The sequence below is a fragment of the Malaclemys terrapin genome (genome assembly GCF_027887155.1).
Source record: "Malaclemys terrapin pileata isolate rMalTer1 chromosome 20 unlocalized genomic scaffold, rMalTer1.hap1 SUPER_20_unloc_1, whole genome shotgun sequence".
NCBI lineage: Eukaryota > Metazoa > Chordata > Testudines > Emydidae > Malaclemys > Malaclemys terrapin.
This window is the reverse complement of record NW_026530188.1, coordinates 1,429,978-1,567,974: the sequence shown is the minus strand read 5'-3', so window position 1 is coordinate 1,567,974 and position 137,997 is coordinate 1,429,978. Positions and strand designations below refer to the sequence as shown.

General features: G+C 55.2%; 8 protein-coding genes across 13 annotated transcripts; 4 read left to right on the top strand and 4 right to left on the bottom strand.

Moving 5' to 3' along the window:
• Positions 1–15,348: 15,348 nt before the first annotated feature.
• On the bottom strand, positions 15,349–16,281 carry LOC128829383 (olfactory receptor 5C1-like). The gene has a single exon (XM_054014758.1). The coding sequence runs from the start codon at positions 16,279–16,281 to the stop codon at positions 15,349–15,351; it is 933 nt and encodes a 310-aa protein (XP_053870733.1).
• Positions 16,282–25,914: 9,633 nt separating this feature from the next.
• Positions 25,915–26,853, bottom strand: LOC128829406 (olfactory receptor 1361-like). Its single transcript, XM_054014810.1, has one exon. The coding sequence runs from the start codon at positions 26,851–26,853 to the stop codon at positions 25,915–25,917; it is 939 nt and encodes a 312-aa protein (XP_053870785.1).
• A 20,075-nt stretch (positions 26,854–46,928) lies between these two features.
• On the top strand, positions 46,929–48,926 carry LOC128829419 (lysozyme C-like). Its single transcript, XM_054014825.1, has 4 exons — positions 46,929–47,124; positions 47,628–47,789; positions 48,100–48,178; positions 48,735–48,926. Exons 1-4 carry the CDS (start codon positions 46,968–46,970, stop codon positions 48,793–48,795), a joined length of 459 nt encoding a protein of 152 aa, XP_053870800.1. The 5' UTR covers positions 46,929–46,967; the 3' UTR covers positions 48,796–48,926.
• Positions 48,927–69,575: 20,649 nt separating this feature from the next.
• On the top strand, positions 69,576–77,076 carry LOC128829415 (uncharacterized). Of its 2 annotated transcripts, none has more exons than XM_054014820.1 (6): positions 69,576–69,622; positions 70,204–70,488; positions 70,985–71,078; positions 73,366–73,682; positions 74,849–74,914; positions 76,863–77,076. In XM_054014820.1, exons 2-6 carry the CDS (start codon positions 70,224–70,226, stop codon positions 76,889–76,891), a joined length of 771 nt encoding a protein of 256 aa, XP_053870795.1. In that variant the 5' UTR covers positions 69,576–69,622; positions 70,204–70,223; the 3' UTR covers positions 76,892–77,076. The 2 variants fall into 2 exon arrangements, with proteins under 2 accessions (XP_053870795.1, XP_053870794.1); XM_054014819.1 differs by having other exon boundaries at positions 70,982–71,078.
• Positions 77,077–83,410: 6,334 nt separating this feature from the next.
• On the top strand, positions 83,411–98,663 carry LOC128829413 (uncharacterized). Of its 3 annotated transcripts, none has more exons than XR_008443336.1 (6): positions 83,411–83,859; positions 86,625–86,890; positions 87,393–87,543; positions 91,304–91,620; positions 94,177–94,409; positions 97,734–98,663. XR_008443336.1 is itself a non-coding variant. In XM_054014818.1 (6 exons), the coding sequence occupies exons 2-6, from the start codon at positions 86,626–86,628 to the stop codon at positions 97,754–97,756; spliced, it is 798 nt and encodes a 265-aa protein (XP_053870793.1). In that variant the 5' UTR covers positions 83,411–83,859; position 86,625; the 3' UTR covers positions 97,757–98,663. The 3 variants fall into 3 exon arrangements, 1 of the variants encoding a protein (XP_053870793.1); XR_008443335.1 differs by having other exon boundaries at positions 87,390–87,543; XM_054014818.1 differs by having other exon boundaries at positions 87,390–87,543; positions 94,177–94,215.
• A 2,073-nt stretch (positions 98,664–100,736) lies between these two features.
• Positions 100,737–105,300, bottom strand: LOC128829420 (lysozyme C-like). Its single transcript, XM_054014826.1, has 4 exons — positions 105,130–105,300; positions 102,950–103,111; positions 102,485–102,563; positions 100,737–101,371 (listed from the first exon to the last, which is right to left on the bottom strand). Exons 1-4 carry the CDS (start codon positions 105,266–105,268, stop codon positions 101,305–101,307), a joined length of 447 nt encoding a protein of 148 aa, XP_053870801.1. The 5' UTR covers positions 105,269–105,300; the 3' UTR covers positions 100,737–101,304.
• Positions 105,301–109,993: 4,693 nt separating this feature from the next.
• On the bottom strand, positions 109,994–113,563 carry ABT1 (activator of basal transcription 1). Its single transcript, XM_054014816.1, has 4 exons — positions 113,454–113,563; positions 112,451–112,775; positions 111,619–111,794; positions 109,994–111,403 (listed from the first exon to the last, which is right to left on the bottom strand). Exons 2-4 carry the CDS (start codon positions 112,758–112,760, stop codon positions 111,014–111,016), a joined length of 876 nt encoding a protein of 291 aa, XP_053870791.1. The 5' UTR covers positions 112,761–112,775; positions 113,454–113,563; the 3' UTR covers positions 109,994–111,013.
• Positions 113,564–122,817: 9,254 nt separating this feature from the next.
• Positions 122,818–133,706, top strand: LOC128829394 (metabotropic glutamate receptor 6-like). Of its 3 annotated transcripts, XM_054014774.1 has the most exons (11): positions 122,818–122,977; positions 124,729–125,231; positions 125,786–126,002; positions 126,374–126,509; positions 126,585–126,739; positions 129,470–129,610; positions 130,118–130,318; positions 130,558–130,697; positions 131,405–132,340; positions 132,600–132,836; positions 133,634–133,706. In XM_054014774.1, exons 2-10 carry the CDS (start codon positions 124,758–124,760, stop codon positions 132,831–132,833), a joined length of 2,634 nt encoding a protein of 877 aa, XP_053870749.1. In that variant the 5' UTR covers positions 122,818–122,977; positions 124,729–124,757; the 3' UTR covers positions 132,834–132,836; positions 133,634–133,706. The 3 variants fall into 3 exon arrangements, with proteins under 3 accessions (XP_053870749.1, XP_053870750.1, XP_053870751.1); XM_054014775.1 differs by lacking the exons at positions 122,818–122,977; positions 130,118–130,318 and having other exon boundaries at positions 124,626–125,231; XM_054014776.1 differs by lacking the exons at positions 122,818–122,977; positions 132,600–132,836; positions 133,634–133,706 and having other exon boundaries at positions 124,626–125,231; positions 131,373–131,561.
• The last annotated feature ends 4,291 nt before the right edge of the window (positions 133,707–137,997 follow it).

The window sequence follows — 137,997 nt, the reverse complement described above, 5'->3', positions numbered from 1 at the left end:
GGATTGTTGGGGTCTCTCTTCATGGAGGATAGGTCCATCATTGACTATTAGCCAAGATAGTTAGGGATGCAAGGCCATGCTCCAGGTGTCCCTAAACCTCTGACGGCCAGAAACTGGGACTGGATGACAAGGAATGGATCACTTGATAATTTCCCTTTTCTGTTCATTCCCTCTGAAGCATCTGGCACTGGCCATTGTTGGAAGACAGGAAACTGGGCTAGATGGACCATTGGTCTGACCAGGTGCAGTGGAAATTCCCTAAAAGTGTGAGGGCCACTGGTGACTGACCCATCACTCTGCCCCTGCACCGCCCCTTCTCCCTGAGGCCCCGCCCCTTCTTCCCAAGGCCCCGCCCTGTTGCCACCCATTGCCCCCGAGGACCCGCCCTCACACCTTCCTTTTCCCCAAGACCCCACCCTCACATCACTCCTTCCCCTGAGAACCCACTCCCATGCCACCTCTTCTCCCCAAAACCCCACCTCCTGCTCACTCTTCTTTGCCCCCTCTTCCCCCGTTGCTCGCCCTTACTTCGGGTAAAAAGTGACGGGGCCATGGCTCCCAGGTGTCTCCTGTTCCAGTGCCCCAGGGTCTGAACCAGTGTGGTTTTCCTTAAGTTCTTATGTTCCTCTGTGGACTCTCTGATGGGTGATGAAGTCTGACCTCTCCCAGGATCCTCTACCACACTCATCACACTGATAGGGTCTCCTGTGTGGATTCTCAGGTGCTTAGTGGGCGTTGAATTCCCACCAGATCTTTTCCCACATTCACGACGCTCCGGGACGCACCCCTGAGTTGATTCTCTGATGGACACAAGCTTTGAGCTCCCATTGAATCCTTTCCCACATTCAGGACATCTATAGGGTTTCTCTCCTGGTGAATCCTTTGGTATGTAATCAAGTCTGAGCTCCAGTCAAACCTTTCCCCACATTTAGGACACTGACAGGGTCTTTCTCCTTCTCCTGCCTGATCCCTCTGCTGTTTCTGGGCTCTGGTTTAAGCTTTTCTGACCCTCCGTGCTGGGGCCAGGTTTAAGTCACAAGAGGATTTTGAGGATTTCTCACTCTCCTGTTTTGGGGAGTAGATTTACTTCCGCTCCTTTTTTGGGGGACCACTCTGCTGCCTTTCTGAGCTGGGCTGTCTCTTGCTGTCTCTCCTGCCATCTGAGCTATGGGAAACCAGAGTAGGTCTTGGCAGTATGGTAACACACCAGGTATTGGCTTGGCTAACCAAGTAAGCCTGTTCCTGACCGGAGAGGATGGTTCAAAACCACCCAGAGTTCTCAAGTAAATATGTATACAAATTCCCAAGAGATTGTACAGGAATACACCGAGCCCTCGTAAGATAAGGATGGGATGGCAGGATAATGGATGAGCATGGTTTATTTTGAACTAGTAGGTACAAGGTATAAGGGTGGTAACGAATAACACCTGGAGTGTAATACATAACTCGTTTGTATTGATGTATAAAAGGAGAAGACATAGGAGCGGCATCTTTGTAGCAGCCAAGGGGACAACATCTTGTTATGTTGACCAAGCCTTTACTTTGTTGTGGACATACATATGTTAGTGTCCCTGTGCCAGGGCATTGGACAGGCTCGGACTGTGCTTTGCTGACAATAAACCTGGCCGAGCGACTTTGCCACCAACCCGAGCCTGTGGTTTCTTTAGGAATAACATTGAGGTCTGCAGAACCGTCACACGGCACTCTCTGCTAATCCAGGTAACACCGGAGCTCCGAGAATAGCAGCACTGGCAGCCTTACCAACTCTGCAGCGCCACCAACGCTCCGTAGCATGAACCACACTTGTCTTTATGGAATGTTGTCTTGTTGATTTCAGACCAGTTCTCCAATTTGGCGAGGTCGTTTTGAATCCTAATCCTGTCCTTGAAAGTGCTTGCAACCCCTCCCAACTTTGGGTCTGTGACGTTATTGACATAAACTGGGACCATATAGATCATTGTTGCAACCAAGGTCCTGTAGTGGCACCCAAATCTTGTATAAAGGGGGTCAAATGGGGTGTCTAGGACAAGGTTATGGTTTACTGGTTATGATTATGCTGTCTATATGTATGTATCAGTTTTGTAGTCGAAGTTATGAATATTGGCTCTATACTGTCTGTATGGCAAACTTATGCTATGCTTCTGGGGGACATCCCAGACAAGCTGAGATTAGCTCTGCCTAGCCTGCTTGATGGACCATTAAGGACCATCAGCTATACAATGGACCCATTGAGAGAAGGCAGATACGCCTTGTACCTCAGCAAAGTATGCAGGGACTGGCCCATGTGACTCCAGACTCCATTTTGCTGTAACTTTCCACAGTAAGAACAAAGAGGTGACCTTACACCTGGAAGAGACTATATAAGGCTGATGCCTGATCTCCATCTTGTCTTCAATCCTGCTTCTTACCTCTGGAGGGACTTTGCTACAAACTGAAGCTCTGAACAAAGGACTGAATGACCCATCCCAGCTGGGGATGTATTCCAGAGACTTGATTTGAACCTGCAGTTTATTCCATCGCTGCTGCAAGCCTGAACCAAGAACTGTGCCATTACTGTATGTAATTGATTCCATTTAACCAATTCTAACTCTCATCTCTATCTTTTTCCTTTTATGAATAAACCTTTAGATTTTAGATTCTAAAGGATTGGCAGTAGCGTGATTTGTGGGTAAGGTCTAACTTATATATTGACCTGGGTCTGGGGCTTGGTCCTTTGGGATCAGGAGAACCTTTTTCTTTTACTGGGGTATTGGTTTTATAACCATTTGTCCCCATAACGTGTGGCACTGGTGGTAATACTGGGAAACTGGAGTGTCTTAGGAGATTGCTTGTGAGACTTGCGGTTAGCCAGTGGGGTGAGACCGAAGTCTTAGTCTGGCTGGTTTGGTTTGCCTTAGAGGTGGAAAAACCCCGGCCTTGGGGCTGTAGCTGCCCTATTTGAGCAATTTGTCCTGAGTTGGCACTCTCAGTTGGGTTCCGCCAGAACCGCATTGTCACAGTGGCGTAGTCGTGCTTGGATCCACAGAACCAGGTCAATTAAGCTTTGGGTCAGAACCCCACGCTGTCCAAATTTGAGTTTTGGGATTGAGAGTTTTGTTGGTTAAAGAACTGCTGCAATGGCTGAGCAAAGAGCATATGAGGGACTTGGCAAAAAAGCCCTGGAAAATTTGTGTTCAGAAAAGAGGATATGCTTTAGAAAGAAAGCTACAAAGGAAGAACTGAGAAATCTGTTAATAGCCAGTGATCAGGGGGCAAGAGCACAGCCCTTACCTGAGGCTGCAGAAGATGCAGAAAAAATTAGGATGCAAAGGGTGACAAGTAAACTGCAATTTGAGCATGAACAGAAGCTAGCAGATCTTCGATTGCTGGAGAAGCAAAAAATAGCAGAATTAGAAAGAGAGAGAGAGAAGGAGGCTGATGAGAGAGAAGAGAGAGCTTGTAAGGGACGTCTAGAGCTGCTCGCTGCTGAGCAGGAGACTCACAGGATGGAACAGGAGACGGCCAGACTTCAGCTCCAAGTAATGGAAGAGCGGAGAAAGTCATCCCCACCTGGTACTCCAATTCCCCCCCACCATGAGAAAAACTGGGAAAGGATGTGTCCCATTTACAATGATACTGAGGATATAGAGGAGTTTTTGTCTACCTTTGAACGCCTCTGCAATCTGTACCAGATCCCTGAGGGTCAGCGAATGCCTGTCCTGCTGACCAGACTGACTGGAAAAGCCAGGGAGGTGTTTAATGACTTGGGGGAACAAGAAGCCTTAGATTATGAGCGGTTTAAGGATTCTGTGTTAAGGCGGTTCAAGGTTACTCCTGAATCTTACAGAGTTAAGTTTAGAGAGTTTAAAATGTCTAAGGATTGTACTTTTGTAGAATGTGCTCATAAGCTGATGGGTTTTGTTAAAAAGTGGGTTATGGGAGCCAAGGTTCATGGGAGTTTTGAAAAACTGCTGGATTTAATAACTTTGGAACAGTTCTTAGACATTGTGCCGGACAATGTGAGAGCAGCTGTGTGTGACAGGGACCCTGAGTCAGTCCTACGGGCAGCAGAGATTGCGGATGCCCATACCCAAAACAGGGCTCGAGAAGGGTGTAAAACCCCGGGGAAAACTGATCACTATTCTCCCCAGTTCAAGAGGAGGGAAGGATTTAAAAATAAACCTGACTCTTCTAAAGGAGTTCAAGGGGGTCAGGGGGGTAGGAACTCACATCCCAGGACGGAACAGGTTACATGCTATCACTGTGATATGCTGGGCCACATGAGACCAGACTGCCCGACACTGAAGGGCAGCCCAAAACCAGCAACCCCAAATGCCACGGCCAATGCTAACCCTGTTGTTGTAAACTCACAGGCAAGCCACACAGAGCCCAGCATTGGTGCCCTGTGTGCAAATGCTGTTTCTGTGGTCTCGGAAGAATCTGACCTTAAAACTCACATTAGAGCTAAATATGGGGGAAATAATGCAGAGTTTATTAGCAGTGCAGAAGTAAATGGAGTGAGGTGTATGGCATGGAGGGACACCGCAGCAGATATTACTCTGGTTAAAGCAAGTCTGGTCAGGAAGGAAGATTATTTGCCTGGTGAAGATGTAACTGTTGTAGCCTTATCTAAGTATTTTGTCAGGGTGCCTTTGGCTAAAATCCACCTGAAATGGAAGGGATTGGAGGGCACCATGGTTGTGGGAGTAAAAGACATAATCCCTAAGGATATTATGATTGGAAATGATATTAAAGCTATGGTCAGTCAAGTTAATACAAACCAGGCACAAGAGAGGATTGATCCTAAGGTTGTGCCTATGGAGGGTTTCTCCAAAAGTTTGTCTTTGGAAAGTAGCTGTTTGGCTGTGAATGGAGTTTCTGAATATCTATCTAATGTCTCAGAAGTAAATCTGGAATTAGATCAAGCGAAGGGAGAGGAGAACAAGGAGATTTTGGATGAGCCTAGGCAGTCTTGTGAGCTGATGGCTTTATCTAGTCAGCAGTTTGGGAAGGCAAGGAGAGTGGAAGATGAGTGTCCCTATACCTTGTCTGTTTCCTGTGCGAAGAATAGTGACAGTGAAGGAAATGTGCCTGTGTCTGTCAGGGGTATTGACTTGCCTATGGAGGAAGCTACCCCAGTCTCCAAGCAGTTGTCTGTGAACAGCCCGGTGTGCTGGGACAAGGGAAATGAAATCCCAAACTATATGTCCAGTAAAGAAAAATGCGTCTCCAGCTCTTTTTTGTCTGTGGAGCAGACAGAAGGTGCCTTTCGGCCTATGATGGTTGAGAGTAATTTAGTTGTCTCAGAGTTGGTTCTGGATTCAACTAAAGCCCAGGAAGGGAATGGTCCTAAGTTTGCATCTGCTGGGGAGAATGGCACCGTAGCTAGGTTGCATCCAGTTAGTGTCTTAGCAAAATCCCAGAGACCAGACAATTCTGATGCTTGTATTGGGCCTGTTGCTCATGTGTGGTTGGAGAAGGGTGTAACAACTCTGTCTGATCCGGGTGATACCCTAGCCAGGGCACAAGGAGAGCAGAAAGGTAATTTGGTTGTGTTACCTACGGACAGTTTAACAACTTGTAGCAAAAAGGAAAAAATTCCTAAGCTGGTGTGTGGCAAAGAGAAGGGAAGTATTTCTAACCTTTTAACTAGGAAGCCTATGGGTTCACCTGAAAGGGGATTGTGTAGAGATCTGCCTGATGGGCCAGAGGTGATCCTGAATGTAAGTAAGACCCAGACAGAGTCTGTTGTTGCTCAGGAAAGTGTGCCTTTAGAGCAAGCCCTAGGTGAAGAGGGTAAGGGCAGAATTTCTGTGAGGGGTGAATTGCTGCTTAGAAAAGCTCCTGGAGAAAGGAATCCTCATGGTACTCGGTGCAAGCAGTTCCCTGCAACTGAAGGGTGTGAGAGTGATTTAATCAAGGAAGTTTCAGTTCCTAGCAGCCAAAAATTGTCTGTTGTGAATGGATCCTCTGACTTTCCTTTTAAAAGATCCAGTGTGGGTAGCTTTGAGAAGGTCTCAGAGGAAGTAAAAGTTGTTAAGGAATTGAGGCATCCCTATAACCGAGTGGCTGTGTGGGGCCAACTTGTTGGGGAGACAATGGTGTTGGAACAGGAATGTCTCCTTTCTGATTCTTTAAATGAGCAGTTTGTGCTTCAGGGTTTGAGGACAGATTTGGTTACTGATGTGTCAGAGCAGAGCAGTTTTATGGCTAAATGCTTGAGGATGCGGGGGAGAGCAAGCAAACTCTCACCCGCAGACTCTTTGGATTTGTGTGGTATCTCTTTAAGACAGAGTCCAGCCTTGGAGATGATAGCAGTTACGAATATGAAAACTGGTGGACTGGCTCTGGTCTGGGGTAGTGCAAATTACTTGCCTGGCTGGGAAAGGAAGGACTTGCTAATAGCTGTTAGCACAGAGGGCCCACCCCATCAGCCAGTGAATTCTGTTAAGCAAGAGAAATCGGGGTTTGATCCTGCAGGACAAGGAGGAAAGAGAACGCTGAATTTTGCAAAGGGAAGCCACAGGTTAACCCTAAAATGCCCCAACTCCAATGGTATTGAGCCAAAGGTGTGGCATGACAAACATGACTGTAGATGGACACTTGCAATGAACTTGTTGTTATTGCTAAATTTTGTAATTAACAATGTGCCTAATCTTTTGGAGAATCCCGTGAACATGTTAAAAGGAATACATGAAAACACACGTTATGTTAAAAGGCCTTGTTACACTGGGGTTTCTCAGGTAATGCCTATAAACAATATGGGAACTTTTCACAGGGGAAAAGACATTCCAGACCTAATGTGCTGTATGAAAAGGAAGACTGAGGCACACTACCATATTGCTTTCATGGCTAAATGCCAAGATTCCTGGACTATGAAGAACATTAATATCTGCATTTATTCGATGTTAATTGGGTTCCAAACATTTGCCCGAGCTTGTATGGATAAAGTAGCAGTCTTCTTTAGCTCTTGGCAAGATCACATGGCACATACAGGAACCATGCTGCCAGAGCAGATCCAATCCACTATTGTTCTAACTAAGTGTTACCTTGAGTTTGTAAAGAGGTTCAATCATGTGGTTGAACATGATTTTGATAAACCATTTCTGTTATACACTGGTACGGCTTCTAACCCAATACTAGCTGTAGTGAGACAGAACCCAGGATGGGGAGCTCTTGGGATGCAGTCAGTGATGTTTGTGTCATCCCTTCCTGCATCAATTTTGCGTTGGGGGTGTGACGTTATTGACATAAACTGGGACCATATAGATCATTGTTGCAACCAAGGTCCTGTAGTGGCACCCAAATCTTGTATAAAGGGGGTCAAATGGGGTGTCTAGGACAAGGTTATGGTTTACTGGTTATGATTATGCTGTCTATATGTATGTATCAGTTTTGTAGTCGAAGTTATGAATATTGGCTCTATACTGTCTGTATGGCAAACTTATGCTATGCTTCTGGGGGACATCCCAGACAAGCTGAGATTAGCTCTGCCTAGCCTGCTTGATGGACCATTAAGGACCATCAGCTATACAATGGACCCATTGAGAGAAGGCAGATACGCCTTGTACCTCAGCAAAGTATGCAGGGACTGGCCCATGTGACTCCAGACTCCATTTTGCTGTAACTTTCCACAGTAAGAACAAAGAGGTGACCTTACACCTGGAAGAGACTATATAAGGCTGATGCCTGATCTCCATCTTGTCTTCAATCCTGCTTCTTACCTCTGGAGGGACTTTGCTACAAACTGAAGCTCTGAACAAAGGACTGAATGACCCATCCCAGCTGGGGATGTATTCCAGAGACTTGATTTGAACCTGCAGTTTATTCCATCGCTGCTGCAAGCCTGAACCAAGAACTGTGCCATTACTGTATGTAATTGATTCCATTTAACCAATTCTAACTCTCATCTCTATCTTTTTCCTTTTATGAATAAACCTTTAGATTTTAGATTCTAAAGGATTGGCAGTAGCGTGATTTGTGGGTAAGGTCTAACTTATATATTGACCTGGGTCTGGGGCTTGGTCCTTTGGGATCAGGAGAACCTTTTTCTTTTACTGGGGTATTGGTTTTATAACCATTTGTCCCCATAACGTGTGGCACTGGTGGTAATACTGGGAAACTGGAGTGTCTTAGGAGATTGCTTGTGAGACTTGCGGTTAGCCAGTGGGGTGAGACCGAAGTCTTAGTCTGGCTGGTTTGGTTTGCCTTAGAGGTGGAAAAACCCCGGCCTTGGGGCTGTAGCTGCCCTATTTGAGCAATTTGTCCTGAGTTGGCACTCTCAGTTGGGTTCCGCCAGAACCGCATTGTCACAGGGTCACCTGCACATTTTATAAGTATCCGCTCCAGTCCGTTATCCAAGTCATTAATGAACATATTGGATAGGTCTGAACCCAGGACTGACCCCACTAGAGACTATGAGCCGCCAATGTGATGCGGCCATGAAAAAGGCTAATGCAGTCCTAATGTGTCAGGCAAGATATTTCTACTAGAGACAAGGGAGTGTTAGTACCGTTATACAAGGCACTGTATATACTGGAATACTGTGTGCAGTGCTGGGCTCCCATGTTCATGAAAGACTAACTCAAAGTGGAACAGGTGCAGAGAAGGGCTACTAGGATGCTCCGAGGAATGGAAAACCTATCCTATGAGAGGAGACTCAAAGAGCTTGGCTTGTTTAGCTTAACCAAACGAAGGCTGGGGGGAGATGTGATTGCTCTCTATAAATACATCAGAGGGATAAATACCAGGGAGGAAAAGTTGCTATTTCAGTTAAGCACCAATGTGGGCACAAGAACAAATGGATATAAATTGGCCATCAACAAGTTTAGGCTTGAAATTAGATGAAGGTTTCTAACCATTAGAGGAGTGACGTTCTGGAACAGTGGGGGCAAAAAAGTGAACTGGCTTCAAGACTGAGCTTGATACGTTAAATGGATAAGATGGTACAATGAGACAGTCTATGATGGCATGTAGCCCATCTGCATCTGCTTGCAGAAAATTTGTCCAATGGCTGGTGATGGGACACTAGATGGTGAGGGCTCTGAGTTACCACAGCAAATTCTTTCCCAGGTGTCTGGCTTGTGGATCTTTCCCACATGCTCAGGGTCTAACTGCTCACTGTATTTGGGGTTAGGAAGGAATATTCCCCTGGGCCAGATTGGCAGAAACCCGGAGGGTTTTCGACTTCCTCTGCAGTGTGGGTCATGGGTCACTTGCAGGTTTAAACTATTGTAAATGGTGGATTCTCTGTAACTTGAAGTCTTTAAATCATGATTTGAGGACGTCAGTGACTCAGCCAGAGGTTGGGGTCTATTACAGGAGTGGGTGTGTCATGGAGTGTGTGGGAGTCAGGGCCCTGCACCCCCACTTCCTGCAATTCACTGTGACTCTCAGCCAGCTAGTAAAATGGAAGGTTTATTGGACGACAGAAACACAGTCCCAAACAGAGCTTGTAGGTACAACCAGGACCCCTCAGTCAAGTCCTTCTGGGGGGCAGGGAGCTTAGACCCCAGTCCTGGGGTTCCCTCCGTTTCCCCAGCCAGCTCCAAACTGAAACCCCCTCCAGCTGTCCCTCCCAGCCTGCCCCCGGCTCCTCCTCCAGCCTTTGTCCAGTATCCTGGGCAAAAGGTGTCACCTGGCCCCAACCCCCCTCCTGGGTTCAGGTTACATGCTCAGGTATCATCCCTCAAGTGAAGTCACACTCTGGTAGCCCATCACCAATGCAGACTGTCCCAGCAAAACTCCCCGGTCAATCCGCCCCACTCCCTGCGCCGTCACAGGGTGAGGTTCTGTGGTCCGCGAAGTGCAGGAGGTCAGACTAGATGGTCATGATGGTCCCTTCTGACCTTAAAGTCTATGAGTCTTGATACGCCCTCCCAGTTTGACAGCGAACCATTGATGACTATGCTTTGAATACGGTTTTTCAACCAGTTGTGCGCCAGCCTTATAATTTTGTCTGGCCCGCATGTCCTGGGGGACTGTGTCAAAAGCCTTACTAAGGCTTATATGTCCCAGGCGGTTTGGTTTCTCGGTGCAGCGATGGGAACGGTGCCATGAGAAAGGAGCCATCTTGCACAACTGAATCGGTGAATGAATGAGCCTTTAAATGGCTGCTTCTGGGGGTGCAGTCGTGCCCCATTGCCCTGTTGAAAGGGACTTCCGGTGATTGTGTCTGAATCCTCTCTCCAGTGATTATGGACCTTCCAAAGTGGCAATTATGGCAGTTGGCCAGACCCCTCCCCCCAGGCAGAATGGGACCTTCCAAAGTGGCAGTTATGGCAGTTGGCCAGACCCCTCCCCGCAGGCAGAATGGGATCTTCCAAAGTGGCAGTTAGGGCAGTTGGCCAGACCTCTCTCCACAGGCAGAATGGGACCTTCCAAAGTGGCAATTATGGCAGTTGGCCAGACCCCTCCCCCCAGGCAGAATGGGACCTTCCAAAGTGGCAGTTATGGCAGTTGGCCAGACCCCTCCCCACCAAAGACAATGGGACCTTCCAAAGTGGCAGTTATGACTCTTTGCCATTTCATCTCCCTTCTCCTGTCCCCACTCAGTGAAATGGTTCGTTCCATCAGTTGGGCACTTTGGGGCTTCTCTCTCCCTTGGAAGAGACCATTTCACAGGCAGGAGGGTGCAGGGGTTAAGTTATCTGGGCAAGTGCATTGGATGTATTTTTCCCTGTCAGGAAATGTATAATAATACTGCCCCCCCCATCTGTCATGTGAATGGCTCCTTTTCAGTCTGAGGGGTTAAAAAGCCTGAGTCCGGGATAATTCTCCATCTCCCCCCCCAGGGGAAAAATGGTCTTTCCCAAGCCCAAAGTGGCAGTTACTTGTCCCCCCCCCATAGGGAGGGAGGGGGGAAGGAAACGCAGCCCAAATGGTGGAGGAGGGGGAAGGAAACGCAGCCCAAATGGTGGGGGAGGGGGAGTAAACGCAGCCCAAATGGTGGGGGAGGGGAAGTAAACACAGCCCTATATGGCGGGGGAGGGGCGCACTCTCAGCCCTAGAGGACGGGAGAACAAAGGGGAAATGGCTCCCAAAGATGAGCCTACACGTGGCCGTGAAGAGAGATAGCTTGTAGGAAAGGTGCCCCCTACTGTTAAGATAAATGCCAAGGCCAGAAAGGCCGGTTGGGCTCATCCCGACATCTCCCCGGCCCTGCCCCCGTATGGCCCAGGCCCTAGGACGGCCCTGGGTTCATTCCTGTTTGAACCACAGCCGATGTTTTAGACAAACGCCCTTGGTCCATAGGGTTGAGAGATCCGAGCCGTCGGCCGGCAGCACGTCTTGCCCTTCCCTTTCTGTCGCACTCGGAGTTGAGCGAGTGGGAAGTTATTGACATGAACTGTGACCGTATAGATCATTGTTACAACCAAGGTCCTGTAGTGGCACCAAATCTTGTACAAAGGAGGTCAAGTAAGGTGTCTATGAAAAGGTTTCAAGTATCGGGGGTAGCCGTGTTAGTCTGTATCTACAAAAACATCAAGGAGTCTGGTGGCACCTTAAAGACTAACAGATTTATTTAGGCATAAGCTTTCGTGAAAGCTTATGCCCAAATAAATCTGTTAGTCTTTAAGGTGCCACCAGACTCCTTGCTGTTTATGAAAAGATTATGATTTGCTGGTTATGATTATGCTGTCTGTATGCATGTATCATTTTTGTATTTAAAGTTATAAGTATTGGCTCTAGACTGTCTGTATTTCAAACTTGTGCTATGCTTCTGGGTGACACCCCAGACAGTTTGACATCAGCACTGCCTAGCCTGTTTGGTGGCCCATTAAGGACCATCAGCTATACAACTGACCCATTGAGAGAAGGCAGATACACCTTGTGACTCAGCAAGGCATATAGGGACATGCATATGGAGAGAACTCTAAGGCTTCCAAGCCATGTGTGACGGTGTCCCCCATAAGTCTTCATGGGAATATGCTTATGAATATATATGTGACATAACTGGAATATGTTTTAGGCTACATATGTCATGTAACATATCTATGTAAAAGTTATGATCTATTGAATCTATTCATCCTATTTTTATGCATGTATTGTTTTTGTATTTGAAGTTATGAATATTGGCTGTGTAAAATCAATATAGGCTTGATTTTAACTAGCCTAGTAGAGCATTTGGTCAGCTTCTTGAGAAAAGTCCAAATTAAATGCCCAATCAAAAACCACTTAAGCCAACAATGAACTTGAAGATGCCAATCCACATCTGAGCCTTCCCAGGAATGTGGCTTGGCTGGTAAGAAACTGAGTCATCCTGGACATGTGGCTGGCCCATGTGACTCCAAAACTCCATCTTGGAGCTGGACTTTGCATAGGAGTGAGGAGGGGGGTCTCCACCCACAAGAGAATGTCTATTTAAACCCCTGGGAGACCCCTCCATTTTGTCTTCAGCTGGCTAAAGAGAGAGAGCCTCTCCACCCCCAAGGATACCTGAAAGAAACTGGAACAAAGGACAGAAACTACAGGGTGTGTGAGTGATTGCTGGACCCAGACTAGAAGGAGACTAGTCTGTAAAAGGAAGTTTACTGGGTGAGGTTTTTATCTGTATTCAGTTTCTTAGACATAGACTTGCGTGTTCTATTTTATTTTGCTTGGTAATTCACTTTGTTCTGTCTGTTACTACTTGGAACAACTTTCTGTATTTAATAAAATCATTTTTACTTACTAATTAACCCAGAGTATGTATTAATACCTGGGGGGGAGGGCAAACAGCTGTGCATATCTCTCTATCAATGTTATAGAGGGCGAACAATTTCTGAGTTTACCTTGTATAAGCTTTATACCGGGTAAAACGGATTTATTTGGGGCTTGGACCCCATTGGGAGTTGGACACCTGGGTATTAAAGACAGGAACACTTCTGTACGTTGCTTTCAGTTAAGCCTACTGCTGTTAGGGGACGTGGGTCAGACCCTGGCTCTGGGTTTGCAGCAGGCCAGCGGGTCTGGCTCAAACCAGGCAGGGCACCAAAGTCCTAAGCTGCCAGGGCAGGAAAGCAGGGGCAGATGTAGTCTTGGAACATCAGTTGGCAGCCCCAAGGGGGTTTCTGTGATCCAGCCCGTCACACCACGTGCTGGGCAGCTGGTGTTTGAAACAAAGGAAGCAGAGGCCACGTGGCAAGAGTCTATAAAAGGCAGCTGCATCTTCTCTATTTTGTCCTCAATCCTGCTCCTGACCTCTGGAGGGACTTTGCTACTAACTGAAGCTCTGAACAAAGGACTGAATGTCCCATCTCAGCTGGGGATGTACTCCAGAGACTTGATTCGAGCCTGCAGTTTATTCCACCTCTGCTATAAGCCTGAACCAAGAACTTTGCAACTGTTGTATGTCTTTGATTCCATTTATCCAATTTTAACTCCCATCTATCTTTCTTTCTTTTATGAATAAACCTTTAGATTTTAGATTCTAAAGGATTGGCAACTGCATGATTTGTGGGTAAGTTCTGACTTGTCTATTGATCTGCGTCTGGGGCTTGGTCCTTTGGGATCGGGAGAACCTTATTTCATTTACTAGGGTATTGGTTTTCATAATCATTCATCCCCATAAGGAGCGGTGCTGGTGGTGATACAGGGGGACTGGAGCGTCTGAGGGAATTGCTTATATGACTTCTGGTTGTCCAGTGGGGTAAAACCGAAGTCCTCTCTGATTGGCTGGTTTGCTTTGCTTTAATAATAAAGGAACCCCAGCCTTGGGCTGTGACTGCCCTGTTCTAAGCAATTTGTCCTGAATTGATACTCTCAGTTGTGTCCCGCCAGACGCCGCTTTGTTACAGAGTTTTGATTGACTCCAAACGGGGATTGTCTAGTGGGACCCCCCGTCAAACAGGCCGGAGAACGACCCCGAGACAATTCCTAGAGCAGATCTCCTAGAGAAACACCCCAGCTTGATTGAAAAATTGTCAGGGATGGAAAAATCCACCATGACCTTTGGTCAATTGTCCCGATGGTTAATTCCCTTCATCGTTAGAAATGTACCTGTTATTTCCTGTCTGAACGTGTCTAGCTTCACCGTCCAGCCATTGGATCAGGTTAGACCTTCCTCTGCTAGAGTGAAGAGCCTGTTAGTAAATATTTATCCCCCATGTTGGGCTCGAGTCACCCCTTCACCTTCTTGTTGTTCGGCTAAACAGATTGAGCTCCTGGTGTCTCTCACTGCCCGGCAGGGTTTCTAAATCAGGAGACTTGTTTTTTCGGGGAGTATAGTTGCAGATATAAGACAAAGCCCCTGATATCGGGACAATCCTGGTGTTATCGGGACGTCAGCTCACCCTAACCAGGACTACGGTCGCCCCAGGGCCAAATACAGAGGCACTAGAACCAATCTCCAATCTATTCAAGAGTCCCCTGTTTATCCATCTAACACAGGAATACACGGCATGGGAACACCCATCCCCACCCGCTGTGCTCCCATGTCCAACTCATCCCCGGTGTGTTCATTACTGATAATGAATCCACACCGCTCTGGGCATCGTTAGGTGCTGGTGCCCTCAGGGACGGGAGCTGCGGGTGGAGGCGGAGCGGCTGATGAGTTGCGGTGGAGTTTGTGGTAATTAACAGGATGTTTGTCTCCAAACTGGCATTGTCCAGGTGATGGAGTTCCGAGATTCATCCCCTGGTGCGAGCGCAGAGCTCAGTGAGATGCTTGGAGTCATTAAGACCCCCCGACTATGATGTACAGAGGTTGGGCTGCACCCCCAGATTGCTGTGTCCGATTCTAGAGGGATTCCCTCCCCCCCAGCAATGGCTGCAGGAGACTATCCGATTCCAAAGGGTGAGGAGAAGGTGTGGACGGGCTCTGTCCCGTCCAAAGCCTGCTCCTGGGGGCCGAGTGTGTAAGGGGCCGTGAAATGCAGAGACAGGACAGGGCCATTGGCCATTAGGGTTTCACGTTGTCACCCTGGTGTCACACGGGGACTGGGGATGGTGTTTGGATTCAGGCAAATGCCCCTGTTAGTTTCCAGAGGGCGTTTGTCCGAATGAAGACAGGATACGGTCTACAGAAAAAGTACTCACAGCTAGAGTAGGGAGCCAGAAGGGCTGTGGGCTAGATTTTGACCGTTTTACTCAGACCGGGGACTATACTAAGAAGTTGGTTGACCCAACGACGTCAGTCCAGGGTGTGAAAAATCCGCATCCCGGAGAGATGTAGCTAAACCCAGCGTACAGTGTACACGGTACAGAGTCGATGGAAGAATTACTCCATAAAACCTAGCTACCGCCTCCTTGGGAGGTGCATTACCTTCGCCCACCCATCGGAGTAGGTTGCATCTACACTGAAGCACTGCACCAATGCCGGTGCAGATACTAAGCAGCCATCTTGCCCCAGCGCCCTTTCCCTTTGCCACCCTGCCTCCAGCCCCTTCCTCAGTCCCCCCAGATGCGGCGCCCACCCAGGAGCCGCTTGGCCAGGGCCCCCTTGACATCAGCATTGCGCAGGCTGTAGATGGCAGGGTTGAGGGTGGGGATGACCACGGTATAGAAGGCAGCGGCCATCTTGTCGGCCTGGGGAGCGTAGCTGCCTTCGGGCCGCAGGTACATGAAGATGAGGGTCCCGTAGAGCACGGCCACAGCTGCCAGGTGGGAGCCGCAGGTGGAGGCAGCCCGGCGCAAGCCCGCCCGCCCCACGGCCCCGAGGATGAGCCCGTAGGAGGCCAGGATGGTCAGCAGGGTGACGCTCTGGATGGCTCCGCAGATGGCCAGCAGCAGGGCCTGGTTGAGGCTGGTGTCGGCGCAGGCCAGCTCCAGCACGGACGGGATGATGCAGAAGAAGTGGTCGAGAGTGCGGCCGCGGCAGAAGGGAAGGCGGAAGGCCAGGCCGGAGTGCACGGCCGCACTGGCCGCCCCGGCCGCGTAGGAGCCCAGCACCAGCCCGCGGCAGAGGCGGGGCGGCACGGCGGCCTGGTAGTGGAGCGGGCGGCAGACGGCGGCGTAGCGGTCGTAGGCCATGACGGCCAGCAGGCAACACTCGGCGTCCCCCGCGGTGGCGAAGAGGAACATCTGAAGGGCGCAGGCTGGGCCGGGGAGGGTGGCCTGGCCGGCCAGCAGACCCCACAGCATGACGGGGCCCACGGCACAGCAGGAGCAGAGGTCCAGCAGCGCCAAGTGGCTGAGGAAGTAGTACATGGGGGTGTGGAGGGAGCGCTCGACCCAGATCAGAACCGCCAGGCCCAGGTTCCCCACCAGGCCCAGCAGAAAGACGGGCAGCGCGAGCGAGAAGAGGAGCAGACTTAGGTCTTGGCGGGAGGGGAAGCCCACAAGGAGGAAGTCGGTCACCCCTGTCCGGTTTGGCCCGGCCATGGGTGGGCACGGATCTGTGGGGAGAGAGCGTGGGTGAGAGTCTGCCCCTCTGCCAGTGCCCTCAGCCCAGGCTGGGGCTGGCACTGCCCTCTCCTAGTGTCAAGGATTTGGTGTTCGGGGAGGGCTGGTCTGGCGCAGAGATGCAGCCACCTCTGGGGCACGGCAGCTGGGGAACAACTGCACATAACGCCACACAACAGTTTAGGCTACGAAGCAAAGAATAAGCCAATATCCACACACATCTTTAGGGACGTTAGCAGGCAAAAGGCGTTGGTGAGGAAAGCGGGGTTCACGGGGTTCCTTTTGGAAAGAGGGGTCGGTGATTTAAATCTGCAGGCGCTACTGAGCCGGGGGGAGCGATGCCTGGGGCAGGGGGATGACAGAGGGACCTGGAGGCAGCGTGGCAATGTGATGTGGGCAGACAGCAGGACGGGCACTCGGGACTCCTGGGTTCTATTCGCAGCTCCACTACTGACCAGCTGGGTTACGCTGGGCAAGTTACTGCCCAGCTCTAGGGCTCTGCTTCCCCCAGTGCATTCAGATTGGGAGCTCTCGAGGGCAGAGCCAGTCTCTCCCTGTGTGTCTGGGCAGCACCTGGCACGACAGGGGGCCTGATCTCAGTTGGGGTCTGAGCAGTGCCCGGCACAATGGGGCCCTGATCTCAGTCGGGGTCTGGGCAGCGCCCGGCACAACGGGGCCCTGATCTGTGCAGTGCTTAGTGCAACGTGCCCGTCCCCCTACCCCCCCAAGTCATCTGCAGCCTCCTAGTGGTACCATAATACATATCCCCCTAAAGTGTGGCGGGACATAGTCCCCAGCCTGGCTCTTGGACGGGACAGGGACACCTGCTCGGGGTTGGTGGCTGAGAGCTCCAAGGCCCGGGTGTGATCGGGGACGCACAGTCGGAGCAGAGGAGAGAGGGGGATGGTCCAGACAGCTTTTGGGAGCCCCCCCCGCCCTGAACACTGATCCCTCCCAGACTGAACTGAACACACAAGGGCGCGGCGGGGGGAGGGGGTCAGAGAGGAGCAGGCCCGACAGAGGAGAAGGACTAACACAGGGGGGCTCAGGCTTAGAGGTACCTTGGGAGGTGGAGTAATCGCTGAGGGCATCCCCCGAGAAGGGCGGGTTTTAGACAGGGGGACAGCTAAAGAGAACGAAGGAAAATTGCCTCCTGCTGAGAGATAGAGGGACTGGGAGCCCTGTATGGGCAAAGCGTGGAGGGAGTCACCACTGAGAACCCAGGAGTCCTGGCTCCCAGCCCCCTCTTCTCTCACCCACCAGACCCCACTCACCTCCCGGAGCCAGGGAGAGAACCCAGGAGTCCTGGCTCCCAGCTCCCTCTTCTCTCACCCACCAGACCCCACTCACCTCCCGGAGCCAGGGAGAGAACCCAGGAGTCCTTGCTCCCAGCCCTCCCTGCTCTAACGACAGGACCCCACTCCCCTCCCAGTGCTGGGGAGAGAACACAGGGGTCCTGGCTCCCAGCTCCCCGCTGCTCTAACCACTAGCCCCCACTTCCCTCCCAGAGCCTGGGACAGAACCCAGGCATCCTGGCTCCCACTGACTGTGGCTCGACAGCCACCTGACCAGAGATGGTGTCAGCCAGGGAGGAGGTGATGGGGGTCAGTGCGGAGGGGGTGTCCCTACCCGGGAAAGGCCCCGTGTCCCATCCCTGCCCCACGGCACCCGCCCTACCTGGGCAGCGGCAGGGTCTGCGTCTCTCTCAGTGTTGGTGCCCGCTGCTTTCCACCCGGGTGGCGCCGGGGCTTTTATGGCCCCTTTCCCCGGCATCCACGAGTCCTCCCCTGGCACCGACTCCCAGGGCTCCTGCCTTAGCCAATCTCCACCGTGCCAGCCGGGCCCCGCAGACGGAGGGGCTGGGCGCTCATCACCCCCCGGCTCCTGCCCGCAGGGAGTCAGACGCAGGCGGCTAATCACACGGGAAATTGGCGCCCGTGGCGGGGGGGCTGCTGGGCCACAGCTCCACACACACACACACACACACACACCCCATGGCGTGCTCCCAGTATCCCGCATTAGAGCAGGGCCAGCCTCGGATCTTCTGCTCTGCTGCCAAGAGAGGTCGGCCCCCGGGTGGCGCTGAGGGCTGGGCCCTTTGCACCCAGCGCGGTGTGAGGGAGATGCCATCCCATGTGCTTCCGAGGCTGGGCACCTGGGCTTTTTGAGACCCCACTCCGCTCCCAGAACCCGGGAAAGAACCCAGGAGTCCTTGCTCCCAGCCCCCCCTGCTCTAACCATTAAACCCCACTCCCCTCCCAGAGCCAGGGAGAGAACCGAGGAGTCCTGGCTCCCAGCCCCCCTGCTCTAACCACTAGACCCCACTCCCCTCCCAGAGCTGAGAGAACCCAGGAGTCCTGGCTCCCAGCCTCCCTGCTCTAACCACTAGACCCCACTCCTCTCCTGGAGCTGGGCTTTCACCTTAGGGTGTGAATTCTGTAGTCTCGGAAGGGGCCCCATTGCCTTCTTCACGTGTGTGGGGGTAGTACCTAGTGGTTAGACCAGGAGGGGATGGGGGAATGAGGATTCCTGGGTTCTATCCCCAGCTCTTGGGGCTAGTGGGCTAGAGCAGGGAGGTGGGGGGTGGGAGCCAGGACTCCTGAGTTCTCTCCACACCTCTTGGCCGGGAGCGGGGTCGGGGGGGGGGAGGATGGACTGATTTCCAGCCACGGTTGCTCCTGCGGAGGCAGAGGGACGACGCGGCGGCTTACATCCCTGGGCGCCCTGAAGGGAACGTCCTGGTGCTGAAAGCGGTAGGAACAGAAGTGGGGGGCTCCCGTCGCCCCCACAGCAGCCCGTCCTCCTGCCCAGCAATTTGCTCTGCTAATCAGCCCCAAAATCAAACCTGCCCCCCACAATTCTGCCCCCTCCAGCATCCCATCAATTGTGCCCCCCAACAATTCTGCTGTTCCAAGCCCCCACCACAATCCAGGCCCCTCCAGCCCCCCATGAATGTTGCCCCCTGCAGCCCCCACCAGCTGGGGGTGGAGGCGGAGCGGCTGATGGGCTGCGGTGGGAGTTTGTGGTAATTAACAGGACATTTGTCCCACAATCTCTCCAAGCCGGGCATTGTCCAGGGGACAGAGGTCAGAGATTCTCCCCTGCGTGTGAGCCCAGAGCTCTGCGAGATGCTTGGAGTCATTAAGCGCCTCCCAATTATGGCGCACAGAGGTTGGGGTGACATGCCACCCCACATCCCTGTGTCCAAAAGAGATGTGGAGGAGACCAGCTGATTTCAGAGGGTTAGCTGGGCTGAGTCCCATCCAGAGCCCCTCTACTACGGGCTGAGCATTTAAGGGGCCATGAAGTGCAGAGACAGGACGGGGCCACTGGCCGTTAGGGTCTCAGATTGTCGGTGATGGACTGAGCACAACGCTCCTGTCACACGAGGTCCGGGAGCGGCTGTTGGATTTTGGACTGGCTGGGAGCTGGTGCCCCCTGGACAGGGAAGGCCCATGCCTCATTCCCTGCCCACTGGAGCTGGCCAAATTAGAGCCAGTGCCCCCTAGAGGGAAAAGGCCCACTTATCCCATTCGCTGTCCCCCAGAACTAGCCACTCCCTCCAGTCATATTGCTGCTTATACAAAAACATCGGCGTTTAGTTAAAAAGCTTCTAACCCCGCTTACGTTTTCACACCGGTGCAAGAGGATGTGGTTGAAGCCTTTTAAATTTTGTAATCAATTTATTTAAGTTGCAGGAAATTACGGGAGAGGTCGGCGAATCATTGCTTCGTGACCGTCGACGTTGCGGTTCAAAAAGATAACGCTTGCTATCCGTGACGACCCAAATTGTCAGCGTCACAAGGTCCAGCAAAATAGACACCGTAAATATCTTTGTATCAGAGGGGTAGCCGTGTTAGTCTGAATCTGTAAAAAGCAACAGAGGGTCCTGTGGCACCTTTAAGACTAACAGAAGTATTGGGAGCATAAGCTTTCGTGGGTAAGAACCTCACTTCTTCTTTCATCTGAAGAAGTGAGGTTCTTACCCACGAAAGCTTATGCTCCCAATACTTCTGTTAGTCTCAAAGGTGCCACAGGACCCTCTGTTGCTTTTCGTAAATATCTTTGGCTGTCATGCTAAGATGTTCTCGAGCAGCAGATTTCCCAGTTCGCCTCGCTGCCGGTTTCGATGATTGTCAACGGAAATATTTTGTGGCCGGGTTGCGGGCATTGGGGGAAATCGATGTTTACCGATAAAAAAATGACAAAGCAGGATGTGCATGTATGCCTGAAGCGAGTTAGTTAATATAAAAAGTACCATATATATATTTAGGGTGGTCAAGCGATTAAAAAAATTAATCGCGCGATTAATCGCACTGTTAAACAATAATAGAATACCATTTCTGTTACAAATTTCTCCATTTTCAAATATGTTGATTTCAATGACAACACAGAGTACAAAAAGTGTACTGTGCTCACTTTATTTTTTATTACAAATATTTGCACTGTAAAAAAGAAACAAAAGAAGTAGTATTTTTCAATTCACCTCCTACAAATGCTGAAGTGCAATATCTTATGAACATAAAAGTTGAACTTACAAAACAGAACTGCATTCAAAATAAAACCATGTAAAACTTTAGAGCCTTCAAGTCCTACTTCTTGTTCAGCCAATCGCTCAGACAAACAAGTTTGGTTACATTTGCAGGAGATAATGCTGCCCGCTTCACTTGATGATAGCCTGTCTGTTCATTCCCTTTGGGGCACCTGCCATTGGCCACTGTCAGAGGACAGGATACCTTTGGTCTGACCCAGTATGGACGTTCTTATGTTCTTGTTTACAAAGTCACCTGAAGGTGAGAACAGGCGTTCTCATGACACTGTTGTAGCTGGCATTGCAAGATATTTACATGCCAGATGCATTAAAGATTCATATGTCCCTTCATTCTTCAACCACCTTTCCAGAGGACATGCGTCCATGCTGATGACGGGTTCTGCTTGATAACGATCCAAAGCAGTGCGGACTGATGCATGTTCATTTTCATCATCTGAGTCAGATGCCACCAGCAGAAGGTTGATTTTCTTTGCTGGTGGTTCAGGTTATGTAGTTTCCACATTGGAGTGTTACTGTTTTAAGACTTCTGAAAGCATGCTCCACACCTCGTCCCTCTCAGGTTTTGGAAAGCACTTCTGATTCTTAAACCTTGGGTCGAGTGCTGTAGCTACCTTTAGAAATCTCACATTGGTACCTTCTTTGCGTTTTGTCAACTCTGCAGTGAACGTGTTCTTAAAACGAACATGTGCTGGGTCATCATCCGAGACTGCTATCACATGAAATATATGGCAGAATGCAGGTAAAACAGAGCAGGAGACATACAATTCTCCTCCAAGGAGTTCAGTCACAAATTTAATTAATGCATCATTTTTTAAACAAGTGTCATCAGCATGGACGCATGTCCTCTGGCGTGGTGGCCAAAGCATGAAGGGGCATACAAATGTTTAGCACATCTGGCACGTAAATACCTTGCAATGCCAGCTACAAAAGTGTCATATGAATGCCTGTTCTCACCTTCAGGTGACATTGTAAATGAGAAGCAGACAGCAATATCTCCCAAAAACATAACCAAACTGGTTTGTCTGAGCGATTGGCTGAATAAGAAGTAGGACTGAGTGGCCTTGTAGGCTCTAAAGTTTTACATTGTTTTGTTTTTGAATGTAGTTATGTAACAAAAAAAAATCTACATTTATAAGTTACACATTCATGATAAAGAGATTGCTCTGCAGTACTTGTATAAGATGAATTGGAAAATACTATTTCTGTTGTCATTTTTACAGTGCAAATATTTGTAATAAAATAATATAAAGGGAGCACTGTACACTTTGTATTCCGTGTTGTAATTGTCATCAATATATTTGAAAATGTAGAAAAACATCCAAAAATATTTAATACATTTCAATTGGTACTCTGTTGTTTAACAGTGGCAAATAAAACTGTGATTATTCACGATTCTTTTTTTTAATCGCGATTACTTTTTTTTTGGTTAATCGCGTGAGTTAACTGCGATTAATCGACAGCCCTAATATATATGCACAGCCTTGTCCATAAGTTAGTAAGCTCAACAAAGATGCTGTTACACACTGCAAATCACTTCTGAGTGTGGTGGCAGCAGTGGGATCCCTCTACGAGTGCTTCACAGCAGACCTTGCCTTGGCTCATGAATCCTTCACCCTAGATGTTCACGTCTGGCCCAGATACATGGGCCTTGGGTCAGACCCACCAGGGGCTGGCACAGCCTGAACTGTTGCACTTAGCATCTGTGATGTACCTTGGAGAACCCCCCTAGCTACCCCTCCATGCTTCCACCTGGAGAACATCTTGCTTGTACTTAGCAGGTTGGTTCCTCCTCACCCCGCAAAAAAATTCAGTCTGTTGCAGGACGGGCTGGCTTTACAAAGAACCAGGCTCCAAACCTTCACAAAAACTCCTACTTCTGCTAGGGGCTGTGCTCAGTGAATGCCTTTCCCCACACGGGTCATCCCGAAAACAGTCTTGTCTTGATCTATACCAGGGCGAGTGCCCACCCGCTGTGCTGGTACTTTTGATGGTTTAAATTGTTTGCAGCGGTCTCCGATGGTCAGAGCCGTCCGTCCATAGGGCGGTTCAGGGCGGTTGCTTTGGGGGGCCCCGGGCTTCAGGGGGATGTGGGACCAGGGGGCACGGGGCCCTGCACCGGAGCAACCACCTTGCTCCACTCCCAGCATCTCTCGGGAAAGGGGCTGAAGGGGTGGAATGGCGGCAGGGTGTGGTAGGGGCGAGAAGAGGTGAGACGGAGGCTTGTGGGAAGGGGTGGAGTAGGGGCAGGGCCTGGGGTGGGGGGGTTGTCCTGGGCCCCGCACCCCACTAGGGATGGCCCTGCCAATGGTTTCCGCTTGTTAGGGTAGTGATGGAGCAAGGCTAGACAAAGCCTTGCATTATGCCCCCCCGGCCATCCAGGAAAAGCACAACAACTCTCTCCTGCTTGAAGGGGCTGTCACCCGGATGCATGAACCCCAGGACTCATTTTCACGCCAAGTCCGTAAAGTGGGGGTGACACCCTGACACCCCAATATTCACCCTGTGGTGTCATTAGGAGATGTTTTGTACACGATAGGTCTTGTGAGGTGTCATTCTAAAAGTCGGGCTCTGCGAGACATCCGTGTCTCATTGGATTGGACGTGTTATCGCTGTATGGGAAGTTATGGAGGTTGGCTACGGAAGCAGCTTTTTAGGCACGACAGTAGAAAAAAAAGCCAAACAATGGCTTATTGAGGAAATGCACACGAGCACTCGGATTACCCCAAGCCCTGTGTTCAGTAGAAACCTTTCAGAGATAACACTACACAGTGGGAACTGTTTGACCCAGGCCACAGCAAAATAGGGCTGCCAGACAGCAAGTGTGAAAAATTGGGACAAGGGGTGGGGGGTAATAGGAGTCTATATGAGAAAAAGACCCAAAAGTCGGGACTGTCCCTATAAAATCGGGACATCTGGTCACCCTACAGCAAAAGAGCTTTCCAGCAAGGGGAAAGAGGAGATAAAAGGGGGACAATGACATTGCGGGGGCAGGGAGAAAACCTCATTCTCCCTGCAGCAACATACCTGGAAACACCTAAGGGACAAAGACTGAACTATGAGAAGTGATGGTTCCAAGCAAGAGAGATTCCTAGCCTGTGTATGAAAACCTGGGAAATGCGAGCTGCAAAGCCAAGCGAGCTTGTGCCTTAAGAATCTGCCTGCCTGTTTATCACTTAGGGTGAGAATTTGCTAATGTATCCTCATAATCTCTTTAGTGTGGTAAGTTTAGTCTGCGTGTTTTGTTTATTTACTAAAGGAATCTGCTTTGTTCTGTTCGCTATCTCTGATAACCACTGAAAAGCTACCTTTTGTAGTTCATACACTTCTTTCTTGTTTATACCATAACCCAGTTTGTGCAATTAGGAACTGGGAGGGGCAAAGAGCTGCGTCTCCCCAGAGCTGATCTGAGAGTCTGTATCTTTCTGCAGCTGGGCGTGGCCCTGTCTGTGTGCATGGCTGGAAGAGGCTTGGGAGCCTAGCCCAGCAAGAAAAGGTAAACGGGGCCCAGGCTGGCAGAACAGGCGGACTCAGAGGTATCCCAGTACAACAGGTGGCACGCCGAAGAGGGACAAGTGGACTTGCAATAGAGTTACTTTATTCCTTAAATACTACCCGGACACACATCTCGCAGTCGTGATAAATCACGAGCTTTCTGTAGATACCTCACAGGCTCCTCTTTATGGCTAAAGATCCCGTAAAATGGGTGTTTGGTGGAGTGAGTTTGTCTGGACTGAGTTGCAAAGACCTGGGGACCCTTCCCCAAGGCGCCTCTGTCACGGCTTCTTGCCCAGTGGCTAAGCCACCAACGGGGCTTTATGAGATTGTACCAGATCCTGCAGTTCTAGCCAAAGGTCCTAGGTATGATTTCCTCTCAGGGACTGTGGCTTTTTCGTGGATTCTCAGGCCACTGTCATCATCTACTCTGACCTCCTGTATCACCCAGGCCAGAGAATGTCCCCCAGATAATTCGTAGCGCAGATCTGTTGGAAAACCATCCCATCTCTACTTGATGTGCCGCAGCAGTCCAAAAAGCAGTCTTGGGAGTCATTAGGAAAGGGACAGATAATAAGACAGAAAATATCCTAGTGCCTCTATATAAATCCACGGTCTGCCCGCATCTTGAATACTGTGTGCAGGTCTGGTCGCCCCATCTCAGAAAAGATAGATTGCCCTGGAAAAGGTTCAGAAAAGGGCAACAACAATGGTTAGGGGTATGGAACAGCTTCCGCATGAGGATAGATGAAGAAGACTGGGACTTTTCAGCTTGGAAAAGAGTCCACTAAGGGGGGATATGAGAGAGGTCTATAAAATCATGACTGGTGTGGAGAAAGTAAATCAGGAAGTGTTATTTACTCCTCATAACACAAGAACTAAGAGTCACCCGATGAAATGAATAGGCAGAAGATTTAAAACAAACAAAAGGAAGTATTTTTTTCACACAACACACAGTCAGCCTGTGGATCTCCTTGCCACAGGATGTTGTGAAGGCCAAGACTATAACAGGGTTAAAAGAAGAACTAGATAAGTTCATGAAAGATAGGTCCATCAATGGCTATTAGCCAGGATGGGCAGGGATGGTGTCCCTAGCCTCTGTTTGTCAGAAGTTGGGAACGGGCAACAGGAGATGGACACTTGATGATTCCTGCTCTGTTCATTCCCTCTGGGGCACCTGGCACTGGCCACTGTTAGCAGACAGGACACTGAGATAGATGGACCTTTGGTCTGACCCAATATGGCCACACTTATGTTCAGAACTTTGACTCGTTGGGCCCATTTATACTATCTAAATTAATACAACAGGCCTTGTGGCTGATCCAGTCTGGCCATACCCTTGAGAACATCCCTTAATTTACTCCCTTTTCTATGGAAAGTCTTGGGTTGTGTATTTGTGTGTGTGTATGTAGGTGGGTGTGACCCTGCATATGTGTTAGTTCCACCAGCCTCATGTCTGAGGAGAAAAGAACCCAGGTATCCTGGTGGACCTAAGGGGGGAAGGTTCCCTGGACACATCTTGGGTGAAAAGTCCATACCCAGCGCACTGATGGAGCTGCAGGCTGGTCTCACGCACTCCGAGCCAGGACCTTCCTCCTTGCCCTCCTCAGGGCCACGGCCACGTCCTTGTTCCTCAGACTGTAGATGAGGGGGTTCAGGGCGGGCGCCACCGCTGTGTAGAAGATGGCCACCTGCCGGTCACGCTCCTGGGAATAGCTGGAGGCCGGGCGGAAATAGAGCCAGGCCACGGTGCCATAAAAGAGCATCACCACTGCCAGGTGGGAGCCGCAGGTGGAGAGGGCCTTGCGCAGGCCGTGGGCAGAGCGCAGGCGGCCCACAGTGACCCCGATGCAGGCGTAGGAGGCCAGGATGAAGACGAAAGGGGCCAGCACCACCAGGACACCTTCGGTGAAGGCAGCCAACTCGTTGGAGAAGGGCCGGGTGCAGGAAAGGTGCAGCAGGGGCGGCAGGTCGCAGAAGAAATGCTGCAGGCGGCGGCTGCAGTAGCGCAGCCGGGCGGCCATGACTGTGTGCAGCAGGGAGTGGGGGATCACCACGGCCCAGGAGACGGCGGCCATCTTGAGGCAAAGGGGCCGCGTCACCACGGTGGCATAGCGCAGCGGGTTGCAGATGGCCACGTAGCGGTCATAGGCCATGGCAGCCAGCAGGTAGCCCTCCATGTTGCCCACAGCCATGAAGATGAAGAGCTGGGCCATGCAGCTGGAGAAGGGGACGGCCCGGCGCTGGGTCAGGGCGTGCACCAGGGCCTGGGGCAAGGTGATGGAGGCGAAGCTCACATCCACCACGGCCAGCTGGCTGAGGAGGAAGTACATGGGGCTGCGGAGCTGGGGGTCAGCCCACACCGCCCCAAGCAGCAGAGAGTTGCCAGCTAGGTTCACCAGATATGTGGTCAGGAGCCCTGCGAAGATCAGCGGCTGCAGGTCCTGACGTTCAGACAGACCCAGGAGCACAAACTCGGAGACGGACGTCCAGTTGGCATCGTCCATGGTGAGGGACCACAGTGGCACCTGAGCAGGGAGGAGAAGGGAGTTGCCAGTGATGTAACGCGCTGACGAATTATGCCAGCCCTCTTTGGATAATGGTTTAACAGCTCGATCTTGTTTTAAAGTTGTTCCACGTTGGAGACTCCAACCCTCACTAAGTTCTGCTCATGGTTACTGACCCTCGCTGTTAAAAATTTACACCTTACGTCTTGTCTGAATTTGTCTAGCTTCGACTTCCAGACACTGGCACTCAGTATTCCTTTGTCTACCACACTGATGCTCTATGACACTAGCAAACCAAGCGCTTGCTCTTGCCAAGACAGCAGGCAAAAGCTAAGGACTAACAAACTCATAGCTGGAGGCCAAAGCAGTTCACCTGTATGGTAGTTTTGCTCAAAACAGGGATTAGTCTCATAAGAATGTATTTGGCGTTTCGACTCTATGTAACGCTTGTAAATTGCTGCTGGCATTAATCTCACTTACAATGTTGGTATTCCGAGCTATAAAAAAATATGTATGTTTTGCTTTATAGAAAATGTTTGCTCTGAACTTGGGAACCCTCCCCGCCACCCATCCAGAAGGACTATCCAGATCAGATGGGCCACCAAGGACCATTGCAATGCAATGGATTGGTTAATGGCCCTGTCACACCTTCGAAATGCTACGTGCAAGAAGGTTTGTCCTGGGGTCTCAGAAGCTGAATGAAGGAAATAAAACAAAGTAATGGGAAAATCATCCATCTCTTTGCCGTTTGAACTCCGACAGGGCCAGAGACACCAAACTGAAGTCAGAGATCCCCAGGGGTTACCTCTTGGGTCTGCCCTGAAAGACACTTTGAAGGGACAGATCTCTACAAGTTGGTCACTCACAGGATTTCAATGACAATTCATTGATGTGTATGTATTTGCTCACTTTAACCTGTGAACAACTCTCTTCTTTCTTTTTCCTAGTTAATAAACCTTTATTCCGGGGTGGTTACAGGTGTTGTCTTTGGGGACTGGAAGCAACCTGAATGTGGCAGGATTTTTGGTGGAAGTGGCCATTGATCACTATAGACATAGGCACCTACTCTGTGGGTGCTCTGGGGCTGGAGCACCCACAGGGAAAAATTGGTGGGTGCTTTGCACCCCACCGGCAGCTCCCCACCTCCAGCTCACCTCTGCCTCCTCCCCTGAGTGCGCCATCCCCACTTCTCCTCCCAGCGCTTGCCTCCATGAAACAGCTGTTTTGCAGCATCACAAGCTGTGGGAGGGAGGGGAGAGGAGCAGGAACGCGGTGCACTTAGGGGAGAAGGCGGGGAAGAGGCAGGGCCAGGGTGGGGATTTGGGGAAGGAGTCCAATAGGGGCAGGGAGGAGTTGGGGGGGGACTTTGGGGAAGGGGTTGGGATGGGGGCAGGGCAGAGGTGGGAGGGGGCAGGGAAGGGGTGGAGGCAGGGTGGGGCCGGGGGGATGGGGCCGCCAGGAGAAGTTGGTGCCTATGACTACAGACCTCAAGATGTTATCAAGTCCAGCCCCTGGTGCTGTGGCAGGGCCTAGTAAACCTAGACCATCCCTGACAGGTGTTTGTCTGGCCTCTTCTTAGAAACCTACAATGACTAGAGATCCCACTATTGGAAGCCGGCTCCGGAGTTTAACTATCTTCAGAGTTAGAAAGTTTTTCCTAACCTCTAACCTAAACCTCCCTTGTTGCGGATTATGTGGACATGGAGAAAAATGGAGTCCCGTCCTCATTATAACAGCCCATAACAAATGTAAAGACTGTTCTTCTTTTCTCAGGACTAAACATGCCCTGTTTTTTTAACCCTCTCTCCTAGGTCAGTTTTCTAAACCTTTCCTCATTCCTGTTGCTCTCCTCTGGACTCTCTCCAGTTTGACCACATCTTTCTTGAAGTGTAGTACCCAGAACCGGACACAATACTCCATCTGAGACCTCACCAGTGCTAAGTAGGGTGGGACAGTTACATCCTGTGTCTGATATACAACACTCCTATTAACACGCCCCAGAATATTAGCCTTTTTTCACAGCTGTTTCACTTTGTTGACTCACCAAAGTGAGTCAACATTTTCCCCATTTTCTAGCTGCGCTTTTGACTTTCCCTGCCCTAAGTGAAGTACTTTGCACTTGTCATATTTTCAGTGCCACCTTGTTGAATTCAGACTGATTCTCTGATTTGTTGAGGTGGCTTCGAATTTGCATCCTGGCCTACAAAGTGCTTGCAACCCCTCCCAGCTTGGGGTCAGCTGTACATTTCATAAGTGCACCCTCCACTCCATTATCCAAGTCATTAATGAAAATATTGGCTAGTCCTGGACCCTGCAGGACCCCACTAGATACGCCTTCCCAGTTTGACTGAGAACCATGAAAACTACTCTTTTAAGAATGTCTTTTGGCCAGTTGTACACCCACCTTATAGTAATTTCATCTAGACTACACTGGGGGGGGGGGGAATAACTTCCTGACCACTTCAGATGACCGACTGAAGCCCTGAAGCATGAGATTGCATTCTAGTCATTGTTATAATACAGAGCTCCAAGTGTTACAGGCATGCCAAGGGAAATGCAGGTAATTCTGTTCTCTGCAAGGCCCATGAAGGGGTGAAAAGGGGATTCATAGAGTCCAAGGCGAGACAGGAGGGAGGTTCTGAAATAATCTTCCACTTGGAAAACAGCCTAACTGGTGTTAATGGGGCCCGCAATTCAAGAAGGAGGTTGGCCAGTTGGAAAGGGTTCAGAGAAGAGCCCTGGAAATGATTGAAGGATTGGAAAACCTGCCTGACAGTGAGAGATGTAAGGAGCTTGAGCTCTTTAGCTGAACAAAGAGAAGGTTAAAGGGTGACTCGATCCCAGTCTAGAAGTACTGACATGGGGAACAATCATTTGAATAATGGGCTCTTTGATCTAGCAGAGAACGGTCCAACCCAATCCAGGGGCTGGGAGTTGAAGCTAGACACGGCGGCTGTGATAGCCTGGACTTGAGTCCACGAGTCAGGAGGGGACCTGTAGGAAAACCCTAGATACCACAGGATTCGGGGTAAAGTTCATGAGAGTCACACCATGGCGAGCACATTGCTGCATATTTCCAAGCATGCTCAGCTGCTCCACAGGATGTCCGGAAAACCTACCCAACAGGGGCTCAGTCTGCTTAGTTCATCGAAGAGCCGGCGAAGACGGGACTTGGTACCAGTTTGGAAACATGCTCGCAGCCCTTCGCCCGCATCTGGATCTTGCCTGCAGCCCTGGGCCCTCTCAGCACCACACGGGAAATGCAGAATGACCAGGGGCTTGGGGACAGGTCAGGCTCTGGGAAAACTCTCCTGTGAAGAGAGACAAGAAAGATCAGGGTTGCGTAAAGCATAAGAGGGAGAAGGACACAACGAAAATGGGACCGAGAATAGAGCTTGGGGGATTCTGTCATCCCTGTCGCATGGCACAGGAACAAGGAGACAGCCCATGAACTTACAGTGAGAAATTCAAAAGACACTCTCGCACTCAGGGACTGTGGAACTCACTGCCACAGGATGGTGTTGAGGCTAAAACCTAGCAAGATTCAAAGAGGAAGTGGACATTTCCAAAGGGAAGAGGAACATGCAAAGTTAGATTCTCTCAAACTAACTAAAAAGCAACAGAGGGTCCTGTGGCACCTTTAAGACTAACAGAAGTATTGGGAGCATAAGCTTTCGTGGGTAAGAACCTCACTTCTTCAGATGGCATCTGAAGAAGTGAGGTTCTTACCCACGAAAGCTTATGCTCCCAATACTTCTGTTAGTCTTAAAGGTGCCACAGGACCCTCTGTTCCTTTTAACGGATTCAGACTAACACGGCTACCCCTCTGATATTCAAACTAACTAAACGTTGTGGAAGGGATATTAAACCTCATGCTTCAGGGAGGAGAGAAACCTCTAGCTACAAGTGGTCAGGAGGGAATTTCACATGGGCTGTGTGTGCAGATCCCCACCTTCTTCTTCAGGTTCTTATTATACCTGCTGACACAGCTTGTGAGACTGGCCCGAGCCGGGGATGGATTCTGTATGAGAGGGGGATTATTCTGACCCAGTCTGGGCATTTCTACACCAGATCCCCCACTTTCAACTCACACACAAGCACCATCATTCCTGATCAATCTTTGATGGCCAGCAAAGGGCTCTGATTTTGTCTCCTCCAACCCAACCTTTCCCTCAAAAAATTTCCACCCTCACAAGTCAGAAATTTCCCATCAGATGGATTTCCCCTTCCCCTCCGTAGGTGGAAAACTATTTATTTTTTTCAACAAAATGGGAAATGTCCCACCTTTACGGAAAATCCCCAGATTGCCCTCGAAAAAGCCCAACGCTGTTCTCAGTTTGGGGCCGGCAAAACCCTAAAATTTTAGGCTAAAATCATGAAAAAAATATCTTTGGATTTTCAGGAATTTGTCTTTCTTTCCAGGGGCTATTAAGGGCAGAGTTGCCCACATGTATGAATGAGCATGCAGCTCTAATGAAGCAAGCCCCTTTATTAAATTGCAGCAAGGGAGGTTTAGGTTAGACAGACACTTTCTAACAGGCTAGCGAAGCCCTGGGGAAAATGACCCAGGGCAGTTGGTGGAATCTCTGTCTTGGGATGTTTTGAAGAACAGGTTAGTCAAACCCCTGTCAGGGCCGGTCTAGATAATATTTAGCCCTGCCTCAAGAGAGTGGATAGATCGAGGGCCCTTCCAGTCCTACATTTCTGTGATTCTTGTTGTAAGGTGAAAACAGGACATAGAAAACACCTTAAAACAACAACAAAGGTTTGATGAAAAGGCTCCGTTTTTCACGGATCTTTTTCAGGGGTCTGGGTACAAAACACATCCTCCCTCTGAGCTCTCGGTTTGAGCTGGTCACTACGCGGAGACGCGGTCTCCCCAGGAAATCGATGCTCATGCTGAAGGTGACAAGACGGAGATGGCTCCAGGCGCCCTGATAGCCCCATCCCAGTGTGTGTGGGGAAGCAAGGGTTTGCTGAGCAGGGACCCACCAGCGCATGGGGTCCTTTCCCCGGCACCATCAAAGCATCTGGCTAGACAGGGCGACGCATGAGGGTGGAGATGGAGGGGCCAGGGCTGGGTGAGGGACTGCTGGAGGCAAATCTGGGTGGGGAGCGTCTTTCTGTTCAGAGCCCAGATACCAGGGCAGGGGAGGACAGATGGACGCACAGGACATGGGTTTTTTTTCCCTGCTGTCCTGCTCCCCCATCTGTCCTGGTCTCTGAGCCCCCAGATCCCGTGCCCGCCCCCCCCCATCCAGCCTGCATTGCAATCCCAAACTCTCCCCTACCATCCCCCCATCCCTGATACGCAGCCTCACCTCGGACAAGGATGCCTGGCGCCTGCCTTCTCCCAACATCTGCAGAGGGATGGCCACCCATCCATAAAGATGAACTCCAGAAACCAGGCCCTGGGGGCAGCAGAGCCGGCCTTAATTAGCCCCCGGGAGACAGTGACTGAGAAAACAGTCATTAACGCTCAACCGAGCCGCCCCCAAAGCCGGCAGGCTCAGGGGAATTCCTGTCTTCTTGGGAGGTCTCCCCACGGACTGCCAGAGGGCAGCCAGTCTCCGAGTCCTCTGAATCGCTCCCCTGCGCTATCCAGTCCCCGGAAACTGGCAACTCACCGAAATTCCACTTCCTCTCCCCCCAAAAGGTGCAGCATGCCTCAGTTTATCCATTTTCCCTTATCTCCCTTCCCCAGCTCCTGGACACCACCCGTGAGCATTTCTAATAAAACCAAAGATGGCTCTTTAAAAAGATTTCCATGAGTCAGGAGAGAGAACAGTTGCAAGACAAAACAAGAATCACACCACACAAGGCTAGCCTTCTATATAGTGACTTCCCTAGCTAATAAAGTCGGTTTCCCCCTTCTCCCGAAGAGCAAATAGTTGGATTCTGGTTTTTGTGACTCTGGCCAGCTCAGCATCCGTCAGCTGGGTCCACAAGACCCAGGATCCAAATGTTCATGAAAGCTCCCTCGCCAAGAGCCTTTCCCGACACTGTATGACACCGACCGCAAACTTTTGTTGTTATTCGTAGCCAGGACTAGCTCCTGCCCGCGGTGATGTCCCTTTTCCCAGCAGTTTTGACTCTGTGGATGCACAGTCGACCCGTGGAACTCGCTGCCGGGGGATGTTGTGGAAGCCAAGAGAAGAACCGGGCTCGAAACAGAACGAGAGACATTCATGGAGGATAGGTCCAGTAATGGCTATTAGGCAAGATGGTCAGGAATGCGACTGTCAATATTAATCCATGACGCCGTAGGTATAACCTGTAATACGTCTCACCGTGCTTATGCGTTTTAACATGGTCCGAGTGTCCTGCCAGGACCAGTTTTGGGACAGTCTCTCAGGGGAAGCCCTTCCATGTGCTAGACTGCAAAGGAGGCCCTGCGGCTTAACCGCCTCGCACCTTCCAGCCCTGTGTCCTCAGACTGGGGGGACCTTGGCTGTCTAGCCCAGTGGTTCTTTAACCTTTTTTTCATTTGCAGACCCCTACAAAATTTCAGATGGAGGTGCAGACCCCTTTGGAACTCTTAGACATAGTCATGGTTTCAACCAATTCCTTAGGGAATGTCTGCACTGGAGGGAAAGCCTGGGGCTCAAAGTCAAGGGCAAACCTAAACCCTTTCTGTCTACACACAAATCGCCCTCAGTGCGTTCATCCTTTTTTCAAGACTATGATACATTTTGTACCAAGTATGCCTTGTGTGATATCATTTGAAAACTCATAATCTTTGCTTTGGCTTCCTAGACCACGGGATGCTATTCGAGGAAGGACTGCTAGGCAGAGATGGCGTTCACCTTTCGAGGAGAGGAAAGACCCTATTTGGACACAGACTGGCTAACCTAGTGAGGAGGGCTTTAAACTAGGTTCGACGGGGACAGGTGAGCAAAGCCCACAGGTAAGTGGGGAACATGGAGACTGGGGAGATGGGTCGGAAATGAGAGGGAGTGTGGGCTATATTGTCAGAGAGAAAGGAGGGTCAGGACAAAACTGGGAGGAAAGATCAAACCAGTATCTTAGATGCCTATATACAAATGCGAGAAGTATGGGCAATAAGCAGGAAGAACTGGAAGTGCTAATAAATAAATACAACTATGACATTGTTGGCATCACTGAAACTTGGTGGGATGATACACATGATTGGGATGTTGGTGTGGATGGGTACAGCTTGCTCAGGAAGGATAGACGGGGGAAAAAGGGAGGAGGTGTTGCCTTATATATTAAAAATGTACACACTTGGACTGAGGTAGAGATGGACATAGGAGATGGAAGTGTTGAGAGTCTCTGGGTTAGGCTAAAAGGGGTAAAAAACAAGGGAGATGTCATGCTAGGAGTCTACTACAGGCCACATAACCAGGTGGAAGAGGTGGATGAGGCTTTTTTTAAGCAACTAACAAAATCATCCAAAGCCCAAGATTTGGTGGTGATGGGGGACTTCAACTATCCGGATATATGTTGGGAAAATAACACAGCGGGGCACAGACTATCCAACAAATTCTTGGACTGCATTGGAGACAACTTTTTATTTCAGAAGGTTGAAAAAGCTACTAGGGGGGAAGCTGTTCTAGACTTGATTTTAACAAATAGGGAGGAACTCGTTGAGAATTTGAAAGTAGAAGGCAGCTTGGGTGAAAGTGATCATGAAATCATAGAGTTTGCAATTCTAAGGAAGGGTAGAAGGGAGAACAGCAAAATAGAGACAATGGATTTCAGGAAGGCAGATTTTGGTAAGCTCAGAGAGCTGATAGGTAAGGTCCCAGGGGAATCAAGACTGAGGGGAAAAACAACTGAGGAGAGTTGGCAGTTTTTCAAAGGGACACTATTAAGAGCCCAAAAGCAAGCTATTCCGCTGGTTAGGAAAGATAGAAAATGTGGCAAAAGACCACCTTGGCTAAACCACGAGATCTTGCATGATCTAAAAAATAAAAAGGAGTCATATAAAAAATGGAAACTGGGACAGATTACAAAGGATGAATATAGGCAAACAACACAGGAATGCAGGGGCAAGATTAGAAAGGCAAAGGCACAAAATGAGCTCAAACTAGCTACGGGAATAAAGGGAAACAAGAAGACTTTTTATCAATACATTAGAAGCAAGAGGAAGACCAAAGACAGGGTAGGCCCACTGCTTAGTGAAGAGGGAGAAACAGTAACAGGAAACTTGAAAATGGCGGAGATGCTTAATGACTTCTTTGTTTCGGTCTTCACCGAGAAGTCTGAAGGAATGCCTAACATAGTGAATGCTAATGGGAAGGGGGTAGGTTTAGCAGATAAAATACAAAAAGAACAAGTTAAAAATCATTTAGAAAAGTTAGATGCCTGCAAGTCACCAGGGCCTGATGAAATGCATCCTAGAATACTCAAGGAGCTAATAGAGGAGGTATCTGAGCCTCTAGCTATTATCTTTGGAAAATCATGGGAGACGGGAGAGATTCCAGAAGACTGGAAAAGGGCAAATATAGTGCCCATCTATAAAAAGGGAAATAAAAACAACCCAGGAAACTACAGACCAGTTAGTTTAACTTCTGTGCCAGGGAAGATAATGGAGCAAGTAATTAAGGAAATCATCTGCAAACACTTGGAAAGTGGTAAGGTGATAGGGAACAGCCAGCATGGATTTGTGAAGAACAAATCATGTCAAACCAATCTGATAGCTTTCTTTGATAGGATAACAAGCCTTGTGGATAAGGGTGAAGCTGTGGATGTGGTATACCTAGACTTTAGTAAGGCATTTGATACAGTCTCGCATGATATTCTTATCGATAAACTAGGCAAATACAATTTAGATGGGGCTACTATAAGGTGGGTGCATAACTGGCTGGATAACCGTACTCAGAGAGTTGTTATTAATGGTTCCCAATCCTGCTGGAAAGGCATAACGAGTGGGGTACCGCAGGGGTCTGTTTTAGGACCGGCTCTGTTCAATATCTTCATCAACGACTTAGATATTGGCATAGAAAGTACGCTTATTAAGTTTGTGGATGATACCAAACTGGGAGGGATTGCAACTGCTTTGGAGGACAGGGTCATCATTCAAAATGATCTGGACAAATTGGAGAAATGGGCTGAGGTAAACAGGATGAAGTTTAACAAAGACAAATGCAAAGTGCTCCACTTAGGAAGGAAAAATCAGTTTCACACATACAGAATGGGAAGAGACTGTCTAGGAAGGAGTACGGCAGAAAGGGATCTAGGGGTTATAGTGGACCACAAGCTAAATATGAGTCAACAGTGTGATGCTGTTGCAAAAAAAGCAAACATGATTCTGGGATGTATTAACAGGTGTGTTGTGAGCAAGACACGAGAAGTCATTCTTCCGCTCTACTCTGCTCTGGTTAGGCCTCAGCTGGAGTATTGTGTCCAGTTCTGGGCACCGCATTTTAAAAAAGATGTGGAGAAATTGGAAAGGGTCCAGAGAAGAGCAACAAGAATGATTAAAGGTCTTGAGAACATGACCTATGAAGGAAGGCTGAAAGAACTGGGTTTGTTTAGTTTGGAAAAGAGAAGACTGAGAGGGGACATGATAGCAGTTTTCAGGTATTTAAAAGGGTGTCATAAGGAGGAGGGAGAAAACTTGTTCACCTTAGCCTCTAAGGATAGAACCAGAAGCAATGGGTTTAAACTGCAGCAAGGGAGGTCTAGGTTGGACATTAGGAAAAAGTTCCTAACTGTCAGGGTGGTTAAACACTGGAATAAATTGCCTAGGGAGGTTGTGGAATCTCCATCTCTGGAGATATTTAAGAGTAGGTTAGATAAATGTCTATCAGGGATGGTCTAGACGGTATTTGGTCCTGCCATGCGGGCAGGGGACTGGACTCGATGCCCTCTCGAGGTCCCTTCCAGTCCTAGAATCTATGAATCTATGAATCTGCTGAACATTAGTGGCCTCGTAAAATATGTGTAACAACATTGCATGTAAAGTTATACGATTCCACTGTATGACGTTTCTGAGCCATGTTCCAAGTTTAGAAAAGCGGGCTCAAACCAGTTCCTCAGAGACAAAATGTAAACTGATGCCTTGGCCAGGTGTCAGCGTCATCAAACGGGCCATCGCCTGGTTAAGAGGCCATTCTTTGGCAGAAAGAAATGTGTGAGGATAAAATTGAAGAACAGAGGCCACAAATTCTCTCTCCCTTCATCTCTACTCACGGCATTGACTTAAAAGACCTTGGATTGGGGAGTGATCCTGGCTGAAAGATCCAGCCAGAAAGAACATGTGATGAGAGAGATCCTTTCACTTTAAGTTCACGTCGCTTGTTAAGTGAAGGGATTAGTTTGCGTTTTTACTTTTTATGCCTTTGTAACCAACTCTGACTTTTATGCCTCCTTACTTGTAATCAATTTAGACTCTATCGGTCTGGAGTTAAGAAACTTTTCTTGTTTTATCGACACCTGGGTGGGTTTGGATGGAAGTGTCCAGGGGACTCCTTGTGCCGCTCGTTTTCTGTTAATGAAATGACGGGCTATGGATGAGCTGGTGATGTCCAAGAGGGGGCTGGGCAGTGAACGACATACAGTGCCGGGGGGTTGGGAATTTGCCGGTGTCGCTCTGCAGTGTAATTCCTGGCTGGCTGGTGCAGTAGAGCCGGGGCGTGATTTACACATTGGAGGCTGTGTGTGAGCAGACCAGGAGCGGTGTGAAAAGGATCACCGGCTGGAGAACTGAGGGGACCCTGCTGTCCCAGGACCCCACGGGGGGTGAGTCAAGCCAGGAGCCAGGGTTCAAGCCTTATTGCTTTGCCTTGTAGACACGGCCCTACTGGGGAGTCTGCCAAAAGCATCCCACAATCCCGACTTCCTTTGTCCTGTGGCCCGTTGAGTCTGGGAGACGGTCTGGTTTTGGGAGGGGCCTGAGAAACCTGGATTAAGGGTGGTTGGACGCAGGCCGGCGTAATGCAGCGCAGTCGCTGTGGCTGTAGATTGGGACCCGACCGTTCCACAATTCCTGGGCTTACCCATGAGTGTAGACGCTCAAGCCCTGGGTTAACCAACCCAGCATCTGCTCGCTCCAGTTCGACTCACCCTGGATTAACCCTGCCATGTAAACAGACCCTGTCATGGCTTGGTTCAGTCCACCCACACACTCCGCCGGCTCTTCGCCTGTCCCGAGAGCAAACTCAATCCTGTCCCCTCCCACAGACACACTGGGTAGCAATGCACAAAAGGGGGGAAACCGAGGCACGCAGGGGCAGCCTACAAAAACCATTGCAAAAATTCTCACTTGGTGACAATCTCACATGTTCCCCCCCCACCTCCTTCTTGGTGACTAAACCTCCTGCCAGCCTTGGTGTAGTGAGTTTGTTGGTCTGTGAGGAATGGGTCTGTCTTGGGGTTCGGTTTGGTTTGTCCCAAGGACTTTCAGCCAAGGCGTGTTGAGCTAAGAGCGCAGGGGGAAGCTACAGCACCAGGCATGGGTCTCGCGGGAGCAGACAGAGACGGGGAAGGCAGCATGGCCCTCCCCTGGGCTACACCCCTGCTTCCCGCTGTGATCCATCCCCAGCATCTTAATTACCAGTAACAGTTCCCCGCCGCTCTGGGCGTCGTTAGCTGCCGTGGCCGTTGGGGATGGGAGCCGGGGGCGGAGAGCAGCGGCTGATGGGTTGCAGCAGGAGTTTGGGGTAATTAACAGGATGTTTGTCCCAAACTAAGGGAAGCTGTTTATCGAATCACCTCCCTGACCCAGCGTGAGCACAGAGCTCTGTGAAACCCTCCAGACTACCATGCACAGAGATTGGGAGGGAGAGAGTCATTGACCCGTACCCTGAGACATCCCGAGGCCTGTCCCACCGCCATCTCTGGGCTTCTGCAGGGAGTCAGCCCCCCTCTTCCCACCCCTCTAGGTGGCAGTGCAGCCCACAAGGGGTGGGGGGGAAACTGAGGCACGCGCGTGATTTGTACAAATATTACAGCCGATTCCCATGCCGACCCAGCGTTGCTTCTCCTTGTGGCGGGGGGTGGGGAGGGACACTCACTCGCGCTGCCTCCTTGGACGAACTGGAAAGGAAGTTGCAGTGCGATAAATTCAGCCAGGGACTTAGGGTGGAAATTTTTCAACGGCCCGCCCCCAAGGGAATTAAGCACCAAACAGTTGCCCAAGAGGGGAGCGGCTTCTCCATCCTGGGCCATTTTCCTGCCATCCTGGGAAGTTTCCCTAAAAGATCTGCCCAGGGAATTATTTGGGGGCAGGGCTCTGGGCTGTGGAGGTCAGATTGGCATGTGGTGAAATGAGCTGTCTCTCTAACAGGCAGGCTTTGATGCTGATGCTGTGGCATGTGCTACAATCTGGCATGGACGGGGTAGGCATGGGGTCCCCTCTGGCCTAGGGAACCTTTGAATCTAGGAAGCCTTTTCCAATCCAGTCTCATGCTTCAGGGCTTGGCCTGTGTCACGGAGTATTGGGGGACTCAGGGCCCTGCACCCCCGGCTTCCTGCGATTCACCATGACTCTCAGCCAGCCAGTAAAGCAGAAGGTTTATTTGGATGACAGGAATACAGTCCAAGACAGGTCTTGCAGGCACAGACAACAGGGACCCCCTCAGTTAGGTCCATCTTGGGGTCCCCGGGCATTCCAGCCCAGACCCCCTTGGGAGGTCAGAGCCATCTCTGCCCCCCAGCCCTCTCTCCCTGCCTGCTTCCAGCACTCTCCTTTCAGCGACCCCTCCCACAGCCTTTGTTCAGTTTCCCGGGCTAAGGAGTCGCCTCCCCTTCAACCCCTTCCTGGGTTCTCATGTTACACACTCAGGTATGCGCCCTCGGGCGCCCTCGGGCAGATCCCATCCTGCAATGCAGACTATCCCAGAACACTCCCCTGTCAGCATTCACAGACCACCGTGAGAACAGGCCCAGTTCGTCACATCTCTCCCCCCTTCGAGACCGAACTGAGCAGGGTCACTTTAGCCAGTGACCCGGGGAAGTTCGAACCTACCCCCGTTCCCATGGATGCCCCCGCATCCCTCCCATTCCTTGGTGAGAATTACACCAGGCCCCTCCAGTTTCACGCCCCCCCTTAGGTCGGGGGTGCTTGATGGCACTCGCAGTTCGCATGTGGGAAGGTTTATGCGGCCTGCGCCCTTTTCCCACCCCCATACCTCTGGGGTTCCAACTGGGCTGTGGTCTTCTCCCAGCGCTCCAGTCTGGAGGTCTGTGCTTTGGGCTCTCTTGGTTTAGAGCCGCCCTTTTTACCTTGGCCACCCTCCGGAAAGGATCCTTTATGCTGGGCAAGGGTCCTAAAGCTGTTTTCCCCTTGTCCCAGGCCTTCCTCCCCCTCTGACAGGGGTCACAGGATCCGCAGTACTGTCGGACAGTAACAAAGACCCCAGGCCAGTAAAAGCTCCGTAGCAGCCTCTGCTGGGTACGCCAGGTTCCCTGGTGCCCTGCGAGGGGAATGTCATGGGCCCGGCACAGCAGCTGGCGGCGATACTTCTGGGGTACCACCAGCTGCCTCCTGATCCCCCCTGACTTCATTTCCCCTGGGGGAGCCCATTCTCGGTACAGGAACCCCTTCTCCCACAGGAACCTTTTCCGGCCACCTCGTCCCATGGTCTGTACCGCATTGAGGTCGGCTAGGTCCCTTATTTTCCGCAAGGAGGGGTCTCTCTGTAACTCGGCCTGGAACTCAGCAGCTGGGACAGGGATGGCCACCTGCTCTTCCTCGCCCGCTGGGCCTGAAGCTGCAGCCTCCCTGAGCCGTGTCCCTGGGCGTTCCCTCCCCACCAGGTTAGGGTCCTGCGCCTCAGGCAAGGCACCCCCCCCAAGGCCAGGGCGCAGTGCCCCTCGCCGGCTCTGACTGCGGGTCACAACCAGTGCCTTTTGGGGGTTGCTTGGCCAGTTCTCCAGGTCCCCCCCCATCAATACCTCAGTGGGCAAATACGGGTGTACCCCCACATCCTTGGGGCCCTCCTTGGCCCCCCACTTCAGGTGTACCCTTGCCACGGGTACTTTGACTGGTGTTCCGCCCACCCCCGTCAGGGTCAGGTAGGTGTTGGGCACCACCTGATCTGGGGCCACCACCTCGGGCCGGGCCAGCGTCACCTCTGCGCCCGTATCCCAGTATCCATTGACCTTCCTCCCATCCACCTCCAGGGGAACAAGGTACTCTCTCCGGAGGGACAGCCCCGCGCCTACCATATAAACCAAAAACCCTGAGTCTGGAGCATCCAGCCCCCTAGAGGAGCTGGCCTGGAGCTCTCCTCCCTCCTTAGCAGGTGGTACTCTGCCAGCCCCTCTTCCCTGGGAATGCTGCCTTTCGCCGGGCTGGGTCTCTACCCAGTTAACCCTCTGTGGGTTCGGTCTGCTCAGTCTGTCCCTGAGCCTAGGGCACTGGGCCCGTATGTGGCCCTTTTGGCCACAGTGGTAGCAGCCCATGTCCCATGGGTCCCCTTGAGTAGGTCGGATGGTCCTGATGCCGGATGCTCCCCTCTGATGGGTTTTTTCTGTATTTTCCCATGGGGAGGTCCCATGGTGACTCTCTCTCTGCGTTGTGGTGGGACTGTTCCTTTGGGACTCCTCCCTTTTATCTCCTGACCGGCTCTTTACAAACTCATCAGCCAGCTGCCCGGCGTGTCGCGGGTTCTCTGGCTTTCTGTCCACCAACCACAGCCTCAGGTCGGATGGGCACCGGTCATACAGTTGCTCCAGTACCAGCAGTTTAATCAGGTCCTCCTTCGTCTGGGCCCCACCAGCCCACTTGCTGGCGTATCTCTCCATGCGGGCGGCTAGTTGCAGATATGAGATCTCAGGGGTTTTATCTTGACTCCGGAACCTTTCCCGGTACATCTCAGGAGTCAGCCCAAACTCTCGTAGCAGGGCCTTTTTGAATAGTTCGTAGTCCCCTTTCTCTGCCTCTCCCAGTTGGCGGTACAATGCCACGGATTTGGGGTCCAGTAAGGGGGTAAGGACCCGGAGTCTGTCCGCGGGGTCCACACGGTGCAGCTCGCAGGCCGTCTCAAAGGCCTCCAGGAAGTCATCCATGTCCTCCCCCTCCTTGTATGGGGCCATGATGCACTTATCAAAGCTCCGTGCAGTCCTGGGTCCCCCCTCACTCACCGCAGCCGGGGGTTCGCTGCCCTTCAATCTCGCCAGTTCCAGGTCATGCTGACGCTGTCTCTCATTCTCCTGTCTCTGTCTCTCTTCATGCTGACGCTGTCTCTCATTCTCCTCCCGTTCACGCTGATGCTGTCTCTCTTTCTCCTCCCGTTCATGCTGACGCTGTCTCTCTTCATGCTGTCTCTGTCTCTCTTTCTCCTCCTGTTCATGCTGTCTCTGTTGTTCACGATCCTCCAGCTCTCTCAGTTTTAGCTCTTTCTCCCATTCCAGCCAATTCCGCTCCCCGGATGCCGAACGCCGCCGGGAGGATCCTCTGCTGGCCGGTGGGCTTCGCCGGGGGGACCCCCTGCTGGCCGGGGGGTTCACGGCGCCTTCGGTATTTGCTGGGCTCCTCCCCACCCTTCTCCTAGGCATAGGAAGGAGGGGTCTCGGGAAGCCCTCAGCAGCCGGCTGACCACTCCCAGCTGGGACAGACACTGGTGCCTGCGCTGCATTTGCCAGGCTGCTTCCCTGAGACACAGGGATCAGTTCATTCGCGCGATCTTCCGCCTCCAGCTGGGCAATGAGCTGTTCTTTGGTGAGCCTCCCAATGCGCAGCCGCCTCTGCTTGCACAGCTCCACCAGGTCGCTCTTAAGCCGCTTGGCATACATCTTCCTGCTGGCCACTCACCGGCCTGTGTGCTCACAGCTCCCCACAGTTCCCAGGGGGCCCCCTAGTGTGCCAGCCCTTCTTGAGGTCACCACCTCTCTGCCAGGGTCGAGCTGCAGACTCCTCCGCCCCTGGGACCACTCGCTGCGATCCCCCCGGGGGACCCTGTTACTGCAAAAGTCCTTCTCGCTGGTCACACACTCCCAGGGGTAATAACCGTCTCTCTCTTACTCTTCAGCACGCCTGGTCCCCGTCAATCCCCCTTCGTTTTACTGCTCCCCAGTTACTTACTGCAGGAAGCGCCGTCCACGGGGTGCAGTAGATCCCGCCGCTGCCACCAGTTGTCACGGAGTATTGGGGGACTCAGGGCCCTGCACCCCCGGCTTCCTGCGATTCACCATGACTCTCAGCCAGCCAGTAAAGCAGAAGGTTTATTTGGATGACAGGAATACAGTCCAAGACAGGTCTTGCAGGCACAGACAACAGGGACCCCCTCAGTTAGGTCCATCTTGGGGTCCCCGGGCATTCCAGCCCAGCCCCCCTTGGGAGGTCAGAGCCATCTCTGCCCCCCAGCCCTCTCTCCCTGCCTGCTTCCAGCACTCTCCTTTCAGCGACCCCTCCCACAGCCTTTGTTCAGTTTCCCGGGCTAAGGAGTCGCCTCCCCTTCAACCCCTTCCTGGGTTCTCATGTTACACACTCAGGTATGCGCCCTCGGGCGCCCTCGGGCAGATCCCATCCTGCAATGCAGACTATCCCAGAACACTCCCCTGTCAGCATTCACAGACCACCGTGAGAACAGGCCCAGTTCGTCACAGCCTGCAGGGTCAGGAAGGTCATAGAATCATAGAATCATAGAATATCAGGGTTGGAAGGGACCTTAGGAGGTATCTAGTCCAACCCCCTGCTCAAAGCAGGACCAATCCCCAACTAAATCATCCCAGCCAGGGTCCCCCACTCCGACTCTCAGATGCACAATGAGCCAGATGCATTCTGGGTTTTTTCCCCCCAACACTCTGCTCTGAATCATCAGAGACGGACTGGGAGCTTTGAGACGGTTCAGAAAAAGGCCCGGCCGGTGGGCCTGCTCCTGTGCTCAGCTCTGGCTCGCCCCATGTCAGCGAGGCAGGGACCGTGGTGGGTTTTTTGCTGTCCTCTGGGACAATCGGGCCATCTGAGCACCATCCTTTACCAGATCAGCTCCTTTCTTCTTGGCACAAGCGGCAGCTGCACCACACGGCTGATGGAGGAAGGGGCAGTCGGGTGATGGAAGAAGAGGGCAGTAGACATTCTCACCTTCCAAGATCACGATTTTCCCATCTAACTGGGCAGCTCTGGCTGGTTATCCAGAGCAGAAGACCAGCCTGTTCACTTCTGCCTGCCAAAGGAGCTGTGCCAGTCTCTCCCCACCTCGTTGTGGGGGTGGCACGGGGCGGCTCCCCATTGCCAGCTCATGGCCCAGGGATGCGGGGCGGGAGGGCCGTGGTGGGAACCAACAATCCAGGGAGCCTCAGCTCAGTTCTGATTTGGGTTTCGGTCCAAAAAGGCTTTAAAAGGAAATGAAATTTCATCTCCCCCTTTTGCAGGGGAGACAGGAGGAGAAACAGAGCAGGGGAAAGACTTACCCAAGGTCACACAGAGCCGGCTCCCATTCCCCTCCCCCGCCCCAGCTCTAACCCACTAGCCCCCACTCCCCTCCCAAACCCTGGTTGTACATGGCGACACTAACACAGAAGTGAGGTGGCTTGGAGGTATGTCGTCCCCTTGCAGAACAGGGAATTGAACAAAATCCAAACGGTTGACAACCAGGCAATGCAAACAAGTTGTAAAAGGAGATGAGGAGCATGTACATTTCAACCACTGTGGGGCTGGCAGACTTAAGGCATGTATGTTAATGGGGCATACTGGGGCTGTGCCAAAAGAGGGCAGAGATAAGGTGACAAAGGCAGCCTTAACTGTGCATTTCCCAAATTTCAGAGATTTGTATTATGCTCCACTCAGCCGTTCTACAAGGGCACAACTGACCCCCAATCAACCCTGACTCTGTGCTAACATTGAGGTTTTGCCATCAGCTCTCCTACTTTGTTGAAAAGGGAAAGACACGCTGCTAGTAGGAATTAGTGGTGTAGCAAAGTATTCATTACCCTTATGCTATTTATTACTACTACAACTTCTTTCAGGCAGATGATTCTTGTTGGTTTGGTCACACGAGAGAGAGAGAGAGAGAGAGAGAGAGGCAGGCTTTTCTTAGCTTTTCTCGTTAAAATAACTAAACATACGGATACAAACAGAGAGAGAGCTCTTAGGCTCTGGCTATTGGCACAGTCACCAGCACCTACAATTTGTGGAAAACAAAGATCACAAGCCGATTGACCTCGCTACGGGAAACCGGCTGTACCCAAATTCCAGGGCACGTTTCCAGCTCTTTTCTGCCCTGTCTTCACACACCCCGCCCTTGAATTCAGGACCTTATTTTGAATATTTATATTCTCCCATTTGCCCTTCAGCAGATTCCACACTAATTAGAGTCTCAAACTCATCAGCATTATACGCTGTAGCGTCCCTACAAAGCCATGACAAAATTCACAGGTCAACAGGAGATGGTTGCACATGTCACATCCGGCAATTCGCATCACAAGCCAGCCCCGATGCAGCTGCGTTCCCACTCCAACCTGGCCCCCTCTCCACAACCATTCCCCCTCGGGTGATTGCTTTCCATAAAACAATGGTGGGTTATCACTGGCGGATCTGCAGGTGGCTAAAAAGACTGAGCTGAGATCCATGGATCTTGTCCCGACAGGGGTAGATGTCTCTCAATGGAAGGGGTGGATCTGGATCGTCAAGTCAGGCGGCATCATGTTCTTTCCTCCTTTCCCATTTTCTCTGTTGGATCTTGAAATCCTGGGATCGTCCCCACAAGGTCCATCCAAGACACATCACACGATCCATTGTCTACAGCCAAGCCCTAAGATACATCCAAATTTGCTCCAACCCCTCAGACAGAGACAAACACCTACAAGATCTTTATCAAGCATTCGTAAAACTACAATACCCACCTGGGGAAGTGAGGAAACAGATTGACAGAGCAAGACGGGTACCCAGAAATCACCTACTGCAGGACAGGCCCAACAAGGACAATAACAGAACACCACTGGCCATCACATACAGCCCACAGCTAAAACCTCTCCAGCGCATTATCCACGATCTACAATCTATCCTGGAAAATGATCCCTCACTCTCACAGACCTTGGGAGGCAGCCAGTCCTCGCTTACAGACAACCCCCCAACCTGAAGCAAATACTCACCAGCAACTACACAGCACAGCACACCACACCACACCAACCCAGGAACCAATCCCTGTAGCAAACCTCATTGCCTACTCTGTCCCCATATCTACTCTGGCGACACCATCAGAGGACCCAACCACATCAGCCACACCATCAAGGGCTCATTCACCTGCACATCCACTAATGTCATATATGCCATCATGTGCCAGCAATGCCCCTCTGCCATGTACATTGGCCAAACCGGACAGTCCCTCCGCAAAAGAATAAATGGACACAAATCGGACATCAGGAATGGTAACATACACAAGCCAGTAAGTGAACACTTCAATCTCCTTGGTCATTCTATCACAGATTGAAAAGTCACTGTCATTGAACAAAAAAACTTCAGAAACAGACTTCAAACAGCAGAACTCAAATTCATTTGCAAATTTAACACCATTAATCTGGGCTTGAATAGGGACTGGGAGTGGCTGGCTCATTACAGAAGCAACTTTTCCTCTCCTGGAATTGACACCTCCTCACCTATTATTGGGAGTGGACTACATCCACCCTGATTGAATTGGCCCTGTCAACACTGGTTCTCCACTTGCGAAGTAACTCCCTGCTCTCCATGTGTCCGTATCAAATGCCTGCATCTGTAACTTTCACTCTATGCATCTGAAGAAGTGAGGTTTTTACCCACGAAAGCTTCTGCCCAAATAAATCTGTTAGTCTTTAAGGTGCCACCAAACTCCTTGCTGTTTTCGTGCTTAGAAACTTTTTGAAAAACGGCTCTTTTGGGGCAGGCGATATCTCCAGCGCCCGGCGCTCAAATGCTCCCAAATCGGGGTCACTAACTCACCTCCACACCCTTCTGAGGGGCGCCACATTTCAAAGGGCTCCGCCGAAGCTGGTGGATTTCGGAGGCCTTCAAAACAGGCAGCCTTTAACTAGAAGTCCCTGACGCAAACTGAATTACCATGCGGGAGGCGGCTGCTGGGAACAGACACGCCTGGGCGGCTGCCCCTGGAGCCGTTCCCGGCAGGATGCGTTGGGTGGGGGCCTGGGCTCCCTGCCCCGGAGCCGGCATAAAAGGGGGGGCCCTGAGCGGCTGCTCCGACACCCAGCCAGACGCAGCCTCGGCCGCCATGAAGCCGCTGATGCTCCTCGGGCTCCCGCTTCTCCTCGTCCTGCTGGCCGCGACGCCCCCCGGCTGCCAGGGCGTCGTCATTCCCCGGTGCCAGCTGGTCCGGATCCTCCGGCAGAACGGGCTGGAGGGCTTCGTCAGCAAAACGGTGGCTGATTGTGAGTAGCTGCCCCCATCTACCCACCGCTGCCGGGGCCGGCTCCCCCCAGGGCTCCCACGCCCAGCTCCTCGCAAAGAATTAAAGGGCCAACTCTAGCTCCCAGCCAGCTCTTAGGGGGGACCCAGGGGGCAGTCCCCCTGCCCTGGGGGGCCCCTCTGCTATATGGGAGATGGAGGCCATCCGGTGTGGCTCAGCGGCCAGGGAGTTCTTCCCCCCGCACCCATTCGAAATCCCTTTTCCGTGGCAGGCGTGGGGGGGGGAGGACCCTAGATTTCCTACATGCCGTCTGCGTGCTCTAACCACTAGGCACAAGGCTGCCCCTGGCATACGCGCGCCCGGCCCAGTTTAGAGCTGGGGAGGTGGATTGAAGGGCAGGGGACCCAGGGGAGTTAGGCACCTCCAGGGTTAGGCAGCCGCTGAGCGGCGGGTTGTGGATCGAGCCCCCAGGGGCCTGGCCAGGAAGGGGTCCCGCCCCCTCACCCGGCCTCTCCCCGCATGCAGGGGTCTGCCTGGCAAAGCACGAGAGCAATTACAACACCAGGGCCACCAACCGCAACAAGGACGGCAGCACGGACTACGGGATCTTTCAGATCAACAGCAAGTACTGGTGCGCCGACGGGCAGACATCGGGGGCCACCAACGGCTGCCGCATCGCCTGCAGCAGTAAGAGGGGCAGGGAAGGGGGGCAGGGACCCACCCGACATGGCCATGCCACCCCCCTTCACCCCTCGCTCTCCATCCATCCAGCCGTCTGTCCTCCCCTCTGGCCCCTCCACCCACCCCTCCATCCGTGTGTGTCCACACCTCACACCTCATGTCCCTCCATCTATCCATCCATCCATCCACGGATCTACCCCCCTCCCGCCTCTCGATCCATCCTCCCGCGCATCCACCCACCCACCCCACACACCTCCCTCAGTCCCCACACCCTCCTCTGCCCCCGGCTCACCCCACCCATCTCTCTGCCCCCCAGAGCTCATAGATGACAATATCGCAGATGACATCAAATGCGCTAAGTTCATCGCACAGCAGGCACGTGGCCTCACGCCCTGGTGAGTTTCACTGGTACGGGGAGGGGGGGTGTAGGGTAGGGAGGGGAAACGGCCCAGGTTGGTCCCAGGAGGGAAGCAGCAAGTGGGGAGAGCTGGGCGTAGAACCCAAGAGTCCTGATACCCCTGCTCTAATCACTAGACCCCATTCCCCTCTTGTAGTCAGGGAAAGAACCCAGGAGTCCTGGCTCCCAGCACCCCCTGCTCTGACCACTAGATCCCGCTCCCCTCTCAGAACCGGGGAGAAAACACAGGAGTCCTGGCTCCCAGCCCCCCCTGCTCTAACCACTAGACCCCACTCTCCTCCCAGAGCCAGGGAGAGAACCCAGCAGTCCTGGCTCCCAGCCCCCCTGCTCTAACCACTAGACCCCAATCACCTCCCAGACCCCCCGACACTGATAACAGAGTGTAGGGTCCCATGCCACCCACCCCTCTCTGCCACGCCTGCCCTCTCCACCAGGGCCAGATGCACCACGTCCAGCTGGCCACGGGCAGGGCCAGGGCACCGGCCCGCTGGCCCCTTCTCCCCCCTGACTCACTCTCTGCTCTTCTCCGGCAGGGTCGCGTGGAAGAGTCGCTGCAGGGGGAAGGATTTGAGGCCGTACGTCAGTGGATGCTAGAGCCCAGAGCCAGCCGCACGGACAGCTCGGGGTGGGGCATGGGATGGAGGGGTAGACAGGGGGTGCAGCTGAGGATAAAGGGGTGTTTGGGGCTGGATAGATATTGGGGTGCATGCGAGGATGGAGGGATAGCTAAATACAGGGATTAATGGCAGATTGAGGGGGGAGAGGGCCAGGGAGCTGGCCAAAGGGCGGGGCATGGCAGGGGGGCCGGCGCGTGGGGACGGACGGACATCGGCTCAAGGGGGCTTAACAGCAAAGGCCTGGAGGCGGCCTCAGGCCCCACCGCAGAAGCCGCCCTAGAGGCCTGGTTGACTCCAGCCTGGTCTTGGCCTCACAAGGGCTGCGCCCCCCAAAGCGCCCAGATGTGGGCGGCTGCGACCCCTCCCTCATCCCCAATAAACATTGAACCCCCTGCACCAAGAGCCACACGTCCTTGTTTGGTGGGCAGGGGCATTGTGTCCGGGGGAGGGCCATTTGAATCATTGTGTCGGGGCTGGGAGCGAGGACTCCTGGGTTCTCTCCCCAGCTCTGGGAGTGGAGTGGGGTAGGGTTACCATATTTCAGCGAGCAAAAAAGAGGACGGGAGAAGCCCCGCCCTAGCCCCGCCCCTGCCCCTCCCACTTCCCGCCCCCCCTGACCTCCCAACCCTCCCCCCGTTCCTTGTCCCCTGACTACCCCCTCCTGGGACCCCTGCCCCTAACTGCCCCCCAGGACTATCTAAGCCTCCCTGCCTCTTGTCCCCTGACTGCCCCAACCTTTATCCACACCCCCACCCCCAGACAGACCCCTGGGACTCCCACGCCCCATCCAACCACTCCCCACCCCCTGACAGCCCCCCCCCCAGAACTCCCAACCCATCTAAACCCCTCTGCTCCCTGTCCCGACTGCTCCGATCCCTCTCCCCACTCCTGCCCCCTGACAGCCCCCCCAGAACTCCCAACCCATCTAAACCCCTCTGCTCCCTGTCCCCTGACTGCTCCGATCCCTCTCCCCACTCCTGCCCCCTGACAGCCCCCCCCCAGAACTCCCAACCCATCTAAACCCCTCTGCTCCCTGTCCCCTGACTGCTCCGATCCCTCTCCCCACTCCTGCCCCCTGACAGCTCCCCTCCAGAACTCCCAGCCCCCTACCCCCCCGCTCCTTGTCCCCTGACTGCCCCCTCCTGGGACCCCTGCTCCTAACTTCCCTCCAGAACCCCACCCCCTACCTAAGACTCCCTGTTCCTTGTCCCCTAACTGCCCCCTCCTAAGACCCCCCCCCCAACTGCCCACCAGGACCCTACCCCCTACCTGTACCCTGACTGCCCAAAACTTTCTCCACTCCCCCCAAAAAGCCCCCCCCCGTTTCTTGACTGCCCCCTCCAGAACCTCCCTGCCCCTTCTCCTGCCCCCCTTACCCTGCTGCTCAGAACAGGGTGTTGGGCTCTGTGCGAGCCGGACACGTGGCTGAGCTCCCCAGCACAACAAAACCCGGTCCCTGGCCCTGCACAACAAAACCCGGTCCCTGGCCCGGACCGGGTTGCAGGGGAGAGCTGCCCTTGTATCAGCACAAAGTGCTCTCGCTCCCGTTTTGCTACGCTGCATGGCAGTAACCGCTCCCAGTTGCAAAAGGGGAGGGCTGCACTTTGTGCTGAGACACTTGCTCAGAATGCAGGGCGGAGCTCCTCTCCAGCTGCTCCGGAGTCCAGCCCGGGACTTTCCTGCAGCCCTCCCAGCCGCTCCGGGGGAGGGGGGAAATCCCGGACATTGTGAGTGCTTTACAAATTCCCCCCGGACGCTATTTTTAGCACAAAAAGGAGGACATGTCCGGGTAAATCCGGACGAATGGTAACCCTAGAGTGGGGGCTAGTGGTTAGAGCAGGGGGGACTGGGAGCCAGGACTCCTGGGTTCTCTCCCCAGCTCTGGGAGGGGAGTGGGGGCTAGCGGTTGGAGCAGGGGGGACTGGGAGCCAGGACTTCTGGGTTCTCTACCCAGCTCTGGGAGGGGAGTGGGGGCTAGCGGTTAGAGCGGGCGGGGTGGGGGCAGGACTCCTGGGTTTTCGCCGCACCTCTTGGCCAGAGCGGGGTCTATAATCCCTTTCAGTCACACTGCATATCAGCGAAGCGAGGAGGCTGCTAATAACTAGAGCTGCCCATCCGGATACTGCATCTATAGGCACACCCTCCGATCCCTCCTTCCCCCCACGTAGATCCTGGTGCATTGATCTCCCTACCCATCCATCCTTCCACCTACCCATCCTTCCATCCATCCATCCACCCATCTATCTATCCATCCTTCCACCCACCCATCCATCCACCCACCCATCTATCTATCCATCCTTCCACCTACCCATCCATCCACCCACCCACTCACCCATCCATCCACCCACACATCCATCCATCCTTCCACCCACATATCCATCCATCTACCCATCCATCCTTCCACCCACCCATCCTTCCATCCATCCACCCACCCATCTATCTATCCATCCTTCCACCCACCCCCTTCCATCCATCCACCCACCCATCTATCTATCCATCCTTCCACCTACCCATCCATCCACCCACACATCCATCCATCCTTCCACCCACATATCCATCCATCCACCCATCCATCCACTCACCCACTCACCCACCCACCCATCTATCTATCTATCCTTCCACCCACACATCCATCCATCCATCCTTCCACCTACCCATCCATCCACCCACCCACTCACCCATCCATCCACCCACACATCCATCCATCCTTCCACCCACATATCCATCCATCTACCCATCCATCCATCCTTCCACCCACATATCCATCCATCTACCCATCCATCCATCCTTCCACCCACATATCCATCCATCTACCCATCCATCCATCCACCCACCCACCATCCATCCACCTATCCCTCCCCTCTATCCATCCGTCCACCCATCCATCCATCCTCAGCCACCTATCCATCCATCTTTCCATCTATCCCTCCTTCCACCCACCCACCCATCCATCCATCCACCCACCCATCCACCCATCCTTCCTTCCACCTGGTGCCGCTGAGGGATGGGGGTCAGGATATGCCTGATAAATAACAGCTGCAGCCTTCCCCCACAACTGGGTCTCTTGCCCCTGCCGGGCCCAGGGCACTTACCAGGTACTGGGGAGTTGCGGTAGCTCAGATGGGGGAGAGACGCCTGCTCATGTGCCTCAGTTTCCCCTGTCTCCCCATGGCCTGGAGCAGGAGAGCCGCCCGCTGAGAGACAGTGTTGAGATTCACAACGGCCTGTGCCCGGGCAGCACCAGGGTGTTCGCCGAAGCCTGTGGGGTAGGATCAGCCCCACAGGAGAAGGGGTGGGATGCAGTGACCTCACCAAGGTGTGGGAGTCACAGTAATGAACATGCGGCGGTTAAATAGTTTAATCACCCAGGAGTCTCTACTGGGTTTTCCTCCAGACGCACACGCACACACGCCCACTAGTAGCCCACGGCACCACAGCTAGCCGTGGCTAGGGCGCTCAGAAGGGCAGGAGCCCCTGGCTGTGCAGGGTGAGGTGGCCACCCATGCCGGAGGCCAGCTGGTCGTAGCCGTGCTCCGAAAGCACCAGCGGCAGCGTGCGGTAGATGAACTCCCCGTCGAAGAAGTACGTGTAGAGGACGGCCGCGGCCATGACGGAGCCGGCGAGGAGCTGCAGCCAGATGTAGAGGGAGGCCAGCGTCCTGCGGGGAAAGAGCGATCAGAGTGACTGCGGAACTCCCCACCACTGGATCTCAACGGGACTCCAGACAGGGACTGGATGTTGATGTGATGTTCCAGGGTTTTGAAGCCATTTGGATCTCACCACGTCTCCCTGGCCGGAGATCCCACCCCCCACTCCCTGCCCCTGGCTAGTTCTGTACCCAGCCCCGTGATGTGTGGTCAAGTTGCAGTGTCGCTTTCAGACCAACACACCCGACAGGATGGACCCCTCGGGCCAGAATCCCAGCGGGCGTCAATCTCTGGAGTCAGCGGCGTGACACCGAAAAGCCGTAGCTGGGGATGCGGCTCCAGAGCCGTGGAGGGTATCAAAACCCTCCTGACACAGGGCAGGAGCCGACCTCAAACCAATGGGGGTGAGGCAGCATGGGCCCCAATGGGCGGGTTATTCCAGCACCGCCCACTAGGGGGTGTCTTGCACCTCTGTTGGAGACGGGATACCGGGCTCGATGGGCTGATTCCTATGGACTTGCTGATTAACGGCTGCCAATGGGGAAAAGCCCTGGCATAAATCCAGCAGGGAATAAATGCATTAAATATTTAATCAACAGTTAGCGAAATGACTGCACCAGTAATAAACCAAGAAATAATAACTGAGCCACGGCTGGAACCTGCCCTGAATCAACCGAAGAAAGAAAGAAAGACGTGATGCAGTCCGGCCACTATATCGTGCATTAACTGATGGCAAGAACCCAGGTGTCCTGACCCCCTGAGATGCGAACACGGCTCTCACCACAGCCAGTAGGTGATGCCGCGTCTCTTCGCCACCAGTCGAGTCTCCTGCAGAAAACCACCAGCAGGAAGTTTTATTAGCATTTGTATTGCAGCAGGGCCTAGACCCCCACGGAGATCCGGGCCCCTCATTGCATGCTGGGCGCTGCAGAGAAATTGACCAAGAGTGATGCCCCGTCGCGCCGGGCGCTGCCCAGACCCCAACCAAGCTCAGGGCCCCCTGTCGTGCCGGGCGCTGCCCAGACCCCAACCAAGCTCAGGGCCCCCTGTCGCGCCAGGCGCTGCCCAGACCCCAACCGAGCTCAGGGCCACCTGTCGTGCCGGGCGCTGCCCAGACCCCAACCGAACTCAGGGCCACCTGTCGTGCCGGGCGCTGCCCAGACCCCAACCGAGCTCAGGGCCCCCTGTCGTGCCGGGCGCTGCCCAGACCCCAACTGAGACCAGGGCCCTGTTGTGCCAGGCGCACCCCAGACCCCGACCGAGATCAGGGCCCCCTGTCATGCCGGGCGCTGCCCAGACCCCGACCGAGATCAGGGCCCCCTGTTGTGCCAGGCGCTGCCCAGACCCTGATCAAGACCAGGGCCCTGTCGTGTCGGGCGCTGTCCAGACCCCAACCGAGATCAGAGCCCCCTGTCGTGCCGGGCGCTGCCCATACCCCAACCGAGATCAGAGCCCCCTGTCGTGTCGGGCGCTGTCCAGACCCCGACTGAGATCAGAGCCCCGCATCGTGCCGGGCGCTGCCCAGACCCTGACTGAGATCAGGGCCCCCCGTCGTGCCGAGTGCTGCCCAGACCCAGAATGAGAGACAGGCCATGCCCCTAAAAGCTCACAGTCTAAACAGACAAGACCAACAACGGAAGGTTTTTCTCTCTCCATTTACACAGATGACACCCAAGTTCCCAGCCCGGCCCAGGATGATCCGTGACGTCGCTGAGCACGGCTGGGAATTAGCCGCCGGATCCGGATTCACAAACCACCAGGCTCCCAATTCCTCCCCCGGGCTGAGCCTGGGCCCTCCTCCCCTGGGAACGTGGTGTCTCACTGCGGGGCAGAATCTCTGCCAGCATCACAGCCCGGCTCTCGCTGCCGAGCCCGGCTCCCTGGCGTTTTGGGGGCCCCGTTCCTTACCAGCTTGGCTTCCACTATCTCGCACAGCAACGAACCGGAGAGATCCTCGCCCTGTTCTAGCTTCTGGCTGTGAAAAGCAAGAGGAAGACAGCGGAAGGCCATGGCGTCAGGTTCCCACTTGGATCTGGTCTTCAGAAGAGGTGAAAGGATCGGGCTCAGTTGGAAACATATTCCTCAAAGATCAGTGGGCAAAGACGAACACGGATGGGTCGGTGACGTGGTCCCCAATCCACCTGATGGCTACGCTGCTAGGGTCCCAGTTAGACACTTAGTCCAACGGTGGGATGGGTTCTCCTGTCTCTATCTAAACCCACCTCCGCGAGGGGCTAAGCTTAGCTTAACTACGTCTCTCGAGACAAGATCAGATCTTTTTATTGGACCACCCCTGAGCACCCCAGCTAGGGCGTCCCCACTTTGCGTGGGAGCCCATCCCGAAGATCAGAGTCACTCCCAGAAAAGACCCTCGTTATAGTTCATACTTGGACCAAAGATGATTCCTTCACCATAACAGATCTGCAGGTGGCTTTCCTTTTAGGGTATCTCAGCTCCCCTGCTCAACCAGCCGAAGGTCTCCAGGACAAAGTCCTTCTTCTAGAAAACGCCTCGGACAATGAGTCATTCCTAATAAGCTAAAAACCTCTCTCAACGGGTCACTAGCTCATTCGTTGCCATCGACATTTGCGATAGCCAGGATCCCTCGTCAAGCACACGGGGACCCTTACTGGACATCTGGCCCGGGTCAACGGGGTCAGGTGAAAATAGGAGACATATTCCATCATTTGGCCACATGTCAGCCAAGTCCAGTGTTCCCAAAGTGCCAGAGCCCAAAGCTAGAATTAGGGATGCAAAACACTTGGGTTCATGCACAAAGGATCATGGGGCATTTGGGATATTGACTCCAATGGAACAACATCCCATTGACCCAGGCTGGGATCTGCCCCATTGACTTCAATGGAGCCACGTCCCATTGACTCCAGTGGACCTATGGCCCATTGACCCCAGCTGGGGGTCTGGCCCCATTGACTCTGAGAGAGCTATGGCCAATGGTCCCCAGCTGGGATCTGGCCCCCACCCTTTAACTTACAGCGCGTTCTGCTGTTCCGAATCCTCCAGCTCTTCTTTCAGTTGGTTTATTTTGCTCTGAAGGACCTTAAAATAAAAGGTCAGGAAGTAAGAACATGGAGTGCGACTGTGTCTCCTGCCCCACACTACGGCAGCCCCCTGGATGGTCCCAGCTGGCGTAATCGTCACAGGCCCCCTGCATTCAGAGGTCCCACCCCCCATGTGCACCGCCCAGGGTACCGTGCATCGAACTGGGCTACTCCAGAGCGTTACGGTCTGTACGGCAATAAAATCCAATACCTCCTGGATCTCCCGTTGCTCCCGAATTGTCTCCGTCAGCTCGGAGGAGCGGAGCTTTTCCTGAAAAAGAAGCCCAGACGAATGTTTGGGGGTAGCCTGGTGACCAACGCCAAACAAGCTGGCATCAGGGGAATGGCAAAGTAATGATATGCCATGGAGAACGATACTGCATGGAGGAACAATATCCCATGGAGAACAATACCCCATGGAAGAACGATACCCCATGGAGAACAATACCCCATGGTGGAACAATACCCCGTGGAGAACAATACCCCGTGGAGAACAATGACCCATGGAAGAACGATATCCCATGGAGAACAATACCCCATGAAGGAACAGTACCCCATAAAGGACAATATCCTGTGAAGAACAATATCCCGTGGAGGAACAATACCACATGCAGGAACAATATCCCATAGAGGAGCATTACCCCATGGAGAACAATACCCCGTGGAGGAGCATTACCCCATGGAGGAACGAAACCCCATGGAGAACAATACCCCATGGAGGACTGTTACCTCATGGAGAACAATACCCCGTGGAGGAGCATTACCTCATGGAGGAACAATACCCCATGGAGAATAATGACCCATGGAAGAATGTTACCCCATGGAGAACAATACCCCGTGGAGGAACAATACCCCCTAGAGAACTCTACTTGCTCCAACACTCTTCAACGTCTACGTAAGTGATGTGCCTGAAACGATAGTACAGAAGCTCACATATGCCAATGATTTGACACGCAACTGAGGCCTATAGCACTCAGGACCATGAAGGGACCCTTACATCTGACCTTCAGTTCATGGAGGAGCACTTCCAAAAGTGGGGCCAAGATCAAATCCAAGCACATCCGGAGTCTCTACTTGCCACCTTGAGAACAGAACCATATGAAACACTCCGACTCTCAAGTTTTGGGGTGAAACGGGGCATTACGACCCAACACCGACCTGGCGTGGGGTCGTTTTTGACCGCGTGCTCTCCCCTTCCGTGACCACCTCAAGAAAGTAGCCTCCAAAGCGAAGACGCGCGTCAACGTTATCCGAAAGGTAGAAGGAAGAACGTCTGGATCAACAGGCCCGGTGCTACGCACATCGGCCTTGCCCCTGGTGTACTCAGCTGGAGACGAAGTTGTCCTTCCCAACTTACGGATGAGCAGCTGAATCAGACCATGCCAATTATTGCAGGAACTTTAAAATCGATGCCTCTCCTGTGGCTTTCTGTATTAGCAACAACATAACACACCAAGGACTACCCAGAACATCCCATCTGGTAGGTTATAGACAACATAAACCAGCTACGCCTGACATGGCAAAAGCCACACACAACCGCTGCACGTTTCTGGCTCCAGCTAGGGAACGGCAAAAGGTCTGGACCTCATCCCCCCATTCCAAACGAGCACGTTATCACTGACCCGACAAGCCGCCCTCCCGGTTTCGACCCACCAGGTAGCTTTTGGGCCACTGCGTCCGAATAAACCATGGAAGACACCATATGCAAGAGAGATGGAGGATGATAAGAGACCCTGATGGAGATCATAACCCCCCGTTGTGTCAGGCGCTGCACAGACATGGAGCGAGGGGGCAATCCAAACAGACAGAGGTGGGAGGGGAAACTGAGGCAGGACGATGGCAGCCAGGAACAGAACCCAAGTGTCCTGCATTCCAGCCCAGCACCCTAGCCACGGGGCTGCAATGCCTCTGCTGGTGACACTCCCTCTGACAGTCTGTACCTCTTCCCACCCCTTCCCCACCCCCATTCCAACCCCTTCCCCATAGTCCCTGCCCCTATTCCAACTCCTTCCCCAAATCCCCGCCCCGGCCCCGCCTCTCCCCTGAGCACGCCATGTTCCCGCTCCTCCCCCGCCCCTCCCAGAGCATGCTAACGCAGCCAAACAGCTGTTCGGTGGCAGCCGGGCAGGAAGCGCTGGGAGGCAGGCGGAGGAACGGGGACGCGGCGTGCTCGGGGGAGGAGGGGAGCTTGGCTGCTGGTGGGTGCAGAGCACCCGCTAAGTTTTCCCAGTGGGTGCTCCAGACCCGGAGCACCTACAGAGTCGGTGCTTGTGCTTTATACCCGTTCCTCAGAGACGGACGCCTCAGCCAGTGGTCAGCAAAATCGAACAGACGATCCCCTGGGCAAAGCGGCCACTCTTTGGCAGGAAGAAGCGTGTGAACGAGAAATGTACATCTTGGCCTGTTTACCTTGGCCAGCTCCTTCCCCTGCGCGTCTCTCTCTTCCTTGACTCGCTGCAGATCCATCTAGTGACAGGGAGAGCGCTTTAAGAGAGGCAGGGCCGGGGAGGGAGGGTGGCTGGGGTGGGGGTGTCATCAGAACCATTTGGGAGTCACACACATTCTCGCCTTGCCCTGCCCCAACTAATTACGCAGAACATGGGCGTCTCCTGCTGGGTCAGCCCCACCTCTCAGTGCAATAAAACCTCCCCACCCAAACCCATACCTGGGGCCCCGCGCCTGGCAAACACCCATCTCTGTGGGGGGCGTCTTTCCTGCCGTGGGAGCAATCTCAGGGCAGTGACACTGCATGGCGGGGGTCCGGCCTCCTGGTCAGTAACAGCCAGCGGCGTGGGGTTTGTGCGTGGATGGGGGGAGCTCTGGGGTGCTCTGAACACCAGCCTGGACAGAGAGAGCCAGGCAGGGTTGGCGTGGTGTGTAACAGGTGTGCCTAGAGGAGCCCGACCCAGATCGGGGCCCCATCATGCCTGGCGCTGCCCAGACCCCGACTGAGGTCAGGGCCCTGTCACCCTGAGCTCTGCACAGATCCCGACCGAGATCAGGGCCCCCCGTCATGCTGGGCGCTGCCCAGACCCCGACCGAGATCAGGGCCCCATCATGCCGGGCGCTGCCCAGACAGAAAGTGAATTAAATTCCCTGGGCCAAAGAACGTTCCCCGGGTGGGAGGGGAAACCGAGGCACCAAGAGGGGCAGTGAGTTGCCCCAGGTCACACAGCAGGGGAAGAGCTGAGAACAGAACCGAGGTCTCCGGCGTCCCGGTCTGGAGCTCCCGCACTGAGAGGTTGCCCCGGGGGCTCCCGCTTTGCGTGGCTCCGGGGGAGGGGAGACATTGGGGGCCGCTCACCTTTAGCTGCTTGACGGCTTGCTGCACCTCCGAGAGCTGCTGGTGGCTTCGGAAGTTCCCCTTGGTCAGGGTGAGATTCTGCAGGTGAAAACAGGCGGCGCTGTGAGAGCGAATGGGCCAATGGCCCCCACCCCGGCGGGGCGCGCCAGCTTTCCTCTCCGCGCCCGCCACAGCCCTACCTCCGTCGTCAGCTCCTGGATGGTGCCCCGCATCTCCTGCTTCTCCTCCTCCTGCGGAGACAGACTAAAGTGGCCACCTTCCTAATTGCTGGTAACCAGACACCTGAGGTCCCGCCCCCTGCCCCGCCTCTTTCCCCAAGGCCCCACCTCTGCTCCACCTCTTCCCCTGAGGCTCCACCCCTGCTCCGCCTCTTCCCCCGAGGCCAAGCCCCTTCTCCGCCTTCTCTCCCGGCCCGTGGTAACCAGACTTTTACACCGGACTTTCCAGTTGAAAACCAGGCATCTAGCAACCCTAAACAGTACCCGGACCAGAAGCCAAAAATCGGATTGTCCAGGTAAAACCTGGACAGGTAGCAACCCTAGGATAAACAGAGCAGTCAGACACTTCTAGTTTTCTCAGAAACCCAGTTTGCCATCATAGAATGACCTGAACCAGGCCTACCAGCAACTGTGTCACAGAGGGGGAAACTGAGGCATGGAGCGACTCGCCTACAGTCACACAGCATCTGGGATAGAGCAGGGGGACCAAAAATGGCTCTGTCCAGCGCCACGCTATCTCCCAACCATCACGCCATCGGGAAAGCTCAGCTTGGCTGAAGCTGGTGGCAGAAGTGGGATTCCAGCAAGGCGTTCAGATGGGAGGCTGGCACGTTGGGACAGGCCCTGGGGGGAGCAGGGTAAAAGAAGCCAACCAGGGTAGGAGCTTCGAATTGGCCTCCCCTTCTCCTTACCAAACTCTCCCGCTGGCGTTTCAGCAGCTTTAATTCCTGCTGGACGTGCAGCAGGCTGGATTTGGTGGCGTCCAGCTCCTCCCAAACCTCGTCTGTCTCCTCCATGGCGACCGTGGCTCTCCGCAGCCTGAAGACCCCGAAAGAAGGAGAAAAGATTTCAGGCGCAAACTGGGCGTGAACCAGAGATCCCCAGGCCCGACGGGATATTCTAACCCCACCTCCTGTATCATACAGGCCAGAGAATTCCTAGATGGGAGAAACACATCCCACCCTGATTGAAACAAGGCCCACGATGGAGGAGCCACCACGACCGTTGGTCAATTGTGCCACTGGTTAATTACCCATGCCGATCATGCTGAACCGGCGACCCATCCCCCAACCTTTGTGCCGCCTGCAAAACTTTAGCAGCGGCGAGCTGATCTGTTCTCGCGGGTCATCGGCAAAGAGGTGCCGACCCGGCGCCTCGCTCCGGCTCCCACCCAGCGCTGCACACCCCTCACCTGCCCACCTCCTCCTGCACCTCCGCTCGGTCCTGCTCCAACTGGGCGTAGTCGGCCTCCAGCTGCAACAGGGCTTCCACCAGCTCCTTGTTCTCCCCCCTCTGCCGCTCCAGCGCCAGTTTCAGGTCATCCGTGTCCATGGTGCCCTGGTGGTGACAAATCACAACGGGGGAGGCTAAGGCGGGAGAGTACGGGGCCGACGGGCTGTGGGGCAGAGGGATCCCAGAAGAAACCAGGAGAACGAAAACAAACACCCGATTACGTGTAAAATAACATCCTAACACGCTTTCTAGAGCCGAGATTTCCAGATCCTGTGGCATTTCGCTCGCCCTAAAGACCTTTCCCCCCATTGATTTACAGCTTGCTGACCCATTCATGAGACCCGCGCCCCAGCACACTCGTCTCCCGGGCGAAGGTTGGCGGGTACACGCCCGGATCGCTACATCTATTCTCCTGCACTCGGGACCGGGAACCCCACACCCTGCTGGGTTTTGAATTCCAGACAATATCACAGTGCCACTCCATAAATCCGTGGTGCGCCCCGCCATGAAATGCTGCCTGCGGTTCCGGGACGGGAAAAGGTTCAGAGAAGGGCAACGAAGGGCTTGGAATGGCTGTCATACGAGCAGAGAGTAAACAGACTGGAACTAGGAAAGACGGACTACGCGGGGGGTCAGATACAGGGCTCTAAAATCATGACTGGTGCAGAGAAAGGGAACAGGGAACATTTACCCCTTTGCATCACGCAAGCAGCAAGGGTCGCCCACTGAAATGAATAGGTGGCAGGTTTAAATCAAACAGAAGGACGTACTTTGTTCACGCAGCGTCCGGCGAATCTGTGGAACTCCCAGCCACAGGAATGTCACGAGGGCCGAAAGCATAACTGGGTTCAGAGCAGAACTGGGTACGTTCCTGGAGGCCAGGTCCAGCAATGGATATTAGCCAACATGGTCCAGGACGCAACCCCCATACTCAGGGGGGACCCTAAATCTCTGACGGACAGACGGTGGCAGATGGGGGGGGGGGAATAGCTCAAAAATTGCCCTGTTCTGTGCACTTCCCCTGGCGCCTGGTAGAGGCCACTGCCAGAGCCGGGATACTGGGCGAGATGGCCCATTGCTCTGCCCTACCACGGCCGCTCTTCTGACACTGAAAATGCACTCACCTTCCCAGGCAGGTTGCACTCCTCCAGCAGCCTCTGGCCTGCCGGGTGGCTCCCCATCTCAGGGCTCTATGAGGTCACTGCCACCCCTCCCCAGGAGCTGCCCAGGGCTTTATGAGGTCACTGCCTGGGAATTTTCTGTCATGTCTGCCTCAGTTTCCCTCTGTAACTTTGCATAGCTACCAGGGTTCAAATGCTGCTCCTGGGGCAGAGCAGGGGCCGTGGGGTGGGCTGCTTTGCCAAACAGTCTGGGGAGGAATGAATGGGCCGTTAAAGACCTGGCTGGAATGGGCCCGTATCAGCCAAGGGGGTCGCAAAGACAGCGGGAGGCCCAAGGAGCGGGCAACTGACCCCGATCCGTGGGGATCTCCAGCAGACAGGCCGCGTGAACCCAGCAGGGGTCGGACAATGGTCCGGGACGTGACGGCTACCTGGGACAAGAGTCGGCCTTTGGCGGGACTCAGGAACTCACCGGGGCCAGACGACAGAGGGATGTTTTCTTTCTGCAGCACGGCTCAAAGGAGACCGGCCTGTGCTCTAACCTTGCTTCTTCTCTGCTACGAGAGAGAGATGCCACGTGCTGGGGGCCCACCAAACCCCGCTCTGTTTGGACAAGGCGGCCGGGTGGCCCTGCAAATCCCAGTGGAGGTTCGTTGGGCCCTGAGGAGGGGACAGTTCTCAGCCCAGGAGTGTGCCCCCGAAATCAATAGGCAGCAGGGTTTAAAACAAACAAGCACTTTTCCCCATAACACACAGCTAATCTGTGGAACTCACTGCCAGGGGAATGTCATGAGGGCCGAAAGCATAACTGGGTTCAGAACAGAACTAGGTAAGTTCCTGGAGGATTGGTCTCTCAATGGCTATTAGCCAAGATGGTCAGAGAAGCAACCCCATGCTCGGGGGGACCCTAAATCTCTGACGGCCAGAAGCCAGGGGTGGAAGATGAGGGGAATCTCTCCAAAATTGCCTTGCTCTGTGCACTTCCCCTGGTGCCGTGTAGCCCCAAATCCTTCACCGAGGAGGCAAATCAACAGCAGGCCTGACTCATGGCAGAGGAATAATTAAATCCAGGCTCGAGAAGGCGTGTTGCGATTTTAGGAACATAAGAACGGCCATACTGAGACCAGTTAGCCTAGTAGCTTGTCTCCGACACTGGCTGGGTCCAGGTGCTTCAGAGACAATGAACAGAGCAGGGCAATTACTGAGTGACCCATCACCTGTCCATTCCCAGCTTCTGGCACCTGGAGATTTAGGGACACCTGGCGCATGGGTTGCGTCCCTCACCATCTTGGCTAATATTGATGGACTCACCCTCCAGGACTTCTCCAGTTCTGTTTTGAACCCAGTTCTACTTTTGGCCTTCACAACATCCCGTGGCGAGGAGTTCCACAGGTCAACGGTGCGCTGTGCGAAGAAATACTTCCTTCTGTTTGTTTTAAACCTGTTGCCCGTTAATTTCATCGGGCGACCCCTGGTCCGTGTGTTATGTGAAGGGGTAAATAACACTTCCCTTGTCACTTTTGCCACACCATTCGTGGTTTTATAGCCCTCGATCACATCCCCCGGTTTGTCGTCTCTTTTCCAAGCTACACAGTCCCAGTCTTTTTAATCTCTCCTTATATGGTAGCTGTTCGCGCCGCCTCCTCATTTTCGTTGCCCTTCTCTGCACCTTTCCCACTTCTAATATAACTTGTTTGAGCTGGCGGGCGCCCGGCACTGCCCGCAGTAGTCAAGGGGAGGGCGCACCATAGACTTTACACAGCGTCATGATGATATTTTCCGTCTTCCGGTTTTATTTTTCTAGACCACCTCCTGTCCCCGGTATTATCCTGTGCTGTCACTTGAATGCCTGCCCCCCCACCGCTAAGTAAACTCACGTGTGATTTCACTATAAACCTATCTCAGTGCTGTGAGTTAAGCGGCGTAGTGATCAGAGGGGGGAACCGGTAAACGGGACGGGACTATTTCTTTGGGAGCCGCTGAGCTGTGAATTTTGTGGCCGTTCAGTGGACCGGACGCTCCGGAGGGGCTACTCAAAGGGCTGATCGCCAACCTGCGGCATGACAACCTGCGGGGGACTTGGAAGACAATTCTTGCATCACCTGTGGCCGGGGAAATTGGGGAGCTGACCCCAGCAAGCATAGCCAAGCCTACGGGCAGGTGAGAGCAAAGAGACCACACCAGGATGCATCACAGTGGATGAGTTTGCTGCCCCAGCTGTTTACATGGAATTGGCTGGATTCCCTTGAAACCCTCCGTGGTAATGTTGCTCCATAACTAATAATTGTTCTGTCTCCACTGGAAACGCCCGGTTCCCCAGTGACCTCTCCTCCCCACGCTACTCATTTAGTTGCCACTCGTTTTGTTTTTAACCTCCGCCACCGTGGAGACGTCCATGACCGCCGGCTGCCTCTAGGCGTTTTGCGCCCTGGGCCGAATTCCTCCCGGAGCACGTTGGTGCCACGCCGGCGGAGCCCTCTGGATTTGCCCAATCCCCTCTGCGCCCCGCTTGGAAGTTGAAACTTTGCTTCGCGATCTGGGCAAAGACTTTTTAACGACGTCCAGCGGGAGCCATTAAAATGACTCTCCGCTCGTTCGCTCGTCAGCAAAGTTTCCTTCTGAATGGATATGCTGCTGCAAATTGCAGCTCCGTACCGTTAGCCTAATCAAAGTCCTTAAGGGAAAGCAGATCAAGTGGCCATCCAGGCGCCTAGATACCAAGGTGATGGACACCTGAGACACCCCTAAAATGAACAGATTGGAGGCGGGGGGGGTGCAAAGGTGTCCACAGTGCTAAAGACGCTGTCTCTGACCCTGCCCGGCTCTGGGCGATGCTCATCTGTGTAGCAGAGCGTGCGCTGCAGTGTGACGTTGGGACCTTCGCTGACATGAGATGAATTGTCCGGCCTCAGACCAGTTCATGGGGGACGGGGGCCCCAAAAGGGGTCCATGAGAAAAAAAGAAGACTGTGCTTTATGGGAATCAAAGCATCCCGCTCTTGCGATGAAGTTAGGTGCCCAACTCCCTTAGGCTCCAGTCTATACTGCAACGTAAGCACAGACCCAGGGCTTGGGGGCCATTTGCAACCTAGGGTTAGGAACGGTTGGATCCTGGCACCCCAGCGTCCACACAGCAGGGCGGGGGGCCAAGCCCAACCACCCACACCCCAGACATCCTAGTGTCCTCCCAAAAATGCAGCGTGGTGCAGCGTGGGAAAACTCAACAGTCCAGAGGGATCATGGGATACTTTTAGCGGACTCCCAGAGCGTGCGTCCAGAGGGGCCGCGTCCACACGGCAAAGCAATAGACCTTGAATCCTGGCTCCTGGCTTAACTCAGCAGGGATCCTCCATCCTCATGGCAGCCTGGGTTGGCGCGATTTGTGTGTAGACAGAAGAGGGGGTTAGGGCCGTGCCAGAGTTCAAAAGCGGGGCTTACATTGCAGTGTAGACGTAACCTTGGGGAATTCCAGCCCAAAGCAAGCGCACAATTAATGCTGAAAGAGTACACTGATAAAGTTTGTGGATGATACCAAGCTGGGAGGGGTGGCAAGTGCTTTGGAGGAGAGGATTAAAATTCAAAATGATCTGGACAAACTGGAGAAATGGTCTGAAGTAAATAGGATGAAATTCAATAAGGACAAATGCAAAGTACCCCACTTCGGAAGGAACTGTCAGTCGCACACACACACAATGGGCAATGACTGCCTAGGAAGGAGTCCTGAGGGTCATAGTGGATCACAAGCTAAATATGGGTCAACAGTGTGACGCTGTTGCAAAAAAAGCAAACATCCTTCTGGGCTGTATTAGCAGGAGTGTTGTTAGCAAGACACGAGGAGTAATTCTTCCGCTCTGCTCCGCGCTGATACGGTCTCAGCTGGAGTATTGGGTCCAGTTCTGGGCGCCACATTTCAGGAAGGATGTGGAAAATTGGAGAAAGTCCAGAGACGAGCAACAAAAATGATGAAAAGTCTAGAAAACATGAGCTATGGGGGAAGATTGAAAAAACTGGGTTTGTTTAGTCTGAAGAAGAGAAGACTTAAAGGGGACATGCTAATGGTTTTCAAGTACATAAAAGGTTGTTACAAGGAGGAGGGAGAAAAATTGTTCTTCTTAACCTCTGAAGATAAGACAAGAAGCAATGGGCTTAAATTGCAGCAAGGACTGTTTAGGTTGGACATTAGGAAAAACTTTCTAACTGTCAGGGTGGTTAAGCACTGGAATAAATTCCCTAGGGAGGTTGTGGAATCTCCGTCATTGGAGATTTTTAAGAGCAGGTTAGACAAACACCTGTCAGGGATGGTCTAGATAATACTTAGTCTGACCTTGAGTGCAGGGGACTGGACTAGATGACCTCTTAAGGTCCCTTCCAGTCCTACGATTCTATGATTGACAGCTGTTGGTGACAGGCTGGGAGACACAATCAGCCACCCATCCCAAAACTCTGTCCCCTACATGGACACCGCCACCAATTCAAACCACGCCACAACAAATCACATGTGCAAGCCCACAATGGGAAATCAGCCGGCCGGCCAGTTGGCTAGAAAGGACCTGGGGGTTAGAACAATGCAGCTGTGAACAAGGCGAATCTCATTCCGGGTGTACAAATGGGAAGGTCGCATGTGAAGCCGCGGGAGGGCATTGTCCCGCGCCGGGGAGGAGGGCTCCAGACCTGAGTGCCCCACACTTCAGGAAAGATGGAGGTAAATTGGAACACGCCCAGCGGAGAGAGTACTGTTAGGTATAAATAAGTAAGGAATGTTGGTACTGTTTAATGTGTTCAATTAACTGTTTTAATAATGTATTTACGAGGTAATGTTATGGGAATCACTGGTTGTAATGAAATCCAACATGGAGTATATCAGGGATAGGCAACCTATGGCATGCGTGCCAAAGGCGGCACGCGAGCTGATTTTCAGTGGCACTCACACTGCCCGGGTCCTGGCCACCGATCCGGGAGGCTCTGCATTTTAATTTAATTTTAAAAGAAGCTTCTTAAACATTCTAAAAATCTTATTTACTTGACATACAACAATAGTTTAGTTCTATATTATAGACTGATAGAAAGAGACCTTCTAAAAACATTAAAATGTATAACTGGCACGCGAAACTTTAAATCAGAGTGAATAAATGAAGACTCGGCACCCCACTTCTGAAAGGTGGCCGACCCCTGGAGTACATGAACTCTGACCCTTGGACTCCATCTTTGTAGGCTGACTTGTTTACAGTTAAGACACTGGATTCCCCTGGCTCAAACCGGCCAGAACCGGCTTTTCCCGCCAGAGCCAGCCCCCAACATTCCGTTCCCTCAGGACTCCCCCCCTCCCCCGCCATAGAGACTATATAAGGCCTTGCTCAGCGCCGGCGCGGGGCTGTCCGTTCCAGCGGCAGCGCGAGTGCAGTCGGGTCTCCCCACCACTCCAGAGCCAGTGAGAAGAACACCGCCCATCCCATAGCGAGACCGAGGGAGGAGAGGCCTACCATCGCCATCCCCCACCCCAGCCAAAACACCTTCCCTGTGAAGGGTCCTGCTGCATCCCAGAGGGTCTCCCCGCTCGCGACGGAGTCCATCCGTCGTTGGGACTCCCCAGTGGTCCTCCTCGAAGGCTCCCAGTCCGCCAGAGAGTAGACGGTCCTGGGCCTCATATCCGTATATTGTGCCCACGGCGCCTAGAAAGAGCAGGGAGAGGTTTCTGTATTGGGGTAAAAGGAACGAGGAGTACTTGCTGTTCTTTTTGCTGATACAGACTGACACAGCTACCCCTCTGAAACCTGTATTGGGGCAGCGTTTGTTGTTTTCTCGAACACCAAGGGAGGTTTTGTGGGCCTGAGCTTCAAGCTCCTAAACCAGTCACAGATTCACAGTTTCGTTTAGGCTCGTGTTTCTCCCCCTATGTCACCCTGTTTCTGTACCTTTACCCTTAATACGCTTACCTTTGTTTGTACCATGTTACCTGGTCTTCTCTTCATCTTCACTGTGCCGCACAGGGAGGGAAGGACGCGTCTATTGTCAGCTAATCTAACCGGTGACAGACACAGAAGAGAGTCGAGAGCCCTTCTGAGAAAAGGGGTTTTCCTTTTCTATTCCCCCCCCCATCACTATTTCTAGAGTTTTCCCTTTCGAAGCGTTACCTTATTCCCCTTGAGGTAACAGTACTAAGAACAATCAAAGGTTCTGCAAAATGGTGCCTTACGGCCGCTGTTCTTTACATACTTACACTAATTTAGTGGGCAGCAAGGCCTTGCACTGCTGCTAACGGCTTACCTGTAGGGGGCGCCAATTTTGGTGGGCCATATTGTAGGAGGTTTCATCACACGGCGTGATTCCTGGCGACTCCAGGAGGGTTGGTGACACTGCTTACGCTATTCTTCTCGGGCTGCTGGGTTTCTGATGATCTTTAGCTTCAGATGGGTTCAGTTTCCCTGTATAGACTCAGGGGGAAGGAGGGAAGGTGACTGGATCTGTATCAGGAGAGTGAGACGCAAATTGGGGAAGGGGCTAGGGTCCCTTTAAATGTTTGAACACTGCCCCTTCCCCAATGAAGAGCCCCCATTTCTGGTGGGTTTCAGGTTTACAGCAGAACAATAAATGCTACAACATCCGTGTCCATCAGCTCCCTCTGTGTCTGTCTGTCTAGCTCCATCTCCGCTGGCTCCCGAAATATAACATTAGGGACCATGCCAGGGATGCAATCCAGACCAGTGAGGGGCTGGGTCACCTTCTGCCCTGCAACTTAGGGTCCCTCACAAACAAATAGGTCACACCCTGAGCTTCTTTATCTTGTGATGGGCCTTAGGCTGCTATGTCTGGGGGGAGGGATAGCTCAGTGGTTTGAGCATTGGCCTGCTAAACCCAGGGTTGTGAGTTCAATCCTTGAGGGGGCCACTTAGGGATCTGGGGCAAAAATCAGTATTTGGTCCTCCTAGTGAAGGCAGAGGGCTGGACATGATGACCTTTTGGGGTCCCTTCCAGTTCTAGGAGATAGGTATATCCCAGTGGCCTGTTAGCAAACACCAGCCAGCTATGTTCGGTCTGTTGCCATAGACCGCACTCTGCTACCTTAAAATAGAGTTACCCACAACACTGAATTGGTTTTAATTAAAGAATAAAACAAGTTTCTTGATCTATCGAGAGATACACTTGGACTCACTGTGAGGGAGTAGGGAGTGAGGCACATTGACCTGGGAGTGTTGCGTGGGAGTTTTACTGGGACTGTCTGCATTGGTGCTGGATGGTGGCGGGATATAGGGGGTGACTTCACTTGAGGGATGATGGGTGAGCAGGTAACCTGAGCCCAGGAGGGGGTTGGGGCCAGGTGACACCTTCTGCCCGGGAATCTGGACAAAGGCTGGAGGAGGAGCTGGGGTGTGTGGCTGGGGGAGACAGCTGGTGGGGGTTCAGTTTGGAGCTGGCTGGGGAAATGGAGGGAGACCCAGAACCGCGGTCTGGGCTCCCTACCCCCCAAGATGGACCTGACTGAGGGGGTCCTGTTTTCTGTAACTACAAGCTCTGTTTTAGACTGTGTTCCCGTCATCTAATAAACCTTCTGTTTCCCTGGCGGGCTGAGAGTCCCGGTGAATTGCAGGAAGTGGGGGTGCAGAGCCCTGACTCCCCCACACTCCATGACACCCCCTGCCGCACCCCTCCTGCACCCCAACCCCCTGCCCTGAGCCCCTTTGGGCACCCTGCACCCCAACCCTGTGCCCCAGCCCTACATTCATGGCCCTGAGTGCAATTTCCCCACCCACATGTGGCCCTCGGGCCAAAAAGTTTGCCCACCCTGATCTAGATCAATCAAGTGAGGCCAGCCCCTGGCTGCGTGTCCGTCAGCTCCCTCTATGTTCGGCTGTCTAGCTCCGGCCCGGCTGTCTCCAGGCGTGTAACAGACAGTCCTGCTGCAGCAGGCAGGGGAATGGTGACCAAAGGCCAACGTCCCCTCCCTTTGCTGCTGCCCCACAGCCTGGCAGGGCCTTTTACAGGAACTGCACCCGCCCTGCACCTTCTCTCTGCTTGCACACACCCCTCACGAGAGCTTAATCTTCGCAGGTTGTTTCTGTTTCATTCTGTATAATCCCTCCAACCGCCTGAGGCTTCACAGGCATCGGAGAAGGGTCCAGCAAAGCCATTTAATACCTAACACAAGACAGGGCGGATTTCCCACAGTGAATTCCTCGACAGACGTCCCCCAGGGGCCTCTCCACTGAGTCCCTTCTCCACGTGACGGTAAAACTCGCCGAGTGCAATAGGACAGGGGGATCGTGGCAGAGAGGGGCCAGAACGCTGGCACCACCACTCAGCGGTGGCCTGGGGGAACGCCTGGATGGGGGTCGTCAGCCTAGGTGGCTGCCCCGGGACTGCCAGGGGTACGGCTGGGAGCGCCGTGTGGTCTTGAGACAGGAGCCGGCTGGACATGGTTTAGAGCAGGTCCGACGCAGGGGGGTTGCCAGATTTTTGGGGTGCTGTGTGGGGCAGGAAGGGGCAAGTGTGTGTTTGGGGGGATAGAGGAGGTGTATGGAGATAGATAGATAGATAGATAGATAGACAGCCCAGCGTATCTTGGTCAACGCTAGTGTCAGCTCCAAGCCATTTGTTCTCATTCTGCCTTTGTCTGTGAGATTAAAGAGACCCCGTATCTCAAAAATCTCCTCCCTGTCTGGGTACTGATGGACCAGGATCAAGTCCTCATAGGTCTGAGCTGGGGTGGGGGTGGATGGATTCTGGGCTAGATGGGCCCAGGGGGTTTCTGTGATTGGGGACAGTCCCCCTTTATCCTCCACTTGATGTTCTTCCTCCCCGTTCCTCAGGAGTTCATTATCTCTGCAGCATGTCGGTCAATGTCAAAGTCACACTGCGTGAAATCCTGAGTGATCTGAGTGAGGAAAACTTCAGAGCTTTCAAATGGTATCTGGTGAATGGAGTTGATGACAAGACAATAAGCTGTCGCTATTTGGAATTAGCCGACCGGGAAAAGACCATCGACGAGATACTGAGCCACTTCGGCAGTTCTGATGCCCTCGAAAAAACCAGGGAGATCCTGGAAGCCGTACCTAGGAGAGATCTCGCCGACAAGCTCAGGAAGAAAGTGCCAGGTAAAGGGAATGGGGCGGGGGGGGAGCAAAGCGGGGCCATGAATCTCATTAACAAGAGATTTTGAGAGCCCAGTGGACACGCACCTTTGCGGCCTCCATCAGCATTTCCCCCTCATCCCCAGATCTGTCCTAATGTCCCAGGCCAGACCCAAACCCAGACGCCACCTAACAACTGGGGGCACAAGTTAGCCACGTATGTATGAACATCGGAACGCTTTGACTTCAGGCTGAGCGACGGGGAGCTGGTCAAGGTGACTAAAACTTTTAGTGACCTCGTAGGCGCCTGCCAGCTGTTCCCAACCCTAATTCCTGTCCGTAGTTGCCACTGCCAAAGACCTAGGGTCTAACGCCTGCCCCCTACTCGCCTTCATGAACTCTGCTGGATCAACGAACCCTACGTGACCAGCCCAGCAAGCCCTGGGGTTAATCTTTGGGATGCGCATTGTGAAAATGATTTTAAAGACTATTTATTTATTTATTTATTTATTTAAAGTAGCAAAACAAGCTCAGGAGAGAAAAAAGGAGACGCTAAAGGAGCCCACAGAGAAGACGCTAAAGAAGACCACAGCGGAGGAGCACAGGAAAGAAACGTAAAACAGGGTGTGGTTGCAGGAGGGTTGATCATTGTAGGAATGCACATTGGGAAAAATAACCCCAACTCTACATACAATATGATGGGGGCTAATTTAGCTACAACGAATCAGGAAAGAGATCTTGGGGTCATCGTGGAGAGTTCTCTGAAGACATCCATGCAGGGTGCAGTGGCAGCCAAAAAAGCAAACAGGATGTTAGGAATCATTTAAAAATGGATAGAGAATAAGACTGAGAATATCTTATTGCCCTTATATGAATCCATGGTACGCCCACATCGTGAATACTGAATACAGATGTGGTCTACTCATCTCCAAAAAGATATACTGGCATTAGAAAAATTTCAGAAAAGGGCAACTAAAATGATTAGGGGTTTGGAACGGGTCCCATATGAGGAGAGATTAAAGAGGCTAGGACTTTTCAGCTTGGAAAAGAGGAGACTAAGGGGGGATATGATACAGGTCTATAAAAACATGAGTGGTGTGGAGAAAGTGAATAAGGTAAAGTTATTTACTTGTTCCCATAATACAAGAACTAGGGGCCACCAAATGAAATTAATGGGCAGCAGGTTTAAAACAAATAAAAGGAAGTTCTTCACACAGTGCACAGTCAACCTGTGGAACTCCTTGCCTGAGGATGTTGTGAAGGCCAAGACTATAACAGGGTTTAAAAGAGAACTAGATACATTCATGGAGGTTAAGTCCATTAATGGCTACTAGTCAGGATGGGTAAGGAATGGTCTCTGTTTGTCAGAGGATGGAGATGGATGGCAGGACAGAGATCACTTGATCATTGCCTGTTAGGTTCACTCCCTCTGGGGCACCTGGCATTGGCCACTGGCGGTAGACAGGATACTGGGCTAGATGGACCTTTGGTCTGACCCAGTACGGCCGTTCTTATGGCAGCTGTTACATCAGAAATGCTTCCTCTTATAGCATTAGGAGCAGCAGGACTAGGGTATTTGTGTGACAAATTTTGAGATGTATGAACTTCCCTTTGATCTGCAATGAGGCCTCTCTCTGTCTCTCTCTCTCTGTTCCTCTCTCTCGCTGTCTCTCTCTGTTTCTCTCTCTCTCTGTTCCTCTCTCTCGCTGTCTCTCTATGTTTCTCTCTCTCTGTGTTTCTATTGTGGCTACGAGGTGGCCTCTCTGCTCAGGTCTGAGGCCCCTGCTCAGGAACGCCGTAACCCGCCATGCTTTGAAAACGGAAGTCGAGGCGTCTCCGCTGAGCTGAGCTGTGACTCAAGGGGTATTACAGGAAGGGCCAGACCAGGCGTCCGTCTTATCCAGTCTCTGACCATTTTCAGGACCAGTGGCCATTTTCAGAAGAAAGTAAAATCTCCCCCTTTCCCTCGACTTAAATTAAACCGAGGCAGCTGCCTTCAAGCCAAAATAAGTGTCCACATTTAAACCAGAGGAAGTTTTATCTCTATGCTGCTCCCTCCCAACGGCTTCTTTGTCTCTTCAGTGTCACGCTTACTCCCAGGCCGTCTTCTGAGCTAAGTTGCCTCTTTTTCCTTCCAGTCCCTTCTTAACACCCACTTCTTTCCCGACACCCCTCTCCCATGCTGGCGGTATCCCTCACCGGCTGGTCGGTAACGCCGCCTGGTTTTGTTTGTCTCATTGAGCTTGTCAGCGCCATGTGACTAGATACTTGTCTTGTGTGTCTCCGCCTCACTGGGTACATTTGTGGGGCATCGTAAGCATTAAATCATTGACAGAAGATGACTGTTGGGTTAAAGTTACAGCAGGACCAAGGTCTTGGCAATCAGGATAATACGTGGAGAAATGAAAGCCGTACAGGTGGGTCAGGATCACAAAGGCATCAGGTCAGACGTCTTCATCTTTGAGCCCAGATCTATTTTTGGCATTTGCAACATTCCCGGGATGACTGTGCCTCACGTGAAGACGTGTTTCCTCTTATCTGTCTGAAACCTGCTGCCCGTAAATCTCCTCGGGTGAAATACGGCGGGAAGGGCTCCACAATCTGTGTCTTACGAACCTTTCCAGGAAACTGACACACTTACAGAGCCCTCATTTTTGCCTGCCAGAAACCCAGTTTGGTTTCTATTCAGCTCCTCACAAATCGGAGGGCTGGGCGTGGCTGTCTTTGGCCTCACAGATAAAGTTAGGAGTGGGAAACCTGGGCAGCTGCTGTTAAGAAAGGACAGTTGGAAAGTCCTCTTTGAATATGTTCCAGCGCAGAACGTTGTATTTTATGTCAGTAAAGTCATGACGGACACCAAAGGTCTCAGTTTCTTTTCCCCTCTGTCCTCTTTCTCCCCAGAATGACCAATAGCATTTCAAATGTGAAGGGGGCTGTTGTCCGACAGGTCCTTACTGCCAGCTTCGAGACACTGAGAAAAGATCAATTTGAAAAGTTCAAAGATGTTCTGTGCAAGACACCCATGAAGGAGCTTGTGGCGGAAGGAGATGCTTTCCTTGATGCACCCAATACATTCCAGAGGGACGCCAGCCTAGAAAACCTTGTCGAGGATTTGATAGGCAAATTCGGCCGGACTTACGCACTGAGGGCAACTGCGACGGTGCTGGAAAAAATAGGGAGAAGGGACCTTGCTAAAGAACTCCAGGGAGAATTACAAGGTAAATGCAGCCAAGGAGGAGAACAGGAGGGAGGAGGGGGGTGTTGGATTTGAAAGAGGGATGGGAAAGGTTCCTGGGTTCAGAAAAGAACTAGATACGTGCCTGGGAGACAGGTCCATCGATGGCTGTTAGCCAGGATCAGTAGCGACACAACCCATGCTCTGGGTGTCCCTAAATCTCTGGCTGCCAGATGCTTGGGCTGAATGATAGGATGCATCACTCGATAATCGCCCTGTCTGTTCAGTCCCTCTGGGGCACCAGCATTGGCCATTGTCGGCAGACAGATCCTGGGCTAGACAGACCTTTGGTCTGACCCAATCTGGCCGTTCTTATGACTCGTGGGTTCTATCCCCAGCTCTGGGAGGGGAGTGGGGTCTAGTGGTCAGAGCTTTTGTATGGTGTTGCTGTGTGGCTGTTCTCCAGCTGCCACACCCCAGAGGTGGCTGCATATCAGCGCTGGGTGAGCCATGCCCATGTGGCGTTATGTGCAGCTGTTCCCCAGCTTCCCGCCCCTCCAGAGGTGGCTGCAGCTCAGTGCTGAGCGAGCCCTCCCATTCCCTGTGCAGCGTTGCAGTGTGGCTGTTACCCAGCCGGAGATACCTTGGGCGGCTTCTCGAGGAAGCCGCACCTTTGGGGAAGTTCCAGAACTTGGTAAGTGTTGTAGGCCGTCCGCTGTTCGCCTCCCCCGGGCTGTGCTCGGAGGCAAAAGAAGATGTTCAGAGCACTACAACCCTGGAAGTATTTTGTCAGCAAAAGCGCCCACAAGAAAGCGACCGAGAGAGTTGGCACACGCTGACTTTGTGTCGCCACAGCCTTGTCGCTAAAAGCTGCGTCGTGTAGACAAGCCCTTTGACTGGAGACGTTATTTTCTGTCTGGATTTGGCCCTTGGTGCGGCTGCTGCGGGGATCCTGTGTCCCGTTCTGGTGGCCACCGTTCAAGGAGGACATCGATCGATCGGGGAGGGAAAGGGGGGGCAGAGAAGAGCCCTGAGGATGATTAAAGGGTTAGAAACCGGCTGGAGAGCGAGAGACGCCTGCAGCTCCAGGTGTTGAGCTGAACAGAGAGACCAAGCAATGAGAACCAGGTCCCGTTCCGCTTCGTGTCAAAGCCTTGACAATTGCCCCTCTGCGGTGTGGCCTCATGAAAATCTTCTTATTTATTGCAGCCCTGCAAGTGACCTCTCATGGACTGAGAAGAAAACCAAAAGGTGGAGTAGAGAACCAGAAGCCAGGTAGGAGAAGGTGTTACACTGATAGGAGCCGGAGCTGTAGGAGGACTATTTTCAGCATTAGTAGCAGCCCCTAGGGCACCGCTGGCTTTTCCAGTTCCAGTCGCAGTAACAGCAGGTGTAGCAATAGTGTGGGAGTGACATGCCTCCTCAGCTGACAGCGAAGCCGCTGTCGGTAAGGGCTTGGCTACACGTGCAGATGTCAAGCGCTGTGAGTTAAACCCGCCTTCGGAGAGCGCAGGAGGGAAAGCGCTGCAGTCCGGCCACACTGACAGCTGCCAGCGCACTGGCCTGGCCACCTTTGCGGCACTTGCAGTGGCATTGGGAGCGGTGCATTATGGGCAGCTATCCCAGCATGCAAGTGACTGCAACGTGCTTTTCAAATGGGGGGGTGGGGTGTGACAGGGAGTGTGTTGTGTGTAAGTGGGGGGAGAGAGTGGGTTTTGGGGGGGCTGAGAGTGTGTCAGCAGGCTGTCTTGTAAGTTCAGACCCCCCTCCCCCCGCCTCTGTCTCACTCACTCAAAGCAAACAGTAAATGTTTGCTTTTCTCGGAGCTGATAAGCAGCCGACTTCTCCGAAACGGAGCTTTGAAAGGGCATTTCCGCATTCCTGCAACTGTTAGAAAAGTGTGGCCACTTGACTTAAGGGGATTATGGGATGTTTCCGGAGGCCGATCAGAGCGCAGTAATGCAACACCTCATTCCCACTGGCCCCGCGGCGCTCCAGCGGGGGTGCAGCAAACGTTACTCCACTCGCCGAGGTGGATACCAGCAGCGTTCTAGCTGCGGAGTCAGAGCGCTCGACATGCCTTGTCAGTGTGCATGGGGAGCGCCCGGGGCAGCTTTATTGCGCTGTAACTCACAAGTGTAGCCAAGGCCTAAGTGATCCCGCCCCTGAGTTCACCCTGCGTTTGGCCAGCAACGCCCAGCAGATCTCGGAGCTGCTCACTGGGGGGAAGGTTATAACTGGGGCTGCCGATATGCCCCGGCGTTTTTTCAAATCACAAATCACAGAGCAGCCGCGGGAAATGCAGTAGAAGCCAAAGGAGCTGGACCGATCGGGGAGGGGGTCCGAGAAGAGCCAAGGGGCTGATTCAAGGGTTAGACACAGAGAAGGTTTCAAGGCTGACTCGATCCCAGGCTAGAAGGGAATAGAAATATTCAATAAGGGGCCCGTCAGTCCAGCACCGGGAGGTCGAGCCTGATCCAATGGCTGCAAGTTGAAGCCAGACCAATTCCGCCTGGGAATAAGGGGTCAGTTTCTAACGGCGAGAGTCATTGGGGCAGTTTCCTGAGGGGCACGGTGGAGTCTCCATCACTGGCCATTTTTCAATCCAGCTGGGATGTTTTTCTAACCGATCGGCTCTAGGAATTGTTTTGGGGCCTTCTCCGGCCCATGTGGTGCAGGGGGTCAGACTAGAAGGTCACAAGGGTCCCATCTGGCCGGGGCTTCTAAGAATAAATGTCCCGGGTGTGAAGCCACCATCTGCTATTTGCCTCGAGCCCCGTGACTGTGATAAAAAAGTGCCGTGACAAATGAAATTCAATGATACCTCTTTAAAATCATTAGCGAGTGTCCTCCTCCTCCTTCTCCACCACTGCCTCCTCCACGCAGCCCCTCACTCACATTCGAAAAGTCTCGGACAGACAGACCGAGATCAGGGCCCCCCATGGTGCTGGGCGCTGCCCAGACCCCGACCGAGATCAGGGCCCCTCATCATGCCAGGCACTGCTCAGACCCCCATTATTTTAACTGAAATGGAAGCTTTTTCAATGAAACAAACTGAATGTAAAAAACTGCATTGCAAATACGTTTGGCCCATCACAGGACAGGGGAACCATCTGGTAGGAACTGAAAACGGTTTGTTTCCATTCGAAAGTTTTCACGCAGCATCTTCTTTGTGGTCACCAATGTAGTCCCGACGGTAACTGGAGACTTTGTGTTTCTCTAGACGAAGATTCCTACTGCATCCTTATGTAAGATTTTCCCTTCACTTCATCCTGCCCCTGGCTTCCTTCGAAGGCATCCTGGAGTTGGAGAGACACAGTGGCAAGTGCTGATCTGAGCCCTCTAGCGAATTAGATAAAACGGTGATTGCTTCCCACGGCTGCCTGTGAGCAATTCATACAGTCGTTACGGTTGCGCCTCCTTGCGTTGTGCCTGGCTGCTCTGGTGTCAGAAACCCCCAAAGATGGCTGGAATTTTTCAAAGAAAAAAATGGTTGGTCAAATGAAACACCCTTTTTAATACGGAAATTTGTAACACTCCCTTGTTGGCTTCCAAAGCTTATATATATATATATATAAAAAAAACCAATGCTTTGTTTTTTAAGTAAGAAAGTTTTAAGTGATTTGGGTTCAGGGGGTTTTCCCCAATTTTGAACAACAGTTTTGAAAGAGGCTGTAATTACGCTGACGCAACCAGTTCATCTGTATAGGCTGTCTCCCTTCAAACACAGCAACATGGCTGACAAAAATTGGCTTGACCTGTCTTTTATTAGAGAGACAAGGTGGGGCAGGTAATGGCTTTTGTTGAAGAGAAGCTTTCGAGTTTACACAGAACTAGATAGATAAATAGGGGTGTATATGGATGGGTGAATAGGCGTTTATGGGGATAGATAGATAGATAGATAGATAGATAGATAGATAGATAGATAGATGCAGGTGTGTGGGGTGGGACAGATGGAGGAATGCAGAGATGGGTGGAGGAGTGGGGGCATGGATGGATGTGTATGGAGATCCTGGGGGGGATGCTGGGAGCGATGGAAGGGGGATGGGTGGGTGGGTGGATGGAGAGGTGTGTACCGGGATGGATGGGTGTGTATGGAGGGGGAATATGGGGCTGGATAATGTAATGACACTGGTAGCTGATTTAAGACTCAGCACAGATCAGACATAGCCCCAGAGGCCAGGGGGATGGACGGGGTTCACAGCACTCATGGGGTCAGGTGTTATGTGTGGATGTTCTCCATCTGCCCCACCCCAGAGGTGGCTGCATCTCAGAGCCAGGCGAGCCATCCCCAGGCAGCGTTATGTGTGGCTGTTCCCAGCTGCCCTGCCCCAGAGGTGGCTGCATTTCAATGTCAGGCCATTGATGCATGTTGTGTGTTATCAAAAGAAGGACCAAAGGCTTCGGTTGAGGCTGAGGAATCTAAAAGGAAAAGAACCTGAAGTAACACGATCAAATCAACTGGAAAATCAACCCAGACTGCCGTGAAGAGAGGGCACCCTCTGTGCTCACCTGAAAATCTCCCGCCAGTTCATACCCCAGGACTAGTTCTACCCCTCCCCAAATCTGCCGCATCCTTCTACGTACTGCCACAGACGCCTGATCTAGATCAATAACGTGAGGAGAACCCCTGGCTGAGTGTCTGTCAGTTCCCTCTATGATCTCCTGAGCCAGGGCGGTGGCTCGAGCTGTATCCACACTGCAAAATGACAGGGCTTGGACCTGCCTCCCGTGGGTGGGTCCGAGGACCCGGGGCCTGAGTGCTTGGTGACCGTGTGGACCCCGCAGCGTCTAGCGCCCTCTCCAGGCTGCTGCAGCTCCAGCCCTCCTTGCTAGGAGTGTGACGGCGCAGGGAGTGGGGCGGATTGCGGGGGAGTTTTACTGGGACAGTCTGCATTGGTGCTGGGATATCCGGGGGTGACTTCACTTGAGGGACAATACCTGAGCATGTAACCTGAACCCAGGAGGGGGGTTGGGGCCAGGTGACACCTTTTGCCCGGGAATGTGGACAAAGGCTGGAGGAGGAGCCGGCGGGAGGCTGGGAGGGACAGCTGGAGGGGGGTTCAGTTTGGAGCTGGCTGGGGAAACGGAGGCAACCCCAGGACTGGGTTCTAAGCTCCCTGCCCCCCAGATGGACTTGACTGAGGGGTCCTGGTTGTACCTACAAGCTCTGTTTGGGACTGTTCCTGTCGTCCAATAAACCGTCCATTTTACTGGCTGGCTGAGAGTCCCGGTGAATCGCAGGAAGTGGGGGTGCAGGGCCCTGACTCCCCCACACTCCGTGACAAGGAGAACCTCACCCAGCCAGCCCTGCATCCAGCCACATCTGGGGGTTGGGCTAGAGCGTCACTTCCAGACACAGACGTCTCATCTTCATCTATGGGGGGAGGGGAGAGAGGGGTGCCCCCCCCTCCCCCAGGGCTTTCAGTTTCATTTCACATCACCTCTCAGTCCGTCCTGGCGCGCGTCTAGGAACCTGGAGATAAAACATCCTCTGGACTTTCCTCCTGTCCCTGCTCAGCGTTCACGCCCGGGCAATGTCCGGCCCACCCACCCCGGACGACACTCGCAGCTCGCTGCTCCAGCCTGGGGATCCCCAGCCCAGGTCTGGAGAGATGTGGCCCTCTGGAGACCAGAAACACCAGGATCTCCGGTACCTGGAGGTGGTGGGTCAGTCACTGCCCAGTGGGTCTGGGCTTGGGGCAGGGGCTGTGTTAGGGGAGCAACGCTGGAGGGGCTGGAGTGCAGCAGGGTGATGCCCCCACTGGCCCTGGGCGTAACATAGAGCAGCCCTGAGGCTCCCCTGACCCAGCCTCAATCTCCCATCAGTCTCTAGCGGGAGGGCTGGGGGAGAGTCCATAATGCCAGCACCCGGAATTAGACCCCGCAATCCACCTCATGTGGGGTCTCCTCCTCCAGCCCCAGAACAGTGGTTCTCAAACTTGTGTCCTGGGGAGCCCTTTCACACAGCAACCCTCTGAGTGTGACCCCCCTAATAAATTAAAAACACTTTTTATATATTTAACACCACTATAAATGCTGGAGGCAAAGCAGGGTTTGGGGTGGAGGCCGACAGCTCGCGACCCCCATGTAATAACCTCACAACCCCCCATGTAATAACCTCGCGACCCCTTGGGGGGTCCCAACCCCCAGTTTGAGACCCCCTGCCCCAGAGCGTCTCTATCACGCAATTGGTGGAAAAGGAATCCCTGGTCTGAGCAAATTAGATCAACAGATTTTAAGGCCAGCAGGGTCCATAAATGATCATCCAGCCCCCAGTCCTCCATCGCACAGGCCGCAAAACCTCCCCCAGCCCTCCCAGTGTCCAGCCCAGATCTGGTGGTCGAGCTAGCGCGTCGCTCAGACGGAGACGTCCAATCCCGAGGAAAAGACACCAAGAGCGGAAGTTTCCACCACGTCCTTTGGGAAGCAGCTCCCAAGTCCTCGTTCTGTTAAAATCGTCGACCTTATGTCCAGTCTGCATTTCTCTAGTGTTGGTAAATTGTATAAGATCCTAAAACCAGCTAGACTGGGTCAGGCCAAGGGTCCATCTAGCCCAGTGTCCTGTCTTCTGACAGTGGCCAATGCCAGGTGCCCCAGAGGGAATGAACAGAACAGGGAATCATCCAGTGATCCAGCCCCTGTCGCCCATTCCCAGCCTCTGGCAAACAGAGTTTTAGGGACACCCAGAGCAGGAAGTTGTGTCCCTGCCCATGCTGGCTAATAGCCATTGATGGACCTATCCTCCAGGAACTGATCTAGTTCTTTTCTGAACCCAGTTATAATTTTGGCCTTCACAACATCCCCTGGCAAGGAGTTCCACAGGTTACTGTGCGCTGAGTAACAAAGTACAGTAATTCCTCGCTTAAAGTTGTCCAGGTTAACGTTGTTTTGTTGTTATGTTGCTGAGCAATTAGGGAACAGGCTCCTTTAAAGTTGTGCAATGCTCCCTTCTAATGTCGTTTGGCAGCCGCCTGCTTTGTCCACTGCTTGCAGGAAGAGCAGCCCGGTGGAGCTAGCTGGTGGGGGCTTGGAACCAGGGTGGACCGGCAGCCCCCCTATCAGCTCCCCCCTATCAGCTCCCTGCTCCCCTAAGTTCCCTGTGCAGCAGCTGCCCAGCAGGCTAGCAATTGCAGCTGTCCCTCCCCCCATTGCCATGTGCTGCTCCTGCCCTCGGCCTTGGAGCTGCTCCCCGAGACTCCTGCTTGCTGTGCAGGGGGGAGGGAAGGAAGAGGGGGGGGCTAATGTCAGGGTGTCCCCCTCCCCACTGCTCCTGCACCCCGCTTACCCCATCTTCTATAGAGCAGGGGGGACACACGCCAGGGCTTTGCGGTCTCAACAAGCTGATCTGATGAACAAGGCAGTGCATTAAAGGGGAAATGCGCATCTCTCCCTCCATTCCTGCCGCCTTGTAGAGGGAGAGAGTTAACCCTTGAGGGCTCAGCCAATTGCTAGTTCATCATTTAGCAGTAAGGGAAATATCCCACCCTCTGACTCCTCCACCTCAACCAAACTTCACAATCATCAGCACTGTGTGTGTGTGTGTGTGTGTGTATAAAATACTGCCTTTTAATTCTTATGGGGAAATTGGATTTACTTAACATAGTTTCGCTTAAAGTCGCATTTTTCAGGAACAGAACTACAACGTTAAGTGAGGAGTTACTGTATTAGGAAACACTATTTCCCTAGGAGGGTGGTGAAGCACTGGAATGCGTTACCTGGGGAGGTGGTGGAATCTCCTTCCTTAGAGGTTTTTAAGGCCCGGCTTGACAAAGCCCTGGCTGGGATTATTTAGTTGGGGATTGGTCCTGCTTTGAGCAGGGGGTTGGACTAGATACCTCCTGAGGTCCCTTCCAACCCTAATAGTCTATGATTCCCCTGCCCCCATATTCCTCTGTACCCCTTAGTCTGTCTCCTACCCCCCACATTCCCTGCACCCCCACCTACCTCTGTATGTGCCTAATGTTGTACGTGCTTTTTTTGCAACAGTGTCGCGTTGCTGACTCCTGTCGAGGTTGTGATCCACCACAACTCCCAGCTCCTTCCCAGCAGCGCTGCTGCCCGGCCAGTTCTCCCCCGTGCTGTACTGGGGCACTTGGCTTTTCTTCCCATTGTCGCCCCTTACATGGGGCTTTGCTGAATTCCATCATCAGCTGCTGCTCATACGCCACGATGGGCATGTAACTGTCAGCGCCTTCCTATCCTATTCAATTCCCTAAAGGGACTTAGCACGGCAACGCTGGGGCTGTCGTGTGACAGCTGGGTTACCCCTCCCTAGCACAGACAGCAACAGGGAAACTGCTGAGGCCCTGTGATTTCTCTTGTGAACGGGGTGGTGCTACAGGGCGCATGTCAGATCAAAACAATCCCCTTTCCACATTTGTGTCACATCGACATGAATTGTCTGAATCCCGGCATAGACACCGACTTCCCCTCTAGCTGGGGGGGTGCTCGACCTCCCGCCCACACGTCAGGCCCCGCCCCTCACTCCTCCCCTTCACCCAAGACCCTGCTCCCACCCCGCCTCGTCCAACCCCACTCCATCCCTGCCCCACCTCTTCCCGCCCCCACTCCTCCCCTTCTGCCAAACGCCCGCCCCACCTCACCTCTTCCCACCCCGCTCCATCCCCGCCCCGCCTCTTCCCGCCCCCACTCTCCCTTTCTCCCAAGATCCTGCCCCCACCCTGCCTCGTCCAACCCCGCTCCATCCCTGCCCCACCTCTTCCCGCTTCCACTCCTCCCCTTCTGCCAAACCCCCGCCCCACCCCATCTCTTCCCACCCCACTCCATCCCCGCCCCGCCTCTTCCCGCCCCCACTCCCCCTTTCTCCCAAGACCCTGCCCCCACCCCACCTCTTCCCACCCCACTCCATCCCCGCCCTGCCTCTTCCCGCCCCCACTCCCTCCCTTCTCCCAAGTCCCTGCCCCCACCCCGCCTCTTCCCGCCCCGCTCCAACCTCGCCCCGCCTCTTTCCAACCCCCCCCCCTGAGCACAGCCCGTCCTGGCCCGTCTCCATCCCTCCCTGAACCTCTTGCCTGCCGCGAAACAGCTGATCCATGGAAGGTGGGACGTGGGGTGGGGGGAGCTCGGCTGCCCGTTGGCGCTTATGAATGGCGGTTCCATTGTACAGGGAATGCGAGTGATCGTTCCCAAATCACCGCACACTCGGGGGCTGGAAGCTCGTCGCGAAGGGCATTTTGGCGTTGTGCAGATGAAGGCCACAGCCCGGAGTCAGGCCGAGCCGGGACGGACAAGACCTTGTGGGGAAGGGGAAGTGCTGATACAGCATGATCCCGGCCCAACTTGTCTCCCCCCGACTGCAGCCTGGGACTTTCTGTTCCTCTGATCCAACCTCCTTCAGTTACAATCCTAACGTTGACAATTTGGTGAAGGAAACTTTGGTACCAGCTCCAGCCAGTTCCACACTAGACATGGCCGATTCCTCCCCACGACTGCTCCTGGCAGCCAGGACACGGCCACACCTCCAGCCCCACGTCATCGCCCTAGAGCAGAAACCCAGACTTTATGAATTGTTTCGCTGGCAGGTCGCTTTTCCAGGGCCGAATAATCCCCGGCCATTGACGACTCTGCTGTAGTCCACATGCAACTTTTAGCGGGGTTATGTCCTGGTTTGTGTTAGAAGTCAGCGATAACGCACGTGGGTGTGGGAAGGTTTTTAATACAGGCTGGAGAAGGAACGTGAGATCATGTCCCTTTAAACGTTTCAACACTTCCTGGCCCCTGGGGAAAACTCGCAGCTTCTTGCTGGTTTCAGTTCTGTGTCTCGATCAGTAAAGTGAGGCCAGCCCTGGCTGCGTGTCCCTCTATGTCCGGCTGTCTAGCTCCGGCCCGGCTGGCTCCCGGAGGGGAACAGACAGTCCTGCTGCAGCAGGCAGGGGAATTACACCCAAAACCCAGCGTCCCCACTTTGCTGCTGCCCCACAGCCAGTCGGGGCCTTTTACAGGAACTGCATCCGCCCTGCACCTTCTCTCTGCTTGCACACACCCCTCCCGGGGTGAGGGAGAAACTCAACCTTCGCAGGTTGTTTCTGTTTCATTCTGCATCATCCCTTCAGCCTCAGAGACGAGTCCAGCAAAGCCAGTTAATCCCTAACACAAGCCGGGGCGGATTTCCCACGGTGAATTCCTCGACAGACGTCCCCCAGGGGCCTCCAGCGCGTAGGAACGAGCTCTCCACTGACTCCCTTCTCTACGTGACGGTAAAACCCTCCGAGTGCAATAGGACAGGGGGATGGTGGCGCACAGGGGCCAGGACGCTGGCACCGCTGCTCAGTGGTGGCCTTGGGGATCGCCTGGATGGGGGTCGTCGGCCTAGGTGGCTGCCCCGGGACTGCCAGGGGTACGGCTGGGAGCGCCGTGTGATCATGAGACAGGAGCCGGCTGGACGTGGTTTAGAGCAGGTCCGACACAGGGGGGTTGTCAGATTTTTGAGGTGCTGTGTGGGGCAGGAAGGGGGCGGGGGTGGGGGTGGGGGTGGGGGGTGAGCGGGCGTCCCAAGATGGGAAATGCAGGCTGGACACCGGCAGGTGCTGCCTCTCGGGGCTGGGCCTGTCACACACACTGCGCTCTCCCCATCACTGGCCATGTTCAGCCATCACGGCACCATCTTTGTCCCAGAATCCCAAGGGGCCTGTCTGAGGGAAACGGTAACTGAGCGAATCTCTCTGGGCTCAGTCCCTGGGGCGGGAGGGGGGGGTTAAATCAGAAACAGCTCATCACCCCCCAAATAAACCCAGGCTGATCCGGGCTGGGGATAAACTGGGCCCGCCGTGTGTTTCTGGTGCCATGCGCCTTCTCTCGCTGTTCTGAACACGTGTTCCCAGTGCCCAGGGGCATGAGGGCAGGATGGGGCGCGCATCGATTTCAGCCTGGTCTCTGGACCACTCGCGTACTGGGGTGCGAGCGTAACTCCCGGCCTGTCGCTGTGGTGAAGCACCCGCGTGTCCTGGTCGTGACAGTTTTCTCATTGAGTTAAGCCAAAGGGGACTTCAGCTAATGCAAGCTGTCACGGGATCCCTAGAATCAGTGAGCAGAACAATAGAAAGGCCAATTCCGGCCATATAACTGCTGGAAATATAGATACAAAACAATATTATGATGTCACAATAAATGGTGTGTTAATGCGTATTAATATATGTGGTGTAAAATAGTCTAGATAGATAGATAGATACAGGGGTGGCTGGGGATAGATAGATAGATAGATAGATAGATAGATAGATAGATAGATAGATAGATGGGGTGGCTGGGGATAGATAGATAGATAGATAGATAGATAGATAGATAGATAGATAGATAGATGGGGTGGATGGGGATAGATAGATAGATAGATAGATAGATAGATAGATAGATAGATAGGGTGGCTGGGGATAGATAGATAGATAGATAGATAGATAGATAGATAGATAGATAGATAGATAGAGGGGGTGTGTGGGGATAGATAGATAGATAGATGGGGGTGTGGGGATAGATAGATAGATAGATAGATACAGGGGTGGCTGGGGATAGATAGATAGATAGATAGATAGATAGATAGATAGATAGAGGGGGTGTGTGGGGATAGATAGATAGATAGATGGGGGTGTGGGGATAGATAGATAGATAGATAGATACAGGGGTGGCTGGGGATAGATAGATAGATAGATAGATAGATAGATAGATAGATAGATAGATAGCCAGCCCAGTATATCTTGGTCAACGCTAGTGTCAGCTCCAAGCTGTTTGTTCTCAGTCTGCCTTTGTCTGTGAGATTAAAGAGACCCCGTATCTCAAAAATCTCCTCCCTGTCTGGGTACTTATACAGCAGGATCAGGTCATCATAGGTGTCAAGGCTCCTTCCCCACTCTGAACTTTAGGGTACAGATGTGGGGGCTGCATGAAAACTTCTAAGCTTAACTACCAGCTCAGATCTGGTCCGCTGCCACCATCCCAAAGTGCTAATTCCCTTTCCTGGGTAGCCTTGAGAGACTCTTCACCAATTCCCTGGTGAACACAGATCCAAACCCCTTGGATCTTAAAACAAGGAGAAATTAACCATCCCCCTCCTTTCTCCCACCAACTTCTGGTGGATCAAGATCCAAACCCCTTGGATCTAAAAACAAGGAAAAATCCATCAGGTTCTTAAAAAGAAGGCTTTTAATTAAAGAAAAAGGTAAAAATCATCTCTGTAAAATCAGGATGGAAAATAACTTTACAGGGTAATCAAACTTAAAGAGCCCAGAGGACCCCCCTCTAGCCTTAGGTTCAAAGTACAGCAAACAGCGGTAAACACCCTAGTAAAAGGTACATTTACAAGTTGAGAAAACAAAGATAAACCTAACACGCCTTGCCTGGCTGTACTTACAAGTTTGAAATATGAGAGACTTGTTCAGAAAGATTTGGAGAGCCTGGATTGATGTCTGGTCCCTCTCAGTCCCAAGAGCGAACAACCCCCAAAACAAAGAGCACAAACAAAAGCCTTCCTCCCCCCTGCCCCAAGATTTGAAAGTATCTTGTCCCCTTATTAGTCCTTTGGGTCAGGTGTCAGCCAGGTTACCCAAGCTTCTTAACCCTTTACAGGGAAAAGGATTTTGGTGTCTCTGGCCAGGAGGGATTATAGTATGGTACACAGGAGGGCTGTTACCCTTCCCTTTATAGTTATGACAATAGGTCTGAGCTGGGGTGGGGATGGATGGATTCTGGGCTAGATGGGCCCAGGGGGTTTCATCTTATGTGATTGGGGACAGTCCCCCTTTATCCTCCGCTTGATGTTCTTCCTCCCCGTTCCTCAGGACTAACAGATGTATTGGAGCATAAGCTTCCGTGGGTGAATGCTCACTTCGTCAGATGCATTCACCCTCAAAACCCTATGCTCCGATACATCTGTTAGTCTTAAAGGTGCCACAGGACCCTCTGTTGCTTTTTCCAGATCCAGACTAACATGGCTCCCCCTCAGATACTATTCCTCAGGAGTTAATTATCTCTGCAGCATGGCGGTCAATGTCAAACTCATCCTGATTGACATCCTGGAAGAGCTGAGTGAGGAACAATTCAAAAAATTCAAATGGCGTCTGGTGAATGGAGATGATGACAAGACAATACGCTATTGCAATTTGGAATTAGCCGACCGGGAAAAGACCATCGACGAGATGCTGAGCCACTTTGAAAGCTCTGATGCGGTGGAAAAAGCCAGGGAGGTCCTGGAAGCCGTACCTAGGAGAGATCTCGCCGACAAGCTCATGAAGAAAGTGCCAGGTAAAGGGAATGGGGCAGGGGGAGGAGCAAAACAGGGCCAGGAATCTCCTTAGCAAGAGATTTTGAGAGCCCAGTGGACACGCACCTTTGGGGCCTCCATCAGCATTTCCCCCTCATCCCCAGATCTGTCCTAATGTCCCAGGCCAGAGCCAAACCCAGACGCCACCTAACAACTGGGGGCACAAGTTAGCCACGTATGTATGGACATCGGGAACGCTTTGACTTCAGGCTGAGCGACGGGGAGCTGGTGAAGGTGACTAAAATTTCGGGGCCTGTGACCTCGTAGACGCCTGCTGCCTGTTCCCAACCCCAATTCCTGTCCGTAGCTGCTACCCCAAAGACCTAGGGTCTAACGCCTGCCCCCCCACTCGCCTTCATGGACCCTGCTGGCTGAACGATCCCTACGTGACCAGCCCAGCAGGCCCTGGGGTTAATCTTTGGGACGCTCATTGCGAAGATGATTTTAAGACTATGTATTTATTTATTTATTTATTTAAAGTAGCAAAACAAGCTCGAGAGAGGAGAAAGGAGACGCTAAAGGAGCCCACAGAGGAGACGCTAAAGAAGACCACAGAGGAGGAGCTGAAGGAGCCCACAGAGGAGAAGCTAAAGAAGCTAGTGGAGCCCACAGAGATAGAGCACATAAGAGAAATGTAAAACAGGGTGTGGTTGCAGGAGGGTTGATCGTTGTAGGAACGATAGCAGGGGCAGCTATTACGGCTAAATGCTTCCTCTTATACCATTAGGAGCAGCGGGACTAGGACGTTGGTGTGATAAATTTTGAGATGTGTGAACTTCCCTCTGATCTGCAATGAACAGGGCCGGTTCAACCCATTAGGCGACCGCACTAGCATTTGGGGGGCGGCATTTCAGGTCCTTTGGCGGTGACCGCGGTGGCCGGATCTTTGGCCGCCCCGGTCGTCGTCGTCGTCATTTCGGCGGAGGGAGCTGGGGCAGGGGGGCGCGGGGAGGGCCGCCTGCAGCAACTAAGGGGGAAACGGCATGCAGGGGAACCGCTCTCCGCCCCAGCTCACCTCTGCTCCGCCTCCTCCCCCGAGCACGCCACCCCACTCTGCTTCTCTCCCTCCCAGGCTTGTGGCGCCAAACAGCTGATTGGTGCCACAAGCCTGGGAGGCGGGAGACATGGAGCGGCGACGGTGTGCTCGGGGACGAGGCAGAGCAGAGGTGAGCTGGGGCTGGGAGCTGCCGCGGGGGGCGGCACCTCAGGGCGGGGGGGGTGGAGCTGCCACAGGGTTTGGGAGGGGGCACAAAGTGGAAGTTTCGCCTAGGGCACAAAACATCCTTGCACCCGCCCTGGCAGAGGCCTCTCTCTCTGTTTCTCTCTCGCGCTCTCTCTCTCTGTGTTTCTATTGTGTCTACGAGGTGGCCTCTCTGCTCAGGTCTGAGGCCCTTGCTCAGGAACGCCGTAACCCGCCATGCTTTGAAAACGGAAGTCGAGGCGTCTCCGCTGAGCTGAGCTGTGACTCACGGGGTGTTATAAGAAAGGCCGGACCAGGCGTCCGTCTCATCCGGTCTCTGACCGTTCCAGTGGCCACTCTCAGAGGAAAGTAAAATCTCCCCCTTTCCCTCGCCTTAAATTAAACCAAGGCAGCTGCCTTGAAGCCAAAATAAGTGTCCACATTTAAACCAGAGGAAGTTTTATCTCTATGCTGCTCCCTCCCAACTGCTTCTTTGTCTCTTCAGTGTCACGCTTACTCCCAGGCCGTCTTCTGAGCTAAGTTGCCTCTTTTTCCTTCCAGTCCCTTCTTAACACCCACTTCTTTCCCGACACCCCTCTCCCATGCTGGCGGTATCCCTCACCGGCTGGTGTCTGGTCGGTAATGCCGCCTGGTGTTGTTTGTCTCATTGAGCTTGTCAGCGCCATGTGACTAGATCCTTGTCTTGTGTGTCTCCGCCACGCTGGGTACATTTGTGGGGCATCGTAAACATTAAATCATTGACAGAAGATGACCATTGGGTTAAAGTTACAGCAGGACCAAGGTCTTGGCAATCAGGATAATACGTGGAGAAATGAAAGCCGTACAGGTGGGTCAGGATCACAAAGGCATCAGGTCAGACGTCTTCATCTTTGAGCCCAGATCTATTTTTGGCATTTGCAACATTCCCGGGATGACTGTGCCTCACGTGAAGACGTGTTTCCTCTTGTCTGTCTGAAACCTGCTGCCCGTAAATCTCCTCCGGTGAAATACGGCGGGAAGGGCTCCACAATCTGTGTCTTACGAACCTTTCCAGGAAACTGACACACTTACACAGCCCTCATTTTTGCCTGCCAGAAACCCAGCTTGGTTTATATTCAGCTCCTCACAAATCGGAGGGCTGGGGCGGCAAAAAACCTAGAGCCGGCCCTGCTTCCCTCCCCCCCACCCCCATCTTATGATCTGCATAAAAACTTAGTGTTCAGGTGCCAAGGTAGCCCCTGGAATCACAGTTAAAGTTGCAGCCCCCCAAAAGCTGAAATGCCCCCCCGGCTGGAGCATGGTCATTGCAGCAGTTGTTTCAGAGAAGGAGGTGGGTGAGCAAGATTTGGCAGAGACTAGGGCCTTGTTTACACACAAAATTTGTGTGACCCTTCTGCCTGTCAGAGTTGGCAGCAACAGGGGCCAGATTCAGGATCTAGGGTTCCGTTCCAATAACGCAACGCACAACCGGCTCGAGCCCCCACCCAGTGACCTGGGACAATTACATCCCACCCCCCCGGGCGCTTCTACGAGGCAACACTTCCCCTCTCGCAAGCACCGAGTCTGAGTGTAGCAAAAGCCTTTTAATAATGGAGGGAAACAATGTGGCATTATCTTGGGGAAACACCAAAAACAGGATTCATAACACAGTCCATGAGCAAAAGACCCACTCCCAAGTAAGTTGGGCACTGTCCTTTTCCCCTCCGGGTCTTAATTCCAGCAACCCAACGTCACCCCTCCCACAGTTTCTGTCCTCGGTCAGTGCAGCCCCAGAGTTCAGAAGTTCCTCTGCAGAGTTTACCTCCCAGCCTGGGTGGAAGCGGGGAAATATGGGGGGCATCTTAACTGCTCCGCTGCTCAGGTTGACGGCCGATTGCCACACTTCTCCGTGGGGTTCTGCTGCCATCTTCATCACCAGCTGCGCCTCCCCACCAGCCCCCCTGCCAGCCGCTTCGCCCGCCGCGCCTCTCCACTCCGCCAGCCGCCCTGCCATCCGCTCTGCCCACCGCCCTGCTATCCACTCCGCTCGTCACGCCTTTCCGCTTCGCCAGCCGTCCTGCTAGCCACTCCGCCAGCCGCGCACCAACTTGCCTTCAGGCCCCCCCTTAACACAGCTCTCAGTGATCTCAGCTCTTTAGTGACTTCAGCTCTCAGTGATTTTAGCTGGTAGCAGGGGAGCCTCAGTGCCAGTGTAACACTAGCCCAAGGTAGATTTAACACTTAGAGCCAGGTTTCAGTGATTTCAGCTCTGTAGCACGTAACAAGACTCCTAATGGAGTCAAAATTAGCTCTGTTATTGTACAGTGGAAAGAGGAAAGATAAAAGTACTATGGTTCACTCAGAAGGCACCCATGCAGAAAGGAACAAATACCTCTCCCCCACCTCTCTCAGTTCACTGGCTTTGGGACCCAGGTGCCTTGCCTAGCGAGTGCTACTTAGTTGAGGGCGAGTCCCTCCGTCATAAAATGCCAAGGACAGTTCTACTGTCCTTGAGTCACATAAGAGACTGGGGGTCCCACAGCACCAAAGTGACCATTTGGGCAGGCAGCCCCTCATGCTCGGCGGGGTGGGTGTGCCCAGGCAAATGAGATCAGCCCCTGAAGTCCTTTTCCACAACTCACCACCAGATGTCAGGGGAGACTTATTCTGACTCTGCTTCCATCTGCACCAATTTAGGATTTATCGTGTCGCACAAAACCAAACTCTCTGAAACTGGTTTACCATGACCGTAGGGCTGTTTTACACATGCTTTTTGTGCTGCTATAATTATATGAATTTAGAAACACGAGAGAGTTCCTAGATCTCGGGGTCAGCACGCCTAGTGTGGATACAGTTCTAACCGTCCATGTGCTTGGGTTGGTACTTCCTGTTCCTGTACGCTTTGGTGCGACTCTGGCTTGCCATTGGCCATCTGGGTGATCAGCTTCCCCACTCTGTGCCTCAGTTTCCCATCTGTGCAAGGGCAGGGGATGGGCCTGACCCGCTTTGGACGGCGCTTTGAGATCTCCTGGCGAAAAGCTCTAGAGAAGAGCTTGGGGTTATTACTGTGTGTGTCGAGCAGACCTAGAAACAGCTGTGACCGTGTAACTCCCGGGTGGCTGCAAAGTCCTCTTTGAACGTGTTCCAGCGCAGAACGTTGTATTTTATGTCAGTAAAGTCATGACGGACACCAAAGGTCTCAGTTTCTTTTCGTCTCTGTCCTCTTTCTCCCCAGATTGATCAATAACTATTCAGAAGTGAAGAGGGCTTTTGTCCAACAGCGCCTTACTGCTAACCTCGAGACACTGAGAAAAGATCAATTTGAAATGTTCAAAGATGTGCTGTGCGAGACATCCATGAAGGACCTTGTCCGTGCAGGAGATGAATTTCTTGACGAACCCAATACATTCCAGAGGGACGCCAGCCTAGAAAACCTTGTCGAGGATTTGATAGGCAAATTCGGCCGGACTTACGCACTGACAGCAGCTGCGACAGTGATGGAAAAAATAGGGAGAAGGGACCTCGCTAAAGAACTCCAGAGAGAAGAAGAAGGTAAATGCAGCCAAGGAGGAGAACAGGAGGGGAAGGGGGTGTTGGATTTGAAAGAGGTGGTTGGGTTGCATATTGAGGCTATCGGCTGCTCTGCAAATCAGCAGCGACGACAAACAGATCAGGGGACAAATTGCCGATCCCGGGTCCCCGATGCACCCAAATGTGCCGCGGGATCCACCCAGGGAGGCTGAAAGGCCCCTGAGAACGGGCTGGCTTGTGACATTAGTGATTGAATCACACATAACACCAGAAGCTCTATGTTTTTTGCCACCCCAAGCACAGCAGTCAGGCGGCCTTCGATGGCGCGCCTGTGGGTGGTCCACTGGTCCCGTGCGCTGCCGAAGCCGCAGGACCGGTGAACCTCCCGCCAGCATGCCGCCGAAATCCGCCTGTCGCCCTCACGGCGACCAGCACGCCACCCCCCGCAGCTTGCCGCCCCAGGCACGCGCTTGCTGCGCTGGTTTCTGGAGCCACCCCTGACCTTTGGTCTGACCCAGTCTGGCCGTTCTTATGACTCGTGAGTTCTATCCCCAGCTCTGGAAGGGGAGTGGGGTCTAGTGGTCAGAGCTTTTGTATGGTGTTGCTGTGTGGCTTTTCTCCAGCTGCCTCACCCCAGAGGTGGCTGCATATCAGTGCTGGGTGAGCCATGGCCACATGGTGTTATGTGCGGCTGTTCCCCAACTTCCCCCCCAGAGGTGGCTGCAGCTCAGCGCCGGGCGAGCCGTCCCATTCCCTGTGCAGCATTGCAGTGTGGCTGTTACCCAGCCGGAGACACCTTAGGCGGCTTCTCGAGGAAGCTGCACCCTTGGGGAAGTTCCAGAACTTGGTCAGTGTTGTAGGCCTGTGACGGTGCTGCCCGTGGGAACCAGCTGATGTCACTCAATTAGAGTGAACTGCAAACAAAACGGGGCAGACAAACCCCAGAAGCTGGTGGATATTCCAATACTTAGATTTACCAACCAGCACAAAACAGCTTCCATAGGACCTCCCTGGTTCCTCAGACGTCCAAACAATGCAGTTCCCTTACAGTGCCCGGCCTCCGGCCTCCGGCCAGACACACACGTCAGATTAGGATGATGATTACTGAAAATCTGATCTCATCATATAAAAGAAAAGGTTCTTCCAACCCCAAAGGATCAGCCCCACACCCAGGTCCAATGATAACTTAGATCTTACCCACAATACACGCGTAGAGCCAGTTCTTATTAACTAAGCTAAAATGTATGAAAAAAGAAAAGAGAGAGTGTGTTAAAGGATCAATATATAGACAGACTCGAATTCAATTCTTGAGGTTCAGGTACACAGCAGAGATGAGTTTGTAGTTGCCAAAAGTCCTTTTAGAAATAGTCCAGAGGTTATAGTCCAATGTCCATATTTAGGGTGACTCCAGTCAGTGACTGGGGATCTCAATCCTTGTGGCTTAAGGTTTCCCCCTTTTGGAACCCAAAGCAGATCTGAGATGAAGCAGGATCGTGTCCCAGGGTTTTTATACATTTCCAGCAGCCTTTCGGCCTGAGAAAACAATCGGCCTAACTCTCCTTCTCCCAAACATCCTGGCAATTAGCCCAGGGTCATTTATCCATTACACAGTTCAGATCCAGGTTACCCCAACCTTCAAAGAGACATAGAGACAATAATATTATTTCCCTCAAGTGTCTTCCTACACGTTAATATTCCTTTTTTGATCTTTGAATCAAAGCTCTAGCAATAGACAAGACTTGTTTGCTCCCATCACAAGCCCTGAGCAAACCGCTCCCCTTCTCTCTCTAACAATGCGGCTCATTTCAGAGCTCTGTTCGGTCACAGATCTTCCGAACCAGTCTCTAAAGTTGGGCCCTGGGGCAGGTCAGTCTGGGAGGTAATTAACTCTTTCTGGCCCTGTCACCTTTCAATGAGATATTAAGTTACACTCATAACGGCACAAGGACGTCGCTGCTCACCTCCCCTGGGCTATGCTCGGACGCAAAAGAAAACGTACCGAGTACTGCGACCCTGGGGCCAAAAGGGCTAACGCCATCCTGGGCTGTATAAGTGGGAATCACAAGTACGGGCTGGTGTACACTGCGACGTTGTCAACAAAACTCTCCTGCCCACAAAGCTAATGCCGCTCGCGGGGCTGGAAATATTTGGTCGGCAAAAATGCCGAAAAAATCCGGACCAAGAGCGTTGGCACACGCTGACTTTGAGCAATAAGACTGTGTCGTCACAGCCTTGTCGCTAAAAGCTGCGTCATGTAGACAAGCCCTTTGACTGGAGAAGTTATTTTCTGTCTGGATTTGGCCCTGGTGCAGCCACTGCTGGGATCCTGTGTCCCGTTCTGGTGGCCACTGTTCAAGGAGGACATCGATTGGGGGGGGGGGGCAGAGAAGAGCCCTGAGGATGATTAAAGGGTTAGAAACCGGCCGAAGAGCGAGAGACGCCCGCAGCTCCAGCTGTTGAACTGAACAAAGAGACCAAGCAATGAGACCCAGGTCCCGTTCCGCTTCATGTCAAAGCCTTGACAACTGAGCAGCCATCTGTGGTGTGGCCTCATGAAAATCTTCTTATTTATTGCAGTCCTGGAACCGACCCAGTGTCTGAGAAGAAAACCAAAAGGTGAAGTAGACCCAAAAGAGAAGTAGGAGAAGGTGTATCTCTTATAGGAGCCGGAGCTGTAGGAGGACTATTTTCAGCATTAGTAGCAGCCCCTAGGGCACCGCTGGCTTTTCCAGTTCCAGTCGCAGTAACAGCAGGTGTAGCAATAGCGTGGGAGTAAAATTCCTTTTTGACTGACAGCAAAGCCGCTGTAGGTAAGTGATCCCGCCCCTGAGTTCACCCTGCGTTTGGCCAGCAACGCCCAGCAGATCTGGGAGCCGCTCACTGGGGGGAAGGTTATAACTGGGGCTGCCGACGTGCCCCGGCGTTTTTTCAAATCACAAATCACAGAGCAGCCGCGGGAAATGCAGTAGAAGCCAAAGGAGCTGGACCGATCGGGGAGGGGGTCTGAGAAGAGCCAAGGGGCTGATTCAAGGGTTAGACACAGAGAAGGTTTCAAGGCTGACTCGATCCCAAGCTAGAAGGACCGAGGGGGGGAACAAATATTCAATAAGGGGCCCGTCAGTCCAGCACCGGGAGGTCGAGCCTGATCCAATGGCTGGAAGTTGAAGCCAGACCAATTCCGCCTGGGAATAAGGGGTCAGTTTCTAACGGCGAGAGTCATTGGGGCAGTTTCCTGAGGGGCACGGTGGATTCTCCATCACTGGCCATTTTTCAATCCAGCTGGGATGTTTTTCTAACCGATCGGCTCTAGGAATTGTTTTGGGGCCTTCTCCGGCCCATGTGGTGCAGGGGGTCAGACTAGAAGGTCACAAGGGTCCCATCTGGCCGGGGCTTCTAGAAATAAACGTCACAGGTGTGAAGTCACCATCTGCTGTTTGCCCCGAGCCCCGTGACTTGTATTAAACTCACCAGGACGCTCCGTGATCTAGTCTGACCAGATGTTCCAGTTTTACAGGGACAGTCCCGATTTTTGGGTCTTTTTCTTATAGAGGCTCCTATTACCCACCCCACCCACATCCCGATTTTTCACATTTGCTGTCTGGTCACCCTACCGCGATCTGTGATTTAAAAAGTGCCGTGACAAATGAAATTCAGCTATCCCTCTTTAACATCATTAACGAGTATCTTTCTCCACCACTGCCTCCTCCTCGCAGCCCCTGCCGAGGGTGGTCAGCACCCCCTCACTCACATTCGAAAAGTCTCGGACAAACAGAACGTCTGTGACATTTTCAGCACTGTGGCAAACCTTCTGCCCTAATTATACCACTTTTTGAAAAATGAAACAACCATATTACCACACTCCCCCCCAGAACCAGCTGCATCTCACCGGGTGAGCCATCTCTGTGTGGCGTTATGTGCGGCTGTTCACCAGCTGCCCCGCCCCAGAGCTGGCTGCATCTCAACATTAAGCAAACCAACTGTGCATCTAGTTTCTACAGCTTCCCTTTCAAGGTTGGGACCTGTCATACAGGGCCGGCTCCCGGCACCAGCGCAGCAAGCAGGTGCTTGGGGTGGCCAATGGGAAGGGGCGGCACGTCCGGCTCTTCGGCGGTAATTCCGCGGCGGGTCCCTCAGTCCCTCCGAGAAGGACCCGCTGCCGAATTGCTGCCGAAGAATGAAGCGGTGCGATGGAGCTGCCGCTGATCGCGGCTTTTTAAAAAAAAATCCCCCCCTTCCCCCCCCGCCACTTGGGGCGGCAAAAACCCTGGAGCCGGCCCTGCTGTCATAACATGACTTCCTAGCAGATATCCGAACACTGCAAATGAAATAGAGGTTTTTGATTCATGTGAATGAAATTTCAAACACTCCTTTCCCTGTCATGGAGCAAATCCTCTGGCAAAACAGGGGAAACTCCGTCCAGTCGATAGGCCTGGTTCTCTGCTCGTGCGGTGTCAATCCATCGTGGCGCCGTTGAAGTCGCTGGAAGGATGCCGGTTGAGAACTTGTTGGCATGGGAGGAGAGCCCAGTGAAATGCAAGTTTTGCCTGGGAGAAAAAGGCCCTCAGCCTTTGGCTATATCTGTATCTAGTCCCCCGCTCTCTTCCCTCTTAACGATAGACACCCCACTGCTTTAGGCCCCACACAGCAGCTGTTTCTCTGAGCTGTTTGTTTTGACTGATGGGAACGCTGACCAGAAACCCTGCAAGAAATGGCTTTTGTAGGAGGGAGAGGAGGGCTCTGTCTTGGAAAGAGACGACTCAGGGGGGATATGAGAGAGGTCTATAAAATCATGATTGGTGCGGAGAAAGTAAATCAGGACATGCTATTTACTCCTTCTCAAAAGAACAGGAGTACTTGTGGCACCTTAGAGACTAACAAATTTATTAGAGCATAAGCTTTCGTGGACTACAGCCCACTTCTTCGGATGTAGTCCACGAAAGCTTATGCTCTAATAAATTTGTTAGTCTCTAAGGTGCCACAAGTACTCCTGTTCTTTTTGCGGATACAGACTAACACGGCTGCTACTCTGAAACTTCTCAAAAGAGAAGAACTAGGGTCCACCATATGAAATGAACAGGCAGAAGGTTTAAACCAAACAAAAGGAAGTATTTCTTCACACAACCTGTGGAACTCCTTGCCAGAGGATGTTGTAAAGGCCAAGCCCATAATAGGGTTCAAAAAAGAACTAGATCAGTTCCTGGAGGATCGGTCCATCAATGGCTATTAGCCAGGCTGGGCGGGGATGGTGTCCCTGGCTTCTGTTTGCCAGAGGCTGGGAATGGGCCACAGGGGATGGATCACTTGAGGATTCCCTGTTCTGTTCATTCCCTCTGGGGCACCTGGCACTGGCCACTGTCGGAAGACAGGACACTGGGCTAGATGGACCTTTGGTCTGACCCAGTACGGCCGTTCTTATGTTCTTAATTTGCCCACCCAACCAGTAACGACCAGCTGCTGTCGTCCTGGGCCATCTCAGCAGCTCCTGTTCTCTCGAGTTGTCCTCAGCAGCCTGCAGGAGAGGAAGAAAACTGAACGCAACTCCTCAGCTGAGCTTGTCCTCCCAGGCTTATGAGTCCTGATGCCCCTTATTATAGTTTCTGTAGCTACAGATGTTTTACAGGTCGTGCAATTCTCCAGGCCTTCATAAAAATTTTGAATTCCTGCAGCAGTGAGTTCCTCAGGTGTATATGCCGTGGGAACTAGTGTTTCCTGATTATTGCCTCTATGGTATGCCAGACGTTGATTGAAATCAGGGTCCCCGTTGTGCTGGGTGCTGCACTGACCCCAACCGAGATCAGGGCCCTGTCATGCCAGGAACTGCCCAGATCCCAACCGAGATCAGGGCCCCGTCGTGCTGGGCGCTGACCAGACTCCGACCGAGATCAGGGCCCCATCATGCCGGGCACTGCCCAGACCCCCATCATTTTAACTGAAGTGAAAGCTTTTTCAATGAAACAAACTGAATTTAAAAAACTGCATTGCAAATACATTTTGCCCATCGCAGGACAGGGGAACCATCTGGAAGGAACTGAAAATGGTTTGTTTCCATTTGACAGTTTTCACACAGCATCTTCTTTGTGATCACCAATGTAGTCCCGACGGTAACTGGAGACTTTGTGTTTCTCTGAACGCAGGTTCCTTTTGCAGATGGCTCTGAGATTTTCCCTTCACTGCATCCTACCCCCGGCTTCCTTCTAAGACATCGCAGAGTTGGAAAGACACAGCCGCAAATGCTGATCTGAGCCCTCTAGCGAATTCGATAAAACGGCGAATGCTTCTGTGACGTTGCACTCTATATGATTTTATGAAAATATGCTAATGAGGGTGAATATACTGTAACTGGAATATGCTTCATGCAAAAGGTCTCTTGTAAGGTATCATTACAAAGCTTATAATCTACTGAGTGTGATCATCCGATTTGTATAAATGTAGCACTCGTGTATCTGAAATGAGAAATATGAAATATAACTCTGAGGGCCTGTTCTAATTATGCAAAGTGTGGGCCATTAACGATGGTTTGGAATCTTGATGGCTCCCATCAACCAGGACAATTGACTGTGGATGGCTCTGTTTGCTGGCAGGCCTTCCTGGGAGTCAGGCTGGGAGGAATGAGGGCTTGGGGGGGGGGTCTCCTAGGTCATGTGATCATGTCACCTGAACTGGAATCCATCTTTAACCTGGTGCTTTTCCGTTGAGGAGGAGGGGTGGGAACCCAGAGAAGGATAAAGGATTCCCACCTTGTGCAAAAGATATATAGGGGGGTGGAACAGAACAAAGGGGGCTGCAGTCATGAGAAATCCCCTAGCTACCACCTGAGCTGGAACAAGGGCTGGACCAGGAGGAAGGATTGGGCCCAGACTAGGAAGGCGTCCAGTCTGTGATAGAAACTTATTGCAACATCTGAGGGTGAGATTTTATCTGTATTCAGTTTTCTTACTGTATTAGGCTTAGACGTGTGTGTTTATTACTTTATTTTGCTGGTAATTCACTTTGTTCTATCTGTTATTACTTGGAACCACTTAAATCTTACTTTTTGTATTTAATAAAATCACTTTTTACTTATTTATTAACCCAGAGTATTTACTTATTTATTAACCCACTTTTAACATTAAAAGTGAATTTATTAAAACCCTGGGGGGGGGGGAAGCAAACAGCTGTGCATATCTCTCTATCAGTGTTATAGAGGGCGAACAATGTATGAGTTTACCCTGTATAAGCTTTATACAGAGTAAAACGGATTTATTTGGGGTTTGGACCCCATTGGGAGTTGGGCATCTGGGTGTTGGAGACAGGAACACTTCTGTAAGCTGTTTTCAGTTAAACCTGCAGCTTTTGGGGGTCATAGTTCAGATCTGGGTCTGTGGTTGTAGCAGGCTGGCGTGTCTGGCACAACCAGGCAGGGTTCTGAAGTCCCAAGCTGGCAGGGAAACAGGCTCGGAGGTAGTCTCAGCTCATCAGGTGGCAGCCCCAAAGAGGGGTTCTGTGATCCAACCCGTCACAGCTTCCCACACCTGCCTGTGAGCAATTCATACAATCGTTACAGTCACGCCTCCTTGCGCTGTGCCTGGCCGCCTTGGTGTCGGAAACCCCCAAAGACAACTGGAATTTTTCCAAGAAAAAAAAAGGTTGGTCAAATGAAACACCCTTTTTAATACGGAAATTTGTAGCACACCCTTGTTGGCTTCCAAACCTTATATATATTTAAAAAAAACAATCCTTTGTTTTCGAAATAAGAAAGTTTTAAGTGACTTGGGTTTGGTTTTTTTCCCCCCAATTTGGAACGACAGTTTCAAAAGAATACGAGGCTGTAATTACGCTGACCCAACCAGTTCATCAGCACAGGCTGTCCCCCTTCAAACACAGCAACATGGCTGATAACAATTAGCTTGACCTATCTTTTCTTAGAGCGACAAGGTGGGGCAGGTAATGGCTTTTGTTGGACCAACTTCTGTTGGTGAGAGAGAGAAGCTTTCGAGTTTACACAGAGCTAGATAGATAAATATGGGTGTATATGGATGGGTGAATAGATAGATAGATAGATGATGAGGTGGATGGAGATAGATAGATAGATAGATAGAGGCAGGTGTGTGGGGTGGGACAGACAGATGGAGGAATGCAGAGATGGGTGGAGGAGTGGGGGCATGGATGGGTGTGTATGGAGATGCTGGGGGGATGCTGGGAGCGATGGATGGGTGGTGGGGAGGGACGGGTGAAGAGGTGTGTACCGGGATGGATGGGTGTGTATGGAGATGCTGGGAGCGATGGATGGGTGGTGGGGAGGGACGGGTGGAGAGGTGTGTACCGGGATGGATGGGTGTGTATGGAGATGCTGGAGGGATGCTGGGAGCGATGGATGAGGGATGGGTGGGTGGGTGGATGGAGAGGTGTGTACCAGGATGGATGGGTGTGTATGGAGATGCTGGGGGGATGCTGGGAGCGATGGATGGGTGGTGGGGAGGGACGGGTGAAGAGGTGTGTACCGGGATGGATGGGTGTGTATGGAGATGCTGGGAGCGATGGATGTGGGGTGGGGATGGACGGGTGAAGAGGTGTGTACCGGGATGGATGGGTGTGTATGGAGATGCTGGGAGCGATGGATGGGTGGTGGGGAGGGACGGGTGGAGAGGTGTGTACTGGGACGGATGGGGGATGTTGGGAGCGATGGATGGGGAATGGGTGGGTGCATGGATGGAGAGGTGTGTACTGGGATGGATGGGGGGATGCTGGCAGCGATGGATGTGGGATGGGTAGGTGGATGGATGGGTGTGTATGGAGGGGGAATATGGGGCTGGATAATGTAATGACACTGGCAGCTGATTTAAGGCTCAGGACAGTTATTTCCTGCCCAAGGAGCAACTTCACACCTGCCAGCTCCCGGGCTTTCCCCAGATGAGACATAGCCCCAGAGGCCAGGGGGACAGATGGGGTTCACAGCACTCTGGGGTCAAGTGTTATGTGTGGATGTTCTCCATCTACCCCCACCCCAGAGGTGGCTGCATCTCAGTGCCGGGCGAGCCATCCCCAGGCAACGTTATGTGTGGCTGTTCCCAGCTGCCCTTCCCCAGAGGTGGCTGCATTTCAAAGTCAGGCCATGGATGCATGTTGTGTGTTATCAAAAGAATGATCAAAGGCATCGGTTGAGGCTGAGGAATCTACTTTAATAGGAAAAGAACCCGAAGTATCACAATCAAATCAACTGGAAAATCAACCCATGAGGAGAGGGCACCCTCTGCGCTCCCACGCTGCGCCCACCTGAAAACCTCCCACTAGTTCATACCCCAGGACTAGTTCTACCATCTCCCCAAATCTGTGTGAAGGGGCTAGATTATACTCACTCCACTGACCGAGAGGAGCCGGGAAGAGAACCCAGGAGTTCTGGCCCCAGCCCCCTTGCTCTAACCCACTAGATCCCACTCCCCTCCCAGAGACAGGGAGAGAACCCAGGAGTCCTGGCTCCCAGCCCCCCTGCTCTAACCCCCTACACCCCACTCCCCTCCCAGAGTCCTGGTTCCCAGCCCTCTCCCCCCTCCCCCCACTCTATCCCACTACCCCCATTTCCCCTGTTGCGCTGGCCGAGGAGGCTGAGCAGTGGGGCGCCGGGTCTTGGATTCGGGGGGTGATTGTGTTTGGAAAGCTCTGGGGAAAGGCAACGAGCCAGGGCCCGGAGAACTCGGGGCGGGACGGAGCCCGATCCCAGGGCCGCTCTCACACGCCGCATCCTTCTACGTACTGCCACAGATCCTGGCCTTGGCAATACGACGTCCAGGCCACCCTGACGGAGGAGAGAAAAAGAATCAGCGGCCACCGGTCGAGATGCCTCATAAAACGCTCCCGAGGGGTTACAGGCGCTTGCCTTGGGCAGGCAAGACCTGGGTTATTCTGCCACAGACTCTGGGCAGGTCACATTGCTGCTCTGTGCCTCAGTTTCCCTTCCTGTGAAATAGGGACGCTTGCACCCCTCATCCCAAGGGGGCTGGGCTGAAGGAAAATGGTTAAGCCAGATAAGGAGCTGAGAAATGAGCTGTTAGTCGCACTGCCCGTTATGGATCAGGGCCCAGCCCTCAGACATCTAGTCAGGCTGCAAAAAATCAGGAGATTAGCAAAAACCCACACCAAAAAAACACACAAGCAAACAAACAAAACAACTTGAGCTTTGCAGACAAACCACAAGAGTCACCAAAACCAAAAGAGTCAATAAGCAAAAAAAAAAAACCAAAAAAAAACCCTCCAAAAACTCCATCGTTCTGCAGAAACATCGTGAAATGAGCAGAATAAACTCATGAGGTTTGCAAAAAAAAAAAAAATTCATGAGATTAGCAAAAGAAAAAAAAGGAATCACAGAAAAATTGAGACTTACAAAAAAAGACGTGAGATTTTCAGAAAAATCATGAGATTAACAAAGAAAAGACCAAGAGATTCACAGGAAAATCGTGAGATTAGCAACAAAAATAAACACTCATAAGATTAGCAGAAAATCCCAAGATCAGCAAAAAACAAACACTCATGAGATTTGCAGAAAAATCATGAAGATTTTTGGATTTTTTTTTTTTTACAATGCTTCATTTTCGGGTCCTTTTCTTTGTTTCCTGATGTGTGCGAGGGTCTGTGGGGGGGTGACGGGGTTTGAACCAGCTGTTTTCTCATGCACATCTGGGGCGGGGGAGGGGTCTCTGCCGACACGTAGCTGGGAATTGTTTGGGCTCTTTGCTCACGGGCGTCGGGGCAGATCTGGGGTCTGAGCCTGTCGGTCGCACTCAGCTCACGGTTTCCAGATTTCCGGCACAATCGCGAGGGCTGAAAACAGGCTTTCAAAAAATACTGAAGCCGAGATTCTCTTCTACACAAGACTCCCCATGTCCCCCCCTCGGGCCCACCTCCCACTTACCAGGCACTCATGCCGTTGGAGTCCTGGGCAATGATCTTAGCACATTCAACGTCCGCTGAGAGATTGTTGCTCAGTAAGTCTGGGGGGGGGGGAGGACAGGTGAGTGGGGGGGTCAGAGCAGGGTGGTTCCCAGTTCCCCCCTCGATCCCTCCCACCCCAAACCCACCCACCCCATTTATCACACAGGTGACATTTCCACCCGTACGGATCTCAGACTAGCCAAATGAAATACATGCACTGAGATGCAGCCACATCTGGGGGGGCATCTGGGGAACAGCCGTGCATAACACCGCATGGGGATGGCTGAGATGCAGCCACCTCTGGGGCAGGGAATCTGGGGAACAGCCGCGCATAACACCACATGGGGATGGCTGAGATGCAGCCACCTCTGGGGCAGGACAGCTGAGGAACAGCCCGACAAGGCTCCCTCCATTCAGAGAGAGATGATCTCTCCCCCGACCTCACCGCTGCAGGGAATTTGACAGATGTTGGAGCTGTACTCGTCGCCGTTCTGGCACCAGTACCGGCTGTTGATCTGAAAGATGCCGAAGTCGGTGCTGCCGTCCCAGCTGTTGTAGTTGGTGGCCTGGGTGTTGTAGCTGCTCTCGTGCGCGGCCATGCAGACCCCTGAGTCAGAGAGGGAGACAGGGAGGGAGGGAGGGAGCTCAGCTTGCTATGGCGGGGAAGGGTCAGCAGGTGGCGCTGTGACACCCTCTGCGGGCGAGCTTGGAAGACGGGCTGCTTGTTGTCAGCAGTGGGGGTATTTATAGAGGGAGCTGCGGCAAACAGAGCTAGTCTCAGCCTGGCACCCTTTGAGGGGCACCTTGTGCACAGCCGGGCGGGCTGGGATCTGACAGACGGTTTTCATGGATAAACGTCGGTGTCACCGGACACCCGCAGAGCGAGGCCGAGATATTTCCAGCCGTGCTAACAAAAGCAACGTCAGGACCATGTGGCCTGCCAGGGTGACCAGACAGCAAGTGTGAAAAATCGGGACGGGGGGGAGGAGGGATAATAGGAGCCTATATAAGAAAAAGCCCCAAATATCGGGACTGTCCCTGTAAAATTGGGACATCTGGTCACCCTATGGCCTGCGGACAGAGGAGCATTTTGACACGGGAGGGCGACCGTTTGCGGTTTAACGGTTATGCCGTTTTAAACATGTCGATCGTCAGCGTCTACTGTTATAAAATAATTCTCATCTGGCCGCCCTGAACTGCCCTACGACTTCCCCCTACCCAGAAGATTTCAATCAATACAAATGAAAAGGCAATGGTGAAACCCCATCCCGGTGACAATTTAAATGGCTAGACATAGATTTTTAAAAATGCTTAAAACTCGTGACTGGATGTGACTGTGAAAATGTAAATGGATAAAAACTGGGGGGGGGGAATGTTTGAACCCCATAATTTTGTGCAGCTGTGAAAATGTCAGTGGATACAAGTAGAAAAAAAATCCTTAAAATATATTTGTGCAGCTGTGAGCCTCTAAATCGGGGGGGGCCAACCTGAGCCCAAGAAAGAGACAGAATTTACCGATGTACATTGCCAAAGAGCCCCAGTAATACGTCAGCAGCCCCCCATCAGCTCCCCCCTGGCTCCCAGCGCCTCCCGCCCACCGGCAGCCCCGTGGATCAGCGCCTCCCCGCACCTCCCGATCAGCTGTTTCGTGGGGTGCAGGGGGCTCTGGGGGGAGGGTACCGCAGGCTCAGGGGAGGGGGCAGGAAGGGGTGGAGGGGGGGCAGGGCCTGCCGCAGAGCCAGGGGTTGAGCAGCGAAGCCCCCCCCCCCCCCCCCGCAGCCCATTGGAAAGTTGGTGCCTGTAGCTCCAGCCCCGGAGTCGGTACCTAGACAAGGAGCCGCATGCGGCCACCCCTGGGCTAAATGGATAAAAATTGGGGGAAATGTGTAAAACGGTTTTGCACAACTGTCAAAAGTTCAATGCCTAGAAATAGAAAAAAGGCTCCAAGCCCCGAATTTCGTGCGGCTGGGCAAAATCAAACGGATACAAGTTGGACCCCAAAAATGCGTCAAACTCCTCGTTTCGAGCAGCTCAAAACGTCAATGGACAAACGGGCAAAAAAGGCTTGAAACAATTTTGTGCCACTGTGAACAGTTAAATGGCTAGAAACAGGAAAAAATGCAACACCCCCCCCCAGTTTTGTGCACCTGTGAATATCTAAGTGGAGGAAAAATTCTTAACACAGTTTTGCCCAACTATCAACATTTAAATGGATCGAACGAGAAAAAAAGGCTTAAAACCCAGAAATTCGTGCAACTGGGAACATTTAAATGGATAAACGGGGGGGGAGGGGAGGTTTAAAACCTGTAATTTTGCACAACTGTGCGAATGTAAAGGGGGGTTTTAAAAAATCAGAAAAAAGTGCAAGATAAACCGTGCTCAGACCCGTCGAAAGTATAAAACCCCCTAAACACTGGTGTCTGCCCAGCCTAGTTTTGCTGGTTATCAAACGTCACCGTGGGACAATCAGAGGCTCCTGTCATTAAATAATTGTCCACCCCCCCCTAAAAACCCTACAAGTGCAGAAATGGCCCCCGTTAAAACGGGAACGAAATGCCTGAAGCCCCCCTCCCCCGCCCCGTGGGAAGTGGGAGGTCTGGGGCGGGGGGGGGGGGGGTCACTCACAGTTGGCCAGGCTGTAGCCCATGTAGCCGTCCAGGCCCAGCTGCTGCAGCGTCTGGGCGAGTTGGCAGCGGCCGTAGTACATGCCCAGGCGACCCGGCACCAGGCAGGCCAGCAGGGCGAACAGCGCAAGAGCCTTCATCTCCGCAGGGCGAGGGGCAGCTGACTGGGCACCGGGCACCCGACTTTATATAGCCCCGGGCGCTGCCCACGCCCCTGGTCAAGGTCACCCCCGCCCCCACCAGCGCCGAGAACAACAAGGGCATCTCGGGTATGGCCGGGAGCCAGGACTCCTGGGTTCTCTCCCCGGCTCTGGGAGGGTAGTGGTGTAGATCAATCTCTGATAATTTTCATATGACTTTACATTGTGCCTCTTCATATAACCTTGTGGTGGGTCTACCCACGTGTGACCTCTGTTTTCATGGGACTTTGTATCAAAGCCTCATTTAGAAACTTTGCATTGCCCTTGGTATAATATTATAGCCCCTAAGGATAGAATAAGATAGAAGAAACATTTCTTTTTGCTAGCAAGTTTCAGAGTAACAGCCGTGTTAGTCTGTATCCGCAAAAAGAAGAACAGGAGTACTTGTGGCACCTTAGAGACTAACAAATTTATTAGAGCATAAGCTTTCGTGGACTACAGCCCACTTCTTCGGATGCATATAGAATGGAACATATATTGAGGAGATATATATACACACATACAGAGAGCATAAACAGGTGGGAGTTGTCTTACTAACTCTGAGAGGCCAATTAATTAAGAGAAAAAAAAAAAAAACTTTTGAAGTGATAATCAAGCTAGCCGAGTACAGACAGTGTGATAAGAAGTGTGAGAGTACTTACAAGGGGAGATAGTCAACGTTTGTAATGGCTCAGCCATTCCCAGTCCTTATTCAAACCGGAGTTAATTGTGTCTAGTTTGCATATCAATTCTAGCTCTGCAGTCTCTCTTTGGAGTCTGTTTTTGAAGTTTTTCTGTTGTAATATAGCCACCCGCAGGTCTGTCACTGAATGACCAGACAGGTTAAAGTGTTCTCCCACTGGTTTTTGAGTATTTTGATTCCTGATGTCAGATTTGTGTCCATTAATTCTTTTGCGTAGAGACTGTCCAAATCTGACATCAGGAATCAAAATACTCAAAAACCAGTGGGAGAACACTTTAACCTGTCTGGTCATTCAGTGACAGACCTGCGGGTGGCTATATTACAACAGAAAAACTTCAAAAACAGACTCCAAAAAGAGACTGCAGAGCTAGAATTGATATGCAAACTAGACACAATTAACTCCGGTTTGAATAAGGACTGGGAATGGCTGAGCCATTACAAACGTTGACTATCTCCCCTTGTAAGTACTCTCACACTTCTTATCACACTGTCTGTACTCGGCTAGCTTGATTATCACTTCAAAAGTTTTTTTTTTTTTTTTTTTTTTTTTCTCTTAATTAATTGGCCTCTCAGAGTTAGTAAGACAACTCCCACCTGTTTATGCTCTCTGTATGTGTGTATATATATCTCCTCATTATATGTTCCATTCTATATGCATCCGAAGAAGTGGGCTGTAGTCCACGAAAGCTTATGCTCTAATAAATTTGTTAGTCTCTAAGGTGCCACAAGTACTCCTGTTCTTCTTTTTGCTAGCAGTAGAACAAGAGCTCTCCCCCCCCCACTCTTAATCAATTGCCCTGTTGAATGAATGAGGTGTGGATGAGCAAGGCATGGAAGGCAGCACCTCCAGACAGCCTCAACTGTTGGAGAGGGGCTGGGAGCCAGACCCAAGGACAATAAAACGTGTCAAGTGGGCTCATTAAAGACAAGCAGACATACTGACGGCCTCGGGGGTTAGAAGCGAGCACCTTCTTTTGGAAACACCCTCTTTGCAGCATTGGGACAACACTCAAAAGAAAGCAGCACAAAGGACCAATGGACACAGACACAGAGTTTGAATCTGGTATAAATTTGCACAAGAGGAAAGCTGCTATAAAAGTAAGGTGTCTTGCAGAGGACCCCGGGTCTCGTCTTGTCAACATGGGAGCATCGATCCGGATCGGCAGAAGCCCGGCTCCACCCCCTCCCCCATCTAACTCACCTGGCCAGTGAAGTTAAGGGGAGCAACTAATTGGTAACAACAAGACAGAGTGTGTTTGTGTGTGTGTGTGAGTGTAAGTGTAATATATTATATGCATATAATACAGTGTTAAGGAATACATGTATTACTAATAAATGTGGCGTTTTGTCTTATTCCCCCTGAAAAGATCCTGTGCAGGACTTTAAGTACAACAGTGGGGGCTGGTGGTTAGAGCAGGGGGAGCTGGGAGCCAGGACTCCTGGGTTCTCTCCCCGGCTCTGGGAGGGGAGCGGGGGCTGGTGGGTTAGAGCAGGGGGCTGGGAGCCAGGACTCCTGGGTTCTATCCCTGGCTCTGGTAGGCAAGTGGGGTCTTCTGGTTAAAATATAGGAGGGAGCCAGGACTCCTGGGTTCTATCCAGGATATGCCATTTCCTTTCTGGGACTCGCAGGCTGGGTCCCCCGTCCGTCCTCCTGGAGCTGGACGCATGCTCCAAACCTCAGTTTCCCCAGAGAGAGGGGCTGCAGGGATGGATAAAAAAGGGATGACGCTGCAGGGACAGCGGCTCTGGTGCTTGCACAGATGCAGCCATTGCTGGGGAGGAGCAGAGGGGACCCTGGGCCCCCGAAGCCTCCTGTCCCGGCAGGTGGGAGCATTCCTGGCCGTTCTCCAGTCAACGCAAACAGGCTCTTATCTCGCCCAGCCACTGCCAGGCACCGCGCGCCCCGGCCCAGCTAATCGGAGTCCGGAGGCCGAGCGCCTAGTGCCGTGTTTACAGGACACCCTGTGCCACGGCCGAGATTGGCACGCTGGGTGGAAACAGCATCAGGGGAGATCGGGGCCCCGTTGCGCCAGGTGCTGCACGGACCCACCCAAGGCCCCCGAGGCAGAGCCCCGGAGCACAGGGCAAAGGGGCGCGACGAGGGATCAAAGGAGGGCCAGGGATCGGGGCCGCAGGCAGCCAGGGAGAGAGAGCAAAGAGCAGCTGGGGTCCCCAGGATCCCGCCACGCCACCGCTAATCCACTGCCGGGGCGTGACCCCCAGCCGCATGCCGGACCCCCAGGGGTGACGCTGTGCCGGGGGGCCCACGACTCCAGGACTGAGCCGCCGGGCCCCAGCACCTCTCCGGCAGCTCCCACGGCGAGGCCAAGCCAGGTCCAACTTCACCGTCGGTGCCAGAATTCGGGAACACCACAGGGCAGTGCTGGTCCAGAACCAGACAGGGCTTGGCTGTTAGGGGAAAGCTCGGGGCGACCGTTCCAGCACCGGGGCGGGGATGCCAGCCATGGGGCAAGGCCGGGGTTGGACCCACCTGCGCCCTGTCCGGGTTAAGGCCGGGAGCTCTGCTGCGCCCCCCGGGGGGTTACACCAGCAGAGATCGGGCTGCTCTGGAGGGAGGGGGTCAGGCCCAGCTGTTGGTTCGGTTCTGGGGAGCTGCCGCCAGTAAAACTCCAGATGCAACATAGTCCCCGGGCCGGAGACAACAGAGCCAGGGCAGCCTTCAGCCTGGGGGTGTGGGTGGGTGGCCCCTGTCCCAGGGCCAGATGGGTGACAGCCCCCCCAGAGGGGACAGGCCCCAGCTCCATTCCCCAGCCCCCGAGCCAGCCAGTCCCCGCCCTGGGGCCGATGGGAGCCAACGCCCCCTAGAGTGACCAGGCCCCTGCCCCATTTCCCGCCCCCCTGAGGCAGCCAGTCCCTGCCCTGGGGCCGATGGGACCTGGCGCCCCCTGGAGGGGACCGGCCCCTGCCCCATTCCCCGCCCCCCCCGAGCCAGCCAGTCCCTGCCCTGGGGCCGATGGGAGCCAACGCCCCCTAGAGTGGCCAGGCCCCTGCCCCATTCCCCGCCCCCCTGAGCCAGCCAGTCCCTGCCCTGGGGCCGATGGGAGCTGGTGCTCCCTAGACTGGCCAGGCCCTGTGCCCCATTCCCCGCCCCCCTAAGCCAGCCAGTCCCCGCCCTGGGGCCGATGGGAGCTGGCGCCCCCTAGAGGGGACAGGCCCCATTCCCCGTCCCTTGTTGGCTGTGTGCATGTTCTCTCCAGGCACTGCACCGGCTCTGCACAGACCAGCGGCTCCGTTCAGCAGGGAAGGGGCCCGGCCAGCGCACCCCATAACAGGGACACTCAGACACACAAGCCCCATGAGAACGGACCAGCTCAGTGACTTTCCGTCCCCCCCACCCCACCAGATGCCCCCTCGGCGACCCCTCTTTTATGCACCGATACAAACAAGTTACGTACTGCCGGGGTTAGTCACCACCCTGTGCCTTGTACCTGGCGGGTCGATCCAAACATCTCATCCGCCCCCCGTCCCTTGGAGCTTATCTTTCCGAGGGCGCAGGGGGCGTTCACACCGTAGCTCGGTAGCGGGAAGGTCCTGGCACGATCCCTCTGGGGCGTGTTTACACGACAGGCCGGTGCCTGGCCCCTCGTAGGAGCGTTTGTGGTTTGCAGCCCCCAGTCTCGCCAAGATCACGTCCCGGCCAGCGAACGCGCGGGCAGGGCCTGAGTGCGGCCCCTAGGCCCTACGCCAGCCCTTCCCGACCAGGCCTCATATCGCAGGGTCCCTCTGCTAACCCCCTGGCTCCCCACCCACAGCCCTCGGCGCAGCTAACCGGAGGCCGAAGGGCTGGTGCTGCGGCTGGGGACACCCTGGGAATGCAGAGACAGGCTGGTCAAGATGTTAAACAGAGCCGGGCCGAGACGCTCCCCGCTGGAAACCCGCCCGTGGCCGCCGAGGCCCCGGCCGCAGTGGCGTTTGGAGGCCGAGCCGTCGGCCACTTTGGAATAAACTCAACGGTCGCCGGGTTCGTTCTCAGTCACTCGGGTTTTTTAATCACACTCAGCTGGAGGGACCGGCGAGCCCCCGGGTCACAGCTGGCATCAAACGCACGGGGACGGAGTCCGAGGGGGCCGGTGAAGCAGGCGACCAGGCCGGCCCCGCAGGCTACCAAGGGGCTTTTCCTTTGCCAGTCACAGGCTCGTCTTCGGGACAGACGAGGGGCTGGGATCAAGTCCGGCCCGACGCTCCAAGTGTCCCACGGGAAACCAATGGCCGAGCGCGGCCATGGAGGGGGGGAAGGGACAGTTCCGAGCCGAGACACTGGGGTCAATCAAGGCAACGACTGGTCTTCAGAGCCTGCCACCGTGGCTAAGGAACCAGCAGCTACTGGGGGGCAAACGCCCGTCGCCCCAGAACCAAGAGGCAGACAGGGGACAGCGAGGGGTGGGTGAAGTGGGCTGGGGGTGATCGGATAGGGCACCCAACCAGCAACCGCCCCAGGGTTTAAATTAATCTGGGCTCCCTCCAGCTCCCCCCGTGCCCCGGGTTGAGTCCTGCTGCCTGGTTCGGATCCACCTCCCCCAACCCCCTGCTCCCAAGCTGGTATCCCAAGCCCTGGCCAGCTCCCCAAAACCCCAACCCGCCCCAGGCTGGGGCATCCATGCCACGCTGGATGGGAACTGACAGGCGTCCTGGCTCCCAGCCCCCCCGCTCTAACCACTAGCCCCCACTCCCCTCCCAGAGCCGGGGAGAGAACCCAGGAGTCCTGGCTCCCAGCCCCCCCTGCTCTAACCACCAGCCCCCACTCCCCTCCCAGAGCCAGGGAGAGAACCCAGGAGTCCTGGCTCCTAGCAACCCCCACTCAAACCCACTAGACTCCACTCCCCTCCCAGAGACAGGAGAGAACCCTAAAGCCCCCCCGACCCCATTTCCTACCGCACGGCGACCACCAGTGTCCAGCCTTGACTGGCAGGGGAGAGCGCCCCCGGCCCAGCCCCCTGCCCCACTCCCTGGAGCACAGCGCCCCCCAGCGCCCGGGGTTCTCACTACAGATCCGGCCCCCCTGGTGCCTCCTCCGAGGCAGCGTCCGCGGCATTGAAGATCTTGGCCAGCAAGGAGCGGCTGGTCTGGGATTTCAACTGGATCTCCCGGGCCTTGGCCAGCTGCCCACGGAGCCGGCGCCCGCCCGCGCCTGCCTTGCGCCGCTGGATCTCCTCCTCCGTGGGGCGCTGGACGAAGCCCCAGCTCTTCTCCTCGGCACCGGCAGGGGCGGCAGCGGCCCGGCGGGCGAAGCGCTGGCTGGTCTCCACGCTGCGCAGGTAGAAGCCGGTCTCGCGCTTGGCCTGGGAGATCTCGGCCCGCAGGCGCTGCTGCCGGACCTGCCGCTCGTAGGCCAGGCGCTCGCTCAGGTGCGGCCACCTGAACCGGTGCAGGTACTGCGGGGACAGACGGACCCTCACTGCCTCTGACCGGCTGGACCCCGCTCCCCACCCAGGGCCAGGAGGGAACCCAGGAATCTTGGCTCCCAGCCCCCTGCTCTAACCCATGAGCCCCCACTCCCCTCCCAGAGCCAGGGAGAGAACCCAGGAGTCCTGGCTCCCAGCCCCGCCGCTCTAACCACTAGACCCCACTCCCCTCCCAGAGCCGGTACCTTGATGTTCCACAGGTCGTAGTGAAAGCGGCTGCGCCGGCGGGTGCCCATGGGCGTATTGTGCAGACTGGCGGCCACGAGCTTCGCCACGCGCTTGTCCCTGAACTCCACCCAGCCCTCCGTGTAGTTCTTGGCCTTGGCGCCAGCTTTCTTCTTCCTCTGCCGGACGAACCGCTCTGGGGGGACGGAGAGATGAGCCCCTGCCATACCCCCCGCAAGCCCCTTCCAACCACAGGCCCGCCCGGCGCTGAGATGCAGCCACCTCTGGGGCGGGGAGGCTGGGAAACAGCCGCACATAACACCACGATGTATTTTCAGCCAGGCAGTGAAGGGGAGTCTGATACGCAGCCGGAGCCAGCGATTCCAGTTGAAGACGGGATTTTGCCAGGACGCCTGGGTTCGCGCCCCAAATATTGGGTGAAAACCAGCAAAGGAGATTTAGTGACTGAAAAGGGTCAGGGCCTGGGTAACCGACATCCCTCTGTGCCCCTTCAAGTGCCCGGCCCTGACTGCCGGGGAGAGCGCCCCCTGCCCAGCCCCCCACCCTGCTCCCCGCAGCACAGCGCCCTCCCCAGCGCCCAGCCCTGACTGCCTGGGGAGAGCGCCCCCTTCCCAGCCCCCCGCAGCATGGCACCCCCCAGAGCCCGGCCCTCACTGCCAGGGGAGAGTGCCCCTTGCCCAGCCCCCAGCCCTGCTCCCTGCCCCACGGTGCCCCCGTCCAGAGCCAAGCCCTGACTGCCAGGGGAGAGCACCCCTTGCCGAGCCCCCCGCCCTGCTCCCCACGGCACAGCACCCCCCAGTGCCCAGCCCCCCACACACTCTGTGGACTCACCCTCGGGCTGCAGGAAGATGCGCCCGACCTCCCCGTGGACGCTGAGCAGGTTTCGGACATGCCGGGGCCGGAAGCGGGGCGGGATGTGCCCTAGGTACACGATGCCCGGCACAATCTTCTTACCCTGGGGGGGGTCAGGGGTTCCAAGTGGGGGGCTCCCCTCCTTGTCCACCTCCTGCCCAGCCCCTGGGGGGCTTCCATCCTCGCCCACCTCCTGCCCGGCCCCCGGGGGGCTTCCGTCCTCGCCCACCTCCTGCCCGGCCCCCGGGGGGCTTCCGTCCTTGTCTGCCCCCTGCGGCTCCTCCAGCATCCCGGGCGCTGCCCTCTGCCAAGAGAGAGGGGATAGATCCAGCCTCAGGCCACCCCGACTTCCGTGCCGCCCCCACATTGCCCAGCTCCACAGCCCTCCATATGTCCCACCCCCACAGCCCTCTACCTGCCCACCCCATTCCCCACCCCGTAGCCCCCATATCTCCCCCACATGTCCCTGTCTCCATATCTCCCCACTGTTCCACCCCATTCCCCACCCCTACAGCCCCCCATATTTCCCACCCTCCATATGCCCTGTCCCCACCCATGCCCCAGCCTACAGATCCTCCCAGACCCCATGGGCTCTCTGTCCTCCCCCCGCCCCACATGCTCCAGCACCCCCAGCTCTGCCCCATCCACTCCCCCTTCCTCCCCAGCCATCCTCTCTTCCGCATCCCCCGGCCCCCCGCCTCTAGGTCCCACAAGTCCCCCCCCACCTGATCTCATGCCCCCCCAGACGTTCCCCTCCGCCCTACACATCTCTCCCTCCCCCGGCCCCCCATCTCCCACGTGACCCCCACCCTCTGCCGCCCGTCCCCCAACATACCTCTCCCTCCGCCAGCCCCCTCCTCCCACGTTCTCTCCAGCCCCCCAGACCCACGTGCTCCTGTATCCCCCCCGCCCGCTGTTCCCAAATACCGCCCAGCCCCCCACGCCTCCCCCCAGCTCTGCCCCTCGCCCCCATCTCACTCACTCCTTCGCTCCCCGCTGGCCTCACGTTGCAGCCCGGGAGCCGTGCGTGGGGCGACCGACCCGGAAACCAACGCCAGAGAGGGCGTGGTCAGAACGTTCAGGAGGAAATGGGGGAGGAGCCAGGGCGGGGAAAGGGGCGGGATCAGAAGGCCCAGAAGGAAACGGAGGCGGAGCCAGAACGTCCAGGAGGAAGCGGGGGCGGAGCCGGGGCGGGGTTAGAACGTCCAGGGGGGAGTGGGGGCGGAGCCGGGGCGGGGCTAAAACCCCCAGGGGGGAGCGGGGGCGGGGCCAGGGCTGTGAGGGGCGTGGCTGGAGGGAAGGAAGTTGGGGGCCGAAGGAGGACAGCGGGTGGGTGGAGTGGAGGAATAACCGAGGGGTCGGGCCAGGGTCACGTGAACACAGCCCTCCCCTGGCACCTGTGCGCCCTGACCTCTGGCCACTCCCTGCCTCAGTTTCCCCATCTGCCCAAGGCGAGGGGAGGGGGGAAGCGGTCACAGCCTCACCCTGCCTCCCGGGGCGGTGGGAGGATACAGACTGCGAGGGACTTGGCCATGGGGGGTGGACCCAGATCCTAGAGGGCTCTTAAGCAGGCCCTGATCCGGCGGCTGGCCGTGGCAGCTGGATGGGCGGGGAGTGGAAATGGAGGTGCGGCAATGTCATAGGGAGGGGGATGAATCAGGGGACGGGAGGGTTCGCCCTTTAATTACACCAAGGGACGTCAGCCCTCTGGGGACGCAGCGGCTGGAGAGGAGGCGAGACCGAATGCGTGTGACAGGAACTGAGGTGACAGCAGGTGCCCCCCAACTCCCTGCTGACCTGATCTGGGGGAGACGGTCCCTGCCCCAGCTGAGATCGGCGCTGCCCAGACACACAGCGAGAGACAGGCCCTGCCCCAGCTGGGATCAGGCCCCGTCGTGCCGGGCGCTGCCCAGACACACGGCGAGAGACAGGCCCTGCCCCAGCTGGGATCAGGGCCCCGTCGTGCCCGGCGCTGCCCAGACACACGGCGAGAGACAGGCCCTGCCCCAGCTGGGATCAGGGCCCCGTCGTGCCAGGCGCTGCCCAGACACACAGCGAGAGACAGGCCCTGCCCCAGCTGCGATCAGGGCCCCGTCGTGCCAGGCGCTGCCCAGACACATGGCGAGAGACAGGCTCTGCCCCAGTCCTTCCAGGTTGATTGGCATTAATTACATCACCTTCCGTTCATTCTTTATTAGCCGAGTCCCGTGCCAGCCGTTCCATTATCTTGCCCCATGTCCGGAGAACGGGCCTGTAATTGCCCGTGTCGTCCCATTCACCCCTTTTAAACACTGGCCAGACATTAGCTGTCTTCTGGGCCTTCCCCAGATGGCTGGGCTCCAGGACGTGTGGAAAATCAACACCAGCAGTCCAAGCCCCTCCTTCTCCCATGCCTGTAGAGCCATGTGGCGGATGGCTGGCCAGTCGACATCTCCCCCATCCACCCCACGGCCAGACGCCAGGACTCTCTGCCCCCCTTCTCCAAAGGACCTGGAGAGGCTGCTGAGAAGAGATAGCTCAGTGGTTTGAGCATTGGCTTGTGAAACCCAGGGTTGTGAGTTCAATCCTTGAGGGGGCCCTCCAGGGATCTGGGGCAAAAATCTGTCTAGGGATTAGTCCTGCCTTGAGCAGGAGGGGGTTGGACTAGATACCGCCTGAGGTACCTTCTAACCCTGGTAGTCTATGATTAAGAGTCACAGAAACGGTCCTAGGGCTGGAGAAGATGCCTGAATGGGGAGATGGAAGGAGCACAGGCTGTTTTGTTTGGGAGATCGGGCGCAAGGTGAGTGGATAGCGCCATCTAAGCACCTGAGTGGGGAAATCCCTGGTGCCAACCGGTCTTTAATCTAGAGGAGAAAGTCAGAGTGAGATCCAACGCCTGGGAGATAAAGCCAGACAAATTCCAGTTGCAAACAAGGCGTTAAGAACCTAAGCGTGGCCGTGGTGAGTCACATCATGATCCGTCTAGCCCAGCTTCCCATCCCCGACAGTGGCTCGTGCCAGAGCTTCAAGGGAAGAGTACAGAACAGGGCAATTCTGGAGAGATCCATGCCCGGCTTCTGCCCGTCAGAGATTTACTGTCATCTGGAGCATGGGGTGGCTTCCTTGAGCATCTTGGCTGACAGCCATGGATGGATTTATCCTCCAGGAACTTCTCCAGTTCCTTTTTGAACCCCGCTATCCTTCTGGCTATCGCGACATCCCCCAGCAGTGAGTTCCACAGGTTAATTGTGCATTGTGTGAAGAATTCTCTATTTGCTTTTTCCACACCCATCTACACCTCTCTCCTACCCCCCCCCCCAAGTCATCGCTTTTCGAAGCTAAACAGCCCTGATCTTTTTAGTCTCTCCTTGTTTGGACGCCAGCCCCTCTGTCACCTTTGCTGCCCTTCTCTGAGCCTTTTCCACTTCCACTGGGCCCTTTCTGAGACAGGGCGACCAGAACTGGACCCAGTCCGCACGATGTGGGCGGCCCAGGGATTCATACAACGACATTATATTTTCTGTCGTGTTTCTGATCCCTTTCCCACTGGTCTCTGAGCCTTTTTTGACCGCTGCTGCACGTAGGGCTGGCGTTCTCCAAGAATTGGTCCACAGGGAGGCCAGGATAGTGTTCACGAGTGGCGGCAGCGGCTAATATTGACTCCCTTGAATTATTTCGATGTTGCTCTTCCGAACCTTGAGTTTAATCCGCCGTTGTATGGCCTGGTTTGAGGCGATCCCCTTGTAGCTCTTCGCAGTCAGCTTTGGGCCTAACGCTAATAATCTCGGGGGCCTGGGGATGGGAACAAACTTCCTGGGGAAGTGGTGGATTTCCCGGCTGACCCAGGCTGGGAGAGCAGCGCCGAGCTAGTCCGAGAGAGGCGAGAGGTTCGGGGCCGGCTGGGAGGAGCTCCCCCAGACGGGGGGTCCCCAAGCTCGTGGGACCCTGTTGGAGAAGGTGGGCCAGTGCCGGGGGTGATGAGGCACTCACCACCCATTCCCAGGGGGAGCACAGAGCAGCAGTGTGCAGCTTTCACCAGTAGATGGTGCCCTGGCACCACTGGCATCACCCATCCTTCCCAGACCCAGGCCAGGGACATGGCTACATGAACCAGAACTGGGGGAGAGATGGGGGGCGTATCCCAGCTCCAGATATCAGGCTGGGAGCCAGGACTCCTGGGTTCTGTCTCTGGCTCTGGGAAGGGAGTGGAGTCTGGTGGTTAGAGCAGGGGGGGCTGGGAGCCAGGACTCCTGGGTTCTCTCTCCGGCTCTGGGAGGGGAGTGGGGGCTGGTGGTTAGATCCGGGAAGCTGGGAGCCAGGACTCCTGGGTTCTCTCCCGGCTCTGCGAGGTGAGTGGGGGCTGGTTGTTAGAGCGGGGAGGGGCTGGGAGCCCGGACTCCTGGGTTCTCTCCCCGCTCTGGGAGGGGAGTGGGGGCTGGTGGTTAGAGCAGGGGATCTAGGAGCCAGGACTCCTGGGTTCTCTCCCAGCTCTGGGAGGGGAGTGGGGGCTGGTGGTTAGAGCAGGGGGGGCTGGGAGCCAGGACTCCTGGGTTCTCTCCTGGCTCTGGGAGGGGAGCGGGGTCTGGTGGTTAGAGCAGAGGGCGCTGGGAGCCAGGACTCCTGGGTTCTCTCCTGGCTCTGGGAGGGGAGCGGGGTCTGGTGGTTAGAGCAGGGGGGCTGGGAGCCAGGACTCCTGGGTTCTCTCCCGGCTCTGGGAGGGGAGTGGGGGCTAGTGGTTAGAGCAGGGGGGGCTGGGAGCCAGGCTCTGGGCGGGGAGTGGGGTCTAGTGGTTACAGCAGGCAGGCTGGGAGTTATGATTCTCACGTTGATTGCCCTCAGTTTCCCTGTGGCTCTGCCAGGGAGCGAGGGCAGGAGGGCGGAGGAGGAGGCCGGCTAGCTCGGGCTGGGGACGAGCAACAGGATTACGCTGAGTGGGATTTCTCCCTCAGCCTGCATGGGGCTATAATCCCCTGGGCCATCCTGGCGGGAGACGGAGGAGATTATCGGAGTGGGGGTGCACGGCAGCTCCAGCCTGGCACAGAGACACCCGCGGAGGACTGGGCTGGGCTGGGCTGGCCTAAAAGCCATCGTGGGGGGACGGGGTGAGATAGCGAAGTGAAGGATGAGACTGAACCGGCCGAGGCTGGGAATGACACGGATGATGGGCTGGGTGAGCGGGGCTGGGCCTCCGTTGTCCATCCACTCCTATGGCCCGATGGGCCCACGGAGCATCGTCTGCCCCCTGCCTGCAGCCCCGAGGGCCCGGCAAGCCCAGTTCCCCTCCCACGGGCCCTGGACTGGATCCAGGGGCCCATGCAGCCTGGTACCAGAGAGCGAGAGGGGGGTGTATGGAGAGAGAGAGACAGAGGGTTGTGTATGGGATAGATAGATAGGATGTGTGGGGATAGATAGATAGATAGATGGTGGGGATGGGGATAGATAGATGGATGGGGTGTGTGGGGATAGATAGATAGAGGGTGTGTGGGGGGATAGATAGATAGATGGATAGAGGGGGTGGATGGGGATAGATAGATAGATAGATGGGGTGTGTGGGGATAGATAGATAGAGGGTGTGTGGGGGATACATAGAGGGTGTGTGGGGGGATAGATAGATAGAGGGGGTGGCTGGGGATAGATAGATAGATAGATAGATAGATAGATAGATAGATAGATAGATAGATAGATGGGGTGTGTGGGGATAGATAGATAGAGGGTGTGGGGGGATAGATAGATAGATGGATGGGGTGGATGGGGATAGATAGATAGATAGATGGGGTGGATGGGGATAGATAGATAGATAGATAGATAGATAGATAGATAGATAGATAGATGGGGTGTGTGGGGATAGATAGATAGAGGGTGTGTGGGGGGGATAGATAGATAGATAGATAGATAGATAGATAGAGGGGGTGGCTGGGGATAGATAGATAGAGGGTGTGTGGGGGGGATAGATAGATAGATAGATAGATAGATAGATAGATAGATAGAGGGGGTGGCTGGGGATAGATAGATAGATAGATAGATAGATAGATAGATAGATAGATAGATAGATGGGGTGTGTGGGGATAGATAGATAAATAGATAGAGAGGGTGTGGGGGGATAGATAGATAGATGGATAGAGGGGGTGGCTGGGGATAGATAGATAAATAGATAGATGAGGTGGATGGGATAGATAGATAGATAGATAGATGGGGGGGATGGGGATAGATAGATAGATAGATGGGGGGGATGGGGATAGATAGATAAATAGATAGAGAGGGTGTGGGGGGATAGATAGATAGATGGATGGGGTGGATGGGGATAGATAGCTGAGGTGGATGGGATAGATAGACAGATAAGCAGGGCTGCATGGGGATGGATGGGGAGCTGGATCCCGGAGCGGTGCGTATGACACGGGCCAGCCGGCAGAGCAGCGATCCGGAGGGCAGATATAAATGTCTCGGGGGTTTAGCAGCCGATCCTGTTTAATAAGGACTAATGGCTGCTGGAATTAGGCCCGTGATTAGGATGGGGGGGGATCATTTCCCTTCTACTCTTGCTCCTAATTCCCATCTCTCTCCCCTAATCCGGACCCCCCCGGGTGGCCCAGCCGGGCAGCTGTCTCCTTCCCCTGCTAATACAGCCAAATCCCTGCCAAGGCCGGCCTGTGGCCAAAGCCGGCCCCCACCAGCGGCTGCAGAGCTCTCGGCCTTTTATTGTAATTAAGAGGGATGATTTAATTGTGAGCTGGAGGGGAGAGACAATGGGGGGAGGGGCAGGGGGCTACAGGGATGCACAGGGGTGGGGTTAGCAGCAGGGAAACTGGAGTGTTGGGTAAAGTAATGGGGGCCAGACCCCAGCTGGGGTCAATGGGTCATAGCTCCATTGGAGTCAATGGGGCAGATCCCAGCTGGGGTCCATGGGCCGTAGCTCCATTGGAGTCAACGGGGGCAGATCCCAGCTGGGGTCCATGGGCCGTAGCTCCATTGGAGTCAACGGGGGCAGATCCCAGCTGGGGTCCATGGGCCGTAGCTCCATTGGAGTCAATGGGGCAGATCCCAGCTGGGGTCCATGGGCCGTAGCTCCATTGGAGTCAATGGGGCAGATCCCAGCTGGGGTCAATGGGCCGTAGCTCCATTGGAGTCAACGGGGCCAGATCCCAGCTGGGGTCAATGGGCCGTAGCTCCATTGGAGTCAACGGGGCAGATCCCAGCTGGGATCAATGTCCGTAGCTCCAATGGAGTCAACGGGGCAGATCCCAGCTGGGGTCCATTGGCCGTAGCTCCAATGGAGTCAACGGGGCAGATCCCAGCTGGGGTCCATGGGCCGTAGCTCCATTGGAGTCAATGGGGCAGAGCCCAGCTGGGGTCCATGGGCCGTAGCTCCAATGGAATCAACAGGGCAGATCCCAGCTGGGGTCCATGGGCCGTAGCTCCAATGGAGTCAACGGGGCAGATCCCAGCTGGGGTCCATGGGCCGTAGCTCCATTGGAGTCAATGGGGCAGAGCCCAGCTGGGGTCCATGGGCCGTAGCTCCAATGGAGTCAACGGGGCAGATCCCAGCTGGGGTCCATGGGCCGTAGCTCCAATGGAGTCAACGGGGCTAGATCTATCTATTCCCCTACACACACCTCTATCTAGAACAAGAATACAAAAAAAAAAAAACTAGATAAGGTCCTGGAGGATCGGTCCATCAATGGCTACTAGCCAGGCTGGGCGGGGATGGTGTCCCTGGCCTGTTTGCCAGGAGCTGGGAATGGGCGACTGGGGATGGATCACTTGATGATTCCCTGTTCTGTTCATTCCCTCTGGGGCACCTGGCACTGGCCACTGTCAGAGGACAGGATACTGGGCTAGATGGACCTTTGGTCTGACCCACTCTGGCCATTAAGTCTCAGGGGGTAGCCATGTTAGTCTGTATCTACAGAAACAACAAGGAGTCTGGTGGCACCTTAAAGACTAACAGATTTATTTGGGCATTGTTATGTTCATAAATTAATAGAGAGGGAGTGTGCGGGGATAGATAGATAGATAGATAGAGGGGTGGATGGGGATAGATAGATAGATAGAGGGGTGGATGTGGGGGATAGATAGATAGATAGATAGATAGATAGATAGATAGATGGGTGGATGTGGGGGTTAGATAGATAGATAGAGTGGATGGGGGGGATAGATAGATAGATAGATGGGTGGATGGGGTTGATAGATAGATAGATAGATAGATAGATAGATAGATAGATAGATAGATAGATAGATAGATAGATAGATAGATAGAGGGGTGTGTGGGGTTAGATAGATAGATAGAGTGGATGGGGGGGATAGATAGATAGATAGATGGGTGGATGGGGTTGATAGATAGATAGATAGATAGATAGATAGATAGATAGATAGATAGATAGATAGATAGAGGGGTGTGTGGGGTTAGATAGATAGATAGAGTGGATGGGGGGGATAGATAGATAGATAGATGGGTGGATGGGGTTGATAGATAGATAGATAGATAGATAGATAGATAGATAGATAGATAGATGGGTGGATGTGGGGGTTAGATAGATAGATAGATAGAGTGGATGGGGGGGATAGATAGATAGATAGATAGATAGATAGATAGATAGATGGGTGGATGTGGGGGTTAGATAGATAGATAGATAGAGTGGATGGGGGGGATAGATAGATAGATAGATAGAGTGGATGGGGGGGATAGATAGATAGATAGATAGATGGGGTGGATGGGGATAGATAGATAGATAGATAGATGGGTGGATGGGGTTGATAGATAGATAGATAGATAGATAGATAGATAGATAGATAGATAGATAGATAGATAGATGCTGGGGGGTGCAGGAGGACGGTTCAATGGATTCCCCGGATTAGGGGCTGGGCCTGGCAGCGGCCCCCGGGCGGATGAGCGGTGGCTCTCCCTGCTTTAAGTGATGAATTAATGCAATTGCTTTTTTTCTCTCTGAGTGCCCGTCCCGAACAGCTGGTGTTTGTGAAGTGCTGTGCACGGGCAGGGAGGGGGTGGGAGCCACCACCATTCATCAGGCCCCCGGGCCCAGCCAGTCCAATATCCAGCCCCCGATCCCGGTAGCCCCCCTGCCCCTGCCCCAGACCAATGGCTCGGAAATGGAGTGAGCTCAGAGTCCTCTGGCAAAGTGGTTTCTCTCTTTCTTTCCGTCTGTGAAAAGAGCCTCCCAGACTCCCCCCTCCCAGCCCAGAACAGCCCCCAGGGCCAGGAGCACCGAGCGGCACAGACCGGATCAGAACCAGCCCCAGCCTCCTTCCTCGGCTGCCTTGCAAACACCCCCTCCCCCATGGAGCTGGGGGGTCCCGGCTCCTCTCCTTGCCCGTCACAGCCAAGATCTGCAATCCCAGGAGGCCCCTGGGATGTTTTATCTCCAGAGCTGGGGAGAGAACCCAGGAGTCCTGCCCCCCCCCACTCTAACCACTGGACCCCATTTTCATGTCAAATGAGGTGGGACTTGCTCTGCTCAGTTCTTAGCAAGACAGTCCCCCCCACCAGCCCCACCCCGGGGATGGGATACTCCATTAGATGGGCCCATGGGCTGGGGAGAGTGGCTGGCTCAGGGGGTGGGAAGGGGGCACCAGCTCCCAGGGGAGGGGGCGGCTCAGGGGTCCCTGCCGTCAGGTCTGTTCAGCCCCAGCTCTCCTGTCGGTCCCACCCCCGGGCCTGGCATAATGGGGGGAGCGAGGAGGGATGAGAGAGGGGGAAAAGTGAAAGAATGGGGGAGAGAGAGAGGGGGAAAGGGGGAGGCAGAGCTGGGCAGGGCCAGGAGATGGGCAGGGTCGGGCAGAGGGGGGCAGAGCCGGACAGGGCAGGGGGATGGGCAGGGCTGGGCCGGGCAGAGGGAGGGATGGGCAGGGCAGGGGGATGGGCAGAGCCGGGCCGGGCAGAGGGGGGCAGAGCCGGGCCGGGCAGGGGGATGGGCAGGGCTGGGCCGGGCAGAGGGGGGCAGGGCAGGGCAGGCAGGGGGATGGGCAGGGCAGGGCAGGGGGATGGGCAGAGCCGGGCCGGGCAGAGGGGGGCAGAGTCGGGCAGGGCAGGGCAGGGGGAAACAGGGGGCTTGGCAGAGCCGGGCCGGGCAGAGGGGAGCAGAGCCGGGCAGGGCAGAGGGGGGCAGAGTCGGGCAGGGCAGGGGGAAACAGGGGGATGGGCAGAGCCGGGCCGGGCAGAGGGGGGCAGAGCCAGGCAGGGCAGAGGGATGGGCAGAGCGCAGGGCAGAGGGATGGGCAGAGCCGGGGATGGAGGGAAGGTGCCAGCCAGCGGAGGGATGAATGCACTGCCCGTAGCCCTGCCCCCCCCAGCCAGTCCTCTCGACCCCCCCCCCCATCCCCCGCCTGGCAGCTCCCAGCTGTTCCCAGTGCAGCCGGGCGACGGGGACGGCCAGGGCGAGCCGGGGATCAGCCAGTCCCAGCCAGGGGACCCCGACCTGCCTCCCCTGGGGGTGCCACAGACCGGAGCCAGCTGGCAATGCAGCTGGGGGCTGGGGAGAGAACCCAGGAGTCCGGGAAGGCCACGTCCAGGTGAGTTGTGAAAAGGGAGTTGGGGGGTCAGGGTGCGGCTCTAGGGAGACGTCGGGGGTCGATCTGGGAGAGACATTGGGGGGCTGGGGGTCCATCTAGGGAGATGTCGGGGGGGGTCAATGCAAGAAAAATGTGGGGGGAGCTGGGGGTTGTTTCGGGGAGGGGTCAGTGAGGTTGATCTGAGGTAGCTGTCGGGGGGGGTCAATCCAGGGGAGATGGAGGTGATATGGGAAGACGTGGGGGGAGTCAGGGGATGATCTGGGGAGATATCAGGGGCCAGGGGTTCAGGGGATTGGTCCGGGGGAGACATTGGGGGCCTTGGGATTCAGGGTCTCAGTCTGGGGGAGACCCCAGGAGTCTGGGGGTTCAGGGGGTTGATCTGGGGAGACATGGGGGCCTCAGGGGGTCGATCTGGGTAAGAAGTTGGGGGTCTGGGGGCTCAGGGGGTCAAACCGGGGGAGATGTTGGGGGCTTAGGGGGTCGATCCAGGGGAGACATTGGGGGTCTGGGGGTTCAGGGAGTCAATCCAGGGGAGATGTTGGGGATTCAGGGGGTCAATCCAGGGGAGACATTGGGGGTCTGGGGATTCAGAGGGGTCGATCCAGGGGAGATGTTGGGGGTTCAGGGGGTCAATCCAGGGGAGATGTTGGGGGTCTGGGGGTCGAACCAGGGGAGATGTTGGGGGTTCAGGGGGTCAATCCAGGGGAGATGTTGGGGGTCTGGGGGTCGAACCAGGGGAGATGTTGGGGGTTCAGGGGGTCAATCCAGGGGAGATGTTCGGGGGCTCAGAAGTCGATCTGGGAGAGATGTTGGGGGTTCAGAGGGTTGAACCGGGGGAGATGTTTGGGGGTTCAGGGGGTTGATCTAGGGGAGACGTTGAGGGTCTAGGGGTTCAGAGTCTGCAGGGCCACGCTTCTGGTTCACATGGTGTATTATGGGGTGGGGGAGGTGCCAACTTCCCCCAGGTGCATTGTGGGGGGGCAGGATTCTGGTTCCTCACATTGCATTATGGGAGCTGCAGGCATCCCCCCAGCTCATTTAACCCTGGCACAGAGCCCACCGGCTCAGCCACTGCCTCCTGGACACCCCATCTGGGGCTGGGGGGGCTACAGGGCCTTTGCTCTGCCCCGCCCCAGGGGGGGCAGCCAGCCTCACCCTCGGAGTGTCACGGGGGGGCTGTTGACAAGGAACGGGCACGGGGGGGAGGGGTGGAAAAGAACAAAGGGAGTGGACAGATCAATCAACGGATGGACAGTGGGACGGTGAGAAACTCACCCCACAGCCGCCTGGCGCGTGAGCGGGGAGGGATGGAGGGGTGCATGGGGGGGTGGTGGGTGTGAGGATGGATGGGGTGTCTGGCGATGGATGGACGGACGGGTAGTGGAATGGATGGATGGATGGACGGACGGACGGACGGGTAGTGTAATGGATGGATGGATGGACGGACGGGTAGTGGAATGGATGGATGGAGGGGCAGAGGGACAGATGGTGAGTGTGAGGATCAATAGCTACACTCCAGGCCAGCCCAGCTGCCCCTCCTCACAGCCTCCATCTCTCCAGGGCCAGGGCGGGGAGGGTCTCCCTCTGGCCAGTGGTCGGGGGCAAATGGGGGGGGCGGTGCTGGCCACGTGCCGAGGGACCTGGAACAACAAGGTGTCCCAGAGACCTTGCCTGAGTGAACCAGCCCCTGGCTCCCAGGGCCCAGCCAGCCAGCGGCTAGCCCCGTTTCCCCGCCCTCCTTCCCCCTCCAGGCCGTGAAACACTCGGGGCCAGTCCAGCCATGGGGCAGCCGTGGCCCCCCCTGCTGCTGCTGCTATGGGGCTGGGGGGCTGGGGCCCAACAAGGAACCCAGCCCTTCTCCATCCGGATTGAGGGGGACGTGACGCTGGGGGGCCTGTTCCCGGTGCACGCCCGGGGCCCAGCCGGGGTGCCGTGCGGCGAGGTGAAGAAGGAGAAGGGGATCCACCGCATGGAGGCCATGCTCTACGCCCTGGACCAGATCAACGCTGACCCCCAGCTGCTCCCCAACCTCACCCTGGGCGCCCGCATCCTGGACACCTGCTCCCGGGACACCTATGCCCTGGAGCAGTCGCTGACCTTCGTCCAGGCCCTGATCCAGAAGGACACATCGGACGTGCGCTGCGCCGACGGCCGGCCCCCACTCCTCACCCGGCCCGAGCGGGTCGTGGCCGTGGTCGGCGCCTCCGCCAGCTCCGTCTCCATCATGGTGGCCAACGTCCTCCGGCTCTTCGCCGTGAGTGGCCGGGGCGGGGAGCTGGGGTGGGGGGTCTCCTGGACATGGGGGGATGGATAAAATCAGACTGATATCCCAGATGTACCCCAGTTACCGTGGTTCTCCCCCGTCTCCAGGAGGGGAGTGGGGACGGGTGGTTAGAGCGGGGGGAAGGGGCTGGCAGCCAGGACTCCTGGGTTCCCTTCCTGGCTCTGGAGGGGAGTGGGGTCTGGTGCGTTAGAGCTGGGGGAGTTGGGAGCCAGGACTCCTGGGTTCTCTCCCCAGCTCTGGGAGGGGGGCGGGGTCTAGTGGTTAGAGCAGAGGGGGGCTGGGAGCCAGGACTCCTGGGTTCTCTCCCCAGCTCTGGGAGGGGGGTAGGGTCTAGTGGTTAGAGCAGAGGGGGGCTGGGAGCCAGGACTCCTGGGTTCTACCCCAGCTCTACCACCAATCTTCTTCCACCCTGGCTAAGGGGTCTCCGCTGATGAGTCCGGAAGCTCCTGGGTGCCCTGGGTCTGTGCAGGAGCCAGGTGCCCCCTTGGCGCCCCCTCTCCATCTCCTGCCCTTCTGCCCCCCAGATCCCCCAGATCAGCTATGCCTCCACCGCCCCCGAGCTCAGCGACAACAATCGCTACGACTACTTCTCCCGGGTGGTGCCGCCCGACTCGTACCAGGCCCAGGCCATGCTGGACGTGGTGAAGGCGCTGGGCTGGAACTACGTCTCCACGCTGGCCTCCGAGGGCAACTACGGCGAAAGTGGGGTGGAGGCCTTCGTCCAGATCTCCCGCGAGGCCGGTGAGGGGCTGTGGGTCGGGAGTGAGGGGCACTGGTGGGGGGGGTCAGAGCTGGGCTGGCAGGGGGCTGCGGGTCAGGAGTGAGAGCACCGGCAGGGCTGGGGGGGCAGGGCCGGGCTAGCAGGGGCTGTGGGTCAGGAGTGAGGGGCAGGGTTGGGGGGGAGCCCAAGGCCGGGCTAGCGGGGGCTGTGGGTCGGGAGTGAGGGGCAGGGTTGGGGGGGAGCCCAAGGCCGGGCTAGCGGGGGCTGTGGGTCGGGAGTGAGGGGCACTGGCAAGGCTGGGGGGGGGGGCAGGGCCAGGCTAGCAGGGGCTGCGGGTCAGGAGTGAGGGGCACCGCTCCTCATGACGGGGGCTCCCTGTCGCCCCCCGCAGGCGGCGTCTGCATCGCTCAGTCCATGAAGATCCCGCGGGAGCCCAGGGCCGGCGAGTTCGACAAGCTGATCAAGCGGCTGATGGAGACGCCCAACGCCCGCGGCATCATCATCTTTGCCAACGAGGACGACATCAAGTGAGTGTGGCCCCCCGCCCCCGGGCCAGCCCCCCAGGAATTCAGGACTCACCCGCTCGCTGTCGCCCCCTGCAGGCGGGTGCTGGAGGCCACGCGTCGCGCCAACCTGACGGGGCATTTCCTGTGGGTCGGCTCGGACAGCTGGGGCTCCAAGATCTCGCCCATCCTGCGGCAGGAGGAAGTAGCCGAAGGAGCTGTCACCATCCTGCCCAAGCGGGCGTCCATCGACGGTAACGGGGATCCCCCTGCCAGGCCCCCCACTGCCTGCAGCACTGCACCCTCCAGTCCCCCCACTGAACCCCCCACTGCCTGCAGCACCGCACCCCCCAATCTCCCCACCGGGCCTCCCGCTGCCCGCAGCACCGTGCCCCCCAAACCCCCCACTGCCCGCAGCACCGCACCCCCCAATCTCCCCACCGGGCCCCCCACTGCCCGCAGCACCACACCCCCCAAACCCCCCACTGCCTGCAGCACCGCACCCCCCAATCTCCCCACCGGGCCTCCCGCTGCCCGCAGCACCGTGCCCCCCAAACCCCCCACTGCCCGCAGCACCGCACCCCCCAATCTCCCCACCGGGCCCCCCGCTGCCCGCAGCACCACACCCCCCAAACCCCCCACTGCCTGCAGCACCGCACCCCCCAATCTCCCCACCGGGCCCCCCGCTGCCCGCAGCACCACACCCCCCAAACCTCCCACTGCCCGCAGCACCGCACCCCCCAATCTCCCCACCGGGCCTCCCGCTGCCCGCAGCACCACACCCCCCCAATCCCCCCACTGCCCACAGCACCGCACCCCCCAATCTCCCCACCGGGCCCCCCGCTGCCCACAGCACCGCACCCCCCAATCTCCCCACCGGGCCCCCCACTGCCCACAGCAGCACACCCTCCAATCTCCCCGCCGGGCCCCCCGCTGCCCGCAGCACCACACACCCCCAATCCCCCCACTGCCTGCAGCACCGCACCCTCCAATCTCCCCACCGGGCCCCCCGCTGCCCGCAGCACCACACCCCCCCAATCCCCCCACTGCCTGCAGCACCGCACCCTCCAATCTCCCCACCGGGCACCCCGCTGCCCGCAGCACCACACCCCCCCAATCCCCCCACTGCCTGAAGCACCGCACCCCCCAATCTCCCCACCGGGCCCCCCGCTGCCCGCAGCACCACACACCCCCAATCCCCCCACTGCCTGCAGCACCGCACCCTCCAATCTCCCCACCGGGCCTCCCGCTGCCCGCAGCACCGTGCCCCCCAAACCCCCCACTGCCCGCAGCACCGCACCCCCCAATCTCCCAACCGGGCCCCCCGCTGCACGCAGCACCACACACCCCCAATCCCCCCACTGCCTGCAGCACCGCACCCCCCAATCTCCCCACCGGGCCTCCCGCTGCCCGCAGCACCGTGCCCCCCAAACCCCCCACTGCCCGCAGCACCGCACCCCCCAATCTCCCCACCGGGCCCCCCGCTGCCCGCAGCACCACACCCCCCAAACCCCCCACTGCCTGCAGCACCGCACCCCCCAATCTCCCCCCCGGGCCCCCCGCTGCCCGCAGTACCACACCCCCCCAATCCCCCCACTGCCCACAGCACCGCACCCCCCAATCTCCCCACCGGGCCTCCCGCTGCCCGCAGCACCGCACCCCCCAATCTCCCCACCGGGCCCCCCACTGCCCACAGCAGCACACCCTCCAATCTCCCCGCCGGGCCCCCCGCTGCCCGCAGCACCACACCCCCCAAACCTCCCACTGCCTGCAGCACCGCACCCCCCAATCTCCCCACCGGGCCCCCCGCTGCCCGCAGCACCACACCCCCCCAATCCCCCCACTGCCTGAAGCACCGCACCCCCCAATCTCCCCACCGGGCCCCCCGCTGCCCGCAGCACCACACCCCCCAAACCCCCCACTGCCTGCAGCACCGCACCCCCCAATCTCCCCACCGGGCCCCCCGCTGCCCGCAGTACCACACCCCCCCAATCCCCCCACTGCCCACAGCACCGCACCCCCCAATCTCCCCACCGGGCCTCCCGCTGCCCGCAGCACCGTGCCCCCCAAACCCCCCACTGCCCGCAGCACCGCACCCCCCAATCTCCCCACTGCCTGCAGCACCACACACCCCCAATCCCCCCACTGCCCACAGCACCGCACCCCCCAATCTCCCCACCGGGCCCCCCACTGCCCACAGCACCGCACCCCCCAATCTCCCCACCGGGCCCCCCCACTGCCCACAGCAGCACACCCTCCAATCTCCCCGCCGGGCCCCCCGCTGCCCGCAGCACCACACCCCCCAAACCTCCCACTGCCTGCAGCACCGCACCCCCCAATCTCCCCACCGGGCCCCCCGCTGCCCGCAGCACCACACCCCCCCAATCTCCCCACTGCCCACAGCACCGCACCCCCCAATCTCCCCACCGGGCCCCCCACTGCCCACAGCACCGCACCCCCCAATCTCCCCACCGGGCCCCCCACAGCACCGCACCCTCCAATCTCCCCGCCGGGCCCCCCGCTGCCCGCAGCACCACACACCCCCAATCCCCCCACTGCCTGCAGCACCGCACCCTCCAATCTCCCCACCGGGCCCCCCGCTGCCCGCAGCACCACACCCCCCCAATCCCCCCACTGCCTGAAGCACCGCACCCCCCAATCTCCCCACCGGGCCCCCTGCTGCCCGCAGCACCACACACCCCCAATCCCCCCACTGCCTGCAGCACTGCACCCCCCAATCTCCCCACCGGGCCCCCCGCTGCCCACAGCACCACACCCCCCAAACCCCCACTGCCTGCAGCACCGCACCCCCCAATCTCCCCACCGGGCCCCCCGCTGCCCACAGCAGCACACCCTCCAGTCCCCCCACTGAACCCCACACTCCCCACCCCCCAGCGCCCGGCCCTGCCTGCCAGGGGAGAGCGCCCCCTGCCCAGCCCCTGCCCCACGGCGCCCCCCGCTGACCCCCCGTCTCCCCGCCACAGGCTTCGATCAGTATTTCACCTCGCGCTCCCTGCAGAACAATCGCCGCAATATCTGGTTCGCGGAGTTCTGGGAGGACGATTTTAAATGTAAACTCACCCGCCCGGGGGCGCAGCCGGAGGAGGCCGCTCGGAAGTGCACCGGTACCGGGGGGCTGGGCCTGGGGGGCTGATCTCCCAGGGATGGACGAAGTTGGGGTTTGGGGCAGGGCCACTCCCCCGTGGGGAAGATGGAGACACTGACCCCCTGGTCTCCCCTCTCCAGCTAATCCCCCACGTGGGATGTTATCAGCCAGTCCTTAGGGGAGTCCAGCAGGTTGGGGGGCTGGGAGCTGATCCCACCACGGTGGCCGGATGCTGCCCGGACACCCCAAATCTCAGCTATCTGCCCGCTGAGAATGAGATGGGGATCGGGGCCGGCAGCCCCTAGAGGGGACAGGCCTCAGCCCCATTCCCCACCACCCCCCGAGCCAGCCAGTCCCTGCCCTGGGGCCGGGTGGGAGCCGGCGCCCCGTAGAGGGGCCAGGCCCCTGCCCCATTCCCCAACCCTGAGCCAGCCAGTCCCTGCCCTGGGGCCGGGTGGGAGCCAGCGCCCCCTAGAGGGGCCAGGCCCCTGCCCCATTCCCTGCCCCCTGAGCCCGTCTCTCCCAGGTGAGGAGCGCATCGGGCAGGACTCCACCTACGAGCAGGAGGGGAAGGTGCAGTTTGTGATCGACGCCGTCTACGCCATGGCCCACGCCCTGCATGACATGCACCGGGACCTGTGCCCCGGCGCCCCCGGGCTCTGCGAGCGCATGGACCCCGTGGACGGGCGCACCCTGCTGCACTACATCCGCGGGGTCACCTTCAACGGTGCGGGCTGCGGGGCAGCAGGGAGGGGCACTGGTGAGGGGGTCAGGGCTGGCTGCAGGGCGGGAGTGAGGGGCACCGGCAGACCTGGGGGCACAGGGCTGAGCTAGCAGGGGCTGTGGGTCAGGAGTGAGGGGCACTGGCAGAGCTAGGGGCACAGGGCCGGGCTAACAGGGGCTGTGGGTCGTGGGGGAGGGACACTGGTCGAGCTGGCTCCAGCCCCTCTTGTTCACACCCCACAGGCAGCGCTGGGACCCCTGTCATGTTCAACGAGAACGGAGATGCCCCCGGGCGCTACGACATCTTCCAGTACCAGCTCACCAACACCACAGTGCCCGGGTACAAAGCCATCGGGCAATGGACCGAATACCTGCGCCTGAACGTGAGTGCGAGGGGGCGCCGTGTGTGCGTGTGTGTTCCCCAGCCACCCTGCCCCAGAGGTGGCTGCATCCAGCGGCGGCTCCAGGCACCAGCGCTCCAAGCGCGTGCCTGGGGCAGCAAGCCGCGGGGGGCAGCCTGCTGGTCCCTGCGAGGGCGGCAGTCAGGTAGCCTTCGGCGGTTTGCCTGCAGGAGGTCCACCGGTCCTGCAGATTTGGCAGCAAGTCGGCGGTGGGTACGCCGAATCCGCGAGACCAGGGACCTCCCGCAGGCAAGCCGCCGAAGGCAGCCTGCCTGCCGTGCTTGGGGCGGCAAAAAAGCTAGAACCGCCCCTGGCTGCATCTCAGCCCTGGGCAAGCCGTCCCTCTGTGGCGTTATGTGTGGCTATTCCTCTGCAGCCCTGCCCCAGAGCTGGCTGCATCTCAGCAGCAGGGGAGTCATCCCAGTGCAATGTTATGTGCGGCTGTTCCCCAGCTGCCCCACCCCAGAACTGGCTACATCTGGGCAAGCCGTCCCTATGCAGTGTTATGTGCGGCTATTCCCCAACTGCCCTGCCACAGAGGTGGCGGCATTTCAGTCCTGGGCATAGCATGCCTATGCGGCGTTATGTGCAGCTGTTCCCCAGTGTCCCCCCAGGGCAAGGCATCCCCGGGTGGCATGACATGTGGCCGTTCCCCAGAGCCAGCTGCTGCCCGCGCTCTCCCTTGGCAGATCGAGGAGATGCAGTGGTCCGGGGGCCAGCGGGACATCCCCTCATCCGTCTGCAGCCTGCCCTGCGGGCCGGGCGAGCGGAAGAAGATGGTGAAGGGCGTGTCCTGCTGCTGGCACTGCGAGCTCTGCGACGGGTACCAGTACCAGCTGGACGAGTTCACCTGCGAGACCTGCCCCTTCGACATGCGTCCCAACCCCAACCGCACGGCCTGCCGGCCCACGCCCATCGTCAAGCTGGAGTGGAGCTCGCCCTGGGCCGTGCTGCCCGTCTGCCTGGCCATGGGCGGCATCCTGGGCACCACCTTCGTGGTGGTCACCTTCGTGCGCCACAACGACACGCCCATCGTCCGGGCCTCGGGGCGGGAGCTGAGCTACGTGCTGCTGACCGGCATCTTCCTCATCTACGCCATCACCTTCCTGATGATCGCCGAGCCGGGCGTGGTGGTGTGTGCCACCCGGCGCCTCTTCCTGGGGCTGGGCATGGCCCTCAGCTACTCGGCCCTGCTCACCAAGACCAACCGCATCTACCGCATCTTCGAGCAGGGCAAGAAGGCGGTGACGCCGCCCCGGTTCATCAGCCCCACCTCGCAGCTGGCCATCACCTTCAGCCTGAGCGCCGTGCAGCTGGTGGGGACGCTGGCCTGGCTGGGGGCCCTGCCGCCCCACAGCGTCATCGACTACGAGGAGCAGCGGGTGCCCAACCCCGAGGCGGCCCGGGGGGTGCTCAAGTGCGACATGTCCGACCTGTCACTCATCTGCTGCCTGGGCTACAGCCTGCTGCTCATGGTCACCTGCACCGTCTACGCCATCAAGGCCCGCGGCGTGCCCGAGACCTTCAACGAGGCCAAGCCCATCGGCTTCACCATGTACACCACCTGCATCGTCTGGCTGGCCTTCGTGCCCATCTTCTTCGGCACCGCCCAGTCCGCCGAGAAGGTCCGCGGGCCCCGGGGCGGGGGAGCACGGGGGCCGGAGGACTCAGGAGGCCGGGGAGTCGAGGGGCTGGAGTTGGAGAGAGAGCGAGAGAGGGGAAGGGACCCAGGTGTCCGGGAGAGCGGAGGGAGCCCAGGGGCTGGAATTGGAGACAGGGAGGGGAAAGAACCCAGGCGTCCTGGCTCCCACCCCCCCCCCGCTGGAAGGGATGAGCTCTGCGCCAGCCGTCCTGAACGCCCCGTTCTCTGCCCCTCCCCCGCAGATCTACATCCAGACGATGACGCTGACGGTGTCCATGAGCCTCAGTGCCTCAGTTTCCCTGGGGATGCTCTACGTGCCCAAGGTCTACGTCATCATCTTCCACCCCGAGCAGAACGTGGCCAAACGCAAGCGGAGCTTCAAGGCGGCGGCCACAGCCGTCAGCGCCTCCACCCGCCTCTCGCAGAAGGGCAGCGAGCGCCAGAACGGGGCTGATGCGGCCCCGGCCAGCAAATAGCGGGTACATGGGTATCGCCTCCCTCCCACGCTGCCACAGCCGGGGAGAGAACCCAGGAGTCCTGGCTCCCAGCCCCCCCGCTCTAACCACCAGCCCCCACTCCCCTCCCAGAGCTGGGGAGAGAACCCAGGAGTCCTGGCTCCCAGCCCCCCTGCTCTAACCTCTAGACCCTCCTTTGTGCAGGATCTGTGGCCCCTGGAGAAGCGGTCAGTCGTGCTGCTCGTGCGACGGGTGCAGGCGGGCTGAGGCCAGGGCGTGCTGAGTGTGCAATGAACCTGCCCTGGCCCCAGCCAGCGCCCCCAGCTCACCCCCAGTGCAGCCTGCTGCACGGCCAGGCCTCGGAGCGTGCGAGGGGGCTGGCTGGGGCACCCGGACCTCATCCATTGTGGGGCAAGCGTGCAAAGGCTCAGAGGAGCGCACACGGGTCATGAGGCTTGTGCAACAAATGTGCGAGGGTGGATGGTATCACAGGCACAAAAATGGAGTGTGACCTAATGGTTAGAGTGAGGGGGCTGGGAGCCAGGACTCCTGGGTTCTCTTCCCAGCTGTCTCCCTTCCCGCCCCCACCAGGTGGTCTCTTGTCTGTCCCCCCATCCACTAGAGCAAACCTGACCCCCCCACTTCCCCTCCCAGGGCTGGGGAGAGAACCCAGGAGTCCTGGCTCCTGCCAGCCCCCCATCCACTGTAATCACTAGACCGCCCTCCCCTCCCACAACCGGGAAGCGAACCCAGGCGTCCGGGTCTTGGCTGGCTGCCTAGTGTCCCAGTGACTCTAATGCTCTCTTCTTTGTCATTGCCAGGGCCCCCCCATGCTGAGGAACGTGGGGTACCTGGAGCCGACCCCCAGACCAACATAACGTGAGGGGGGCTGTAGTGCCATGGGGGGGCTGGGAGGGGGAACGGGGGGGGGCAGGAGCAGAATAAACCTGTTTTTCTACAGTGCTGCCTTGATTTATTTACAGGGGCTGGGAGCCAGGACTCCTGGGTTCTCTGCCCAGCTTCCCGCCCCCCACCCCCAGCACTGGCTAACGAGTCCGGCTGGTCCGTTACGGGAGCAGGCCAGGACCCCAGAGCTTTTTTACTCCACTTCCTCAGCCCCAGCTGGGCCCCTCCCGTCCTCTCCCCACAGGGTATATTCCTTCGCTCGCTTCCTTCTCCCGCTCGCTTCCTCCTCGCCCTCTTCCTATCGCTCGCTTCCTTCCTTCTCCCGCTCGCTTCCTTCCTCCTTCCTCTCCTCCCATTGCTCGCTTCCTTCCTCCTCCCGCTCGCTTCCTTCCTCCTCCTGCTTGCTTCTTCCTCCTTCCTCTCCTCCCATTGCTCGCTTCCTTCCTCCTCCCGCTCGCTTCTTCCTCGCCCTCCTCCTATCGCTCGCTTCTTCCTTCTCCCGCTCGCTTCCTTCCTCCTCCCGCTCGCTTCTTCCTCCTTCCTCTCCTCCCATTGCTCGCTTCCTTCCTCCTCCCGCTCGCTTCTTCCTCGCCCTCCTCCTATCGCTCGCTTCTTCCTTCTCCCGCTCGCTTCCTTCCTCCTCCCGCTCGCTTCTTCCTCCTTCCTCTCCTCCCATTGCTCGCTTCCTTCCTCCTCCCGCTCGCTTCTTCCTCGCCCTCCTCCTATCGCTCGCTTCTTCCTTCTCCCGCTCGCTTCCTTCCTTCTCCCGCTCGCTTCCTTCCTCCTTCCTCTCCTCCCATTGCTCGCTTCCTTCCTCCTCCCGCTCGCTTCTTCCTCGCCCTCCTCCTATCGCTCGCTTCTTCCTTCTCCCGCTCGCTTCCTTCCTCCTCCTGCTTGCTTCTTCCTCCTTCCTCTCCTCCCATTGCTCGCTTCCTTCCTCCTCCCGCTCGCTTCTTCCTCGCCCTCCTCCTATCGCTCGCTTCTTCCTTCTCCCGCTCGCTTCCTTCCTCCTCCCGCTCGCTTCTTCCTCCTTCCTCTCCTCCCATTGCTCGCTTCCTTCCTCCTCCCGCTCGCTTCTTCCTCGCCCTCCTCCTATCGCTCGCTTCTTCCTTCTCCCGCTCGCTTCCTTCCTCCTCCCGCTCGCTTCTTCCTCCTTCCTCTCCTCCCATCGCTCGCTTCTTCCTTCTCCCGCTCGCTTCCTTCCTCCTCCCGCTCGCTTCTTCCTCACTCTTCTCCTCCCATCGCTTGCTTCCTTCCTCCTCCCGCTCGCTTCTTCCTCACTCTTCTCCTCCCATCGCTTGCTTCCTTCCTCCTCCCGCTCGCTTCTTCCTCGCCCTCCTCCTATCGCTCGCTTCTTCCTTCTCCCGCTCGCTTCCTTCCTCCTCCCGCTCGCTTCTTCCTCCTTCCTCTCCTCCCATCGCTCGCTTCCTTCCTCCTCCCGCTCGCTTCTTCCTCGCCCTCCTCCTATCGCTCGCTTCTTCCTTCTCCCGCTCGCTTCCTTCCTCCTCCTGCTTGCTTCTTCCTCCTTCCTCTCCTCCCATTGCTCGCTTCCTTCCTCCTGCCGCTCGCTTCTTCCTCGCCCTCCTCCTATCGCTCGCTTCTTCCTTCTCCCGCTCGCTTCCTCCTCGCCCTCCTCCTATCACTCGCTTCCTTCCTTCTCCCGCTCGCTTCCTTCCTCCTCCCGCTTGCTTCTTCCTCCTTCCTCTCCTCCCATTGCTCGCTTGCTTCCTCCTCCCGCTCGCTTCTTCCTCGCCCTCCTCCTATCGCTCGCTTCTTCCTTCTCCCGCTCGCTTCTTCCTCGCCCTCCTCCTATCGCTCGCTTCTTCCTTCTCCCGCTCGCTTCCTTCCTCCTCCCGCTCGCTTCTTCCTCCTTCCTCTCCTCCCATTGCTCGCTTCCTTCCTCCTCCCGCTCGCTTCTTCCTCGCCCTCCTCCTATCGCTCGCTTCTTCCCTCTCCCGCTCGCTTCCTTCCTCCTCCCGCTCGCTTCCTCCTTCCTCTCCTCCCATTGCTCGCTTCCTTCCTCCTCCCGCTCGCTTCTTCCTCGCCCTCCTCCTATCGCTCGCTTCTTCCTTCTCCCGCTCGCTTCTTCCTCGCCCTCCTCCTATAGCTTACTTCTTCCTTCTCCCGCTCGCTTCTTCCTCGCCCTCCTCCTATCGCTCGCTTCTTCCTTCTCCCGCTCGCTTCTTCCTCGCCCTCCTCCTATCGCTCGCTTCTTCCCTCTCCCGCTCGCTTCCTTCCTCCTCCCGCTTGCTTCTTCCTCCTTCCTCTCCTCCCATCGCTTGCTTCCTTCCTTCTCCCGCTCGCTTCTTCCTCGCCCTCCTATCGCTCGCTTCTTCCTTCTCCCGCTCGCTTCCTTCCTCCTCCCGCTTGCTTCTTCCTCCTCCCTCTTCTCCCATTGCTCACTTCCTTCCTCCTCCCGCTCACTTCTTCCTCACCCTTCTATCGCTCACTTCTTCCTTCTCCCGCTCGCTTCCTTCCTCCTCCCGCTCACTTCTTCCTCGCCCTCTTCCCATCGCTCGCTTCCTTCCTTCTCCTGTTCGCGTCTTCCTCACCCTCCTCCTATCGCCCACTTCTTCCTTTTCCCGCTCTCTTCCTTCCTCCTCCCGCTCGCTTCTTCCTCATCCCTCTCCTCCCATCGCTCGCTTCCTTCCTCCTCCTGCTCACTTCTTCCTCGTCCTCCTCCCATCGCTCGCTTCCTTCCTTCTATTGCTCGCTTCCTTCCTTCCCCCGCTCACTTCTTCCTCATCCCTCTCCTCCCATCGCTCGCTTCCTTCCTCCTCCCGCTCGCTTCTTCCTCATCCCTCTCTTCCCATCGCTCGCTTCCTTCCTCCTCCCGCTCGCTTCTTCCTCATCCCTCTCTTCCCATCGCTCACTTCCTTCCTCCTCCCGCTCGCTTCTTCCTCGTCCTCCTCCCATCGCTCGCTTCCTTCCTTCTATTGCTCGCTTCCTTCCTTCCCCCGCTCACTTCTTCCTCACCCTCCTCCTCCCAGCACTCGCTTCCTTCCTCCTCCCACTCGCTTCTTCCTCACCCTTCTCCTCCTCCCACTCGCTTCTTCCTCCTCCCATCGCTTGCTTCCTTCCTCCTCCTCCTCCCTCTCCTCCCATCGCTCGCTTCCTTCCTCCTCCCTCTCCTCCCATCACTCGCTTCCTTCCTCCTCCCGCTCGCTTCTTCCTCACCCTTCTCCTCCCATCGCTCGCTTCCTTCCTCCTCCCTCTCCTCCCATCACTCGCTTCCTTCCTCCTCCCGCTCGCTTCTTCCTCACCCTCCTCCTCCCATCATTCGCTTCCTACCTTCTGCTGCTCGCTTCTTCCTCACCCTCCTTCTCCCATCACTCACTTCCTTCCTTCCCCTGCTCACTTCTTCCTCACCCTCCTCCTCCCATCGCTTGCTTCCTACCTTCTCCCGCTCGCTTCTTCCTCACCCTCCTCCTCCCATCACTCGCTTCCTTCCTTCTCCCGCTCGCTTCTTCCTCACCCTCCTCCTCCCATCGCTCGCTTCCTTCCTCCTCCCACTCGCTTCTTCCTCCTCCCATCGCTCGCTTCCTTCCTCCTCCCACTCGCTTCTTCCTCACCCCCTTCTCCTATCGCTTGCTTCCTTCCTTTTCCCGCTCGCTTCTTCCTCACCCCCTCCTCCCATCGCTCACTTCCTTCCTCCTCCTCTCATCGCTTCTTCCTCACCCTATCGCTCGCTTCCTTCCTTCTCCCGCTCACTTCTTCCTCACCCTTCTCCTTCCATCGCTCGCTTTATTCCTCCTCCCACTCGCTTCCTTCCTCCTCCCATCGCTCGCTTCTTCCTTCTCCCGCTCGCTTCTTCCTCATCCCTCTCCTCCCATCACTCGCTTCCTTCCTCCTCCCGCTCACTTCTTTCTCACTCTTCCCCTCCCATCACTCGCTTCCTTCCTCCTCCCGCTCACTTCCTCACCCCTCTCCTCCCATTGCTCGCTTCCTTACTTCCTTTTCCTGCTGGCTTCTCCCACTCCCTTCTTCTATTACTCATGTCTTCTGTCACTCACTTCTTCTTATCTCTGTATCACTCACATCTCTTCATTTTTGTATCGCTCACTTTTTCTCCACTTCCTTCACTCACCCCTCTTCCTGCTTGACTCCCTTTTTTCATTTGTCTTGCCTTTTCTATCATTTCTTTCCTTTACCTTCCTTTCCTCCCTCCTTCTGTCCCCCTCACTTGCTTTCTTCCTTCTCTCCTTTTCCTCCCCCCAGCTCTCGTTTCCCCATCACTGGCGTCTCTGCCTGAGCCGCACAAAAGCGTCCCTGAAGCGGA

What these genes read in the sequence shown, in the direction of transcription:
- LOC128829383 (XM_054014758.1), bottom strand. Translation starts at nt 16,281, where the DNA reads ATGGCCGGGCCAAACCGGACAGGGGTGACCGACTTCCTCCTTGTGGGC.
- LOC128829406 (XM_054014810.1), bottom strand. Translation starts at nt 26,853, where the DNA reads ATGGACGATGCCAACTGGACGTCCGTCTCCGAGTTTGTGCTCCTGGGT.
- LOC128829419 (XM_054014825.1), top strand. Translation starts at nt 46,968, where the DNA reads ATGAAGCCGCTGATGCTCCTCGGGCTCCCGCTTCTCCTCGTCCTGCTG. An exon ending in CAGCAAAACGGTGGCTGATT is followed by an intron (nt 47,125 to 47,627) that starts GTGAGTAGCTGC and finishes CCCCGCATGCAG; the next exon opens with GGGTCTGCCTGGCAAAGCAC. An exon ending in CTGCCGCATCGCCTGCAGCA is followed by an intron (nt 47,790 to 48,099) that starts GTAAGAGGGGCA and finishes TCTGCCCCCCAG; the next exon opens with AGCTCATAGATGACAATATC.
- LOC128829415 (XM_054014819.1), top strand. Translation starts at nt 70,224, where the DNA reads ATGTCGGTCAATGTCAAAGTCACACTGCGTGAAATCCTGAGTGATCTG. An exon ending in GAGGAGCACAGGAAAGAAAC is followed by an intron (nt 71,079 to 73,365) that starts GTAAAACAGGGT and finishes CTTTCTCCCCAG; the next exon opens with AATGACCAATAGCATTTCAA. An exon ending in AGTAGAGAACCAGAAGCCAG is followed by an intron (nt 74,915 to 76,862) that starts GTAGGAGAAGGT and finishes GTGTTTCTCTAG; the next exon opens with ACGAAGATTCCTACTGCATC.
- LOC128829413 (XM_054014818.1), top strand. Translation starts at nt 86,626, where the DNA reads ATGGCGGTCAATGTCAAACTCATCCTGATTGACATCCTGGAAGAGCTG. An exon ending in ACTCCAGAGAGAAGAAGAAG is followed by an intron (nt 91,621 to 94,176) that starts GTAAATGCAGCC and finishes TATTTATTGCAG; the next exon opens with TCCTGGAACCGACCCAGTGT. An exon ending in TCTGAGAAGAAAACCAAAAG is followed by an intron (nt 94,216 to 97,733) that starts GTGAAGTAGACC and finishes CTCTGAACGCAG; the next exon opens with GTTCCTTTTGCAGATGGCTC.
- LOC128829420 (XM_054014826.1), bottom strand. Translation starts at nt 105,268, where the DNA reads ATGAAGGCTCTTGCGCTGTTCGCCCTGCTGGCCTGCCTGGTGCCGGGT. An exon ending in GGGCTACAGCCTGGCCAACT is followed by an intron (nt 103,112 to 105,129) that starts GTGAGTGACCCC and finishes TCTCTGACTCAG; the next exon opens with GGGTCTGCATGGCCGCGCAC. An exon ending in CTGTCAAATTCCCTGCAGCG is followed by an intron (nt 102,564 to 102,949) that starts GTGAGGTCGGGG and finishes CCCCCCCCCCAG; the next exon opens with ACTTACTGAGCAACAATCTC.
- ABT1 (XM_054014816.1), bottom strand. Translation starts at nt 112,760, where the DNA reads ATGCTGGAGGAGCCGCAGGGGGCAGACAAGGACGGAAGCCCCCCGGGG. An exon ending in CATCTTCCTGCAGCCCGAGG is followed by an intron (nt 111,795 to 112,450) that starts GTGAGTCCACAG and finishes CCGTCCCCCCAG; the next exon opens with AGCGGTTCGTCCGGCAGAGG. An exon ending in ACGACCTGTGGAACATCAAG is followed by an intron (nt 111,404 to 111,618) that starts GTACCGGCTCTG and finishes CTGTCCCCGCAG; the next exon opens with TACCTGCACCGGTTCAGGTG.
- LOC128829394 (XM_054014774.1), top strand. Translation starts at nt 124,758, where the DNA reads ATGGGGCAGCCGTGGCCCCCCCTGCTGCTGCTGCTATGGGGCTGGGGG. An exon ending in GCCAACGAGGACGACATCAA is followed by an intron (nt 126,510 to 126,584) that starts GTGAGTGTGGCC and finishes CGCCCCCTGCAG; the next exon opens with GCGGGTGCTGGAGGCCACGC. An exon ending in CAAGCGGGCGTCCATCGACG is followed by an intron (nt 126,740 to 129,469) that starts GTAACGGGGATC and finishes TCCCCGCCACAG; the next exon opens with GCTTCGATCAGTATTTCACC.